We start from the raw sequence: 144,179 nt of genomic DNA, 5'->3' as shown, positions 1-144,179 counted from the left end.
CATTAAAACATAAAGGTTAAAGAGGGAAAAGGTTATTCCCAGAAAAAGAATAAGAGATGGAGGTAACACAAAAGTGAAGTGATCATAGAAGGTAAAGCAGAGAAAGATAAAGAAGAGACATGGAACATTTAGTCTCTGGTGGGCAGGCAGAAGAGGAAGAAGAAACATAAAGACAGATTGAGAGTAATTAAACTTATGCATGGGGTTTAATTGTGGTACCAATGTTCCATTAATTTAAATGTGACTGACAAGGCCATTTAGATATCCCTTTAACATGAATCAATATTACTATGAGTGGATCAAATATGAATAATAACCATTTTCTCTAACTGGAGGTTTATTATTTTCAGAAAAATATTTCCAGAAGAGCAGGGATTAATATTGTGCTTCCCTCCTGAATAAGATCAGAAATTCAAGTCTTGAGTTTCAGAGTATATTTATAAAACCAGAAAAGGACTGGTGTTTTTCCTAAAGAACAACCAACACACGGGATTTGATTTCACTGAAAATAACACTTGATATTTTCTGAAACCTTTCTAGACCCACCCTAATATTTCACTGCAGAACTTCAATGTACAAGAAAAAAACAAAGCTGAGTTTCAAGTTACAAATGACTTAGAGAAAAATAGCAGTTTTCAAATGTAATTTTGTCTCCATGAATGAAACTGAGAACTTCCATTGTTATCAAGTTCCTAGGTGTCCTCATGTCAATCTAAGATACCATACTGCCTGTCCCAGAAATGGAATATACATAAACACCATGGATATAGGTTATTATGCTAACAAACATATCGTCACAATACTGGTGGTGGGAAGCATATTAGGGAAACTCTCAATCAGTCCTTTTCAATTTTTATTGAGAAACTGATACCTTGGTGTGAGAGTCAAAATAATAATAATAATAATAATGAATATTTACTGATTGTTCACTGTGTACCACCAATTTAAATGTCTTAGCTTGTATTTAATTTAGTTCTCATAATAACACAATGGTGTAAGTACTACTAATGTCCTCATTTTGTATTTTATACGTAAGAAACCTTATCTCTAAAGAGATACTATTTAAGTAAATGATAATAATTTCTAACATTAAGTTGAATTTGTAGTTCAGTGAATTGTACAAGATTTCTACATTTTTAAATAATCAGCTTATTTATATCAAGTCCTGTGCTAAAATGCAGAAAGTGAAATGGTAGACAAAACAGAAAGGATTCTCTTGCAGGACTGACAATCTAGTGGCCAAAGGCAATCAACGAAGGAAGCAATAATGTAAGACCTTTGAAGTGTACTCAGCGTTAAGTACAGAGAGACTATAGTTAGCAAATAGCAGACGTATCTAACCGGGTAGGAAAGAGTCAATGCTAGGGAAAGGGTTGAGTGTAGTTCACTCTCGGAACTGAAATCCAGACCCCTTGGTTCCCAAGCCAGGGCTCTTTTCAGTACCTCACACTGTGCTGCCTTGTTGTGCCTCCATTAGCAAAAAGGCCTGATCAGCACCACTGGGGCTGCCTACCTGTGCTGCTCTGTTTGGTTAGTAAATGTTACAGTCAGTGTTGGTCATGCCCCAGCAAATGGAATGTTTATCTCCTTTAACTTGGGCATCAGCTTAATCACTTGTACATCAGGAGTTAACACAAAACTTGATTTTGCAAACAAAAGCATGTATGTATTACGCCCATGATAATTATTTAAACATGACCCCTAGTGATATCTACTGATAGTAATATCAGTTGGTAAAATCTACTAACTGATATTTAAGAGGGTAAAATAAATCCTAAACCAGGATAAAATGTACATTCTTAGTTTAATTAATTTAATCTGCAACCCTATAATAATGTGGATCAGATGGCAAAACCAGATAAAAGAACCAGGCCTGTTTTATATCTGTACTAGGACATTTGGGGGGCCACTCAGAATCCTTGTATCTCACCACTTCCTTAGGATGGCTATAGTGAAAAGGATGGACAATAACAAATGTTGGAGAGGATGCAGAGAAATTGGAACCCCTATTCTTTTCTGGAGGGAATGAAAAATGGGGCAGTCCCTTTGGAAAGCAATTCTGAGTAGTTTCTCAGAAAGTTGAACATTCAGTTACCCCAGCAATTCCACTCCTATGTACCCAAGATAATTGAAAATGTATACCCATACAAAAATTCACACACAGATTCACAGTAGCAAAAACATGAAAACAATTCCGATGTCTATCAACTGATGAGTGAGTAAATAAAATGTAAGATGTCCCTACAATGGAATATTATTCAGGCATAAAAAGGAATGAAGCGATGATGCATACAAATGGAGGAATCTTGAAAGCATCATGCTGAGTGGAAGAAGCTGGACACAAATGCGCGTGTTGCATGGCTGCACTCCTATCAAATGTTGCCAATCGGCAAATCTGGAGAGACAGTCAGCAGATTAGTAGTTGAAGAGGCTAGGGGCAGGGGAGGAATGAAAAGTGATTGATTACCAACAGGTATGGGGTTTTCTGTTTGCAGAGGGATGAAGTGTTCTAAAACTAGGTAGTGGTGATAGTTGTACAATTCTGGGAGTATATGAAAAAAGCCCCACTGAATTATACACTTTAAAAGGGTGGATTTTACATTATGCAAATTGTATTTCAATAGAACTACTAAAAATTGTGTTTAAAGACATATAGTTTGTATAGAAGTCATGAATATATTTAATTTTGTTTAATCCTCACTCAAGGACATGCTTATTGAGTTTAGAGAGAGAGTAAGTGAGGGAAAGAGAGAAGGAGGAAAACATTGATGTGAAAGAATATTGATCAGTTGCCTCTTGTACGCACCTGGACTGGGACCGAACTCACAAGTTAGGCATGTGCCCTGACTGGGAATTGGGCCTAAGACCTTTCAATTTACGGAATGATGCTGCAACCAACTGCGCCACACAGGCCAGGGCTATAGATAATATTTTTATATATTTCTGTGTACTCAAAGTAAAGTATTGAATTGAGGGAAATATGAGATAATTCAAGCCTAAAAATACTTTTATCATGAATATGCAGCTACTTTATACATGTGTGACTTTTTCCATTCCATTCCCTCTGTTCTCTGCTGCATTTCCATTCACACATACAAGCAAAGCTATTGAATTTGACTTTTCATTTTGACCTGGTTCTGTGGACTTGAGATTTATTTTTCCTGAAATCATGTTCTTCTTGCGTAGTGGGCAGTTAGACAGGCATGAGCAGAGTAGGAATGATAGGCCAGATGTAGAAGGTCACCAGGGAAGAGAGCCCTGGGTGCAATAGTGACCAGCAAAGCTATAAGCTTTGTAAGACCACTCCCTTAAGCATTAACCCCAAGATGACATCTAGTCTCCAGCTGTGTTTCAGCTCCAGGCCCAGAGAAGCAGCAAAATCAGATGGAGTGACATCATGACTACATCAGGACCAGCTGCATTGATCAATGACCCTCAGGTGACAGCCAATCAGTGGAGACCATGAGGGGACACACCCGGAAAGCTAATGAACATTCTATTGAAATCCTCCTTTGAGACCTCTAGGTAAAAGCTCTCAGAACAAGGACCCTGACAGGCTCTCTCTGTGTAGTACATCGTCACATTTCTGAGCACACTGGAGCCTCTTTTCCCTCTTTCATCCCTCAAGGTGCTTATCTCTCTCCCTCTTTCTTATAAGTTCCAAGGGCCCTTCTACTCTGTAACTTTCTACATACACTTTTCATTATAATTTGAATCCCTTGGTTCTGAATTCTTTCTAGACAAACTCAAGTACTGACGTTGCTAAACCAAGGTCTGGCCTAACTTGTGCTAACACTTGCCATTCTCCTCTATGTTCTCCATGTCCTCAGTCAACTCATCCCATTCTTTTGTGACACTCAGAACATCCTTGGGCTAAGTCATGACACTTGTCAAAGTGTAGCTAATAAGCACAATACTGAAGTTTGAAGCACATCCTCCCACTGGATCACAACCTCTTCTGCTTCTGTGATATGAGGGCTACCTATAAGCGCTTTTATTGTCTAGCTGTTGACCTGTATATTTTCTCTTTGGTTGGATGGGCCTGCAATTGTTCATCAAACAAAAGAAACCTGGTTGCTAAGCCTGGAAAGACCAAAGCTGTTCACCGACTGCTTCCTGTTTGCCTTGCATGGTGTGGACAGAGGGTAGGGCAAGACCTCGTGCTGCTTACGTCTGTTTGTACAGAAGATGAGATAGGCTTTTTGTGTCCTGCTTACCCAGACACACTCACCCAGAACTGCTTTCAGGGTCCATCTGTGGTAAAATCTGAAAATGTGCTATGCACAATTACACAAGCAAACACAATGTCCCAAGACAAATATGCCCTATTAGTAAGCAGGCCAGAATTGAAGTAAAAACAGGTGTTTCCTATATTGGGTCTGATTGTCTACATGTGTGACTACTCTGAAATTATTTTTTAATTACCTTGAAGGGTTAGCTCCAACAGAGAGGAGAGAGAAAGTTCCATGTGAGTCCTGAGGGCTCTTTGGTCCTCTGCCGAATTAAAGCTTAAGTAGCTGAATCCTGTAATTATTTAAATATCGTTTTTAAAGAGTCATCATGGCCCATTCTTCATAAACCAGCAAATTGTATATTTCAACTACAAAATTAATTTTCCTCTCAATATTATTTTTGGATGGTCGTGGGCTTTATTAACCCAGTTACCCATTTTGATAGGGACCTTACTTGACATTGTACAGTGTGGTGGAGACACAAAATGTTCCTGATCTTGCAATCCATATCACATAATGTGACCATCATTATATAAAAAACAGACATAAGGAGGCATTCTGCCATGCTTGTGTTGCCAACACTGGACCACCTAATTAGACCTGGAATGGAGCCATCTATTTCTGGTAAGTAGAAAAGACGGATGATTTTGTTTCTCAAGCCCAGTATTTTCTATAGATAAAGCAGAAGAGTCAGTGTTGAAAGCCAAGAGAGCATTCAGTCAAGGGGATTAATTATATATAGTATAAAAGTGCTAACTATATTTTTGGTATCACATTAGGTGCTAAAACAGTGATAAAAACTATAAATTATTGTCTCTACCTTCAAGGATATTAAAACTCACTTGGTACTTGGAATGCAAAAATAAAAGGATGGACAATAAGTACCAAAAAATATAATGCATTCCCATATAGGGTGAGACCCAGAGGTGTGAGTTGGGTAAAGATAACATGGGAAAAAGGGATAACCTAGAAACTTTTCAGTTTATTGTAATAATGCTTAAAAAGGATTAATTCTGAAAAATTTCAGGACATTTCTTAAATCATGGAAATTAAAGATTAAAAGGATTAAGTAATGAGGCTAATTTCCCGCAGATAGAGAAACTGGACCCTGGACCCAAACCAGTTAAGTTTAACTCTAAGGACTTATGCTCTTAAATTCACAATATTCCCTTCTGATAATATGTCCATTTTTATTTCTTGATGCTATAAGTATATTTTCATGTATGTAGGTATTCTGATGATGACAGAGACATTTATTTAAGTGTCCTGGCAATAAATGAAAAGCTGGCAGCTCCATTTGTTTACCCTCCTCTCCAACCCTTTAATTCTACTGATTCACAAAATCCCAAAGTCTAGTATAGTAACTACTTCTCTGGGTCTAAATTTCTATAAAGGGCCAGAAAGTAAATATTTTAGGCTTTGTAGGCCAAAGTGGTATCTTTTGCAACTACTCAGCTTTGCTACTGTAGTGCCTATAGCACATAATCAGATTTGGCTATATTCCAATAGTTTTATTTATGCACACTGAAGTTTGAAGTTCATAAAATTTTCATGTGTCACAAAATATTGTTCTTTCAGTGTTTTGACTAGTTAAAAATGTAATGACTAATCTTAGGTCTCAGGCTGTACACAAAGAAGTGACTGCGCAGATTTGACACTTGATCCATAGCTTATTGAAAACAGATAGGACAAGCTGTTAACCCACAAGAACAGGAAACAGTGAATTTCACATTATGTTACTGATTTCACTTTGAAAAATTGATTTAAGGTGATATATATTTACATAAAGGAAATTTGTCAGGATAAATCTTACTAATTCTAATTCAAATTCTAGAATTTGAATTCTAATTCAAATCTTACTAATTCTTACTAATCAAATCCAAATTCTAAGCTGCACAGATGAGTTAAAAACCAGCACAGAGAGAGTTACACCTGGCTGTCCAGGTGTCCCTGGTTAGGTGCATATCCCAACACAATCCCTCTGCTGGAAGCGGTGACTTCCAAGTAGAGGGCAGTGACTGATCCACACTGAGTTCAGGAAGACAAGAGACCATAGGGTACCTTAAAGAAAACATGGTTGAGATAGAAAGAGGAGAAAAAGATGGGAATTCCAAAAGACTCACTTGTGCAAAATTGTGCAGGTGGGAACATGTGTGTTGAGTTTCAAAGACAATGCATAAGTCCAAGGATTGGATTTAGGCACAGAAATAATTAAAATTAAAGTCACAAACATGGTTAGAGGAGAGCTTAAGGGAGGCTAAAAGATTATATCTTACTGTGGAGATTGAAAGGGAATTATCAGGACCTCCACCTAATATATGTATGTTTTGTTAGGTCTGATAGCATTTTTATATATTTGAGCCAATTTTTCAAAGTCCAGTTTCTCTTGAAAAAAATCAAAAGATCTGACAATACTAGCCAGCATGTTTATGACCTTTAAGTATATCAGTACCTTGATTTTCCACAGTTTCAAACTCTTCTTACTGATTTATTTCTCTCATTTTATTCATTTTTATTATAGAAATATAAAAAGTTCTCTCAGATCTTTTATGCCATTATGCTCTCATTTGCATTGAGGCCTTTACACACCCATTTATACACATGTTACACACACACATTCATCTTCCAACTACAGCCTGACATCTCCTACTGACATCTCCTACTTCAGGGCTAATATTAAATATGTCTTCTTCCAAGAAACTTTCCACAGTGTGCCAAGTCTGGACCAGGCACTTCCATAGTGTCCTGTGTTGCCTATAGTGCTAAGGACTGTTCTGGGTGCTGGGAATATAAAAGTGTACAAAATTAAGTCACAGTCTCACTTGGAGCTTGAATTCTAGTGGAAACTGATTGACATTAAGCTAATAAGCAAATAAATAAGTAATGTGTAAGATAGTGACAAGTGTTATGGAGAAAAGTAAAGCATGATAAGAGGGCTGAGTGCTACTTCTGTAAATGTTTATGTTAGGTCTTCCTGATAATGTCAAATTTGAGCAGAGGCCTGAAGAAAGTGAGGGAGCAAGTCATGCTGACATCTGGGAGAAGACTTTGCAAGGCAGAGAGAAGGGCAAAGGCTCTGATGTACGCACGTACGTGGAGTGTTTGAGGAGGTCAGGTAACTGGAGCGACATGGGTAAGGCAGAACCTGGTAGGAGATGAGGAGGAAACATGGTCAGATCTAGGCCTGGTTGTTCAATATAAAGAACTCTAGCATTATACTGAATGATGTGGAAGGTTATTGGAGAGTTTTGAATTGGTGGAATGACACATTCAATTCATTTTCTAAGAGAATCACACTGGTTGGTTTGTTGAGGTCAGACTGTGGCTGATGATCCAAAGGATAAAAGGAGGAAGATAAATTTTGTAGTTTGAATTGGGCTAGAGTACTGGAATGGGAATGAAGCAGAGAAATGGAGAGCCTTGAGACATCTAAGACAGAGCAGATGGGAGGTTTGATTTGGTGTAAGAAATACTGCCGAAGTCAAGGAGAGCACTAACAGACTCGGTGTGACAGCTTCCCACCTCTCCAAAGCCTTCATAAGACGAGAGCTCAAGGGGGCAAGAACATATTTACATTGCTAACAATTTTATCCTTATTAGATAGTGCAGAGTAGGCTCTCAACTTTTGATTAAATTAATGAAATAACTGAGGTATATTAAAGAGATTTTGGAACCAAGATGAATTTTAAAGACAGAGCATAAAACAATGGCCTTGATTATCTTGGAAAAGTTGAATGTTTAACCACCCAGATTTCCAAGTAATGAGAGTGAATGATGGGGAGTTTTTACATGTCACTGGGGAGTTTTTAAGAGGTTTTGCCTCTAGGAAAACCTGTAATGGAATAAAGATTTTTCATGAGAGCTCAGGTCACAAAATGGCAGTCCAGACAGGCATGTTTGGCTCACTAGATAATTGGCCTCAATTCATATAAATATCTACATTTCTAGTTTCTCTTGAAGAAATCAAGGTCTCACCATATTGGCCTTTTATTCTCCTTCATGGCAAATATCTGATAAGCAAAGTATCATCCACTACCTTTAGTGGGACCAAATCACACTTTTTTCAGGTCATCAGATTTGCCCCTACTCGCCGGTGTCCTTCAAATACCAGGAATGAGGGAAGGTTCCTTTCCATCATTTTTTAAAACCTTCACCTGAGCATATGTTTACTGATTTTAGAAAGAGAGGAAGAGAGGGAGAGAGAGAAAGAGAGAGAGAGGGAGGGAGAGGAAGAGAGAAATCTATGTAGAAGAGAAACTTCGAGGAGATTGGGGATCAACTGGGGATTGACTGGGGATCCAACCACAACCTTTTGGTGTGTAGGATCACACTCCAACCAACTGAACCATCTGGCTAGGGCCCTTTCTGTCATCTTCTGCCAGCCCTCTTCACTCACTTATATTTTCTGTTTCGAACCTAGAGGAAATGTATATTGTCAACTGTATCTCCAGAGTGAGCTTCTTCTCTGTAGTCAGTGTCATTTTCCCCACATAGTCTTCCTTTTCTCAGCCTTCAGGAATCCAGGAGACACATGCTTCCTTCCTTTCATCAACATTTATTTAAGGCCTCCCGTGCCACATGATGGAGATATGACAGTCTCTGGACAGACAGATTTGCTATTGCCGGGGTTAAAGTATAAGTGAAGAAAGAAGAAAATAACAAACCAACAAATAAATAATTACAAGTATGGTAAAAACTATGGAGAAAAGATGATTTTCAATGAGAGAACATATGGAGAAAAATATAATTTAAGTAAGTTGTTCAGAGGAGTTCTCTCTGAGGAGGTGACAGTTGAGGTGTGTGAAAAGCCAGGGAGGGGAGGGCTGTGAGTTGAGGGAACAGTGCAGCAGCCATCCTGAAGCAGACAGGAGCCTGGCGTTTTCTAGGCACTAAGAAAAGGAGGCCAAGGGGGCTGGGAGATTGTGAGCAGGGGAGAGAGCATGAGAAGATCAGGAGGGAGGCAGGCAAGTCAAATCCTATAGGACATTGTGGACGATGGGAAGAGTTTTTGTTTTATTTTCAGTGCCATTTATTTCCAGGTACCCACGGTGGGTATACTAGGTCCATATTAATGATCAGAACTTGCTTTAAAAAGGATTTGGGATGTAGCCCTGGCTGGCGTAGCTCAGTGGATTGAGCGCGGGCTAGGAACCAAAGTGTCCCAGGTTCGATTCCCAGCCAGGGTACATTCCTGGGTTGTAGGCCATAACCCCCAGCAACCGCACATCGATCTCTCTCTCTCTCTCCCCCTCCCTTCCCTCCCTAAAAATAAAATAAATAAATAAAATCTAAAAAAAAAGGATTTGGAATGTTTTTATGTTAACCTAAATGCACTGGTGGGAATTAACATATTACCTCTCTTGGTAGAGGTGAATCTTTAATCAAAATTTTTAATTAAAAGAATAAATTAACTATGGCAAAATGAAATGAATCAACAGGACTCAAGGAGATTGGAATATGAAGACCCATCATCTCCAAAATGACATACTTAGATAAAAGAGGTTCTACCTTGGAAAATAATTTGGCACAGGATTAAATTGAAACTATGAAAAATAAGATTTTTCAATCTTATTTTATTAGGCTGTATTTATTTATTATTTACACAAGCTTTAAAATTTTTATTAGGCTGTATTTAAGCACCCCACTTATTCAGAAGTAATTTATCTGGAAACTTCAACTGGACTGATTAGATTGGGGATGAAGAAAGAAAGAAAAGTTTTCAGCAACTAAAACACACGTCACAAAGCCTGTGTATTACGCTTGCACAGCATCCCGCTAATCGTGTGGTGGAAAAGCTCCCTTCTGCCTCTCCAGAGCACTTGATTCCAACCAGAAATATTTCTGTTATATATATTATATATAGTTGTGTATATATCTATGTTTGTATACATAGACAGTCTTGCAACCATGTGAGAGAAAGGAAAATATAAAAGGCAGCAGCAAAAATTTGGAAGACTTATCTACCTGAGGCCATTTGGGATGGGGAAGTAGCTTCCCGAGGCTGCCGGGCACCTGCAGGGACACTGTGTAGCTGTGCTCTATTTGTTCATCCCCATGGCGACCACCCTGACATGTGGAGGTAAAGCTGAACCATGCTATAGAGAATCTGTTTGAGAAACTGGGGAAGGGTAAAACAAATAAGAGATGGTCTCCTTTCTGGAATGATTATAGACAGTCAGGAACTTAAGCGGTGGCTTAGTTAATTCAGTCAGCAAATATTCAGGACTGTTTGCCACATGTTCAGTAACAGAGAGACAAAAGTCCCACCCTTTCGGAACTGGTGTAGACATGTCACCATGTGGAAGTTGTTTAAGGCTAGATGATGGATGAGATCACCCAGCTTTGGAACTGGGATGTTTGCTTTCTGTGGAGTGAACTCTCAGCTGATATTGGGCAGGAGGACTATCGTGAATTTGCCTGTATTTGTATTCTAAGGAGAAAGTTTGTGCAGCAGGCAAGATGCCCCTTAGTTGTTCCAGCTAAGTAAATGGAAGACAGACGACTTACTTATTCTGGTTTTATCTCCTCAAATGAAACTCTTTTAACTACTAGATCCATGATATCAAGATTTATAATCTATATCTTTTTTTATAAACAACTGGATCTTATTTCCAAAGGTAGTTTATGGTTTGCCAAGAATAAAAGTCACCTTTGGTCCCTCTGCTCATTTACGATCACACCTAATTAACTGAGAGTGAGGCTTACATGAGTAATTTTTTAAAACACACTACTTCTCTTCTACAAAAAGAGTTTTTCACTCCTGTTCATTCTTTACAGAAGAAGTTGGAGACAGCTTCTCCCTGCCACTGAGCGGGGCAGAGCAGCGCCCAGCACAGGTGCAGAAGGGCTGCCTGGGGCCATGCCTCTTCGCTTCTGGTCAAATTTCAGTCATTCAGATTCCAGGTTGGAATCTTTTTTTTTCCCTCTGTCATAATCTTGTTTCATTACTTCACATGTATTACTGCCATGTATTAATAACAAATATTATTAATATTCATTATTATTTTTAAAATATCTGTATTTCAAATAACCTACTTTTTAGCCCCAAATGGTTAAGAAAGGATAACTTATATAACTATCACAAATGGAAACAGTGTCAATTGTCATAAACAGAGGATATCAATAAAATAAATGCTCTGTTGCTTGCCAAAGCCTCTGAGCCAAACGCCTGCTTTCACTTTACTGGCAAATGAGATTAGCAGGAGTTTTAAAAGCATTGCAGCCCCAAACTGAGCCATTCTTCTTGATGGTTATTGTGAAGCTAAAATAAGGAATACATGTCTGAGATTCAATATTACTTAACTCAGGGGTTGGTGAGCTACCTAAAATCATTTCAGTTGCCACTGGTGAAGTGCTTGGGAAATAGGGGGATTTTTTCAAAGAAACAATGTTTGCTTGGTTTACCAAGGAGGGGGGCTGATCTTCCAGTGTTTGTGCATTCCGTTAGGCCCAGCCCAGAGCTAGGTACAGGGTAGTAATTGCCAGTTTGGTGTCCATAACTGGGACTGTATCCCTGCCTCTGCGGCATATCCACAAACTTACTTCTTTTAGTTACAAGGATTTGGGCATCGTGAGATAATAAAATCATAGTACTGGAATTATTTGACAGTGAATTACCAACACTTCTTTTGTGTTATAATGACACAAAAGTAGCAATGTAGTATTTTTAAAGGGAAAAATAACTTTGACCCTAGATTCAGATATAAGCTTAGGAACTCACTAGTTTCCAACCTTGGCTAGGTTATTTCATCTCTCTGGCTTTGGTTTCCTCATTTCTCATGTGTGCCTGATAATACCTTTCTCAGAGGGATGGTATCAGGATTAATGAGGTAACATGCAATATGGACGTCACATAGTACAGACTCAATAATTTGGGGCTATTTTTGAGTATAACACATAGTTAGGCTGTAATAGCTGTAAGGCCATATATTTCAGTTGAGAAAGGAAAAATATATTTAGAGAGTTAGGCAAAGTTAAAAAATCATTGCTACACATGCAAATAAAAGAGAAGTCTTGAGGAAATCACACAGACATTCCCGATCAAAATTCCCACTCATTAGAACTAACCAAGGCCAGTTTGCACTGGTTTGTTTTGGTCTTGATACATCTGTATAATTTTCTAAATTTCTCTCTTTTGCAGAATGGATACAGCCTATAGTATGGAGCAGCAGATGCGACACTTTGCCCATCCTTGCTTCAAGGATCTTTCTGCATATTGAAGGATTACTTTTAGATTTAAGTTTTTACTTAATGCCAAAGCATTTTTCTGATTAGATCAATATACTAAAACTTTCAACTGAGTCTAGTTACCTGAAAGGTCAATGCGTCCTACCCCAAGCACACTTTGGAAACAATCACTCACGCAGACCTAGCTGCACAATTGCCAATGGGGAGCAGCTCAGACCCGTGTGGGTAATGGAAAAACACTTGAATCTCCTCCAACGTTGCTTTACAGTGACCCCCAAAGTACCTCTGTAGCTACACTGATGCATTGTTGGAATAATGGACTGCCTTTTTCCTTTTCATACTGTTCCATCTTGATTTCATAAAGAAATTCAATTATCATAAATAGAATTAAAAGTCACTTTTTCCTTTACTCACAGAAGTACTCTGGAAGTACTCTGTTAAGATTTACCACACATAGGTAGTAGCAAAAAATATTAATTTGGAAAATAATTTTGTAGATCGATTATAAATCTTATTATTTATATATTTTTCTTAAATACAATTTGCTTGAGTCAATGCCAATAGGATTCAAAATTGAATTGATGTATACTCCTAATGGTGAAAATTAACAAAAAAACAAATATTCAATTGGTACCTTTTAATAACTGTTTCTACTGTGTTTTCAGATTCAGAAACAATGACTTTGACAACCTATTTCTCATCATACTTTGTAGGCCCATTTCTCTGTGTTCATTCTTTCTTAACTTAAAGAGGGTTTTTTTTTTTCTTCCTTATAACTGTTGGGTCATGTTTGTTCATTGGCTGAAGTTATTCCTTAGCTGCCTGGAATTTCTCTAATAGGATTTTTAGAAAGTCATCGATTGCCTTTCTTTCATTTATTCATTCACTTAACAGACATTTGTTAAAACTAGGCAATGATTAGCACTGGTTAGATCCTTTGAGCAATAGGTGAGTGTCGGTGGTACACAAGGGTGTGTGAGTCTAAGTCCCTGCCTTCCGGGGACTTACAATCTAAGAGTATAGTGAATTCATGTAAGCAAATAAAGATATATCACAGAAGTAAATGATAGATGCACTAGAATGCTGTAGGGAAATTGTGGAATAATCAGAGGAGATGACATGGGTCAGATTTTGGAGGATGGGCAGAATGCTACTACATGTAGAAGGAGGGCGTCAGGAGAGAATTTTCTTAATCCAAAGTCATTCAGTTTAGTCTGATATAGTCATCACTTATCAAGCAACTGTTAAGGATAAGATACCTGGAACTCTGGGAGTTCCCTGTCCGTAAGAATGATGAGGCTAGTCCTAACCAGTGTTACTCAGTTGGTCAGGTGTCATCCTACAAGGTGTCACTGGTTCAATTCCCAGTCAGGGCCCATGCCTGGCCTGTGGGTCTGGTCCTCAGTTGAGGTGTGTGTGAGATGCAACCTGTCAATGTTTCTCTCTTACATCGATGTTTCTTTCCCTTTCTTTCTCTCCCTCCCTTCCCCCTCTCTAAAAATAAATAAAGTCTTTAAAAATAAAAACAAAGAATGACAAATTTAGGGGGTCTAACATGAAAAATAATAGAAGTTCCAGAAAAAGACAACATGTAATACTAATGGCAAGCAAGTGAGTTTCCAAATTGTCCTTCAGGTTTCCTAAAGTGGGGAAATAGGCCTGCACTGAGGTGTTTTAGAAGACTCTGGAAAATTTGAGATCTCCAGAATAAAATAAAGCAATCAGGAATCATAACAACTTTGGACTTCTCAACAAAATTTCTGGCAGCAGCAGGACCTTGGAGCAATGTTTGCAATATTCCAAGGACCATTATTTTTCCAACAGGGAATTTCACATCCAAGTAAATTCTTAGATGTGAGTGTAGATTAAAGGCATAATAGATGTGTACTATTTTTCAGGAGTCTATTAAAAGGAGTGCTCTGTAAAAACAAAGGAAAATAGAAAGAGAGCGAAAGATGTAGGATCCAGGAATTGGCTCCAACTCACATGGGTGGTGAAGAGAAGCACTCATGGTGGTAAGGAGCTCACTGGCAGCCAGACATGAAGAGGATCCTCCAGACAGGACAGGACAGAAGCCTCTGGGAGAATGTCCCCAGGAAGATGAGACTGATGAATTAATTGATGCATCTGAATATAACAATAGGAGATTCAGACACATGGGTGAGGATTTAGAGATGAATTGGTGTCCGTATACAGAAAACTAAGCCAAGAACACACAAGGCTAAGTATGTAACAATGGAAAAGCAATCATAGTAGACAATATGCCTCAGGGGTTAATAGACTTTAGATGGTTGAATCATGCAAACACTTCCTACGTGTTTGAGCAGGATTGTGATAAAAGTCCTTGAAGAAATAGAGGTTATTGTGTATGATTGGAGTGCTTGGTGGTTAGAGAGCTTGATGCTTTTAGGCTAGATAATGCCTAACACTGAAGAACATCAAGGAAAAGGAAAGTAATAGTATTTAGAGATGTAGAAATAAAATGGAAGTAAAATATTGAAAGGTGAGAAAGTAGAAAGGGTCAGTTTGGAGGAGCTGGAAATGGGATAGACTGAGAAGGGCAGAGGACTTGTGTTTTTCATCTACCCAGCAGAAGTGGTTGATCTAATTGTGTGTATAACTTGATACAAATAAAACACCAGGTACTTTTAGAGGTACTTTTTGTCCTCACAATTTATCTGGGGAGTCTAGTTCTAGAGAATGGTTATGTGTTTTTAATGGCAGAAGATCCAATTAAACAGCAAACAGAAATGCCTCCAGAGGTCTCGGCTCGCCCACCTCTTGACCAGTTTGTGATCTTTGTGCCCCAGTGACTTAGACCAGAGCTTTCCTTTATGTGAGTATGACAACCTGAACAAGCTCTGCATGTTCAGAGGTTTAAGGTTGATTTTTCCAAAGGGACTACACCCACCAAGGGTTCGAGAGTTCAAACTCTGGCAGAAACCTATCCCAATGTCCTCAGCTTGTTCTGGTCTGAAAGCCAGCGGCCCGAGTATCTGTGACTGTCACTAGAGGGCAGGGAGACTGTTTTCACAGTAGTTGGCATAGTGCTTGGTATGTGGTAAAATCGTCAAAACATTTGTTGAATGAATGAGTGAATGAATGAAATATAGCAAATTAGTTTTTGTTTTTTAAAATATTTTATTGTTTCTGCTATTACAGTTGCCTGAATTTTTCCCCTATTGCCCCTCTCCACCTAGCCTGCCTGCCCCGCTACCATAGTCAAACCCCACCCCATTGTTCTTGTCCATGGGTCCTTCATATACATCCTGTGACTTATCCTTTTGCCTTCTTTCAATTAGTCCCTGCCTACAAATTACTTTTTGGACTGCTTAGGACAGTCCGTATGTGCCAGAATAAAACACCTGATTACTTGCTTTTACTTCTCCTTTAAATCCAGCAAGGCAAGGACTTAAAGTCAAAAGCCCAAAGGACGTAATTAGAAACATTTCATGCACAAACTTCCTGTTCCATTTGGAGTTAAACCTAGGCCTTTAAGATTTATAGCCTATATACCCATTAATATACTTTCTGTAACACACCCAGTGTGGCAATGAGTAGAGCAATAGTTTTCAAATGGCTTTCTTCATAAAGGCACTTCAATTTCATGAAAATACTCAAGACGAGGTCCTGAGCTGATTCCTGGTCTCTCATGTCTGCTCAGCCGGAATGGCCCAGTTTTATGTTTTTTTCTCTTTTTATATATATAAGAATTCCATTCAAAATGACATGTCTACTACTTAAAATGTTTAAAAACCACGGATGTAGAAATGTGATATTCTAGCCAAGCAGGGCTCTTCTTCTTGTTGCATATTTCCAGGAGAGATTAGAAAGGATAAGAAGTCCCGCCACAGTGGACAGCATTTTAGCTGATTTAATTTAGAATCAAAGCACAGGCCCCCTCGGCTGACATCTGAGTTTTGTAGATGTGTGTACATCTATAAAACTCAAGCATCCAGTGGGTAAACTACACCTACTTGTCTATGTTAGTCTAATTTCTCTCATAAATCCACATTTCCTTCTAAAATCAGAAAACTTGATGAAATTTTCCAATGTAAACTCAGTGAAATTATTGCTCAGTTATTTTCATTTCACACTCAGGCAATTTTAAGATTCAGCCTCTCTCTACCTTCTGCCCTGAATGACGTTTAAATCCTAAACAGGGCTTGTGCGTGTGTGCCTGTGTGTGTTGTGTGTCTGTAGTCAACAGGTATCCTTTGTTCTCTTCTGCTACTTGAATTCTTTCCTGCCCTTTGAAAACTGGCTCTATGGCCACTTCTGCTGCTGTCTGTGGACCTACCATGGGTTCAAATGTTTAATAGTTCACTGGTGTTTTCTCAGCCACTTCCAGGTCCCCTTGGGGCTCCACGCTTTCAGCTGTCACCATATCACTAGAAGCCCAAGAGAAGCTCAAAGGGGTATCTTATGCTTTCTCATGTTTTGGCTTATTTTGTTTCTCCTTGGCACTTTCCTGTGAGACCCATACACAAAGTGCTGCCACTCTGAAATCTCAGATGGCCATCAGGTATTACTCCCCTCTGTCCAGGCTTGTTTAACCAATATGTATCAGAATGATCATAAGGATTGATTGGGTATCTTATTTAGTTGGCCAATCCTTGTGCTTTTCTGGTTGTTAAATACTTAGAATCATGACTCTAGTCTCAAATACCCCAAATCATAGAAAGTTCAGTGGCCCCATATCTGTCCTAGACATTGGTCTGATAAGGACGGGAGATGAAGTTTCAAGCACAACATTCTCTAGCCTAGGCAACTTCTGTTTAGTCTCCAGGATACAGCACTGTGACTCTTCATCTATTCTCTTTCCATTCTACTGTTTACAGCACAAACTTTACACCTAACATCCGTTGGAGCTCGGCCTTGTGAAGCTCGAAAGAACTGGACATTGAATAGCAACCCCTTGACTCTATAAGTTATCTTCTCTGCAATGAGATTTTATTTTCAGAAATTCAAAAGTTGAGCACTGATTGCATATTTTCCTTTTGTCTTCTTGGCAAAAAACCCCACATCCTCTTTGAAATAATACTTGCTACTGACTTCATAGGAGAGGAGGTTAGAGAACCCTGGCTAATACTCCACAATTTCATCCTGCCACATCACAAGTGTTATGTGACTGTTCTGTCTGTCCTTTTTTAAAAGCACAAAAGAAAGCCCAGAAATTACAGAGAAGCAACTGGGCATGGTACGCTTCAAAGCCATGTTAATTGTAGGGCAGTTTTGTAATGTAGCCCAGTATCATGAGCAAACAATTCTTGTACCATAGTAAAGTCAACTTAACAATAGGAAGGTGGGTTTCTTATGTAGACCTAATGAAGGAGGCAGTCCTAGGAGTTCTCTGATGTTCTTTTGGACACACAATTATTTTGCAATTCCAAATAGAATCCCAGAACTCCTCGCCCTGCCTCGGTTTCATATACAGCATTGGGACCGGGGCTCATCTTTCTTCCTAACCCCGCATCAAAAAGTGCAGAAACCAGAATGCCTGAGGTCTGCCAAAACTGCAGGAGGCTGAGGACACTTAAAAGACAAAGACCAACCTGAGAAGTTGAGGATTCTAGAGAAAGAAGATGAAATATTCCCAAAATAGAGAGAGTGAGAATTTCTCTGAGGAGACAAAGTTTAAAAGAAGGGTGGACTGTAAGAAGTAGGGAGGAAAGCTAAGGTTGGAGAAAAAAACAATGAAAAGTAACCCCTGGAGGTCTAGTGAGAAATCAAAAGAGTCTGGGCAATGAGGCCAGTTCCCTTCTGCAAAGCAAGCAGATAAGGTAGCTACACAAAGCCTTTGTGTTTCAATTCTCCACCAACCTCACTCTGCATGTTTTGAAGGTACCACCAGAAACTTGGATGTGTGCTCAGTCTAGGGGCCAGTGGCCAAGGTGGTTCCTTAAAGAGAAAAGGAAGAGTTTCCTTCCTCAATGGATGGGGTAGATGCCTTCATTGTGGAGCTGAGGCCTGTAGAGGACAATCCACAGGAATGGGAAACTGAAAGCCTATGCCCGGTACCCCATTGCAACTCCAAGGAGAACTAGAGATATGGGCCTTGGGGTTTCAAAAAAGAAGATTTCATATGGGTTACTGTTTCTTTTCATTTTTTTAAATTAATTAATTTATTTATTATTTATTTTTTTTAGATTTTTATTTTTTTATTATTTATTTTAGAGAGGGAAGGGAGGGAGATAGAGATAGAGAGAGAGAGAGAGAGAGAGAGAGAGAGAGAGAGAGAGAGAGAGACATCAATCATCAATGTGCGGTTGCTGGGGGTTCTGGCCTGCAACCCAGGAATGTACCCTGGCTGGAATCGAACCTGGGACACTTTGGTTCCCAGCCCGCGCTCAATCCACTGAGCTACACCAGCCAGGGCTTGTTTCTTTTCATTTTATAGAAATTGAATCATATATTATAAACTTTGATTATTAAGCCTATAAAATAAGCTATAGTCAGATCTGTTTACGGAGAGCTATTAAATGCACAATTCAGGTGTAGAATAAAGTAAATCACACAAGTGTATCACAATAAGCATCTCTGGACTCAGAACATGGACAAAACTAGGTGTCAGGATGACTGTGTTGCAGAATTATTACTTTACCTGGTATTAATTTACTAGGTTGTTTCTCAGGATTGGACAGGGCAGAAAGCAGAAAAGAAAACAAGCCTGACCACTCTTTGCCCAGGGCCTCTCAGACTTGTCAGATTTCTCACCTGCTCACTTTGCTAACCACTATCCTGTCCCTGGGGGCAGAAGAGGAACACTGGAGACTTCGCTTGGTCAGAAGCATCTTTGTCAATGTGGATCTCATTTTTGAACCCATTTACAGTCTTCTCAAGTCTGGGCTAAAGACATTGTGACCTTGGGCAAATTGCTTAATCTGTGACATTCAGTTTCCTCATTTATAAAGTGGATAGTAACAGTAGCTTACTTGCAGATTTTTTCAGGTTATGTGAAAAAATCCATTAGTGTACTTAGCAGAAGAGTGAGGACAGATCAAGTACTTTGTACCTACTACTATTAATGTTATTACTTGTCATTTTTCACAAAAATTGTATATTTCCATGTCAATAACTATTCAATTTATTTGCATAATTTTTTTATAATTAAATAGCTTTGCATTGCCATGTGTTTTATATCTGGGGTCATTTAGATTGTATCTATTTGTTTGGCTATTATACTTCCATGTAAAATTAGCTAATTAAATATGTGTCTATATTCACTCCCAACAACCCTCATAAACTACTGTAAGAGAGTTTTTTTAAAGGCATAAACTCATAGAATGGGAGGACCTGAATGGAAGTGATACCAATCATATTATGGAAGGAGAAAAGTAAATGATTTAGCAGACCAGAGAAAACTAAATCTTAAACTCACAGCATGGAAAGCTAAGAACTAACCCTTTCTGCATCTCCTACATTTCCCTAAAGCTAGGAAGTGGCAGCACCAAATAGCTCTAAAAGTTGGGATGAAAGAGATGCTAAAAAGGATTACCTGAAAATCTGCTTCAGAAGCAACCATACCCCTAGATCTCATCACTCTCCACTTCCTGGAAGTCACACTCACTTGCCACCCTAGCCACTGACCGAAACTTTTTTCCCTGGAGAGAGTAAAACAGGAATTCACCTGGGACACAGGCATAATTAAAAATGGAATTTCCGTATGCAGTGAAGTGAGACAGAATGGATGCTTAGTCCCCTGGTGTTTTTTTCCCTCTGGCAGCCACGCCCTCTCCCTCCAGACTGGAGGTTGGGGAGTATTCTCTGTGGGACCTGACTAACCCAAGAGGAAAGACTTAAAGATTCTGGAATTGGAGTTTTCTCAAATCAACTACACAGCTAGACCATTCTACAGAAAAGTGCGTAGTTGGCTGCCCCCCATTGAAATGAGCACAACTTCCAATCAGCCCCTCCTTGCCTCGCTCTTAAATGAGGTCCAGGAACCAAGGATCACCAGAGATGGGAACTGAAAACAAACAGCAGAAACAACAGGGTGGGCTGCACAGGGGCAGGAGAACTACCAAAAAGCAAAAAACGGGCATGAATATTCTCAAAGACGTGAGAAAATATTGCAACCACAAGAGAGGAGCAGAGACATATAAAAAGGAGCATTCATAAAACAAAAAATATTTCCTAGAAATTAACAGTATGATGGCAAAAATGAAAATGAAAAACTCTGTAGAAAGGCTGGAATATAAATTAAGAAAAATTTCCCAGAAACAGTATCAAGGAAAAGAAGAATTGTAAATAAGAGATAAAAGATCATTTTTATCTATTATAGACAATGGTTTTGTGGAAATATGTGAAAAAAGAGATTTTAAATTATTAAACCAGCATATTCTGCAGAATGAGATAAAATCAGAAGACAATTCTATTTTTAAAAGTTCTTTAAACTTTAAAATAGGAAACAAAAAATTTATTCCCAAGTACCAGGACACTTAGACAGACAGTAAGTACTAGAACTACATTAGTGAGTGATCTTTTTAAATTAAACAAGTTTTATGCCTACCACCAACAAAGTGAAAAATTGGTTACATGACACTTACCAGTAAATCATGATCTCAATGCACATATTTTCCATGAGAACTGAAAAGGCCTAAGCCAGAAATGCAGACCAGTACAGAGAACATTCTCTTTATGTAAATCTTTCCAGCTAGTCTTTACAAGCTCCAGAAAGGGTGAGGTGGGGTGAATTAACTGCCAACTCCTGTAGCTGCTTCTATGTCTACTCTGATTCAGCCAAGAGAAATTATTGACCAGCATGCTTAATTGCCTCTTACTTTCATTTTTTTATTAGTAAGATTCATTTGGAATGTCCTTGAGGATCTACATGTTATTAAGTGTTGAGAGTATTTTGACTAGATCAAGTATACCCTAGCAAAGTGAAATGGAGAATTGAGACAATTAAAAAGAAATCTTAGACCTTATATCTCACTTCCCTTAACATATGCATGAATTGAGACTAAAAGGTTAAAATGTCCCATTTCATTTTATATTGTCTTAATCTATACCTATGCCTTGCAGAGGGATACAGAAAGTGCAACTGTCAAGTGAATTTGACTCAGGTATATCAGTAGTTATTTTATCCCTCGGTGCTCAGCAGAACCACCCAAACGTGCTTCCATGCCATATCAATTCAATCATGATCTCTGGGTCACGGGCCATGGCATCAGTACTGTTTAAAAGCTACTCACGTGATCTATGTGCAACAAGAATTGACAACCACTGATAATTATATCTATGATTTGGGCTAAATAATACTTGAATTGACTATTTATGTTTCTTTAAAGCTAGTAATTGCAAAATGCTTACTTTCTTTGAAGCTACGTAGACATAGTACCCAAATTGATGACAGTAGCATGTTAAAATAGTTTCCTATTTGGTACTTGGCTCTTTTGTCTAGTTTCCCAGCACCTAGGTATAATAAGTTGGAGGTTGGAGTAGAGATTGGGGACTGGTAACATCTTTCTTGGAGTACCTGGCTGACTTGAAGCAAAATTGATATAATTTCTCTTGGATTGTAAGGATAATAATCCTATATCTAGTTATGTGTGTGTATATATATATATATATATATATATATATATATATATATGAAACACTTTAAAACTTACTGTAAGGGAATTAAATTTGGCTCCAACATTAATAAGCTCTGGAAACAACCCTGGCCAGTGTGGCTCAGTGGGTTGGTTGGGCATCATAATGCAAAGTGACAGGTTGTTGGTTTGATTCCCCATCAGGCCATGTGCCTGGGTTGCAGGGTGGGTCCCTGTTTGGGGCACTTACAAGAAGCAATCAATTGATGTTTCTCTTTCATATTGATGTTTCTCTCCCTCTCTTTCTCCCCCCTTCCCCTCTCTCTAAAAAATAAGGAAATAAAATCATTTAAAAAAAACTAAGCTCTGGAACCAAACATGGGCTACTGGACTCTTGTGAGAGGGTCAGAGCTCTACAGCAATGTGTAAGCAGATTTTCACTTCAGCCCATGATTGTGCTCCTAATTGGCCTCAGAGAAGTTATATATTTTTTTTCTTTCACTAATTACTCTGTATTTTTCCTCCAGGCTCAGTGGCATTTTCTTTAAGAGATAATAATAGAGCTTGCCTAATAGTGGAAAATAACCTCAGGCAGTCTATTTGAAATGCTAAGATAAAGAAGAAGGGGGTATGGAAATAGTTGGGGGAGAAGAAGAAGAAAGAAGTGAGAAGATAGAGAAAAGCATGCTGATGACAAATGACAACAACAAAGAAGGAAGAAGAAAGAGGAGGATGATGATGAGGAGGAGGAGAGGCAGTAGCTGAGTAGAGTAGAAACCAACACTACTTCAGAGCCTTTTGCAGTTTCCTATGATATCCAAGGGTATTTGTTAAAGTTCAAAGATTTCTATGCTCCATACTATCCCAGAATCACAATGGGAAGAGGGATGCTTAAAAATTTGAGTTTTAAACAAGCATCCCAGGTGAGTTTTATGCATAATAAACCATTTGAAAGTTATTGGCCTACAATATGCTGGGTGCTAAAGCCAGAGGTGCTATCCAATTTCTCATTTATTTTTCAAGCTTTCAGTCTTACCAAAACAGCAAAGGGCAATAATATTTTAAGATAATATAAACCCAGGGACATAGCACTTCTGGGATTATCTCAAACCATGGGCAGTTATCTCTGATGCAAAGCCAAGAAAGTGACAAGAGGAGACAAACCAATAATCATGACTTGCTAACGTTTTCTGAGCAGTTACCACGTGCCAAGTCCTGTTCTCACTGATTTACATGGTTTAGTTACCTTCGTTTCTCATAAATAGTAGTCGATATTAGTTCCCCTGCTTCACAGGTGAAAAAGCTTCAGCTTCAGCTTAAGTAAATTGTGCTAATTAACAACAACTACTCAAACTATTAAATATCGAACTGCTCCATGCAAATGGAGATAGAAGCACTGCTGGCTTGGGTTCCAGTTTTAGTTCAGTCACATTCATGCAAACTTGGATGGTGTCACCTGCCTGGGATTTAAGTTAGTTGTCTGCGAAATGGGATTTGTAATAATGGTGTAATTAGAAGCCAGTAGATGTGAAGTCCTTGTGAAAAGTATAAAGTACCACATAAATATCAGTTATCCTCATATTCCTGTCATCATCGTGTTGCACCTGGGCTGGATGTAATAAACATTCCCACATAAAGTTAGAAACGGAAATGAGGTCATTGTGTTGCTATTCAATCTCACAGGTAGAATCTACAGGCTGTTTCTACCAAGGACAAGGTGGAGGAGGAAGTAAAAGTTTTTAAAGTGCCCCCTGTGACTATTTTCTCTGTGTGCCTCCAAATCTGGCCACCCCTTCTGACATTGGTGGTGGGACACAGTGACTCATGCTTTCACACAATACTTTTCCAACATACTTACTGATAATAATATTGAGTCAACATAGCACTTTATTTTTTGAGGTGCCATTTTTAGAGAGTGTGTTTAGAGGGAAGAACCCTCTACGTCTTCCTTTTACCCTTTGCTCAGGCACCATTTGTCCTCCACCATGAAATCAAATCCAACTGCTCAAATTGGTGAAGTCAGCAGTGTGAGCCATGGGTAAATTTCTTCATTATTCTTCATTTCAGTGAACTGGAAAGAATCAAATTTGTTCTGCTTCTTTCAGGAGCCTTATGGGAAAAATCAACCAAGAATATGCAAGAGTCTGATAAAAAGAAAGAAAGAAAAGAGGAAGGGGAGCACGTTGGAAACTAGTGAGTAGGTAAAGGGAGAGACAGATGAGAATTGGGTGTCAGAGCTAATCAGGTTCAAGCTCTGAGATCACCCGCATCCAGCATGCCTCCACAGCCACACAACCTTCTCCCTGCTGGAACAACACTGTTATGACAAATTGTGGTATACCCAGGGTGCTGTTTTCTCAATAAAGATAATGACCATTTATTCGTATTAGACAATATTGTAGGTATATTTTATATATAATAACAGCATAAGGCAAGTTATTATTTCAGCCTCATTCTACAAATGAGGAAACTAAATCAAAGAAGGGTTGAAATCATGCCCAAACCTGCCAGCTAACAGATGGCAGAACTGGGATTCAAACCCTGGCCATTTGGCTCTAGAGTCTGCTCTTATCTCTGTGCTTACTGCTTTCAAAGTGGTGTCCAGACTTTTATAGGACATCTCCTGAGTGTAAATATCAGTAACCAGTTTAGGACTTTTAAAGTAATGTGTTGTGGATCTATTCTACTTTCACAGACTCATTTTCTCTTTCCAGCTGGTGGTCATCAAAGAAGCCCAGGAGGACATGGCAGAGAGATAGGAAACTGCAAACAGAGCTGTCCATGCTGGGATGGGCAGCAGCTTAAGTCCCCCCAACCCTCCCAGCATCGGCTGTAGGATTGGTCATTCTCAGGTTTTCTTTGCAGCAGGATGGCTGAGGGATAAACAACAGTGGACTGATCTAACTTACCTTTGCTTCTCATCTCTCTCTAGTGAATGCTGGAATTAATCTGCTTGTTGTTTAAATAAATGTAATCCTTGAAGAATTGTATTTGAGCTGTAGTAAACAGATGAGAGAAAGCAGGCTTCAGATAATTGTCTCTAATTGTGGTTAAAAGAGCATGTCAGCCTTGATCCCAGATATGACCAGCAACAAATAGAATCAGTAAGACTGAAAGCAATCTCCTGACATGTGGCATGATAAGTAGCAAGGGTCAAGAACACAAATGTCCATGCAAGTAAAATTTTCAGTTTCTCCAAAAAATATAAATCTGGACATTATTAGTATGCTGTGTTCTCATCATGACTTCAACAACTATTTTTGAATAAAAATATTCTTTCTCAAATAGTAACTTTATAATCAAGAATATTCTGGCCAATGCCACCTTACCCAAGTGATCAAGGATAGGATCACTAGTAATTAGACATGTTGATATCCATACCTCCCAGATCAAGGCAGTGAAAACAGCACACCATCACTTCTTGCTAAACATGCTTAGCTCCAATCTAATCATTAGAAAACTTGAAGACTCTCTGTAGGGTAATTACTATTATTGTATCAATATTAAAGTCGTTGTTTAGCTAATTGTGCTATAGATACATATGATGTAAACCTTTGGGAAAGCTGAGTGAAGGGGGCACAAAAGCTCTGTGTACTGTTTTTGCAACTTTTTATACTCTAATTATATTTCAAATAAAAAGTTAGAGAAGGAAATTATCTTTTTATAACCCTGCCACCTAAGTCTACTTTAAACAATTTTAAAGGATTTAAATCAATTACACGCTTTCTGTTATTTTGTCTGAATTAACTAAGCCAATATTGATATTTGCATTTAAATGTTGAATGATGCTTAAATGCATGAACTACAGGAGAAATAATATTCAGAATAGGAAAATATAGATTGTCAATGGCTATTCTTGCTTTCTGTCTGCTGATGGGAATGGTGATTGTTGTTTATATTTCTAAACACTTTGCTTCCTTTATTATGGGACCTCCTCCCCACATTTCCTTGGTGAATCACTCTTTCCATGTTGAAAACATGGAAATAATGATGGCTGCAAGTCATAGGAAGCTAATACCCTTCCCTTATTTTCAAAAACCAGGTTGACCACATGGTCTACATCTGGCCAATAATAATACAAAAACTTTCTGGCTACAGTGATTGGTCCAGGGTGAACATATTGGTCAAGTCTTGCACCTAGAATTTATCTCTGGGATATTCATACTGAGCATGGAAAGAAAGTCTTTTTTTCCCTTTTCATTATAAACTGGAAAGCAGTGATCCCAGAAGTACCAATAGTTATGTACTTCATCCTATGGAAGAGTCTGAACATGAGAACTGCAAAGATGTTAGATGCTGAAAAGTGGAGAGAGAGAACGAGAACAGTTGTTAATGTTATTTAGTCTTTAAGCCTCAGGTCAAATCTCTTTGGCCAGATCTTTTTTTTTTCATGCTTGAATTACACAAAACAATAAATTCCCCATTTCTTAATTAAGCTAGTTTTGGTTAGAATACAGCTCTTTGTCTTTTAAAACCAAATACTTTTGACTCACATATCACTATTGACATATTGCTACTGCTTGGGGCTGATTCAAAAGGAGGGGACAGGTAATATGGGTAGATTTTAATTTAAAGATAAACTTATTCTAAAAGGGAGCTACTTGAGTCAGTGTCAAAAATCCCTGAAGAATATTAGAAAGCAGAACAAGGATCAGCCTTGAAAGACTGGAGATGGTCAAAAATTATCAGTTGCAAGAATGAAAATAAGGTAAGTTCTATGAACTAGATTAGTGGAGTAATATCAGTTTCAGCATGTAGTATAAAAAAATTTGGTTTGCACTACTGATAAAACAAGTATTGATCCCTGACACCCAGCATGACACAGAGCAAGCCATGCTATTGCCAGCAACAGTCAGTCCTGTGGCCACTGCATGTCTGGACTTCAGCACATTGTGTGACTAGGTCTTTCTGCTGTCTTTGAATAGTCACTGGTAAATTAGTAACTGTTTCTAAAGCATAATGATTACTAAACCAATTAACTTGTGGGGAGGTTTCTTTCTTCTGTCTTCATAAACCTTTTAAATAATAGCCTGAATAAAGACACCAGTGAAAAGCTGATTGCATTTGAATATAGCATGAAGCTAGGAGTAAACTGTCGGATGATGAAATCAAGATTCCAGAAATCCTGAGAGGTGGAAATTCAGCAAGGAAAATAATTAGTCTTATACTTAGCCTCCTGTCTTCATACATGCAGATAACCAAAACATAACAGTGTTAAGGCAGGGTGGAAAATGTGACTTAATAGCAACACATGTGAGTGCAAATAAAGATTCTAGTAAACTATTAGTTAAATAAAAAAATTAAGCTAACTTAATTTTGGCCTATAGTGGCAGGAGAGTTTCCAAAAAACAGGTGAAATTCTTGCTCTAATCAGCACAGGTTTGGCCAACAGTACCACATTTAATTCTGGGTACCATATTTTTAAGTGTATGTTTTTTAAAAAATCCTGTCTAGTCAAGGGTAACCAGGATGCAATTATTTTCAAAAACTGAAGGTGTTTAACCTAGAGTAGGAAAGCTAGGCAAGACATAGGATGTCTTCAAAGTCTGAAGAGGTGTCCTACAGAAAAGGGATTGAGGTTTACCAGTGTGGTGCTATGGGACAAAATTAACATGCCTGATGAAAGGCAAGCAAAGAGGGAATATTTATGTCATTATGAGGAAGGACTTTGTAATTATTTGAGCTAATCAAAACCAAAGAATGGGCTGTTTAGAGAGACCCTGAATTACCTAACCACTTGATAGGAATATTCCCAGGCAGTTTCCTGTATCTAGGATGATGTTAACTAGATCAAAGCTTCTCAAACTTTAATTGCATATGAATCACCAGCAACTCATTAAAAATGCAGATTCTGATTGAGTAGCTCTGGGGTGAGGGCTGACAGACTGAATTTCTAACAAACTCCAAAGTGATAACTAGCATGCTGGTGTGTGGATCCCACTTCAAGAAGCAAGGACTAGATAGCTCTTAAAGTGGCTTTTCAGTACTGAAAGTGTCTAAGCCTCATGGGAAAATACACTTCAGGAACAGAGAAAACAGTTATATATTGGGTTTTCCATATGAAAATGGCAGTGTTTGAAAGCATAGAGGAAGCAGAAGCATTGCGTGGAAATAGAAGCTGGGATAACCCAAAACTCTCTCAGTAAATGCGTATTTTAAAATAATCTGTACTACACAGCTGGAAGTATCACACTCCCTGACTTCAAACTATACTACAAATCTATAGCAATCAAAAGAGTGGTTTTGGCAGAAAACCAGACACACAGACCAATGGAACAGAACTGAGAGCCCAGATATAAAGCCACAAATATACTGGCAACTAATTTTCAACAAAGGAACCAAAAACATACAGTGGAGAAAGGAAAATCTCTCCAGTACATAGTGTTGGGAAAACTGGAAAGCCACACACAAAAGAACAAAACTAGACTACTGACACCATGCACAAAAATGAACTCAAAATGGATGGAAAACCTGAATATAAGACTTGAAACATTAAGAGTCACAAAAGAAAGTATAGATACTAAACTTATGGACCTTGGCCTCAGAGGGAACTTTGTGAACTTGGCCCCAAAGGCAAGACCATTGAAAACAAAAATAAGTAAATGGAACTATATCAAACTAAAAATACATCAGCACAGCAGAAGAAACTATCAATAAAACAAAAAGGCCACCAACCAAATGGAGGAAGATATTTGTAAACAAGGTTTGTGACAAGGGGCTAATAGCCAAAATATGTAAAGAACTCATAAAACTCAATAAGAATGAAAAACAAGCTGATTAAAAAATAGGCAAAAGATCAAATAGACACTTTTCCAAGGAAGACATATAAATGACCAATAGGTACATTAAAAAATGTTCAACATTATTAGCTATAAGAGAAATGTAAACCAAAACTATAATGAGATACTACCTCATACATATTAGGATGGCTGTTATCAATAATACAAGAAATAACTAGTGTTGGAGAGGATATGGAGAAAAAGGAACTTTCATACACTGCTCATAGGAATGTAAACGTGTATATCCACTGTGGGAAACAGTATGGAGGTCCCTCAATAAATTAAGAATAGAGATACCATATGGCTCAGTAATCCCTCTTCTGGTTATCTACCTGAAAAATTTGAAGACACTTATTCATAAATATATATGTATTCCTATGTTTGCTATAGAATTATTTATAATAGCCAAAACATGGAAGCAATCCAAGCATCCTTGGACAGATGATTGGATAAAGAAGGTATGGTAAAAGGGAATACTACTCAGCCATAAAAAAGATGATATGTTGCCATTTGTACAACATGGATGGGTTTTGTAAGTATTATGTTAAGTGAAATAAGTCAGATGGAAAAGGACAAGAACTATACGAGTTCACTCATATGTGAGATATAAAAACAAAAAGTATCAAATTAAAAAGTTTTTGCACAGCACAGGAAAATATCAACAAAATAAAAAAGACAACCCACAGAATGGGAGAACATATTCTCTGACATCTGATAAGGTGTTAATATCCAAAATGCACAAAGAACTTGCAAAACTCAACACCAAAAAATGCAAACAACCCAATTTAAAAATGGGCAGAGGAGTTGAATAGATACTTCTCCAAAGAGGACATACAGATGGCCAATAGACATACGAAAAGATGCTCAGTGTCATTAATCATCAGAGAAATACAAATTAAAATGAAATACCACAATGAAATACCATCTCACAGCTGTCAGAATGGCTATCATCAATAAATCAACAAACAACAAGTGCTGGCGAGGGTGTGGAGAAAGGGGAACACTTTTGCACTCTTGGTGGGAATGCAGATTGGTGCAGCCACTGTGGAAAGAAGTATGGAAATACATAAAAAAATTAAAAATGGCTCTACCTTTTGACCCAGCAATCCCACTTCTGGAGATTTCTCTGAAGGAATCTAAAACACTAATTCACGAGAATATAAGCATCCCTATGTTCATTGCAACATTATTTACAATCACCAAGATATGGATGCAGCCCAAGTGTCCATCAGTAAATCAGTGGATAAAACAACTATGGAACATTTACACAGTGGAATACTACTTGGCCATAAATGTATGGTTGGATCTGGAGAACATTATGCTAAGTGAAATAAGCCAGCCGGAGACAGACTAATACCATATGATTTCACTCATGTATGTAATCTAACAAACAAACTGAACTAAACAAAGCAAAATAGAGACAAACTTGTAGATAGTAGTGTGATGGCTAAGGGTGGGAAGAAGTGAGGGGGTGGAGAGACTGAGCAAAAAGGACTCATGGACATGGACAACAGTGTGGCGATTATGGAGGGGAGGGAGACATAAGGGGACTAAATGGTAATGGTAAAAAAATACAATAAAAAACCAAAATGAAACAACAAAAGCAACAGACAAACCAACCAAACAAAAATAACCTGTTCTAAAGAAAGAAAAAGTGTTAATAAATACTTGTATATGACTTCATTTAATTATAAGCTTTCATTAGGAATGACTGATCATTTTTAATAATTGTAATTAATAGAACCAATTTCTTCAATTCTAATAATTTAATTTTATATTAAATTCAAGAGTTCAAGTGTTTGTCTAGTTCATTCATAAAATCCTTTAAAATTAGTTATCCACCTCAGAGCCTTTCAGTGTATGGACTTTATTAGTATCTTACTTCCATTTCCATAGAACAGAACTTTCCCAAATGGTGGAATTATAGATGTCTCTTAAGATATTTTGTCATCTCATCCTTTGGAAAGGCCGGGCAAGTTGCTTGATCCTGGGCTCCTGGGAAGAAGGCCCAACCAGATTATCAATTAGTCAATCATAATTAGCGATGCAGCTCTGACCACTGTGACTGAGTTGATTGGGCATTGCCCTGCAAAGTAAAAGGTCATCAGTTTGATTCTCAGTCAGGGCATATGCCTGGGTTGTGGGTTTGGTCCCTGTTCAGGGTATGTTCAAGAAGAAGCCGATTGATGTTTCTCTCTCACATTGATGTTTCTCTCCCTTTCTTTCTCTCCCTCCCTTCTCTTTCTAAAAATAAAGTAAATAATCTTAAAAAATAATAGTGACACTTACCCCTCATGGCAGCTGGCTCAATCAAGTTAAATGAATGTCTATCACCTTGATATCTACTTCAGCAACTTGCTGCAAGCATATCCTTTCCATCATGGGAAAAGGATCTGTGGATCTGCTAGAGGAGTTCCTGTTCTAAGTGCTTAATTAGCATAGCATGCCCACCAAAATTTGGCCACAGGAGGATAGGCAATGAAAAGGTCAGCCATGTATATTTAGGTGGTGGCCCCACTATCATCTTTCCACACATTAAACAAATGCATATCCATTTGTAGCAAAGTAGGTGCATAGCAACATCTCTAAAAGGCATGTGTTTTTCGAGACTTTTAATATGTTGTAAGAGTTGACATATAAAATTTAGATGAATTTTAAACCTACAGCATCCTTTTATGACATTCCAATGGTAGATTTAGTAAGATAATAAAAGGAAAAGTTGCTATATTGAAAATCAAATGTTTTGATGTCTGTAAAATTGTTTCAAAATATTTATTCCCTATTTCTGCATGTAAGATTTTTCATTGACAGCAGCTATCAAGAATTTGAAAACATTATAATTAAAATGGTTTGATTAGAAATGGTATATATACTCTGGCTAGTTGGCTTAGTGGATTGAGTGCTGGCCTGTGAATCAAAGGGTCACTGGTTTGATTCCCCATCTAGGGCACATGCCTGGGTTGTGGACCAGGTCCCCAGTGGGGGATGTGTGAGAAGCAACCACACATTGATGTTCTCTCCATCTCTTTCTCTCTCCCTTCCCCTCTCTAAAAAATAAATAAAATATTTTTAAAATAAATAAAGAAAAATATTTTTAAAAGAAATAGTATATAGGCTTTCAAACATAAAACTTGAGACAAAAGTTATAAGTATATCCATATTTCTCAATTTAAAGTACTCTATATTCAATTTTAATATACTTCCCCAAATATTATATTTTATTTTCTCACCAAAATCATTTTATATAAAGAAGATATAATGAATTTCTTTACCAAGCCCCATACAAGTGTCCTCAAATTTCCTTCAGTTTACCCCAGCATGCCATACAAGTATTGTCATTTTTTATGTTGGGAAACACTGCTGTAGGTATATTTGCCTCTATACTATATTCTGTTATCAAATACCTTCTAGTTTAATTAAAGACTAATTAATCACAGATTTGTCTTAATCAAAGTTACTGTTACAAAGGAAACAGGTAAGTCTGCACAACTGGAAAATGTTAAACCTATGGTATTCCTTCACTTCTCCTATGCCTCCTGAAAATCTTGGAATATTATTCTGAAGGGCTAGCAAAGTTCTTTTTCTTTCTGAAAAAATGGATTTTATTTATTTATTTTTAGATGGGAAGGAAGAGAAACATCAATAAGTGGTTGCTTCTCACATGCCCTCCAGTGGGGAGTGGCACTCAGTCCACTGAGACACACCAGCCAGGGTAAAAGTTCTTTTTCTTGACCTCAATGGTTACATGGTGTTTACTCTTTGTGATAAATTATTGAGCACATTGTTTTGTGCACTTGTACTTTATTTCACAGTAACAAAAGGTTTAAAAATTGTTTTTAAGACTAAAGAAGTATGGTGATCTATAGATCTCAGAACATATTCTTACTTCCTGCTTATATTGGCCTTGTTTCTGTTACTCTCAAAGACATGACACTCACTGGATAATTCATAGTAGAAATACAATCTTCTTCAGTTTCTGAATTATCCTGTTTTATATAAAGATTAATCAGATGACTGTAATGCTATTAAAACTAACTTAAGAGTGATAATTGGCTTTTCTATATAAACACTGATGGGCTTGGAAGTTATTACTCTGATCCACGCAGCAGAATAGGGCTAGCTACCCCTTTATATGACAAAGTTGTATGGATTCTACATCTATATATACACCCCTAGCAAACATTCATTTTGTCTACATCCCAGAAATTGTGGCAAATACAGTCCATAAGATAAAATTCAGTCAATTTCAGAATAAATTACTGATATATATTGTTTGGATGGAGATATTACCTTCCTACAATAGTTTAACCTATAAAATACATCAACCAAATGTTTATTCCAGGTTTGCATAGTGTTTCATTTAAGACAAATGGTTCATTAATGGGACACTGACCTCATTGCCAACACTGCAAAACTGATTTTCTTGAACAGTAATAGGAAAGGGGCAAACCTGTTCCAGCTCTAACCTTACCTACCACTATTAAACATTAGTCAAAGTTTCTCTTGCTTTGCTAGCACATAGCATCTGTCTACTGTGAGAATGAAACACCCTAGAGAGCTTGAGGCCACCATTCAGGCTGAGGCATGAAGGGAAAAGAGGGCAGTTCACTCAGACCTCAGCACTCACACATGTAAATTTTTAGAGCAGACAGAAGAGCTGTCAATCTGAGCCCATTCCACATCTTATGTGAGAGTTACTCACATTATTGTGATACACTTAACTGCATCACATGACTAATTAACATTGGCATTTGTTTTTGTTAAGAAGCATTATGTTTAAAGATCATCTCCCACATTTCTGCAAACATGGAGGCAAATGAACAATGAGCACTACTTAGCATCATTCTCCACTAAATGTAGTTTCATTTACTTCCTGCAAAAGATATCTTTTGCTTTCTTTCTCCACAAGTTAATGTGCCTTCTTCCTAATCTTATCACTTTTCTTCTCTCTCTCTCTCTCTCTAAAATAGGCTGCGCCCCCCAGCGTTTGGGAGGTTTTTTTTTTTTTTAGGAAAAAAAATGTTCGCACATGCGAGTTGATCACCTGCAATTTTACTTTTGGACTGAGTCCAACACGTTCCCCTGAGTTCCTTGTAAGTAGTCACGATCATGAATCTAAACCACACTTCTCCCTATGTTCAATTTTCTGTTTTCTATTTAAAAGAGGAGAAAGACACAGAACAAAAGAAACACAGCTTGGTTCCGGCCCGTTGCAGAAGGGCGGCAGTTCTTGGGGCTCCGAAGGAAGGGCAGCGCCTAACCCAAGTGCATTTGGCGCTGTCCATTCCTCGGTGCTGAATACTACTTACCGGGGCTTTCCCCGCCAGGTTCAACCAACCCCTCAGGATCAGAATGGGCTCCAACAATGTAGACTAAACTCATTTCTCTAGCGTGGGGGGTTCATTCACACATTTGCTTATTCTCTTTCCACAGAAGACATCCTTTCACAAAAAGACATTGTGTATTTTATGGGAAAGTAATGGAACAGATTCAGTTTAACACCAAAGTAAAGAGCTCTATTGCAGGAAAAAATGGAAAGTTCGGAGTTGATGAAACCTGCTCTTTCTCTCCTTGAGTCAACACAACAGCATTTGGGTCCCTTGACCCCCCCGCCCCCCGCTGATGAATAAAGAAAATAATTTTGTTTTTAAAAATTGTGTGCCTAATCATTTGGGTGATACTGGGCTCTGCAATGTCTGGAATAGAATTTTAGATATTGTTTGCCTGAGATTGAGACGGAGGAAAGAAAGAAGTAAGTAAACTTGTTAATTGAGGTGGTTTGAATGGGTTAAAAATACATTTTTAAAGATGTTGCTCTAAGATTGTCTTCCAGATGTGCTCATTTTCTTAGGCAATTTAGATCAGAATCTGGGGAATAGAACCTTCCCTCCTGCTGCCCTCGAGCCACTATCCGGTTTGAAAGATTTACGAGACCTGCTCTTTAATAGCAGGTGCTGATTGGCGCCCCCGGGGCCATTATAAGAATCCCTCTCCCTCCTTTCCCCCACACAGTAGATAATCAAGTAAATATAAAGAAAACGGGCAGGAGGGAGGGAAAGTGTGCTGCACTCCCAGCCTCTGGTTCTGGGTAGTTATATTCAAGTGGGGGCACTTCTCTTTCAGACGTGAAGGTGTTTCTCACAGCTACAGAATTTACACAGGGACAGAGTTAACTGATCCCAGCAAACGGTTCCTTCCTTTTCATAATCCCTCACTGCTTATTTTAGCCGCTTCTCCACCCCGCCAGGAATACCATCCAGATCTTAGTCCAGGTAGATCTGACGTCAAGAGATGGCTTTCGTAGATTTGACGTGTAAACACTCATTTCCATTCCAGCTGGGAAGGGCTGGGGCTCCACTCAGCCGGGAGACGAAAGAACTGCACTTAGCGCTCGCCACCGCCACCGCCCAGCTTCTCCTCGCGTCCCTCCTATCTCCTCGCAGAGCAACCGGGCGAGAAGTGGTCCAGAGCCCGAGGGTGGAAGGAGTGAATCTTTCTGGCTTTTTTCCTGTCTTGCTTCTTTTCCCCTCTGCTTCCCACTTCTGTGCAAGCGAGTGTGTCAGCTATGGAGCGAAGAGCCTGGACTCTGCAGTGCACTGCTTTCGTTCTCTTTTGCACTTGGTGTGCACTGAACAGTGTAAAAGCGAAGAGACAGTTTGTGAACGAATGGGCGGCGGAGATCCCTGGGGGACCAGAAGCAGCCTCGGCCATAGCCGAGGAGCTGGGCTATGACCTTTTGGGTCAGGTAAGAGTTTGCACTTTCAAGAAACTTTCTGGGGCCCTAGGGGACTGGCGGGACTGGAGCACGATCTCCCAAGTGTGAGTTCCAGGCTGCACTCTCCTGAGCCCTGTGGCAAAGAGCAGTAGCTTCTTCAGCTCTCGCGCCAGCAGGCTTGGAGAGAGGTTTGCATTATTTATTGTTTGGGCTGGGCGCAGCCAGGCTGAACGAAGCCGTTGCAGCTGGCTAGAGCTTATTCTTGCTGTTGTTCGCTCTGGAATTGAAATGCGTTCCTGCAGGGTTTGAAGAAAAATCCCTCCACGCTTATTCACAGAACTTGAGAGACACGCAGCTGCTACCAACCAGGCGCCCCCAGAGAGGCAGTGTGCGCTCTGTCCTCTGGGACTCAGCTAGTCTGCGTCAGGAGCTGTTTCCTTCTTTTCAATATGGCAGCATCAGACCCACGTCCTGATGGAAGGGGCTAAACAGGCTTGGAGGTGTCGGCTGGAAGCCTTTAGGGGCGCGGCCAGGGCATTGGAAGAGCGCCAACGGCTGGTCCTAGTGACCCAGAGGCTGGGGGTCCCGCGGGGTGGCCTGGGGAGCCGGCAGGAGAGGAGGTGGGTAAAAGACGTAAACCTGGAGCCCCAGGTTGTCACCAAAAACTTGTGAAGTCCAAGCTTCACAACTTTGCTAGGTCAGCGCCCCCGCCCCGGAGGTTCAAACTGCAGAATTGACTGTGAGGAAAGGATTTATTTCTTTCTTGTTTCTCGGCCAAATGCATAATTGCTTCCCTGGGGGTTTCAGCTCGTGAGGGAAACTATTGCCTCCGAGTGAGGGCTGCATTAATAGACAGCTGGGGGCGAGGCAGGGGCTTTAAGGCATTGACCAGGGGAGGGCTGCTCAGCTGGTGCAATTCCGTGGGAACCCAGGGGTTGTGAGTTCTAATGTAAGTTTTTTTCCTTTTCCTTGGCTTAGAATCAGCCTTCACTTCTTGCCTTGGAAGTTGGAGCCGGGGAGGAGGGAGTTGTAAAACATTTTGGCGCGTTTTTTTTTCTTGTTTTCTGGAGGTGGTGGTAGAGACGCGGCTGAAGTCACAGATGAGTAATCTGTGTGGGTGTAGGCTGTGCAATAGATCGAATCCACTAGGGAACGCGCTATCCGTTTGCCAGAGGCTTCATTCTCCAACTTTATGAACCAAACTGTCTTTGAAATGCCCCACAGGAAAGTCAGTACACAGATTGATCTCTGCTTCCCAGAAGAAGATCAAGAATTTTGCTTTTGCTCGGACCTTATTCTTTGCCAGTCCCTGTGTTAAGGGCTGAGGACTAACAGGAGGAAAAGACGCTTAAAAAAAAATCAAGAATCTAGAAGAGAGTGGTTTAGAAATGAATGGTTGTAAATACATGTAATTTGTGCTAGTAATGGCTGTACCCAGAGTCTCAATATTTTTTTGATTGAAGGATTGAAGATGGAAGGGAATTGGGGAAGGGTGAAAGAAGACAGTACAAAGGAGGGAACATTTGCACAGCGTTTAGGAAGAAGAGTCCAAGGTTGATGGGAGAACATGATGAAATTGGAGAAGGCACTCCAGTTATAGAAAACAGCTTGTGGGAAACAGGGAGATATAAAGACAGCTGCCCAGTAGTAATTTGGAAACTGAAAGGAATTGTGAGTATCTAATGAAGAGAGTGTATAGTGGATGGAATTGTACTGGAGTGTGCTGTGGGCATCATGGAAATATGTTGTGCCCTATGGAGGTGGGGAGGAACTAGGGACTTAATCCTGTATCCTTTGAACAGCTAAATAACACTGGAAACTGTGGAAGGAGATTGTGGGAGAAATCAAAAGGTAAATCCCACTTCCTTTTCTCTCCTACTAGCCCCAGGCATATATCAAACCTAGACCATTCATTATGGGAATTGCCTTTCAAAACATAAGTCTACAAACTAAAAAACAATAAGCCAGTATTCTTGGTAGGATCTTCCAGGAAGGGATGACATAGTCACACATCATTTGCACATGCTAAATTTTCTTTAGGCATTTCCATTTAAAATGGCATTACTAACAAACATTTTGAAAATAACAATTCTTTATAAAAAAAACTAACAATGCTTTCCTGGTTCTGCTTATTTCTCCTTTTGTTCACACTAATTTAGCATCACTATACTGAGCTTTGTAAGGCCTCAGGATAAAGCTAGGATTGGAGGGGGGGGATGAAAACCAGTTTGATCAAAGGAACAAAGCTAAGCACTGGTGATCTTTTTTATAACTAGTGGGTTTTTTTCCTCCCCAACTCAGTCAAGACTTACAACAGATTTACTCCCTGAGGGTCAGGCTTTGAGCAGGGCCTAGGGATCTCTATTTAAGAATTCTCTAAGTGATGAGAACCACCAATTTAAAGAATATAATTCTTCAGAAACAACCCATTGTCAATTGTTTATCTTTTAATTTAAAAAGAAATACAGGGCTTCAAATTAAGTACTATTTTGATAGAGACACTAGCTTAAAATAATAACAAATATAGTTCTAAATGAACCAAAGGTGTTGATAGTCATCCAGGAAAGGTTTGTTTTATTGTTGTTGTTTTTTTCATTGAGTGAGTGACTGAGAGAGAGAGAGATGGAAATATTGATTTGTTATTCTACTTATCTGTGCCCTGACTGGGCATGGAACCCATAACCTTGGCATATTGGGATGATGTTCTAACCAACTAAGCTACCAGCCAGGGCTACGCAGGGAAGTTTACACCTGTCCTAAATGTGGCATGTTGGTTTTTCCCACAAAGCCTTAACTGGTGGAAAGTCTAATGGTCACTGCTGGTAGCTTATAAGAATTACCACTATGGATTCAATGATTATATTTTATAACAACAACAAATTGTTTTAGCTGAATGTGGCCCGGATCATTAGTACCCAAAGGGTTTGCCTGCTTTCTGCAAATTAGTGTTCTCTGGAAGAATGAATTTGATAAAATTGGCTTTTAAAAAAGAAATGTCTACCCATACAATATTGTCACATAGAAAAACAAGTGGAGTTACTCTGAAATTTGTGAAACAGAAGCACTGCCAACCCCCAAGGATAGTGGGAGCCCAATGGTAATTTCATGAGGTTCATCTCCCTCAACACACTAACAAGAGAGCAACGGCTTCTATCAGTATCTTCCTCATTAGGAAAATACTTAACTTCAAGTGAAAGTAATGGGCTTGATAAAGCTGTCTCTAATTTAGCTGGGTTTCAATCTCACCCATATATACTTATTTTGAAAAGTAGATTTTAATTTTAATTTTTTTCTTTTATAGATTGGATCACTTGAAAATCATTACTTATTCAGACATAAAAACCATCCCAGAAGGTCTCGAAGGAGTGCCCTTCATATCACTAAGAGATTATCTGATGATGACCGTGTAAGTGTTATGCAGTGTCTTCAAACCCACCTGACTAATCTGCTTTCTCCAAGGCTGCGGCAAGAGCCAGAGCACTTCACAAGTGTGATTCTTCTTTTTGTGATCGCAATTATTTATCTGTAGTGTTTCTTGTTATTTCCATAAGGTTATAAATGTACATAATAACCAGATTGGATTGAATTGGTTAGATTAACTAAAATTACATGTATAAATAACACCAGCTCACAAATCCAGTCTAAGGGCATGAAAGTAAATATTGAAAATAAAGTGGCAGCACCAATTAAAATATTTGACAATACAATCAATCAATGACCTTTTATTTTATGCCTGTTATGTACCAAGCACTTCAGTATCTGATGTGTGGATGCCAAAGAAGTATAATATATGAACCCTGCTTTTAATACTATTTCACTGTAATTGAAAACAACATTCTGCTATTTCTATTTAGTTTGGTTGTATAGGAAACCAGTGTTTATGAGGGAGCTTTAAATCCACGTCTTCAAAAGAAGGATGTTTTCATAAGTATTATGTTGTTTGATCCAAAACATTTGATCTCTTTTTTATCCTGGTTTGAATACATATTCAATAATTAGGTAACAGCAGAATATTTCTAGAATGAATATACATAAATAATGTGGGGGCAATTTGAATGTATGTATAATGTATTTATTGATTTTTGAAATCTGTTTTTAAGGTTAGCAAACATCAATAGAAATGTTGATTATACTGGAAGTATTACAATTTCCATAACAATGTTGCCTGCCTAGAAAATGTGCACACTGATGGAATTTATCCTGGCTGGCCTGATATCTGTATACATGATTTATTTTTTATTAAGATTTTATCTATTTATTTTTAGAAAGGGAGAAGGGAGGCAGAGAGAGGGAGAGAAACACTGGGCTGCCTCTCGCAGACTCACAACTGGGATCCTGGCCTGCAACCCAAGCAAGTGCCCTAACTAAGAATCCACCTGGCAACATTTTGGTTTGTGGCACAATGTCCAACCCACTGAGCCACACCAGTCAGGGTCTGAATACATGATTTCTGTTGCCTGGGACAGTCTAGAGAATTATAGAAGCTTTGTAAGAGATAGAACACAACCTTTCAACTTCCCAGAAAGTAAAGAATTAAGTGAAAGAAAGGTATTAGAACTATTGAAATTTGTGGAATTCAAAATCTGTGAAATAATTTGCTATTTCATTTGTTCTGCAAGTATAGAATTTTAAAAAGTAATAAGAGATTATGAGGGTAGGGAATGACCAGATATGCATTAATACTGTTCAAATGTAAAAAAATCAATCAGACCTGGCTGATGTGGCTCAGTGGATTGAGCACTGGCCTATGAACCGAAGGGTCAATGGTTCAAATCCCAGTCAGGGCACATGCCTGGGTTGCAAGCCAGGTCCCCAGCTGTGGATGTGCAAGAGGCAACCAATCTATATTTCTTTGGCACATCAATGTTTCTCTCCTTCTCTTTCTCCCTCCCTTCCCCTCTCTCTAGAAATAAATAAAATCTTAAAAAAAGAAGATACTATACCTAGACAAAGAATGATGTCTCAGGACAATAAACAGTGACCTACATCTCATATACACTCATTGCTTGCTTTTACTCAAGTAAATAGCTAGACGCAGGAGATCAAATTGGAAGCCCAGAACACTACTTTAAAAGGTGCTGGTGCAGTGAAGTCTTTCCTTCACCATCCCAAGGCAGATGGTTTATTATCTGTGGGCTCTGAAAAGGAGGCTAACTTCCAGGATTCTGGCTAGGTTTAGTCCTTGGGCAAAAAACAGAGATTTCCTCATTCACTAAATGTATGCCTGACATTAGTGGACAAGGAATCAAACTGACCACCCTTCTTATCTTCATAGAGCAAAACTGGACAGAGTGGAGCATACCTAACTATTGTTACTACTCAAATTAATCACAATAAAATGAACAGATGCCTCAGTTCTTTAGATATTTCCTTAATAGTGTATTTTGGGGAGAAATCTCAAGGAATAATGAAGAAGAGCTAAGAATTTACTCTCTAACATAACTTTATAAGAAAAGAAGTCTGTAAGATCCTATAAAATTATCTGCAGAATAAATTAATTGTAGGAAAAAATCCTAGAACCCATAGAAGCTTGAGTGGAATGTTGGACTAGGTGATCTTTAATGATCTTTCCAAATCAAAAGGATTATTTACAATTAAGTACATTATACCTATTATATACATGATAGAAAGATACTACCAATCTCTTCTGTTCCATTTGGCCTGCTCTCATAGAGATTAATATGGGATTCAGAGTGAATGACACTGATTACAACATTGTATCCAACAATTGGATGTTTATGTGATCAGGAGGCAGAGTGCCTCTTCTTATATTCCACTTTTAAAAATTGCTTTTGATTGTCATTTTATTGGCTCTATTAATGGCGATAACATCCTTCAAATTAGCCCTCTGAAATGGAGCAATCCTCCATCTTTACAAGACCATTAATGAAATCTCCACCTGTAAGTTAATCTTTTCCTCAAAAATCAGTACTTGTTCCATAGCAGCCCACTTTCAAAGACTGACTCAGATACAGGCAGTGTACTCCAGGCATTGGGTATTTTAAGCCAAAACAATTAAGCTTGAAAATACAAGCACTTTAAAAATAAATTATAGTGACTAATTTCTAGCTCTCAAGTCCCTCTAATATTTAAAATAGGTTTGCAGTGTTTTTCTAATTGAAAATTCAGTGCTAGTGGGTGGTTTTATCCTTTAATTGCACATTATTTTTCAGTTTTTATCTTTGCATCTGATTCATAAATATCCTCACATTGACAATATTCTACCACACACTGGACTGTCCTCATGTATTAGGGTAGGAGACCGTCATATTGCCCAGCAAAATAAGAGCATGGTATTATCTCATAATGAATATAACCACAAGGCAGCCCCTCAGCCTCTCAGGACCTTAAGTATAATAGGATTATGCCGTAAATGTGGGGCAGGTAATTTTTGTACTGTCAGATCTCTGTGCATAATACATGAGGCTAAATTAATGGTAAGCATGCATGGCCAGTAGTGCTCATTCATCACCCTGGATCTGTTTCTTATATTAAATACTCTTAAGCAGGAGGTTGAAGCACAGGGGAGCCAGGGTTTCAGATTTGCAAAGACATAGCACCTTTCCGGTCTTGTGTAACATTTGCAATTTCTACCTTTTGTGCATAAAGAAAGAGAAATTAAGCTGTAAGAGCAACATAACAACAGTCTTAGGGATCTCTTAGCTTGTTGACTCCTTCCATGAAAATGAACAAATTTGCAGCCACAGAGCCATGGAACCTCAATATAAAAAATGGGTATTACGGTTCATTTGCTGATGAAAGCAGGCAGAACTTTTGTTTCCACTGTAATCACGGTACAAATAATTAGAGGTGATCATCAGTTCACTGACTCCTCTCCTCCCCCTAAAGGTACACTTTACTGTAATGGAGGAAATGTTCGTCTCCCCAGTGGGCAATCCCTTCTCACTGAGCTGTCAGGGTGATCTGTAGTTAAACAAAAACTTTGTGAAGCTGCCTGAATTCTGATGGGAAAGGTATTGGAAGAAAGATAATTATACAGAGGTGGCTACTTGGCTGTTGATTTTTCTTGCTACAAAACTTCTTGTAGGTGATATGGGCTGAACAACAGTATGAAAAAGAGAGAAGTAAACGTTCCATTCTGAGAGACTCAGCACTACATCTCTTCAATGATCCCATGTGGAATCAGCAGTGGTACTTGGTAAGTCCCTACAGAAGAACCATGTAGGTCCCTGGCAATTTATTTTGCTACATCTATACAATAGATAGTTTGTTTGTTTTTTAATGATGGAAAATTTAGCAGAGGGCTGTTACTTGGAGATTCAGGCTGTTGGTACATTCCAGGATCTGGATATTCTCTTTTACCAGATGAGAATGTCTGAAACACAGATCTTCAGCTGCTGTGAGAGGAGGGGTTGTTGCCTGCTTGTCTTCTTTTTTTAAAAAAAATATTTTATTTATTTATTTTTAGTGAGAGGGAAAGGGAGGGAAAAAGAGAGGGAGAAAAATATCATCAATGTGAGAGATAAACATCTATCAGTTGCCTCTTGTATGCACCTTAACCAGGGACCAAACCCCACAACCCAGACGTGTGCCTTGACTGAGAATCTAACTGGTGATATTTTGCTTCGTGGGACAATACCCAGCAAACTGAGCCACACCAGTCAGGGCTGCCTTCTTTTCTTCTTAAGCTTACCTGGAATAAGTGCAGATGGATCATGTCTTGCAAGTTAGGGATTCCAAAATAGTATTCATGTCAAAAATCACATTTGGTCAGAACCCTTTAAATCACCCAAAGAATAGAGTAAACATGATTCGGTATATAAACTTCTGAGTGTCAATTCTTATAGGCTTACAGGTAAGAATTTTTTAACAAGGCTAAAGCAATGAACACAAGGAAAGACAAAAAATATTTGCAGATGTCCACACTTGCATACCATTCTGCCTTTAAGATAGTTACCAAATCCTTATTGGAAGGTGGGTTTTGAGTGGAGAAATTGTAAGTGTTCCTGCTTGCCTGCAAAGTATTCTCCCTTCTGTTTTAATGTAAAGCCTCTATATTAGTAGTATATGTTAATAAAAGTTTTAAGAATATTAAAAAAGATAAATTTTGATGACAACCATAAGCTAAGTTATGTTTGTTGCATAATAGATGGGGAAGGGGATCCATTCCTTTTAACTCCATTTTTTTTAATGTTTTATTTTTTATTGTATTTTCCATTATGATTTATCCTCCTTATATTCCCCTCCCCCTACATGTACCACATCGTTGTCCATGTCCATGAATCCTTTTTCTTTTCGCTCAATCCCTCCACTCCCTAACCTCCCACCCCAAGAGCTATCACCCTGCTCTGTATCTATGAGTCTGTCTCTATTTTGCTGGTTAGTTCTGTTTATTCATCAGATTCCACACAATAGTGAAATCATATGGTATTTGTCTTTCTCTAACTGGCTTATTTCACTTAGCATAATATTCTTCAGGTCCATCTGTGCTGTCACAAAGCATAAAACTTTCTTCTTTTTTATGGCCAAGTAGTATTCCATTTAACTTAAGCATTACTTGCTCATTGCAGAAGAGACTCATTAGCTAAGAGCTGTGCATTTACAGTGTGCCAAATACTATTCTAAGTCTTTGACATGCATTAACTTAATTCTTACAAAATTACATTGTAGATATTGCAATTATGCCCATTTAACAGATGAAGAAACAGACACATTGGTGAGTTGAAACACTTGCCAAAATCACATGGTTACTAGTGGTGGGGTCATAATTCATAGCTCCAGAGGCCCTATTCTTAACAATCATATTTTATGATTGTTCCTGTGGCTAACATAGAGGTCTACTTCCCTGGCTTTATTCAACAATCTGTATGTAGTTCCAACCTCCTATAATTCAGCTTCATTTTGGTTAGTAAGGTGTTATTTCCCCCCACCTGTCTCTGAAGAGCATCAGCCAGAGGGCAGTCTGTTCACTGACACTTTTGACTGTTGTTATTTATCAATTCCTTATTGATCCCAGAAACCTGGCTCTCTTCTAATGCATCTCTCTCAGATGCTTCTCCTACTTGCATTCCCTTGCTGTGCAGCTTTTCTCTCCTGCAGCCCCACGTGATGTAACTATCGGAAATGCTGTTGGAAAAAGAAAACCCCAAAACTCCTCTCATAGACACTTGCTCTCTAAACCACTCATATTTGTAAATAGGCAATTAAACTGCAAGTCCTAGTGAGAACACAACCTCCTGGGCATTCCAAGTTCTGCTTTTTCTTTCAGAAAAGTTATTTAAAAAATCCACAAATGATGGTGAACCAGACAATATAAAGTAGGTTTATTGTGGCAACAGAGGCTTAGGATTTGGGGGGGGGGGGAGGCGGTGGGGAATGGAAACATAGAATATCCAGTAAAGCTTAGGTGGATGAAATGCTCAAGCATGTCATTATAAATGAAAGGAACTTGGGGACAAACTGCTTCTTTGAAGCCATGCAGCTCAAAGAGAAGGGACAAGGGCGATTCATTCTTTTGAGTGATTTTCCATTGGAACAACTGGGGAAAGAGCAGCTCTCTGATGATTCACTTGGCCCTACCCTCAACTTTGTTTTTATTTCACTTAATTTCTTCTTCTAAAGAGGAGAGTGACCCTAGGAAAAAGAAAGATGGATCCCCAGACTGTGGCTTCAGTTCTCATTTTGCAGCAAGTTGATTACAATTTTACCGATGCTTCTTTGTTTTCCTTTACCAGCAAGATACCAGGATGACTGCGTCCCTGCCCAAGCTGGATCTCCATGTGATACCTGTTTGGCAAAAAGGCATCACAGGCAAAGGAGTTGTTATCACTGTACTGGATGATGGCTTGGAGTGGAATCACACAGACATCTATGCCAATTATGTGAGTCTGGGCCCTCCCATGACTTACAACTTAAGTAGTTGTCTACACAAACACACGGTTCAGGCTTTCCTTTCCTCAAGCGGAAGGCTGCTCGAATGTTGGCCCATAGAATGATGGGCAAAGGTATTGCCACTTTGCTCACCTCCCCACCAGCCCATATGAACTCATTGTATCAGGGAGCATTGAAAGAATTTAGTAGAGCTAAAGACTGTACAAAAACATGTGCACTGGTGGTGGGAAAAGGCATTTACACCAACTAAATGATTAAAAGCCATTCAGACTCTCTACTACTCAGTATTGGTGGCATGAAAGCAAACAAATCAAGTCCGATGCCTGAGATCTTTTTACAGTCTTCCTCCTCACACCCCTATGGGTCAGTACGTCTCACACTGTGAAGTTACGTGAATGTGATTCCTTACATGAAAATTCAAAGTGTGCAATGAACAGTGCCAAAATGACAAGCTGAGAAAAGAAAACCTTATTAAAAATGGGTAATAAGTAAATGAAAAGGATTTACTTAATTGTTTTTTTGAAGCTCTCCATAATATCTTGGGCTTTTATTTAGATCAGTATTTCATCTTTAAGACTGCCCCTTGTCTTTCTCTCATCCTTTCCACTCATCCACATTCTGCAGCTGAAGAGTAAAGGGGAAAGGAAGGAAAAGAAGAGATAAAGAATAGGAAGTATTAAAAGGTATGGAAAATACAGAGAAGTGGCAGTAGCAGTGATAGAATTCCTACGTGGGAGATGTTTCAGTGTAGCACTATTGTTGGAAAAGGGGGTGGAGCCTGGAAGCTTGTTTAAAATGTTGAGCACACCCTCTTTAATTAAATTACGAGTTTATTTAGTATAACTGGGGATGCTGAAAGAGATCATTGTGGACCTAAGCCACCTCTTTGCAGTACATTCATGAGAGACAAGGGTGTCAAAGTGTTGCTACCGAGCTCTGTAGATTGGTTAAGTCATTCGACTTCTCTGAACCTCAATTTTCTCATTTGAGACATGATGTGGTTGAATTAACTGAATTGATTCCTCTGGTTTTAACATCCTACGAGCTTCTATGAGCTATTGGTTTGGTGACATTCACTGAGAATTAGATGCTGGCTCACTTTTCTGTCTCTGCCTGGTTTATGGGCATAATAAATGATCAGCCACGGGGCCAGAAACTCTGACATGCAGACTTTCAAGCTCTCAGCCCGGATGAAAATAGGATAGGGTAGGAGGCTTGGGAAGTGCTGTTTTATTTTTATGATGCTGTAGTGTTATTTTTATTGTCTCTTTAGGATCCAGAGGCTAGCTATGATTTTAATGATAACGACCATGATCCATTTCCCCGATATGATCCTACAAATGAGAACAAGTGAGTAAACGTGGACTGGGAGAAGGGGGTTAATACTTGGAAATGCTTTTATCTTATTTGAGCTCTCAGAAATGTCCATGCACACCATCCACACCATGATATTCTGTAGCTTTTAAAAAAGAAACCAAACTTCTCTTTTTATATTCTTTTCAGCTTATAGAACCATATTTCAATTAGACTTTCTTCTTATATTATAAAACACTCCCCTCAAATGTTACCAAATAGTTATAGCTTTAGAAAGAAGGTTTGGGACATAAAGACTAAAAACCTTCAGTACAACCCCTTGCCCTCCAAATCTGCTATGAGCTTTCTGCTATTAGCAACATGTTTGATGTTAGACATGAAAAGAAACAGAGATGCCCAAGGTAACAGATCCCCGCAACTTCCTATGGCAGCCATAGCCATGCTCACCAGTTTTGGTAGAAGAGCATGGCCTGACACCAGACGAGAGAAAGGTACTCTGAGGCCTGGCTCTCAATTTCAACAGAGTCTCTGGGGCATTGGACTAGTTAGCAACCTGTTCCAGAGCCCCTGCTGGGTACTCTAACATTAAAAGGAAGAAAGGGAGGATGACTTCTGACTCTTAAATTAATTCTCTGTAGCAGCCACAGGATGATGAAGGAAGCCAAGAGCCAGACCTGCCAAAGCAAGTGGCCAAATAAAGACCCAGAGGCAGAACCATTTAACCTTTCCTAAGTCCAAAGAAGCTTCGTCCTGTAGGTACAGGCATGCGGCCTCAGGTCTCTGTGTCCACCTGCAGCTCATCTTTGTGAACAGTGGCATATCTCAGACTTTAAGGAGACATTCACTCTTCCCTCTTCATTCACTCCACCCAGAAGAGACTTATACCAAGACAGATCAAAGCCAAGAAAAAATTAGGGTTTGCTGCTTACAAGTGGGGGTGGAAACAGCAAGCAACAAGAAGCTCTTTGTGGATGCCACACACACTGCTTCCCTTTGCTCTCTCTATGGCTTTGTCTCTCTTGGACTATGACCCAACTCAGGCCAATCAAGTTCTCTCTCTCTCTCTCTCTCTGCCCCCCCCCCTCCACACTTTCCCTCTCCTTTATTCCCTCTCCCTTATTCTCTCTTTCTCTCAGAATTCCCATGTGGCTGATGACATAATTGACCTAAAGTTGTTTCTTAGATGGTCCCCCCTCCAGAAGGCCAACGAACCCCAGGAAGGGCAGCTGGGCTCATGGACTTGGCTTTAACTTCTGGGTGTATATTTCTTCCTTGGGGAGAAGAGGAGGCTTGGGGAAGGTTCCAAAATACTGCTTCTTTCAGTACCACTGACTTTTCTAGGGCTTATTTCTTAAAGGGGTTAACTGCAAATGCCCAGTAGAGGTTAGAACATTCTAGTAACAATATAATAAGAATGGTGACAGAGAGCCCTTGGAAGAAAGTAGGATGTCTAAGGAACTTAGAACATGGTCCCCAGATAAACTTTCAGCTGTGTCTGAGTCAGGGTGGTGCACCAGGAGCAAGGGCAGCTCTTTTGGAGAGCAGCCCTGTGGTGTCAGCCTGGCTAGCGGTCACAGCTTTGTAGATTACCAGCATAGAGAGTGTTGTGAGGACATCACCCCTCTCTGTTTCTATTTTTTTTTTTAAAGTGGGTGACAAGGCATCCATTTCCTACTTTCCTGGAAGGAACTTCCTAAGAAAATGGCAATAAGTGCTTGAAAGAAAGGGGCACCCTTCTTGGAACTAAGTAAAAATGACAACCCTCACCTCACCACCTTGGACAAGAGTAAGAGGGAACATGCTTGCAGCCACATGGGTGCAGTGGAGGAGACTGTTAGGTGGAGGTGTCAGCCCCTGGATCCAACGTGGTTGACGGCTGCATGATAGGTGGATATCTAGTAAACTGATGTTCTCCAGCATTACTCATGAGAAAGGGGACTCAGATTTCCCTCTTTCTCTCCCGAAAGGGGAAATCTCATATTACAGTAGTATAATAAATACAGTATTTATAATATTGGGTTGGCCAAAAAGTCAATTTAGTTTTTTCCATAAAATAAAGGACATATTTTCCATTTTTACCAATAACTTTATTGATTTGGATATTTTGAATATGTCAGCTACCTCCCACATGGTATAATGTTGATTGTCCTCAGTTAATATCTTGATTTGATTGCTATCAACTTCTACTGGTCTACCTGACCATGGAGCATTGTCCAATGAGAAATTTCCAGCATGAAACTTTGCAAACCACTTTCAACACATTCTATCAGTCACAGAACCTTTTCTGTACACTGTACAAATCCTTGTTTGTTTTTCAGTTGCATTTTTACCTTTCTTGAAATAATAAAGCATAATATGTCCAAAATGTTGCATATTTTTTCCATCTTCAATACTGAAATGGCTAGACAAAAATTCACCAATTTTGTTTTCTTTTTAAAATGCATGCTGATATGACAGCTGCCACAATATGATCTAACAAAATTGTTTCAAATGAAGTTAAAGACAGCTAAGCGATACACAGCCATCTTATGGGGAAAAAAACAAATGTACTTTTTCGCCAATTCAATATAATTCTTCAAACTCACAGAGCTCCAAAGACCCCTAAGAAAGCAGCCTATGTAATTGTGCTTATTTTGTGCCTGAAAATTCTGGGCTTCAGAGCAGACCCTGCCATGGATCTCCCACAAAGTGTAGAGCTAGTATGGAGTAGACAGTTAAGAGTACAGACTTCGCAGCTAGATTTAGATCAAACATTAGATTTGGCACTTAATAGTTAAGTGACCTTGAGCAAATTATTTAACTTCTTTGTGCCTCAGTTTTATCATCTATGAAAAAGGGATAATAAACAGTATCTATTTCATTGGGTTGTTATGGGGGCTAAATGAATTGATATATGTAATTGGCTTGGGTAGTTCCTGCTACATAAAAAAAGTTAAGTGTTTGCTATAATGATGATGACTACGATGATGATGACAACAACAATGATGATGATGATGATGATGATCACCAAGCCTTCTTATTAGCAACTAAGGTAGACCTCTTTTCAGTGAAAAATCAGCATGACAAGAATTATACCATGCAATAGACAGGAGCAGAAACTGAGACAAGTCAGTTTTCTTAGCCATTTCAGAATCTGCTCTCTGAAAATTACACGATAAGCAACTATCTCTCAGGGTCCTCCTGACTATCAAGCAAAAACGTAGTAACTGCTTCATCATTTAGCAAAAGGTATTATAAAAAATAGAACTATCCTTCAAGCATGTTGTCAGAAATCCCTCAGATTTGGAAAGTAAATGGCCCCATTTTATCTAGCCTTATAACAGATACCTATTGTCTCCAAACCCCAGGGCGTTATTGCTCTGAACTGCCTGTGTTGCTGCTGCTCTTTATTACTATATAAATGAGATCAATAGAAGCTGCACTTAAGATCTCCTCTGCAAATCAAAAGAGGAATCACTAAATAATAAAATCTTAAAAGCGCAGGTAACTCTTATTATTAGGCTGGCATGAATCTGTATTCAGTATTTCAATACCAATTATAGATTATTTTTCTAGTTAAATAATATGTGTGACAAGGATATTTTAACCAGTATAATAGTAGTCTTTAAACTATCTTGTGGAATAATTTTCTAAAAATCATCATGTTTAAATGCCAGTTACTACCATTGTTCTAAGATGATAGAGGGTTATTTTATCTCAGAGCCTGATTTAAGGAAAGCAAAGAAAGCTACATGTCTATAAAGAATGACAGAGAACCACTTTGATAAAGTCTTCCTTCCTCCCAAGGCAGGAACGGAGGAAAAGAGGAGGAAAAAATATCATCCTCTATTTGTAGCATGTTCCCACCACACCTTTCAAGAAAATAGCCCTCAGTATATAAAGTGGGATAAGTAATAGGTCAAGTCACATTGCTTCATTTTTAGGACAGAAGTACATCGCTGGGGATGTTTTCCAACAGGTTGATTCTTTTGGCTCAGCCTAGAGGTTTTGTGCCCTGGGTCCTGTGTCCCATACTATTTAAATGTAAATAGGGGCATTGGTGGCTTTTGGGAGTACATTTCCCAGAGGGTGGCAACTGAATTTCTCCTGGAAGGGCAAAGAAGGCTAATCCATCAAAGAACTTTCCTTCTATATCTTCATTGTGAACACATTTCTTAGAAAATGGGTGTATTAGTCAGGATAGCTTCAGTTCCAAGTGAGAAAATCCTAACAAAGTTAAGTAATTTGGGGATTAAAAACAAACAAACAAACAAACAAACTTTCAGCCTTGGTCAGGTGGCTCAGTTGGTTGGAGTATCATCCTGTAGACCAAGATATCGCAGGTTTGACTCCTGGTCAGGTTGGAGGTTTGACCCCTGTTAGGGTGTGTAAAGGCAACTGATCACTATTTCTCTCTTGCATTTTCCTTCCTTCCTTCCTTCCTTCCTTCCTTCCTTCCTTCCTTCCTTCCTTCCTTCCTTCCTCTCTTCCTTCCTTCCTTCCTTCATTCCTTCCTTCCTTCCTTCCTTCCTTCCTTCCTTCCTCTCTTCCTTCCTTCCTCTCTTCCTTCCTTCCTTTCTTCCTTCCTTCCTTCCTTCCTTCCTTCCTTCCTTCCTTCCTTCCTTCCTCTCTTCCTTCCTTCCTCTCTTCCTTCCTTCCTTCTTTCCTTCCTTCCTTCCTTTCTTTCTTCCTCTCTTCCTCTCTCTCTCTTCCTCTCTCTCTCTCTCTCTCAAAGCAATTAAAAAATGTCCTCAGATGAGGATTAAAAAAAAAAAGTTCACTCAAGAGAGGCTCTAGCTTCAGAAGCACTGTAAAATCCAGGAGCTCAGTAATATGCCACCAAGACACCAAACACTCTGTCTCTAGCTCCTAGTGCTGCTTTCCACAACTTAGCTTCATTCTCAGCAGAATCTTATCTGGCAATAAGATCGTATGGCTCAGATGGAACTTAAAAGCTGAAGATTCTGGAGAAAGAATATAAATCGCTTCCCCAGAATCTGCATTAATCCTTGAAAGCTACCTGGGAGAAGGAGCCTCCTGATAGAAAGGATCACAAGGAGTGAGGGGGGACCGCTTCCCAAAAGGGGAAAATTCTAGGAAACAAAAAAGAAATAGATGTTCACTGTACTAGGAGAGACCTTGAGAATTAAAGATAATTATATCATTTGACTCAGGATCCTATCCAATATTTGGAAGAAGCAGGAATATCATTTAGCGGGAAATCATCTTTGATGGTACTTCAGGAAAACCAGATAAGTGAAACAATTCTTTTAGATCACCCAATTAATTTTGGATTTTTATATTCCTTACCAGGCTAAATTAATATATGGTTAGAGTGTTAGGTTCTAAAGGCAGCTGGCCGACAGAGTTGCTCCATGCTAACCCTTCTCTTCTCCTCTGTGTCAGCAGGTCTGGGGAACAGCTCCTCCAATGCCCCAACAGCCTTCATCATGCTCCCAGGGCCTTGCACAATACAATATGGCCATAAAATAAATACATTTACATTAAAGTTTTCTTGATTTACAGGCCCTCCTGGGGTCAGGGTGGTGGTGGAAAAAAACAATTTATTATCCCCAGAATTTCAGAATTTATGCTTTAACAGTGGGCTTTGGTCTGTTTTAGAGATGGATTTTTTCCCTTTAAATACTCTGAAATCATGAATTACCCTTTTTGCCTGATTGCAAACCCAGTCTTGTTCATGCCTCTGGTCCCAATCAGAGTTTTCCAATTAGTCTGTGGTGTCTTCTAAATATCTCAGACTCCTCTTGGTACCAGAAAATCTGCAAATGTTTTGGTTTGGTGTATGAGTAGAGGAGAGGAGGACATCTGGAGAGGGGACTCTGCTCTAGCACATCCTCCTAGAGCTGGTTCAGGATAACCTAGTCCAAGGAAGTCCGTAGTGGGGGGAAATGAGAAGCCACTTCATTACCAGAAGGTATGGAGCAGAGCCATCTATTTGGAAACGATTTCTGAAAGTGTCAGAGTTGCTCATAATACTACCCATAGTTAAGACTTACTGGGTTCTTACCATATACCAACCACTGTTTTAAGTACCCCACACACAGTATCTCATGCGATATCACAACCCTTTGAGGACACTTACCCAAGGTCACACCACTAGTTAGTGTCAGACACTAGAATTTGAACACAAGTACTCTGGCTCTCATACTTGTGCCCTTCATATGATACCCACACTTCATGTAATGTTGATGGGAAGAAACCAGAAAAAAGGCAGATGGAAAGCTAATGTGTCCATGTACCATGGATTCATGTGCAAGACCAATGTGTGCCTTCATTTATGTTTTGTAATTCCTAATTTTTAATCCTCAGACATGGGACCAGATGTGCAGGAGAAATTGCCATGCAAGCAAATAATCACAAGTGTGGGGTCGGAGTTGCATATAATTCCAAAGTCGGAGGTAAAGCACTTTTAATGTGAATCTTGCATCACTTAGTGTAAATGAGGTGGCCTTTCAACAACCAGAAGAAGAACGGACTGTATGAGAAGTTTGGAGTATGACTTCAGTATGAATTGCAAATGAATCAATGGATCTGGAGTCCTAGAAAATGATAACTGAAGATAGCCTATACAAATGGGGGAGGGGTGTGTGGAAATGCTGAATAGCTTTGAAACCAAATCTAATTTTCTCTGTGCTCTGATTTAGAAGGATTTGTTTTTGAGTGCCTGCTCAGGGAACAGAAGGAGGAGGTAAATATAGGCAAAGAATTTCCTGGCCTCTCAATTCTGCAGTTCTTCATTTCATAGAAAAGAGCAGTTTTTTAAAAGGAAAAGAATTACATACTTGTTATATTAAGAAGCCAAAGGTTATCTTCAATAGCAAGAATTTAGAATCTTGAGTTGTTTCAGTTGGTGTCTTTATGGGGAAACATATGGTAAGTTCCATCAGGACAATTAGATTAAAAAAAAACTATTTATAAGAGTTCCAAGGAAACCAACAAGGCCTAACAAATGTAGACAGATGTTACCACCTTTAGGCCTACAGGAGCAACGGGGAGGCATCAGTGGAAACTGGAGAGAGAGAGAGCTGCGGCCATAGAGGGAATCCCTGGACAGGAGCTGTGGCCTTGATCACAACAACTGAGCTATTTCTAGGCAAAGAGGATTCAGGACAATGAGCACCCCACCCTCTTCTCATTCTCCAACCTCCTGCTGCTGTCCTCAGTTGGCTGACCCCAGTGGGAAGAAGAGAGAAAACCCACTGATGCACTTCCTGTGGAGAAGGTGGCGAGGGCTGGACATGCAGGGGCTCACAGAGACTGTACTCCTTTTTAGGAAGCAAATGAGCAGACATCCTGTCATGTGTGATGCCTATCTGTTAATACAGCACACTTTTAGATTTTGTTATTCCTAATGACTTTGATACTAGCATCATCAAACTGCCATGTTAATTTAATGAAAATGAAAGAAGTACAAATTATGTAATCACCTAGAAACAGAATTTACTTTTTAAGTCATATGAACTAAGTAGCTATAGCTTATGAGAGAGTCATCTGATCCCTTCATTTTATAAAGGAGGAATCAGAAGCAAGGTTTTCAAGGTGACAGGGTGTGGCAGTGTGGAATTAAAACACAAGACTTCTCATTCCAAGTTTACTGACTTTTTTTCTGTTACTCCACCCTTTGGTAGCCTAGCTCTAAGTGTGTTTTTATATAATAATTTTCATTTTTAAGCACCTACTACATACCCATCACTTACCCTACAACCCATTATAGGCAGTGTGTCCTGGAGTTAATAGGATGTATTGGGTACCATATTTCTGGGATTCAAGTCCTGGCTTCACAATTTCAATCTGTGTGTCTTTGGGCAAGTCACTGTTCATCTCTGGCCTCAGTCTCTTCCCCTCTAAAATGGGGAGTATTGTAAAACCCACCTCAAATGGTTGTCGTAAGGATAGATGAGTTCATAAGTTTCCGGTCTGAAGAATGGTAGCTGAATATAGTATATTCTCAATGCATGTGAGCTCTCATTATCCCCAGTTTATAGCTGAAGAAACTGAGGCACAGAAAAGTTAAGTGACTTGCCTTAAAAATCATGCAGCTAGTATGGTAGAAGAGCTGGGATTCCACCCCCAGTAAATGCACTTTTAAACAATTTTTAAAATAAATATGACTTTCATTAATCATGTCAATTACATGTTCTTTTACCTATGCTTCTCTGTGAGTAACAGTGTGAAAATCTAAGTCTGTGTACTCTATTGCATTATCAGCCTGAAGCCAGGAGTAACCAGGTAGCTGCTTCTAACTGTCTAAGTTGCTTTGCCTTGCTGGCTCTGGAGTACATGAGTCTGATGGAGGGTGACAGCCTGTTGGAAAGCACGAAGAGCTACTGCCTTCTCCTGCTGAAAAATGATTCTCCCTCAGGAGAAAAATCCATGACAATGATTTCATCCTTGAGATTATTTAGAAGAAAAGGAAGCATGTTCCTTGAAAATGTTTCTTAGCAAACACATAAAAGAATGGCCTCTGGGTTATTTTTAATCAGTGCTTAGAAACAAGAGTTCTTTCCCTGTTTGTTAGTTTCCTATTGTTAGTAGACCTTTTCAAGCTGCACGGTTTCCAGTACAGAGTCATTTGTATGGTACAGATCGGGCCACAGCCATCCGTGGTATAATCATGAATGGATCTATCAGGGGAGGGCTGTTTGATGCCTGTTTCTAAAAGCTATCCTGTCATTTTCAGGTTGTTGGAGTTGGGGAGGGAGGGGACACATTCTGAATTGCACAATGCCCATGGCCATTGCAGAGGACATAGAGTTCTCTCCAAAGTGCAGATAAGACAGTTTATGGAGGCAGTGACTTGTATCTGTTATGCTGTTAGTGGCAGGACATGGACATTTGGGACATACAGTGGCTAGCTACCCTGTTTTTGACTCTTGAGAGTCCTTTCAAGAAGTGAATTATATTAAGAGCATCTGTGGCATTTTCTATGTACATACTGACATCAGTTTATTTATTTGTTTGTTTTGCTATACAGGTATAAGAATGCTGGATGGCATTGTGACAGATGCTATTGAAGCCAGTTCAATTGGATTCAATCCTGGACATGTGGATATTTATAGTGCAAGCTGGGGCCCTAATGATGATGGGAAAACTGTGGAGGGGCCTGGCCGACTAGCCCAGAAGGCTTTTGAATATGGTGTTAAACAGGTGAGATGCTTAACGCAGACCCACCTGAAATGCAACCTAATTATGTGGATATACAGAGAAGGAAAGAACATTTAGGTTACATGGAAAGAAATGGCTGTGCATTTCTTGTAGTTGCTTACAATTTGAAATGCATTTAGAGCCAAATCATTCTGCAGAGGGATGGAAGTTAAGGGTTAAGAGATTTTTCCCCATTTGGGTCTGACATTCAACAGAGATTCATTATTCTTAAAACATATTTAAAAATACTTTGGATTGTGTCCTTTCTGCTTTTGAATTTTTACTCTAGATTAAACTACTACCCAGACTTCTTTCAAATGCTCTGAAAATGCATCCTTATATATAGATAGCAGAGGGCTGCCTCCCACTCTGCACGTGCCTGGTGAACACGTGTGCCTTGGTTGTATTGCTGTGTCACTGGGTTTATGGCATTCTTGCCAGGAGTCTAGCTAGGCCTTGTTCTGTACAGGATGAAACAACAGTAGAAACTCTGAAGAGCACAGACTGAAGTCATAGAAAGAGTAGCCTTGACGATGAGTTCTGTTTAACTGAAGGGTCCCTTTTAATGCAGCTGCAAAGCAGATCTGAATAATGCCTGATTTTGTCATTCTATTAGTCAACCAAGATTCAATCAGAAAGGAAGAGAGGAAGTTCAAAGATTCAAATGTAGTGACATAAGCCAAGGGAGGAATGAAAAAATATGAGCAAGTGCTAATGGCCAGCTTATAAATCTGCATAATAAAGAAAAGAAAGAAAATCATTAGCTCAGCCCCATCCCAGAGTGGTCCCAGATGAAGCACTGGCAGACCCAGAACCCAGTGACTCGATCAGTGACATCTCACGAGACTTCCAGCATTGAGGCTGGAGGACCTGGTCTTGAAATCAACCTGCAAATAACTGTCCCTGAGAACCTCATGCATGTATTTGTTGGAGATTTTCTTGGGGTGTGACAGTGTCTCCAACAGATGGCAATAGATGTTTTATATTTTGGTTTTTCTTTTAGGGGAGACAAGGAAAAGGCTCCATTTTCGTCTGGGCTTCTGGGAATGGAGGGCGTCAGGGAGACAACTGTGACTGTGATGGGTACACAGACAGCATCTACACCATCTCCATCAGCAGTGCCTCACAGCAGGGCCTGTCCCCCTGGTACGCCGAGAAGTGCTCCTCCACACTGGCCACCTCATACAGCAGCGGGGACTACACCGACCAGCGGATCGTATGTTGTTTTTGTCTCTCTCTGTTTAGGTAGAAGGGCATGGCTTGCATTCAAAAGAATCCTTTGGTCAGTACCTCTGGTAAAGTTGATTTGTTTAAGCTTGATGTCTCCTTTGGGGAGACTCATCCTTTACTCACTTGAAAGACTGGAATATATTGGGAAGTTTTCTCTCTCTGGGATAATGACGCTTCTGCCAAAATGATATTGCCTCTCGGTCATTTTTAAACTCAGCCCCGAGAAACCACCAATCTGTCACTACATATGGCCGAGACGCCAAATGTCTATTCAGCTTGTGTGATGCCTCCCTGAGAACAGCCTTTAGGGAGATTTCAGGGATGTAGGGGCTTTATTGCCCTGTACTGGTAGATTCCTTTAGTGGCAGGGATATGGCCTGGCTTGCCCTTTTGCAGATGATAAAAATACAAAGCAGACACCAGCTATGTCTGCTAAGAACAAACCACCTGCAGGAAAATAACAGTCTAAATTTCCCCTGAGGTGAACTTCTCAGCATCCAAATAAGCAGCTCAGAAAGGGTAGATGCTCAGAGAGCATCTCTAGCCCACGCTTGGCTGTGCCTTCGCCTTCATGAGTCAGACTGCCAAGAGTAATTATTGGATTTCCCTTTAAGGACACGATGAGGAAGGGCTATTTGAGGGCTTTAAGAACAGAAAGGTGCTTTTAATTAAAAAATTTAAAGACCCAAACTTAACTTCTGACACAGAAAGAACCAACTAACTAAAGTATGTATATCCTAATCTCAATGAAATAACAGGTCATGATCCCATTATGTTGTGGGTAAACCCCATAATTATTAGAACTTAAAATGTTTATAAAATTCATATTAATAGCATCTTAACAAAATTGTCGGAACTACTGTCTTCTTCATACAGTATCACTATTCTGGAGCTCTGCCTGCCTCTCTAACCTACTCTAGTCCAGACAATAAAACTGGGGCCTCAACTGAAAAGCACTGGCTTCCTTCCCTCTCATGCCCATATCTTCAATTACACAAATAATAGTGATATTCTACCCAGGGATTCTCTATGGTGGGCGTACTTCATAGCCTTAGAAAGGGGCATATCAGATATGTTTCTACCTGTGTTGAGAGCCCCTGGCTGTTGTCCCTGTGGGTGTCCAGAGGTGCTTTGGGGAAAATGGCCTGTTATTATACATTTCGGAGTCACTATTTCATAGGCTATCCCTCATCTGAGCTACTCTGCTCTGAAGGAAGAGGAAGAATTTCTATCTTTGCAAAGATCCCTCCTTAGGTAAATCCTCCATAGGAGACAGCTGGTGGATTCTATTTGAGACAGTGGCAAGAACATAGCCTTTGTCATACGCAAATCTCATCCTCAGCACAGTCATCTCTGGGGCCTTACTTGCGTCAGCAGGTAAAATGGGCAACCTTGCTTCCGCAGCCCTCCGAGGAGCGAGGAGCAGAGCCACTGTAACTTGAGAAATTCAGTGCCTCCAGGTGGGAAGCCAAAGGAGGTGATAACAGAACAAATTATTTTTTTGCACCTCCCTCCCACACATTGAAATGTCTAGCTAAAAACCATAGTGCAGGAGAGTCTGGGTGGGTGTCTTGTTAGTAATCCTTTAGCCCAACCAGTTGTTCAACCACCAGTACTATGGTCTCTAAGGCAGAATGAGTGGAAGTCTTTTTGGTTTCCTCTTGTCATCTTGGCAACCTCTTCAATTAAGCTATAATTAGCCTTGGTAATTCTTTATGTTCAATAATAGTGTGTAAAAATGCTTTCACAGACAGGATTCATTCCAGCCTCAGAATAAGAGTTAGGAAATGTCAACCTCATTTTACAGATGGGAAACCCAAGTGACTTGCCCTTGAGACCCATCTAATGAATAGCAGTGTTAGAATTTGGACCCAGATGGAAGCACAGTAAACTTTCTGTTTGAAAAACTCGTCATTTTCATGAATGTGCAAATGTGGACACTAACTTTTGGGCATCAAATTATAAGTGAGTGCAAACTACACACTAAACACATTTTTTACAAGTAGTTTAAGTGACCAAAATCAGAATGGCTTAATATTTTTGCGCTGAAGAGGCAGTCAAATGTCAGTCTGAAAGCAAAAGGGAATTTTGCATGAGGCAGAATTTCTAAATATGCCAGGCCACACACAATGGACCTGATGATTAACCGGCCAGCATGATTCACAATGACTTTGAAACAGTCCCTTTTTTCAGACAGCACTTCGTTTGGGAATCTCAGAGGAGAAAATATTCATAGTGTGAGTACTTCATCCCCCGAAAAGGCATCCTGATGCCAGAATTATAGAGAAGTTGCAATATAGAGGAGAGTGAACTAAAATATCAGCAGATGGCAAACATCCGTCTGTGGGTTAGAGGAGGAAGTCGGGAATCGAATCAGCTGAGCTTCCTGATCACAGCAGGTGCAGCCTAGGTACAGTTCACCCCCAGGGACGGGCTCACACTCCTTACACATTCTCCTGCCTTTCTCTCCTTCCTGATGCCGCCCAGACGAGCGCTGACCTGCACAATGACTGCACAGAGACCCACACAGGCACCTCGGCCTCGGCACCCCTGGCTGCTGGCATCTTCGCCCTGGCCCTGGAAGCAAAGTAAGGTCCAGAAAGCATCTAGTCACCATTACTAAGACTGCATCTTGTTCTTTTTAATAACATATATTGTTTTCTAAATACATGGTTACAGCAGAAAACTACAAAAAACAATAAAAGTAAGCTCTCTTCCTGTTAACATCTCAATGTAGATTTAGTACACACATGTATCTTACAAAATTGGGATCTTAATATATACATTATTTTGTAATTTTTTAATCTACCCTATAATATGTTTAGAGCATTTTTCATGTTTAAATCAATGTTTCTTGACCTTCAAAAACTGATGCTCTCCTCCCAATTCTTCTCCCACTCAGCTGCAAAGCCTTCTCACTTCTGTTTATTCCCACCAGGAAAGACTTCATCCAGATCATCTCTTGTGGGTAGTGTTAGGAATGACAAGTTTCTAAAACATCCTTTTTTCATATTATATAAACCGAGTCTTAAAGCTGATATAACATGTCAACTGCTAATGAGGATGTGAGATTTAAGAACAGGATTTTAATCTTTTTGTAGTATTCTATTATATAAACACAAATTTTAGGCAAGTTATCTAACAGGCTTAAACACCCTTGTCCATAAATGTTGGTTGTTGTCTCTGATAATTTCCTCAGGATAAGCACTCACAGTTGGAATTTCTGGGTCACAGCGCATGTGTGTTTTAATGATTTGATACATATTGACAAGTTACTGTCTAGAAAGGCTACAGCATTTTATATTTCCATGAACATTATATATGTGAAAGTACCATTTTCCTAAACTCTTATTAAAGCCATTTTTATTATCTTTTAAAGTATTTGCTACTTTGATACATACAAATGGTATCTCATCTTCACATACTTTTATTTCTTTACTAATGAAGCTCAATATTTTATATTCTTTGGCCACTTATCATCTGTGATTTCTTATTTATGGCCTTGATTTTGTTCTGTGGCCTTAGTTTAGAAAAGCTATTAATGTTTGGTTAATTTGAACTTACCTTTTATTTATATGTAATTTTTAATGTAATGAAGTTAATATATTCACAGTTATATTTGTCAGTTTTTTCTTTAAGGTTTTTTTTGTTTGTTTTTACTCTCAGATAAATATTTACAACCCGAAATTAGATGAACATTTATGTATATGTTTTTTGTTATGATTCATTTGCCATATTTAAGTCCTAATACCCCTGGAATTTACTTTACTGTATGATGTTAAAAAGGGATCTATACCTGGCTGGTGTGGCTCAGTGGACTGAGTGTTGGTCTGCAAACCAGAAGGTCACTGGTTTGATCCCTAGTCAGGGCACATGTCTGGGTTGCTGGCCAGATTCCTGTTGGGGGCATGCGAGAGGCAACCAATTGATGTTTCTCCCCCTATCTTTCTCTCTCCCTTCTCTCTAAAAAGAAATAAATAAAATCTTCAAAAAATGAGGGATTTAACAACATTTTTTTCTAAATCCAACTGTCTTACACTGTATATCCATAACTTTTTATTCATCCTTATTTCTAGTTTCTAATGTATGGTGAAAAATATTTAAATGTCAAGGCAGGTGCTGTGGTTTCATGATGGTCGAAGTGATTAAACCTGTAGGTTACTATTACTCTTCCTAATAAGGAGGACAGGCTAGAAGAACATCCACGTTCTATAGAGAAGACAAAGCAGCCCCCTCATATCATGTTCAGTAGATGAGGTTCAGAGTAGCAACAGAAGAACACCTTGGCTCGTGCCACAGCTGGAAGAGCCTGGAAGCTGCTCAGCGTTTGTTCAAGAGAACCCAGAGTAGCTCCAGGAGCCCTGGGGCCACCTGTGGGTTTATGAGGCAGTCCCTGGTTTCTCAGCTAGAAGATGGCCACAGTGGCTAAGCAAGATAGGCCTAGCAAGGCCCTTACTAAGAGTCTACCTCCTTGGATGGTCTGGAAAGATGTCTGGTAAGGGAACAGGAAATGTGGGAAGAGCTCAGTCAGAAACAGAGGAACACTTAAAACTCTTGGGACCAAGAAAAGAGCTATTTTTAGAATCTGAGTTCACTTGTAACAGGAAGGGGATGGACAGAGGCCAAAGCCTATGAACACAAGCTAAAGCTAAGACGGGCATCAGCAGATCCAAACCTAATTTGAGAAAAAAAAGTCATCTAAGCAGTGAAAAGTGCAAGGAACACCTAGCTTCAATGTCTAGGCATGCCACTACTTTGTGACCTTAGGCAAGTTAATTCCCATGTGAGGGTTCGATGTACCATCTATAAAGCGAAGGGGTCAGATCAGATGGTTTGTTTCAAACATTTTCCCTATATAAAATTCTCCAACTTGAAATATGAGGTATCAGCATAAATAGATCATCTAACATGTATTATTGAGGTTGGTGGTGAGTGGTTCTGAGTGGAAAAAATAAGGTCCTATGAGGGCAAGTGGTTACACACAGGTGGCATAACAGGCCTACAATATTCATGATTTCAGGATATAAGCTATTAGCTCCAGGGACCTGTTAAAAGAAAACCATCCTTAAAATATTAAGTCTTTTCTACCTAACACCTATAAGGTACGTGGAAATAGACCTGGCCCGTCCTTGTCCAATGACCAGTACAGTAGAAACACCCATCTATGTGAAAAGATGTAATATTAATTTTATGTAAAAATCAAAATTTTTAAATCGTAACATCTGCTTTGTAAAATTTTGAACTTCTTTTTCTGTACAAGGAGAAAGTGATCTAAGAATGATCTAGCCTTATTCATTGCAGTTCATTTCTAATGGGCTATTTTTAAAGCAGGGACTCCATCCAGGACTGCTATCAAATATGTGGATGAGTTTCCAGGGGTCCACGAGCTTTTTTAGAACTAGATGCAGAATTGTTTGTGAGTGTATGCATGACATGTTTCAGGGGAACAGTTTGTAGGTTCCTTCAGATTCCCACACTGTTCATAATTTGAGACATTAGAGTTTGTGATCTTCCTGGTACACATAATAAGAATTTAATTCCTTTTATTTTGATTCAATAATCAGTATGATGGACACAATCTATCTTAACATTTATATATACATTCTGCCAAAGTACAGAGAGATTATTGAGATGTTTTTTCCCAGATGGACAGTTTTCTAAACTATATTCAATTGTCTATATACCAAGACAATTATTTCAGAAAATCTGAATGCCAGAATTTCTAGAAGTTTCCCTAGTCAGTCAAGATTGGGAGAATCATGTAACTATGTGATGGTCCTCAAGGAACAACTGTGGAGACAGGAGTAAAACTATGGGCTAAATTTATTGAGAATCATAACACTCAATATTTGTCAGGTTCTTACCATGGACCAGACACTATGCTAACCTCTCTATATGCTGATTTTAATCCTTACAACATCTTTGTGGCATGGTAATTATTAGTTTCATTTTACCAACAAAGAAACTGAGGCTTAGAGAGGTTGAGAAATGTAACCAACATCCCACAAAGAGATTCAAACTGTGGTGTGTCTGACATCAAAGCCTGTGTTATCAACAACTACACACTCTGCTGCCTCCCGTGGCCTGGTGGAGTGGAAGTGTTGAATGGAAGCCCATCATCCTCTCAGGCAAAGGGGAGTTAAAAAGATTGAGACTGATAAAGGAACACCATAATGCTCATGTGTTTATGAGTTCCTCATAAAAGACACCCTGTCACATGCAAACTACTCTTACTATTTTGCATTAATTATGATTAAGCTGGAGCACTGGGGAATGGGAAGTGGAGAAGAAAGGAGAAAGAATTTAGGCTCAAATATTGAGAGAGGAATTTTCTTCCCTAGAACAGTGTTTCTCAAATACCAGCATGAATAATAACCACCTTAGGAGTTTATGTAGTGTGTCGATTCCCAGACTTCACTGTTATCAACTCAGATTCAGAATTTTCTGATATCTGGCCCAGGAATCCCCATTTTAAACATGTATGTTAGGCAGTTTGAATGCTTAACCAAATTTAGAGAAACAGTGCTATAAGGAGTTAATTTACAACTGTTTTTTTCTCTACCTCATATAGCTGTAATTATGAAGATGCCCATTCAGGTACTTAATAGGCATTAAAAAGACAGAAATTCTTTGGACAAATGCCTACGGCACATTATGTAGTGAGTATACATAAGAAAGATGGCAGACAATAACCTCAGTCCTCTGTGGAGAGAGCAAAGGAATCAGAATAAGTTTTAATGAGAACACAAATTTTATAGTGAAACACTGAATCCCTTTATATCTTTAAAGATATTAAATAAACAGATGAACCAATTTTCTGTTTTCAGTAAAGGCTGGAGAAAGGAAAATAAACTTTCAATGAGGCATGAAACCTTTGGGTAAATTACATCAAAGAAATCCTTGACTTAGTGGGTTGTGAAATATTGGAAAGTCTCCAGGTTAGAAAGTCTTCAACATCCTAGTCTTACAGAGGTGTGATTAGAGGCTGAACCAGGTAACCTCTAAGACGCTTTCATTTTAGAATTTTTGTTTCCAGGTTACTTTACCTACGCTCTCTTCAATTAGAAGCAATGCTTAATTTCAGTGTTTAATTCCACAGTCCTTATTTTCTGTAAACATATCCTTGATTAGCAACCTAATGCACCTTTAAAATTTTTAATTATTGTGGATGCTGTGAGCACTAATTAACAAAGGGAGACTGTCAGCAATGAGATGTACTATTATTAGCAGCTCCTTTCTGTGTATGAAATTCAATCACACAAATGAACAATAACTGTTAGGAAAATGGGCTTAATTTTCCAAATTGCATGGCAATGATGCCCCTTTGAATATGTTGCAAAGAATAGGTAAAGTAACATTAAAAACAATAAAACATGCAATTAAGTGTAAAACAAATGCTCTACTATAGAAATGCAGGAAGTCTAGGCCTTGTGTTTTATTACCAAGACCCTGCCTTATGCCTTCTCAGTGCACTTCCTCGTCCAGCCTCCACACACCTGTTCACACTGACGGTGCAACTAGGAAAGTGGCATATTGCCCATTGACAACCTTGATAAGAGGCTTGTGCCTAAAACTCCCTTTAAAAGACTGGAAGGGTGCAAGAATTTCAGTAAAATGCTTTATAGTTTAGAATTTATTTGCTACATTAAGAAAATAGCCATTTCTGCTCAGCTAGCTAATTATTCCTGAATGTGGTGGGATGGCCAGTGTGGAGACAAGATCTGTAGTGAGGTATTTACAATATTGAACAGATAGGAGTCTGAATAATAAGGAATTCCAGAGATTACACTCATCCCTCTATTTTCTCATAAATGAATCAACTCAGGCCCAGGGAGATGAAGTGGCTTGCTTAAGGTCACACAGATCTTTGGTAGTAGAATATAGTTTAATATGTCTTTTATTACTCCCTATTCTGACCTCCATGATTTAAGTTAATTTCTAAATGTCTTAGTGATATGCTTGTATTCTTTCTTCCAACTGTTATTTTAGCTCTAGCATAGAACTGGTTAGACAGTTTTTTCTAATATAAATGTAAAACCATGCCCTACCTTCAGATAATTTGATTCAGTAGGTTTAGGATGGGACTCAGGAATTATCAGTACTTACAAGTGTACCAGGTGATTATGGTGCAGTCTGGGACCCATGGGAACCACTGACCCAGAGTCTGTCTAAGGCCTCTGTTGATTGCTCTTTGGGTGGTGTGTTCATCAGGAGCTCAGCTGAGCTGAAAGCCTGCTGAGTTGCTAGGTATCACAATAGCCGATTGAAGCAGCAAACAACAAATGAAAGAGTTAAGCCTCTGATCGCTACTGTGATGGTATAAGCCAGAGTCTAAAACAAGAGGAAATCCTGACTCCCCTGATTCATTTCCCCCCAAGGAATAGTGCACCAGTCAAGTGTCAAGTGGAGCACCATGTTCATGGGCATCTTCTCACTGTTGAGGGAGCCCCAACAAAAGGCTCTGGTAGTTGTATGGACTCTGGGGTGGGGTGGGACTTGGAGGAAGGCTAGGAGTGAAGTACTGGGTGGTGAGGGGGGGAAAACGTCCTTAAGGTTTCTCCCACTCCCCCCCATAAGGAGGCCTCAGCAGAGCAGATCACTGCCCAAGACCTCAGATAAGGAACCTAAGAATGAAGGCTTGAGGGGCTAGAAATGTACATATGGAGAGAGATTGGCCAAGGAAGGGAGCTGAGTCCTTGACTGCAACTCCCTAGAGAGACCAACTGATGGTTTGTACACTCAGGTAGGTGTGGGGAAGGAGATTCCCTATGAAGCCTGCCAGGTAGCCTTTGCAGTACATATCAGGGGGCGACTTAACCAATATATTACTGGCTCTAGGGAGAAAATAGTAAATTGAGCCATGTTCCCTTAAGGGTTGCTTCACAACATAGTGATAAGATAGAAAACTTGAGGACTAAAGACTTGGGCATTTATTTATTAAATTATGTTTCATTGGCTTAATAGGAACAGTTCAGGTCTCAAAGACAAGGGAAAGCTTGAGATCTTGAAAGACTCTAATGACTACTAATAAAAAGTTTTAAAGTTATATCTGGGGCTAGTTAACACATAGTCACATTCAATCGTTCAATCAACCAATATTTACTAAGCAGATACTCTGTGCCTGGAATTCTTCTGAGTGCTAGGCACACATCAGAGAAAGAGATTGATTAAAATCATAGCCCTTCTCATGCCTAATCCTAGCAGAGAGACAGACACTAATAATACACAAAACAAATCAATTGCCCAGTATGTCTGAAGGTGATAAATGCTATCTAAAGAAAAAAGTATTGCAGGATCAGAGAGCTTGGGAGCATGTGGGAAGAATTGAAATTTTAAATAGGGTCATCAGGAAAGATTTCATATGCATTATAATAGATCCAACAATCCTGTGCACCTCTGACTTATCTTTATATTGTTGTCAAATTGATTTTATCAAAGCTTCTGATTATACCATTTTCTTGCTCAGAATCTCTCAATGATTCCTCATTGTCCCTTTCCTGGCAGTCAAGGCTCTCACTGCCTAGGCCCTTACACCTTATCTCCTCTCCCTGCTCCAGCAAACCAGACTACCCACTGTACTTAGGCCACATCGTGTACTTTCCCCGGCTCACAGGTTTTGCTCTGTTGCCTCACCCTCTTTTCTCTCATTCCACCCCTTGACATTCTACCCACTTTTCAAAGTTCAGCTCAACTATTTCCTTCCAGCAAAGCCTCCCTAGATCTTCCTATCCCAAAAGAATTCTCTCTCCTCTAAACTTCTACAATGCATTATGCTGTAAACACAGTATTTGATAGCTATATTATAATTACAAAAAAACTTAGTTTTTTTACTGGGTCGTAAGCTTCTTAAAAACAATAACCACCTCCTCAAATATCCTTCTAGTATTAAGTACAGTGCCTTGCAAGGGTGATCTCAAGCAGCTAAGAGTTTCTTGACACTTCTGATACATGAAGAAAAAAGACAAAAAGTATTTGAGTAGGAAGCCAGCCCATGTCTTCAAAATCTGAGTCTTCTTAAGAAGGGAATCAAAGCCTACAGCAGAGGACTAGGAGACACAAAAGAAGTGTTATGAGACAGGACACCTGGCCCTGAGTGGGTCTGCCCAGGGCCAGCAAGAAATGTGTGAGTTCTTGACGTCATGATGGAAAAATTTCACAGCTTGAGTCCAGGTGACTGTGAGAGTATGTTTACTGAAGCTGGGGACAGTGAAACAAGGAAGGCCCTGGCATAGAAAAATCAACAGGAGAGCCTAGGCTGGACTGCCTTATCTCCTTGGGAAGTCAGAGGAAAGGGGACCTTGGAGACAAGTTCAAAGAATTAGCCTGGGACAAGCTGTCCCTGCCGATTACTCCCTTTAGTCTGGTGGGGACCCTTAGAGTTTAGATGTGTGCCTGTGGGGGAAGGAGAGGAGGAGGGAGAGGGGAAGGGACTGGTGCAGGCTACTCCTCAGAGGGAGAGCATGTCCAAGGTCCTTCATCTTTAGTTTTTATTTCTCTCTTATAGGTGGGAATCTTAGGGGAGCTCTCAGGGGAAGGTTTCAGTAGAATATTCCTCAGTTCTTCAGGTGTGCCACGGTCTCCACCGATTGGTCAGTGCCAAGGAAGGGGGTCTTTGCTCATTGCAGCTGGTCCTGACATCACCCACCAGGTTTTGCTACTTTTCTGGTCCTGCAGATGAAATACAGCTGAGGCCTAGATGTTATTTCTAGGGAGGTGAACTTTTGTATCTGGCTGTAAATTGTTTGGCCAGTGTGTTCAGCTATTTGTCTCAGTTTCCCTACTCCACTTGTCCTGGCTTACTAGCCTGTCTCGGAAGTTCTCTCATTTAAAAGTTTTGCTCCAGTTAACTTTAACTAGTTAGAAATCATGAATCAAGGCCTTCATTCCTACAATGCTGAACACAAAATTTTACCCACAGTAAGAACTTAACGTATGTGGTATGAGGAGAAATTTTCTATACCATATTTTGAATTGAATGAAAAGATCTATGAATAGTAGCACAAAATAGAATTATACAAGTACAATTACAAAAGGCACTTGATAATTTCTGAATGGAGATGCTTGTTTTTAGTACTTGCTTTTATAAGGAAACTTCATTCTGTCACTGAAAGATATTTTGGATCACTTTCCATCCAGCCCAAATCTCACCTGGCGAGATATGCAGCACTTGGTTGTCTGGACCTCTGAGTATGACCCACTGGCCAATAACCCTGGATGGAAAAAGAATGGAGCAGGCTTGATGGTGAATAGTCGATTTGGATTTGGACTGCTAAATGCCAAAGCTCTGGTAGACTTAGCTGATCCGAGAACCTGGAACAGCGTGCCTGAGAAGAAACAGTGTGTTGTAAAAGATAATGACTTTGAGCCCAGGTAAGTGTCTCAAGAATTTTGAACAAAGAAGCATTCCCATGGCACTATTTGCTATAATGTTTGCCATTTTGACTGATTTTTTTTCTCACCTAGCTTTCTGAAGTAGATGGAGGTAGCATTTGCTGGTGTTCACTGTGGGTCCAGGGGGAATATTGAGATCAAAGATTGCAAATCATATCAGCATATTTGCATTTTCTTCTGTAGCCAACCTATTATCCAGCATTAGGTTTAAGGTGGCCATTGTTTTATATAGCACTAAGAATAATCATTGCTAATTAAACTATTATCAATCATCAGTTTTAAGATTTATACCAGATTCACAGATGTTAAAATGTCTAAATATGCATCTTAGAATTGATAAAATACAATACTTGTCAGCCAGTATTATCCAAAACTCAAGAGCCTCACTTCATGCCATAGTGCTGAGTGAATAATGACTTTTCCACCATGAAGGAACCTTTATCATACTGCTTTTACATAGACCACATCTGCCCCAACACATCTGGCACAGAAGTAGAATATGCTATGTCCGTTTTGTTGATTCTATTATGACAACCATGACTATACCCAAAATACCCAAGTATGGGAGGTATGGGGACGTGCATTAGGAAGATAAAATCATTTTTAAAAAAATTATTTTAAGAGGGTCTATTGCAATAATACACTACTTTTTGATAGGTCCAAGGCAAACCTACCTGAATTTGATTCCACAGTAAATAGCATTTTTTTTTTCAGGTATCTGTGTTCTTTATCATTTTCTTTTCTTTTTATTTAATTGTGGTAAGTACACTTAACTGGGTTCTCTATTCTGTTCCACTAGGCTATATGTCTGGGTTGGGTCCCCCCCTCCCCCGGTACCATGCTGTTTTGATTATTGTAGCTTTCTGATGTATTTTAAAACTAGGAAGTATGATGCCTTCAGTTTTGTTCTTCTTTCTCAGGATTGGCTTACCTACTTGTGATCTTTTGTGCTTCCATAAAAACTGTAGAATTGCTGTTTTTTTCCTATTTCTTTAAAAACCTTATATCTTCTATGCATTAAAAATATTTACTGCCCTGAATTGGGTTCTACTCATAATAGGGAGAGACAAGAAGCCTAGTTGAGATCTAGACAAGGCTGATGTGTACATATTTATATAAAATGCAAGGAAGAAGAGATATACTTTATTCAGTGATGATTCATTAATATATTCAGAGCCCTAAAAGCTAATGGAGAAGTTATCATTGAGATTCCAACAAGAGCTTGTGAAGGGCAGGAAAATGCTATCAAGTCCCTGGAACATGTACAATTTGAAGCAACAATTGAATATTCTCGAAGAGGAGACCTTCATGTCACACTCACCTCTGCTGCTGGTAAAGATTTTTAAAACTTCAAAAATTTCTTTTAAACCATCTATGTAACTTTTTAGCTGTAAACTAAATTATTTCAGATGAATGAGTTTGTTTCTTTATAGAATCGTCTCCCAGTAGATATTTTCAGGTCTTAAAATATATGCTGCTGCTGATGCTCTGGCTGGGTGGCTCAGTTGGTCAGGGCATCATCCCATTCGCCAAAAGGCTGTGGGTTTGATTCCTGGTCAGGGTACATACCTAGGTTGCTGGTTTAACCCCTGGTTGGTGCATGTACAGGAGGCAATGGGTGGGTGTTTCTCTCTCATATCAGTATTTCCCTCTCTCTCTCTTATCCTCTCTATAAAATCAATAAAAACATGTTCTCAGGTGAGGATATATATATGGTGCTTTTTGTTAACATCAGAATTCTGCCCTGCTCATTCCCACTGGTCCTTAGATAAGCAAAGAGTGAGGTCTATTCAAATAACACCTTTAATTAATAAGCCTTTCTGGAGTTTAATTAATACCTTAATACTCATTTTCAAATTGTATTCATTTTTCCTAGGTTACTGGTCTGTCATTCTTTTTTCTCAGATAACACGTTAGTGATAACTACTCTGATAAATAATTAATAAAGCTGACAGGTACATAGACACATCCAAGAAATCAACTGAAAAACTGAGAATTCTGATCCATGAAAGAGGGTTGTGAAGACTAACAAATTTTCCATAATGATATGATTAAGGCCATACAATATGATTTTTGGGCATTCGCTTTTCCTGAGAGGGTACTAATTCCAATGAGATCTTGGATGGGAAAGAGCTGGTGAACACAAATCACAATCCAGCCAGGAGAAACTATCCTAACACTTTTATGTTTTTGTAGGATTCAATCTCTGACTAAATGTAGGATTTGTAGGATTCAATGTCTATAGGTGATATGTGAGGAAAGATGAGCTATCTCTATAATTTTCTTGGATATGAACTTCTTAGAAGCTTCGAGTAGGGTCTGTTAATTTTGGAGTTACACTTTCCAGATATCTTTGAATTGGCCTGAAATATTGGTGGAATGCCTTTTCACTGATGGCCTTTTCATTTGACCCTTTCACTTAGAAATAGTATTTATTGATCTACAGAAAGTTTGAATTTGGAAACTAGTTTTATTTGATAAAATTATTAAATTAATATAGATTTATTTTTACATATACACAAGATTATAGATGCAATTACCTATTAATTTTCAAAATTTCCTCTTAAATTTCAAAACGATAGTTGCATTAAATTGTATTTTAGGTCTTTGACTCTTTAATGTATAATAGTTTATAGGTGTGGTTCTGAGTTCACCTTATTCAAATAAACTTTAATATAGTCATTCATTATTTATTTTTCCACATTATTTATTGAGAACATATGTCAGATAATGTGCAAATCCTACAGATAAAAACATTTTTTTCTTGTGAATGTCTCTATCCTAGTCTTATACTCAACAGGAAAATTCAGAGGGCTAATCTCTTTTACCTTTCGTTTTCAGTTATCAGATGCTAGAGTGTGTGCTATCAGAACTGTTAGGACATTTATTAACTTGTGTTTTTTGTATGAAAATAGGAACCAACACTGTTCTGTTGGCTGAAAGAGAGCGGGACACATCTCCTAATGGCTTTAAAAATTGGGACTTCATGTCTGTTCACACGTGGGGAGAGAATCCAATAGGCACCTGGACTTTGCGAGTTGCAGACATGGTAAGGAAGAAGAAAAGGCTACACAATCACAAGCTTAAGCACTCTGAGGGAGTTTTAAGGTTGGGGTCATCATTAGTAAGGGCTCCAAGGAACTTTGATTACTCCTTAGTTGAAATAAGGAAAAGATGTAGTATTTCAAGTCCTACCTAATTGGCTACGTAGATTTAAAAAAAAAAAAGATTAAGCACTAGCCACAGAAAAAGGAAGAGAAGATACCCTGATCTACAATGTGACAGGCTGTGGGACAAATCCAAGCATTCCCGTGTCAGAACGTAGCCCACCACATGACCTACTCACCAGGATGAGCTATATTCACAAACACGATTAAATGCTAGACCAGCTTTGCTTATGACACTCTGCTGGAGTCACATGAGAGAACTATTACAAATATTTACTGCAGTGGCTATTTAGAAGTAGCTTACTTATTAGACAAGACAGCTTATTTAACATGAGTTTGTCTTGTTTTGCTTCAGTTATGAAACAAAGTAAAACTAATTTCTCTTTCACTCTGTTTACTAACAGTCTATAATTATACCATACAGTCCTAAAAATAAAGCAAGGAGTTGTCTGAACAAAAAGCCAAATACTTATACAGCTGAATTATTTATTTTTGCATCATTTCACCAGCATTTTCTATAGGTGACCATATAAATAGAAAGGTTTTTTGGTCTGAGTTCTCCTGCGAGAGATATGCCATAAATATTAGCAGCAACAGATTTCAATGTCTAAATAACTTTTTTTAAAAAGAGATGATTTTAAATTTCTGAAGATGTCAATTAAATTAATATAAATCTTACAGTTATTATTACTTTTTTTCTCTGAGAATAGCTTTCTCCTAAAGACAGCTAAAATTGTAATTGAGAAATGGAAGTGGTAAAAATTCCTGCTTTCATAGGGAGAACGAGAAAATGTTATTTGTAGGTGAGCCTGTTCATGAACACGGCTTCCACTCTAAGTTTCACCACCAGGAAACTAAGAAAGCCTATTTACCAAGATAAGTCTGCAGAATTTGACTCTATACTTTTAAGTACTTTTTTAGATATTTTAGATTTCAGTGCATTACTTTTAACTTTGTATTTGAGCCTCTGAAAAGTATTATTCTTCTCGTAATGTACAGTTTTTAAGGGCTAACTAATGTTGAAGGCTATTGGTAATTCTCTGTAGAGGCTGACTTTTATTCCCCAATGGAATGTTTCCACAAGTTGGTAATTGGTAAATATAATTCTGTTTATAGAAGGTACAGTCAAATTTTTAAGAACACACCCCATATAGAAAAGGAGGTTAGTCCTGGCTAGTGTGGCTCAGTGGATTGAGAGCTGGCCTGTGAACCAAAAGGTTACCAGTTCAATTCCCAGTCAGGGCACATGCCTATTTTGTGGGTCAGGTCCCCAGTAAGGGGGGCATGAGAGAGGCAACCACACATTGATGTTTCTCTCCCTCTCTGTCTCTCTCCCTCCTCCTCTCTCTAAAAATAAATAAGTAAAATCTTTTTTGAAAAAAAGGAGTTTGATATAGTTCTGCTTTTCTAATTTTTAAATTTAAAAAATTTGTATTGTTGTTCAATTACAGTTGTCCCCATTTTCCCCAGTTGTTCTCCCCTGCCCCACCCATTCCTGCCCCTGAGAGTTCTGATTTTTTAATTAAATGAAGCGATCGATTGTTTTTTGAATCCTCAAGCCTGTAAACTGTCAATTTTCATACCAGTGTTGAATCCAGTGATTTCTTTATTTTCCCTTTTTTTCTTTTATTATCTTCTTTTTAAAAATCCTCTCCTGAGAATACATTTATTGATTTTAGAGACAGAGGAAAGGGGAGAGGGAGAGGGGGAGAGAGAGAGAGAGAGAGAAAGAAACATCCATATGAGAGAGAAACATCGATCAGTTGCTCCTGTACATGCCCCAAATGGGGAGGGAACCTGCAACCTAGGCATGTGCCCTGATGAGGGATTGAACCCACAACCTTTTGGTATATGAAATGACACTCCAACCAACTGAGCCACCGGACAGGGCTCTTTTATTTTTCGTTTTAAATTTTTTCTTTAGTCTTATTGGGGTGACATTCTTAATATAATTCCATAGGTTTCGGGTTTACAGTTCTCTAATACATCATCTGTATGTTGTATTGTGAGTTCACCACCCCAAGTCAAGTCTCCTTCCATCACCATGTATCCCCCTCCCCAGTTATTTATTTCTTTTTACACAGAGCTCTACACATGGAATGCACAGAAATTTTAAATTAGATTTTAACTCTAAAATCCTTTATAGATATTTTGAAGGAGCTTGTTTTATGTTACACAGAACACACACTAAAGTTATGTATGCTTATCCATCAGTCCGGGAGAGTGCAAAACGAAGGGAGAATTGTGAGCTGGAAGCTGATTTTGCATGGGACCTCCTCTCAGCCAGAGCACATGAAGCAGCCTCGTGTGTACACCTCCTACAACACAGTGCAGAACGACAGAAGAGGGGTGGAGAAGATGACGGAGTCAGGGGAGGTCTGTGTGGCTACATTCTTCTTGGCATGCTTTTTTTTTGAACTGTAGATTGACAATGTGGTGACTGAAGCTGCCTCTAACTTTTTGGAGGGGAGTGAGTTAAACATGAGTACGGAAGAAAGGGAGCGGGTATGGTAAGTTATTTTCTATAGGATGAAACTCTACTGTTTTATTCATTTAGTAATTCATCTAGAATTTAGAAATTAAAGCTAATCAATTCAAAATTATTAAATTCCCCAACTTGAACTCCACTTAATCAAAGTGAAAGATACCAATAAGTATGAGCACTTAACCTAATTTTAGTCTTCAAATCCACCAGAAACAGAGGCATTCTTATTCCCATTTTACAAGTGAAGTTAAAGACAATTTAAAAAGTGCTCCGGGTACCTGAGTTAGTATGACTCTAAGCCTCACATTCTCTCTGCCCTTTGACTGCCTCTCAAGGGGAAGCAGGGGCAGGAGCTGCAGTGGGCCTGCCCAGCACTGAAAATGAGCCTTCTTCCCTTTGTTGGTGGATTTCTGTGTTTTAGGAGCAGCCCTTGGAAGAGAGCCTGAAGGAAAACCCCCTGAGTGCAAAAAGTGGCAGCAGCGGTGGTGTGGGAAACAGAAGGGACAAGCTGGCGGAGGGTGCCCCCTCCCAGGCCATGCTGCGACTCCTACAAAGTGCTTTCAGCAAAAACTCACCACCAAAGCAATCACCAACCAAGTCTCCAAGTGCAAAGGTCAACATCCCTTATGAAAATTTCTACGAAGCCCTGGAAAAGCTGAACAAACCTTCCCAGCTTAAAGACACTGAGGACAGTCTATATAACGACTATGTCGACGTTTTCTATAACACCAAACCTTATAAGCACAGAGATGACCGCCTGCTGCAAGCTCTGGTGGACATTCTGAAGGAGGAAAATTAAAATAAGTCTGTGGTCCTGAGTTGGAAATATTCATGCTTCTTCCCCTTAGATTTTGCCTGTGCCTGAGGTAGTTGTTTTTGTCATTGATTCTTATGCTTATAATATCCTTGGTGATACTTTTCCTTTTTTTCCCCAAACTGGACATTTGAAAGAGATGGCCTCATATAGTAAATCCAACTTCCTGAATGGATTGCAGCTCTTTCAAAGCATCTCTTCTCTGCTGACACAAGTAAAGTGTTTGTTCTTTCTAGAGCCACAGTTCACACATGGTCCTCAAACCACTTTAGACCAGCTTCTTGGTCCTTCCCATTTCATCTCTCAAAAGAAAAGTCATAAACTGGGCAACAGATTAATTTAAAAAGTAATCTGCAAGGAACGAGAGGAAGGAAAGTGTTCTGGTAACTGTCCTCTGTCTTTGCCCTGTGGTTTTTTGAATTTTTAAAAAAGATTTTATTTATTTATTTTTAAAGAGGGACGGGAGGGAGATAGAGAAAGAGAGAAACAGCAATGTGCGGTTGCTGGGGGTCATGGCCTGCAACCCAGGCATGTACCCTGACTGGGAATTGAACTTGCAACACTTTGGTTCGCAGCCCGCACTCAATCCACTGAGCTATGCCAGGCAGGGCTGGTTTTTTGAATTTTGATGCCACAGAAGACTTTGGAAAGTTTCTGATGAAAGAGTTCACAATTAGACCCAGACCCTATCCTTTCTAATCCGAAGTACTACTGATTCAGGGCATGACCATCTGGTCATTTGATGGGAGGGGAAGCTGGGTTACTTAGATCCATAAACAGGCGTCATAGTCTGTGTTACCTGGTTTGAGTGGTGTTGAAACATCCCTTGCCTGGCGTGCCACGTGGCAGGCCTCCGTGGGCCTGACGGTGACTGCAGCTTACCCTCTATGCTCTGGTCTTCCTGTTTCCCCTTCTCAAGGTTCTCCTCACTCATCTTAGCCACAGACTATTAATAAATATTGAGAGAATTAATTTATACTATGTTCTTAGAACAAACTTACACTTGGTACTTGGCTAAGTCCTAGCCATAATTTTTTTTAGCAATAGTAACAGAAAGCCACTCATAACACAGAGAACCAACCTAACAACAGGAAAATATTCATATGAGAAGAGCCAGTAGGAGATGGTGTTTGTTTTTAAAATTGTATTCATTAGAATAGGTCTTTCAGGATCTTTGAAACTAAGTGATCATTCCTTGACACTAAAGGCTGTTCCCCAATCTTGCAGCTGAATAGTATCCAAATTCTCATCAAATTGCTTTCAAGCTTTGACTCAGACAGAGGACACAAGTTGGCAGCCCACAGACCCCATTTGTTCTTCAGGTAGATTTTGTCTGGCATGTAAAATGTTTTTAAAATGTGAGTGATTATTGAAAATAAAAGATTTCACATAAAACCTAATTCGCAGGCCCATCTTCCCTTGTGGCAACAGTTGCTTGGAGCTAAGTAGCAGCTGCCCGGCTAGACTTGAATGCCCAGTCCCCAAGGTGCTCTGCTCTGTGCTGCTTGCAGCAGCCACCTCCCTGGTGAGCGCTCAATCAGCATTTTATTTTGCCCGCTGTTGCACTCAATGAATATGGTCAAAGTGTAAATGCATTAAAAAAACTTCAACTTTTTTCAGACAGGATATGAGTGGTAATAATTATGAGAATTTTCCATGACTTAATTAATTTATTGGCCCCCAAAATGGTATTTTAATCTCCTGAAAGTACCTCTGATACTAGTTTGACATGTTCATTTAATCTCACCAGCCCTGGATGTCCATTTCTTCTAATTCGTTACTGCCAACCCACAAACTGCCCACTCTCCCTATGCTCAGAAAAGCTCTAGTCACCTGCAGTGGCATTCTCCCATTGGGTGTGCTGTTTGCAATTCCTCCATGAAGTCTCAGCTTTATCAGGCTACACATAAACTAGACTAAGAAGAGAACACTAGAGTCTGTCACTTGCTTTGGTTTGAAATGTGGTTAGTATGACAAAATTTCACCCCCTATTCTACCATATGAATTTGTGCAGAATAAGGGTAATTCCAGAGCAATACCCATAAAGCTTTCAGAATGTTCTCCTAAAAGAACTATAGTATCACATTGTTCTTGGAAGTTTCCCATGCTGTTTGGTATGGAGTGTTAGATAGAATTTTGAAAATTGCGGCACATCAAAAGTGTTAAAGCTGAAAAGGACCAGGGAGTTATGAGACAAATTTTCAACTGAAAACAAAGCTAAGGCCTAGAGAGCCCAATAAAAATAATAAATGAAAACTCATCCTTTCCTCATTCCTAGCCTAGTGCTAGGAATTGTCTGAAGCCTTCTTTTTCATTCTTCTAACAATATCTTTTCCTGGTTAAAACCCCAAACAGTTCATTGGATTGTAGCCAAAGGTTCACCCTAGAGAAGCTTTAATATTTAAATAAAGTCACATTTGAATGTTTCCAACCTGGAGTATATTGTTCAGACAAAAAAATATTTTTGTCAGTCTTTCTTAGTGCCTGTGTGAATTTTTGTGAAAATGTAAAAGAGAAAAATTATATAATATTTCCCTCAAAATTTTAAACTATATTTTCTTTACAGGTATTTATAATGTACCAATGCTTTTATCAAACAATTTTAAAAGGCATAATAAATTAATTATATTCAAGAACCAAAATTTTCATGAGAATAAGAAAGTTTCATCCAATAAAATATTTTTTGAAAGGCATGTTCTTCTGTCAGTAAAAAAAAAGTATAATATGTATGTATTGTATTAAAGTGAAATTTATCTAATAGCCCAATATAATGTATAGCTGAGTTTAACACATGTGGTTTTAGCATTCTTAAGGGAACTCTAACATTATACATTTGATGTATTAATCAGTATATGTAAAATATGCTTATAAATCAGAAGAATAAATGATTTATCACTAAATCAAAAAGGAAAAAGCTCATGTTTCCAACAAAAATAGGCTCTCTTCTTACTTATTGTGTTTTCCAAATGAACTGTCAAAAAGAAAATTTGAAGGTTTACATTAAGAAGTTAAATCCTTTTTAGAAAAATGTGAAACACAAATTCAAAAGAATATAAGCACCCCTATGTTCATTGCAACATAATTTACAATTGCCACATTTGGAAGCAGCCCAAGTTCCATCAGCAGATAAGTGGATAAAACAACTATGGCACATTTACACAATGGAATACTACTCAGTCGTAAAAAAATAAAATTTTACCTTTTGCAACCCTATGGATGGACCTGGAGGACATTATGCTGAGTGAAATAAACAAGTCAGAGAAAGACAAATACCATGTGATTTCACTCATATATGGAATCTAATGAGGAAACTGAACTAACAAGCAAAATAGAGACGGACTCAGAGAGCAGGATGATAGCTCTGATGCGGGGGGAGGGGCTAGCCATTGGAGGGATTGAGCAAAAATGAGAAAGGACTCGTGGGCATGGACTACAATGTGGTGATTGTTGGGGGAGGGAGTATAAGGGGACTAATGGTAATGGAAAAGATGCAATAAAAATAAATTTAAAAAGAAAAATGGCTGCAAACCAGTGTTGCAGGTTTGATTCCCAGTCAGGATACATGCCTGGGTTGCAGGCCATGACCCCCAGCAACTGCACATTGATGTTTCTCTCTCTCTTTCTCTATCTCCCTCTCTTCCCTCTCTAAAAATAAATAATTAAATCTTTAAAAAAAAAGATTAGCTTTAAAAAAAAGAAAAATGGGCTTTTTAAAAGGCAATTTAAGAATTACTTGAATAGGTATATTTTATTCTTCCTAATAGCTCAGTCTTTTACTTATTGACAGCATAAAAAGTATGACAGAGCCTTCAATGAAGTGTTGAGAAAAAAACCCTAAAGGAACTGACTACAAGTGAGAGAAACGATTTGCAACAATTCACTAAACCTGACTGTTTACAGGCCAGGTCACAGCAGCTCAGCACTAAATCCTCCTGGGAAGGCCCTCATCAGAAGCCCCAGTTCCCGATGTTGACACCTGCCCTCAGGCCCACTCTTCTCTCTTGCTTCAAACCTCCATCCCCGGACTTCCCACCTACCTTTTCAGAATTTTACCTTCCTACCCATGGTGGGTGGAAAGAACAGAGTCCCTTCAAACTCTGTTCTTTCTCCTAAGTCATTATTCATTCAGACTAAAATATTTTCTCAAGAATTCCAGAAAGACTGTTCTAAGCAGCCTTTATCCTCCACATCTAGCCATTTTCGAAGCCATCCCACCAGAATGGTTCAAGATATGTCTGTTTTTCTTGAATGCCTGTTTGGTAATGGTTGGATAAATCATGTGCAAACTTCGAGTACAAACACAAACACGCACATGTTCCAAGGATGCATATTAATTCTTTTTTAATTTTTAAATACAAATTTAAACACATAGGGGGAAGAGTAGTTTTGTAACTGCCTTGTAATTTTGTAAGGTTATAGCAGTAATACACATGATAACAATTATTCACTCCACTCCCCCTGCCCCTGTGGAAAAGTGTACTTTCCCGGCCCACTGATGTTGAGCTTGACCCTGTGATTTGCTTTGGTCAGTGGAATATTAGTGGATGTGATGCAAGCAAGGGCTTTAAATGGGCTTGCACATTTTAGCTTGGCTCTGGTTTTTAGTGATCCTGGGCTATGTGAGGAGTATGCCCAGGTAACCACTGCCCCTTCAGCCTGTTTCTAGAACAAATGTATATGCAGCTGATCCACATTCTGAACCTAGCCAGCTTACAGCGTGAAATAGGGCTGTCCAGGTAAGTGCAGCCTAAATAAGCTGAACTTGTTATCTTGCCAATTTATAAGAATGAGAACAAATGCATTGTTAGCACCTGAGTGTTGAGGTGTTTTGTTATATAGCCTCACTATGTCAACAAAACTATCTAAAAAATAAAAGTTCCATTTTTTTCATTCCACTACCAATACCACCCCTTTCAAATTATATCTTGTTGAGAGCCTAGAATACAAAAAAAAAAAAAAAAAGGAGCCAGTGTTAAATCATACACCTCTTATTGCTGATCTCATAGCTAAACAAAGACCCTGCCCAGGCTTTGAAATTTCTAATTTTTTTTTTCCAGAGAAGAGGCATTATGGATTCATGCCATTAAGTTTATTTACAAACATATCTAGTATGTCGAGTTCAACAATTTGATCCATTTTTTCAAAGAGACTGCACCTCTTAAAATGCTCTTCTTCATATCTGTTTTATGGATTAACTAAAACATCCTTATTTTTTAAGCAGTTGGTGTCTTACAATAAGGAAAGGTGCAGCAAATCCAGATCCAAAATACAAAGTCATTATAGCTAGTAACCGCCACTTGTTTTCCACCGAAAACGGCAAATTCTTCCCTGGACCTTCCTCACAGTGGCTTCTACGGACCACAGAGGTTGTGAATCTCCGAATGCTCTGTCCCAACATTTTGCTGTTGGAAGCCCTGCGAAACGGACATAAACTGAAAGCGGAAAAAATGGCGCTACCACACTAAGACCTTTTTTCGTGACCTTGTCCCCTTTCTCGAAATTTCTATTTTTAAAGGTATATCTTAGCTTAGTTCCTTCTGTAAGCAGAGTCTCAGGTAATGAATGACTTGACTTGCATACAGGCAATCTATTTAGAAATAGCGGAGAGCAAAAGTGGTTCACATATGCACATGAGTAGCATGGAGTAACATTGATCAGCACAAGACTTAAGAAAAACTAGAATGGGCATTTCACCTAATGATGGCATTCATAGATGATAACTCAGAAAAGTCATGCTTTCCTCATTCTCCCCTCTCTACCCCATCCAAAGCCCTGATACTTCCATTAGCTTCTCTCAGAAGTTAGATGCAACCCTAGGGCAAGGGAAGAAACTTGGCTGATAGCAAGTTCACAACATTTATTAGAAAGGCAACTTTTAACAGAAACAAAACAATTGTTATTGTTATTTAACAATAACAAAAGGGCTGTTATTAAAAAAAAAAAAGCCCTTGCTGGTGCGGCTCAGTGGATTGAGTACCAGCCTACAAACCAAAGTGTTGCAGGTTCGATGCCCAGTGAGGGCACAAGCCTGGGTTGAGGAACAGTTCTCCAGTAGGGGGTGTGTGAGAGGCAACCACACATTGATGTTTCTCTCCCTCTCTTTTTCCCTCCCTTCCCCTCTTTCTAAAAATAAATAAATAAAATCTTTAAAAGTAAATAAATAAAAAATTTTTTAAATTAAAAAATGAAGTAATTTTGCCTACCTGAGTTTTGGCTTCCAATTTGTACATCTATACAATGTGTAGTGCCTGTGTGTTGTTACACATAGATATTATATAAGCATGGCTCTGTCATCAATGGATAGACAAGGAGGTGACTACAGTCATCACAAAATGCTTCTGGGATAGTGTAAATTTTGAACCAAAATTTTTAAGATAAGGGGGACTTGTAATGAAAGAGAAATGTATGGGTTGTTTCAAGTTCTCTTGTCAGAGGGAACCGGAATGAAGAAAGCCCACCTGGGAGAGCGTGTGCACTCCACAGAGCTCCAACAGGCGGAATGAGCCCAGCTTGTTTGTCTGAACATCCACTCCCTGGCTCTGGCTGTAATTTACCAGCATTCATTCACTAAGCCTTCATGACATGAATGAATGGCCCTAAAGCCCGCTGCAGTCTTGGCATAGTGCTATTTTTACTTACAGAGGTGAAAAACACACAAGATTTAGGCTTATCGGTTGATATAAATTATATTGTTCCAATCGTTAAGGAGGAAAAACATTCTGAAAATGTAACAGCAACAAAAAGTGGAGAGTTGTGGGTTCTTGAATCAGCCCCAAGTGAATGTGAGTCCTGGTTCTACCATCTCTTACCTGTGTGCCCTTGAGCAGCTCACTTCACCTCTGGGGCCTTATTTCCTCATCTAGAACAGTGATGTCTACCATTAATAGGTTTGCTGTGATGATTACATAAGATAATGCAAGTAAATAACTTATGATTATGGTAATTTAGGGTACGGTTTCTGCACCTAGTAAATAATCAATAAATGTTAGTTTTTATTATTAGTGAGATTGTTGCTGTTGTTATGTTGTAAAAAGAAAATGGAATTTAGAGCCAAGCAGATTTGCATTGGTAGCTCTTATCTGCAAATTCAATAAAGGAGAAAATATTATAATCAATGAAGAAGATGGAAATACCATAAGCTGTCACTAGTAAAGATGGTGCTGCCTTGGGAATTGTCGTTCCAACGTGAACCTTCTTCTCCTAAGGCCGCACAGGAAAGCATTTACTACATAGTGTAGCTCATGTAGACTAGACTCAGCGAGGCAGGAATGCTCAAAGTGACAGCTGAGACTCAAAGAGCAGTCACCTGGGGCCAAGGAATGCCAGAGGTGGCGAGTAAAGAGAAAGATGATAAAAAAGAAAATAATTTGTTTGGTTTTGTCTTACTTCCAATCACTTTTTTTGTTAGAGTATGATTTTTCAAACGCAAACATTTTATAAGGCATTAAGAAATGTTGATATTAACAACAATGAAAAATGAGTGCTTAAGTATATCCACAGCACCATGTACAATTTAATTAAATTCTCACGAGAACTATAAAAAATAAGAAATAAATAATATTATTGTCTCAATTTATATATTAGAAAGTTGAGGCAGTGAGAGGTAATATGTTTTGTTCAAGGTCTGACAGCACATCACAGAGTTGAGATCTTTAAACTGGCAGTTATTCTAGAACCCAGGCTATGCTTTATATTAACAAGATGAAAAAATGACATAATGTTAGAAGATATTTACAGTGTGGGAATCAAATGAGCACTGTTTATCTTATACTACCAACTCTTTTCTGCTCATGGCAATAACAGAAATAGTTTTTATTAACTGAATACTTACTACATATTAAGCATACATATTTTTCACAATGATGAGATAATAATTCATGAGAATATGTTATTTCTAATGCTTGCATTATTCTGCAAGTGAAGTGTTTCTTTACAGATATGGTAACTGAGGTTCAGAGAAGTTAAGCCAGTTGCCCAAGGTCACACAGCTAAGCCAGGATTGTAAAACTAATCTACCTGACCCCATCTTTTCACTATGTCACTCCCTCACTTTTTAGCTTCAATTTCAATTTTTTTAAACTTATATCTTATTAGGTAATCTCATACTTCCAGGAACAACAAAATGAATTTTATACTGCTTCTGTACTTCAAATTTTGGAGTTTAAAAGTAAGAGAGGCAGTTGTCTTCATCAGTCATCACTGCTTGATTATCTTGAAATGCACAAAAGCTCTTCTCTTAAGGGAACAACAGGCCAACCCAAGAGCTCAGACAGCCTTTGGATTGGTAATCAGCCCCATATGAATTTGTGTGTTCTGCAGACTCAGGGCTGCCAAAACATATTGAGAGTCAGGGCACTGCAGTGTGGGCACCCACCGCAGGAGTTTTCTACAATTCTGGGCCATTTTATTTCTCCCCCCACTGCTTGGCTTTCCTGACTGATGCCAATGTGTCTTCTTCTTCTTTTTAAATTTCCCAAAGTGTGTTCTTTAGCATATCAAGTAGTGGTGTGTGTATGTGTGTGGACAAAGATTCCCTGTTCATGTACATTTGTCAAACACGTAATGAAGAATTGAGTTTTTCATATTGTTTCACTATGGTTCTTAGAAGTTCCTTTAATATTCCAGCGTACATTGTGACTCTTCGAGATAGGGATGCCTGTCACCAGACAGAAGTTTTTTCCTGGACTGTCTTCTAGAACTGGTGTTCTCCCAGCTCATCTGAGAAGACATTTTCTTCCACGTAACTATCTTTAGTTAATAATTTCCCAGCTTGATTCTGGGCTCTGTCAGAAGTAAGGCTTATAATCGCCACATGCCTGATTATTTCTGAGAGGTTACAGCTCGTGCCTTTCCCTTGCCTCAGTACAAAATGCTGCAGCACCACACAGCTGACAGAAAACAGTTATCAAAGAGATGAGCCCTGATCAGGTGGCTCAGTCAGTTGGAGCATCATCCTGTACACCAAAGTGTTGTGTTTCAATACCCGCTTGTGGGCGTGTATAAGAGGTGACTGATGGATGTTTTTCTCTCTCTCTGTCTCTCTTTCTCTCTGTCTCTCCCCCCACCCTTAGTGTAGTACACTGGCCTTTTCCCACTTACTGCAATGGCCCAAGTTACTCTTGAAAACACATTATTCTGCAAGAAATTCTCTTTCTTCATTTCTTTTCTAGTTAATTTTTTCTACTTACTCTTCAGAGGTCAATGTTAACTTCCCTTCTTGGTGGATGCCCTCTGATCACTGTGCCAGACTTGGTCAGAACCTGTGCCATATGCTCCCATACAGCATTCACCACAAGGGCGGTCACATATACAATTAATTGCTAAGTATCTATTTCTCTGAATGGAATGTAAATTTCACTAACATCTCTCATGTTAACTGCTACATCCTCAAAGATTAGAAGAGTACAATGCACAAGAAGGTGATTATTTAGTGTATACTTAAGGAATAGTTAGTTGAGCATTTGGTTTATCTGCAGGGCAATGGTATACGTTAGAAATTAGAAGTTGGGAGGCCGGATTCCCACTCCTCAAGCAGCATAGACAGCTGGTGTGAGCATATCCTGCTTTCAGATGCAGCATAGGCACTGTCTCCAACCCAAGTCAAGCCAAGGTGCTTTCACACCTGATCCTGTCATGTACTACTCTGATGGCCCTGGATGAATTACTCTTCCTTCCTAAGTCTCAGCTTCTTCATATGTGAAATGGTGAGAGTAACTATACTTATCTCCTAAGCTTCATTGTTGTCTTATCGACACGTGTTTGTTAAACATCTACTGTATGCCAGGTGGTCTGCCAGGGGCCAGGAATGGAGTAATGTGCTATGTGGACGTGGCCTCCACTCGCTTTTGTTCATCTTTGTATCCCCAGTCCTGGCACAGTACCTGCTATATAATAGTTTAATATATATTCATTGAATTACCCAATATGGTTTTTTATTTTCCCACTCATTGGCATACAATTAAGATAAAAGTGACAATGAGTGCCAGTAGAGAAGAAGAATCGTAGCTGATGTTCATGGAGGACACACTAGGTGGCAGGCAGAAGGCTGAGCATGGTACACGGATAGTTTCACTTAGTCTTCATCCACTAATGTAGACCCATTCATTATTATCGCATTTTATGGAAAGGGAAATAGAGTACAAAGAGCTGAAGCGGCTCGATCAAGATCACATAGCTAGTAGGTGGTGACAATGCATTGGAACACGGGTAACTTCACTATGCTGACAGCACCTTATATTATGGCAAACTCTGAGAATCCAAAGTCCCACGGGGAGGGGAAATGAGAAAACATTCAAAGCTCAGCAAGGGAAACACTGACATCAGGAAAGCAGCAGGAAAATATCTCTTCTTTCTCTTGCTGTGTTCATCCAGCTGCTTAGTTATCTATGAAGATCTTGTCCACTTTTTTCTCTCTTCTGTTTTTATATTCTATATCAGGTAATAATAGGTTTAACTATGTCAGGCTGTACAGTTTTATTCAGCATTATATTATATGTCATCAGCTGAAGAACTGAATCTTAAGACTGCTACATAATTCTATGTCTTTTGATAAAGAAAGGCACTTAAAACTGAGTTGTAATCTGGTGATTATTCCTCATACAAATTTCAAAGTACCCTGATGAAATAAAATAATAAAAGGCAGACAAAGAAACAAGCCATATGTCAGATGTATTAAACACAAGGAAGCCAGACAAAAGACTAATATCTGAGATATAAAAAAAACAAAAGCATGTGTGTGTCATGGCAAAGCAAACAGCTCACCTAGGAGACCAGCGTGGCATTTACTATCACGTGTCAGAAACCAAATTCAGAGTGTTTGTGCACATGAACTGAGTATCACAGAGGCTTGTCAAAGCTTTGTTTTCCCTTTTGACTTCTCTTAATCAATCACTTATGGTACCAATATTGGTCATTACACCCAATTTTACATTCGAATGAGGAGGTCATTTCAGTCTATTGCTGAACACATTAACTTGCTTGGTATTCACATGCAAAATTTTCCAAGAATAATTTATTAGATTAGCAGTTCTTAAGTTTTGGGAATCAATGTTATATTTAAAGATATTGACTACCTTAAAGGACTTTTGTTAATGTGGGTTACATTTATTAAAATTTTCTAAAGTTAAAAATATCTATTATTTGAAAAATCACAATAATAACACAATTTCATACTAATATAAATAACAAAGTTAGTGAGAATAATGGTATTGTTTTTATATTTTTGCAAATCTCTTTCATGTCTGGCTTCACAGACAAAAGTTAGATTCCATTATCTATTTCAGCATTTGACCTGCTACAGAATGTTTTGGTAAAAACACATAAAAAAAAATGTAGCCTTACATAGATATAGTTAGAAAAGGAAGGAGTATACTTACACAAAGACTCAACTAATGGTTTCTTAAAGAGTAGATACAGCACAGACTCTAAAACCATATCAATAAACTTCATGCACTCTCTTACACTATCATCCACTGATCTCCTCTGAGTACAGTGCACTGTCAGAAAATGAAGAAGGCCAAGGAGCAATAGCATCCGCACGATGAAAACATTTCAAAGTAAAGCAGCAGGAAGAAGAAACTGAATGACAGAACAACCTCAGGAAGAAGCTCTTCTGAATTCAGGGTCAAAAAGAAAAAGGAAATCAGAAGTCCTGCCTGATAGGGCCCGAGGAGCAACTGAAGTCAGTTCTAGGCAGACAGACTGCCATTTGGATCTGCAGAGATGGGGAGTCTCAAATATTATAATACCATAAATGATATAATACCGTTTCTTGTTGGATGTATCACCCAGACTAGGCCTTTGGGAAAGCAATGAAAACCTGCGAATAGGAGACCTGATCATTCTCAGCATTTAGGTTATGTTCAGATTTAAAGCAATATAATTTATGGTTTTGTAGATTCCCTCACATCTCTCTTACCTGTCTCAGTTTAATATTTTTTGTGCTACAAAAATACCACTAAGATATTTTCCTATTAAAAAATACATTGACTTTTTTCATTTTTTTTTTTATCCTCAACCTAAGCCATTTATTTTCTTGCTTTTAGAGAAAGAGGAAGGGGGAGAGAGAGAGAGAGAAACATTGATGTGAGAAAGAAATAGCCACTGGTTACCATCAGTGGCCCTCTTGTATGCACCCCAACCAGGATCAAATCCACACCCTGGGTATATGCCCTGACTGTGAACTGAATCTGTGACCTTTCAATCTATGAGACAACACTACAACCAACTGAGCAACACCAGCCAGGACAAAATATCTTGAATTTTTAAACAGAACTTTTACACATGCATAAATTTATAACATTATGCATTGTTATTTGGAAAATATTGGTTCAATGAGTTATGCAGATAAACCAAATGTTGACACATTTCATCATACAATATTACTTTAAAAAGCAAACTAGTTAATATCATCACCAATCTCATAAGTCTTCAAGTGTTAAGAAGTTATGAAGCTCATGATGATTGATAAGTTTTCCAAAACTTTAATTTCCCTGCAAGCTCATATTTTATTATTTTATCATTGGCAACAAATACTCAGTTGTTTTCCTTTAAATGATAGGCTCAATTTATTCATTTACAAGAAAATTTCTGCCAAATATCTAGATCAGAATAACCATAGTTTAGTAGTCATTTTTTCAAGTAAAAATGGTATGCCATGAAAAAGAAAACAAAAAAAAAACCCCAAAAGCCAGCTAGTTCAACTTGCAAATCAAAGAATTGCACAAATGCTTTTCCTCAAAACAAACATGATAACTTGGTATACAGAAAAGTACTATATATATTTTTTCCCAGTTTGCCACCTAAGTTATTTAAAAGGTACATATTCTAGTGTTCATATTTAATTGTTAATGCATCACCAAAGATATTCTTGAGTGCCTTTGGGTTTTTGCTTGTCTGTTTGTTTCAGCTACGAGTGCATGATGGGGAGGCATACAATGACTACTTTTGCAGTTTGGTGCCTCTTCCTTGATTCTTGACAAAGTGCCACCATTGCTTTGTATCATCACTGCAAATGTCAACAAGCTGAAAAGGCAAATGATGTAAGGATTTTTATTAAAACCGCTTTGGTTTTGCAGACATCCTTAAAGGTCGTCAAGAGTTTGGGGACTTCCAGATGTCTGTGGACTATACTTTGAGAGAACTCCTAGGACTTCTAGTACTGTGTTGAAAAGGAGTGATGAGAGTGGGTGCCCTGGTTTTGTGTTTAGCTGGGGGCTTGTTGTATATGGTCTATGTTATGTTGAGGTATGTTCCTTGTACACCCAGTCTGTTCAGAGTTTTTATTATGTAAGGATGTTGAATTTTGCCAAATGCTTTTCCTGCATCTATTGAGATAATTATAGTTTTGAATATTTTATATTTAAGTCTATTAATGTTATGTAACATAGTTATTGATAAGTAGACTCCTATTTATACCACTCACAAAAACTAACTTAAAATAAAGACCTAAATGTAAGACCTGAAACTATAAAATCCTAGGAAAAAAAAACAGGGAAAAAGCCTCTTGACATTGGCCTTGGTAATGGTTTTTTTGGACATAACATCAAAAGCACAGCAAGAAAACTAAAAATCAGTAAGTGACACTACATCTAACTAAAAAGCTTCTGTACAGCAAAAGAAACAATCAACAAAATGAAAAGGCAAAGCACAGAATGAGAAAAAATACTTGCAAATCATATATGTGATTAAGGTGTTTATATCCAAAATATTTAAGAAATTTATACAACTCAATGGCAAAAGAAAAACAAACAATTTGATTTTAAAATAGGCAAAATAATCAAACAGACATTTTTCCAAAGGAGATATACAGATGGCTAACAGGCACATGATAAGATACTCAGCATCACTAACCATCGGGGAAATATAAATCAAAATCACTACCAGATATCACCTCACACCTGTTAGAATACTTGTTATCAGAAAGACAAGCAATAAGAAGTGTTGGTGAGGATACATAGAAAAGGGAACCCACATTCACTGCTGGTGGGAATGTAAATCGGTACAGCCACAATGGAAAACAGCATAGAGGCTTCTCAGAAAATTAAAAACAGAATTATCATATGATCCAGCAATTCTAATTCTGGGTATATCTGAAGGAAATAAAATCATCATCTTGAAGACATATCTATATTACCATGTTCATTGCAGCATTATTCACAATAGTCAAAACATGGAAACAACCTAAGTATCCACTGACATATGAATGGATGAAGAAAAGTGTGTTTGCGTGTGTATGTGAGTGTATAATCATTCAGCCTCGTGACAGTTTGGATGAACACTGAGGCCATTATGCTAAGTGAAATCAGTCAGAGAGAGGCAGGGTGCTGGAAGGAGGAAATGGGTGAAGGTGGTCCATGGGTACAAATTTCCAGTTGTAAGATAAGTAAATTCTGGGGATTGAATGCACAAATGGTGACTATAGTTAACATTACTTTATTGTGAATGATTGCTATGAGAGTAGACTTTAAAAATTCTCACCATGCACACACACAAAGATAATTAACTATGTAAGGTGATAAATGTGTTAAATAACCTTATTGTGGTAATCATTTCACAATACATACATATATTAAGTCATCATGTTGTATACTTTAAACTTAACCAATGTAATATATCAATGCAATATATCTCAATAAACCTGAGGGTAGGGGAGCTAATAATAAGTTTTCCCAGATTATGATTTGGGACAATTTTTTACACTATTTTAAAAACTCTTGAGAATACTCAAATTTTCTCCCCTTAGTGCCTTTCCTTGTACAGCTATGGGGACAGTTAAAGGAAGAGATCCCATATTTAATCAAAAGAGGAACCTCCAAATTTAAAGATCTCTGAAATCTACCAGATTCTTTTATTCTATGGAGATTTTGAATCTTCCATTTGCAATGCCCTTCTTATCCATCATAGCTGAAATTAAACAATTTCTCTCTTACCATGTTTTGTTTCCATTGTCCTGGTCAGGAGTTTAACTGTAAATCACAGGGTGATTTCTAACTAATTTAAACAAAATATTTATGAAAGTATATTAAGAACTTCATCTGAATCTCAAGGAGAGTGAGAAAACTAGATTTAAAATGCTAAGTAGCTAAAATAAAACACAATGCCCATATACCTGTAGGGAAATGTCCTATTGAAAACACTAGTTCTGCCATCCCCATTGTTTATCTTCAAGCACACCTGTGGCCAGACAGGCCACCACCACAAACTCTGGAGAACCAGAATCCCTCTGCCACCATACTTGCCAGGATCTGTGCAGGACCACATCCTAACATTGCCCCCTTCCTCATCCATATCTTGTCCAGGGACCTCCAAATGGGGAAATCTAAGTTGTGAGCTTTTGTGCCTTAAGTAACAAGGGATTCTGATGCAGTCTTTTGCAGGGTGTCTTGATGCAGGACTCAAAATGTGGAAACTATGAAGACCTAAGAGAGCGTTTTCAAAAGAAGTTGAGAATCAACAGGTGCCAACTGTACCCATTGGCACATCAGTTATTTAGATTAAAGTGGGTGATAATATGATGAACCAAAAAGAAGGATTGGCACAGTGCTCTCATTGGATAGCACTCTTACCTCTCCTCACTTGGTGGGTGGAAATCAGAAATCATTTTTGGCAATGTTTTTCTCTTTTTAAAATATTATGATTGTGTTATTACAGTTATCCCAATTTTCCCCTTGTTATACCCCACACAGCACCCCCAACTCCCCTCAGGCAATTCCCCACCTTTGTTTATGTCCCTGGGTCATGTATATAAATTCTTTGGCTACTCCATTTCCTACGCTTTTTATGACTGAACATTTCTTGCCAATCCCTTCTAGCCTGCAGAGTTTCTTTTGAGAAATCAGCTGACAGTCTTATGGGAACTCCCCTGTAGATAACGAACTGCTTTTCTCTTGCTGTTTTTAAGATTCTCTCTTTATTTTTAACCTTTGGCATTTTAATTATGATGTGTCTTAGTGTGGACCTGTTCATGTCTATCTTGTTTGGGACTCTATGTGCTTCCTGGACTTGCATGTCTATTTCCTTCACCAAATCAGGGACATTTTCTCTCATTATTTTTTCAAATAGGTTTCCAATTTCTTGCTCTTTCTCTTCTCCTTCTGGCACCCCTATGATGTGAGTGTTGGTTTGCTTGAAATTGATCCAGAGGCTCATACACTATCCTCCTTTTGGGGAATTCTTTTTTCTTCTTGTGGTTCTGATGGTTGTTTTTGTTTCCTTATGTTACATATCATTGACTGGATTTTTTATATCACTCACTCTACTATTGATTCCCTGAAATTGTTCATTTCCATTAGTATATCCTTCATTTCTGCCTGGCTGTTTTTCATGCTATTGAAGTACTCACTGAGTTCCTTGAGCATCCTTATAACAAGTGTTTTGAATTCTGTATTTGAGAGATTGCTCATCTTCATTTTGTTTAGGGCTTTTTCTGGAGATTTGATCTGGCCTTTCACTTGGGTCATATTTCTTTGCCTCCTCATTTGGGCAGCCTTCCTGCATTTGTTTCTATGTATTAGGTATAACTTGTATGACTCCCTGTCTTGGTAGTGTGGCCTTTTAGGATCCAGTGGCAGAGCCTTCCCTATCACCCAAACTGGCTATTCAAGGTGCCCCCTCCATGTGATCTAAGTATACCCTCTTTTTGTAGTTGAGCCTTACTTGCTGTTGGCAGGTCAGTAGGAGAGATATACCCAGACCAGTCAGCTGCTAGGACTGGCTGTGACCACTGACCACCAACCTCCATCAGCTTTAGGGCATCAGCTATGCAGGGACAGGGTAGTGTTGCTCTGACATGATCTTTAGCTGTCCACTGGATACACAGGATCTGGGGTTTCCCGGGTGGTGTAGGTCAGGGTCAGCTACCACCTGTGTTCCACCCAGGGCCACCCAGCATGAGCTACAAAGCAATCTGCAGGTGACTACTACTTGTGCTGGGCTTGGAGGTTCCCAGGTAGAGTCAAACTGTGATCCAAATCTGGTTGCTGCTAGTGCTGGACTTGGGGCCACTTAGCCAAGAGGTACAGGCTGTGGAAGGGCCCATAAGCTGGGTGTGGTGGAGCCTCAGATCAACATCAGGGTGGGGAAAACAGTATTAGCCTGGTTAATGGAGTCTCAGATACAGCACCAGCCTACCAGTTCTGTGGTTCTGTGGCTCTGTGGGGGAAGGGCTCAAAGCAGGCACAATGGCTTCCACCCACCTTTCTGTCTGGGAGAAAGCTGTCCCCCAGCTCTTGCTCTGATGCCAGACACTTCAGTTCCTTCCTGATGCCACTAATGCCTTTCAAGTTGCTACTCCAGTGCTAAAGGTCAGAGGGCACCTGAGTAAGTTCGGCATGGGCTTTTTAAGAGGAACTGCTAGAGAATCCAGTAGGTTTTTTTTTTTCACCAACTTCAAACCCATTGGTTTTTTCAGCCACAAGTTTTAGGAGTTTCTCTTCCTGGCACTGGTACCCTGGGCTGGGAGGCCTGGTGTGGGGCTGGGATCCCTCACTCCTAAAATAACCCTCCTGAGTTTTTGTTCACCACAAATGGGTGTGGGACCCACCCATTCTGTGTCTGCACACTTCTGTGTCTCCTAACCTACTCAAATGATGTCGTTTCTTTAGTTCTGTAGTTGTTGGATTTCGATTCAACTCAATTTCTGATGGTTCTAAGTGATCTTTGGTCTGTAGTTTGTTGTAATTTTGATATGGATATGCAAGGAGGTGAGTCATGTCTACCTCTGCCTCCATCTTGACCAGAAGTCCCCACATGCTTTTCATTATGCCTTCTCTATGTCAAAAGTTCCAGAATAGATTAAATATTCATGGGCATATAAAAGGGTGTTTTTCCCCCTCTGGGGTGTCCCTTTTTTAAAGAACTGGATTTGTTTTTGGAAATGAATCTGTGCTATAAGATCTTAAATATTTCCTGCTGTTTTCTCACTTATCACATCAGCAAAAATCAGATATATAAAGGGGGAGAACATCCTAATTTTTTTAAAAAACACCCTGTATTTGGATTGTAAAAGATATGGTTCAAGTAGACATTGTTTTTGTGCCATGGAAACTCATCTTTTCTCCATCAACTACATTTGAATAGCTTGCAATTATTCAATTTTTAGTAAGTGGAACAAGTTCTCTACATAAGGTGCCCAATCTTAATGTTTTTACATAATTTATATCAATTTCATATGCCGATGGAGCAGCAAATCCTCCTGATCATACTGAGAATGGACAAAATATCAACTCTTTTCAGCAAAAACAACCAGTTCAAGAAGGTAGCATGCAAGGCCAAAGTTTTCTGGAATCCTGGTAGATTGAGATTTCTTTTTTAAAATTTTTATTATATTTTTATTTTTCTGATTCATGATTTTATTTTTAAAGTATATTTTATTGATTATGCTATTACAGTTGTCCTAGTTTTCTCCCCTTTGCCCTCTTCCACCCATTATCCCCCTTCTCTCCAGCAATCCCTCCCCGCTTAGTTCATGTCCATGGGTTGCGTATATAAGTTCTTTGTCTTCTCCATTTCCTATACTGTTCTTAAAATCACCCTGTCTATTTTGTATCTAATTATGCTTCTTAATCCCTGTATGTTTTGCCCAATTCTCCCCTTTTTCCCTCCCTACTGCTAACCCTCCAAAGGATTTTGATATCTATGATTCTGTTTCTGTTCTAGTTGTTTGCTTAGTTTGTTTTTTCTTTTTTAAATTCAGTTGTTGATAGTTCTAAGTCTGATGTCATTTTAATGAGCATAGTTTTGATCTTCTTCCTAAATAAGTTCCTTTAACATTTCATATAATAAGGCTTGGAGATGATGAACTCCTTTAGCTTTACCTTGTCTGTGAAGCACTTTATACTTCCATTCTAATTGATAGTTTTGCTAGATAGAGTAATCTTGGTTGTAGGTCCTTGTTTTTCATCACTTTGAATACTTCTTGCCAGTCTCTTTTAGCCTGCAGAGTTCCTTTTGAGAAATCAGCTGATAGTCTTATGGGGACTCCTTTGTAGGTAACTTTCTGCTTTCCCTTGCTGTTTTTAAGATTCTCCTTTTATCTTTAATCTTTGGCATTTTAATTAGGATGTGTCTTGGTGTGGTCCTTTTTGGGTCCAACTTCTATGGGACTCTCTGTGCTTTCTGTATTTGTATGTCTATTTCTTTCACCAAATTAGGGAAGTTTTCTTTTATTATTTTTTGAAATAAGTTTTCAATTTCTAGTTCTTCCTCTTTTCCTTCTGGCATCCCTATGATTTGGATGTTGACACTTTTGAAGATGTCCCAGAGTCTTCTTATTCTCTCATTTTTTTGAATTCTTATTTCTGCATTTTGTGCTGGATGATTATTTCTTCCTTATGTTCTAAATTGTTGGTTTGAACCCTTGCTTCCTTCCTTTCACTGTTGGTTCCCTGTGGATTTTTCTTTATTTCACTTAGTGTAGCTTTCATTTATTCTCTTATGCTGTTGCCATAGTTAACAAATTCCCTGGGCATCCTTATCACCAGTGTTTTGAGCTCTGCATCTGATAGGTTGGCTATCTCCATTTTGCTTATTTGGGTTTTGTTCTGTTCTTTCATTTGGGCCAAATTTCTTTGTCTCCTTGATTTGGCAGCCTCCCTTTTTTGTTTCAGTGTATTAGATAAGGCTGCTTTGACTCTCTGTCTTGATGCACCTGTTAAGTTGCATGGGGCAGAGCCTTAGGTATTCACTAGGGCAGGGCAACCTACTTCATCACTTTGTGGCTCTGTAGTCAGGAAGGGGTCAGATAGAGGACAATGCCACTGAGGCTTGCTTGGCACTTTCCCCATTTCCAGTCACTTCACCCACTTTCCCATATGTGACTGGCACCCCTCTAGCTGCTGCCCTGGTATGGTTCCCAGAGTAGGTGGTTTTGTGTTCATTCTAGGACTGTGTAGGCCCATTAACCAGTCTCTTCCAAGAGATCAGCAGTTTCTTTTGCTGCCACAACCTCACTGGTTTTTACAGCCATAAGTTATGAGGCTTTATTTACTTGGCGCTGGAACCCTAGGCTTTGTGGCCTGGCCTGGAGCAGGGATCTCTCACTTCCACAGTATCCCTTCCAATTTTATTCACCACATGTGAATGTGGGACCACCCATTCTACCAGCCACCTTGCCATGACCATGACACTGCATCCTCTCTACCCTGGTTCCTTGTCTCTGCCCCTTCTACCACTCTGGATGAATATGGTTTCTTTAAAGACTTCGTTGTCAGACTTCAATACAGTTTGATTTTCTGGCAGTTCTGGTTGGTTTTGAAATTAGTTTTGAAACTTCTTATGGTTGTTCAAGGAAGCAAAGTGCATCTACTTATGCCTCCATCTTGACTAGAAGTCCCCTAGATTGAGATTTCTCAGTCAGGTTTTTTGAGTACTATTTGAGTTACAAAAATAATCTGTCAAGGTAACTTCCTCCAGTGATTCAAAGAATAACAAGACTTCCCATTGCTCCAACAACTCAGATTCCACCAACATGAAAGCACATGCTCAATGTCCAGCACAACCAGCCTCACAGAGGACAACACTATTCAAGTAATCCCTTTAAACATTACAGTTTAATTCTTAGGTGTGATGTTACCCACAAGTCTATCTTTAAAAGGAGAAATTGCTTTTATTCCCTATGAAAATGTCCACCAGGCTGCAAATCTTCCAGTATATTGAGCAACTTTCTAGAAGCCATACACCGTAGTAAAAGAGGAAACCTGCTGTTCCTGAAAAAAATAAATGGCTACACTCCCTGTGGAATATTTTTGGCAAAAATAGAGAAGATTAATTTGATCCACCAGCATTAGACAGTTCTATTGCATTTCCTAACTCTTTTGGCAAAGAAAAACAACACAGTGCTACGGACCTGAAATATCTCACGTCCTATCCTGTGCCTTACCCAAAGAGCCTATTTATTGTTATAAATAGTCCCTTGGTGCTCTCTGCCATCTCATCCCCAGCTCACAAGTGGAAATGATCCTGAAGCCTTAATTGCTCTTTGTAGGTCATCATCACTGTCATCCAGTGCTCTTTGAGGAGGAACATTTAAAAAAATTGTGATGTAATCAGATATCAGAGAGCTCAGCTTTTCCTTATAAGACAACCCAGCCTGTCAAATGAAGAGAAGTATTACAGCAAAAAGATATGCATGTCTGAATTCAAGCAGATGCTAAGAATTCTTTAATGATAAAGAAGGAAAGAAAATAGAGGATCAGCTCAAAAAGAGTGAGGGAGGCATGTCCTAATTAGCAAACAATTTCCTTTCTTAGCTATGCCTGGACATTGCACTAAATAAAATCAAAATGCAATTGTCAAAGCCACTGAGGAAAGAACTGCTGCAGTTCAGCTTAAAAGCCTAATCATGAAGAACTATTAGAAGGATGGGCTTTGAAAGTGGGATTTTGGTGATGTGAGGAACTGAGCATAGCAGAGATCACAGGAAGCATCAGGTGGTGGCTCTGCACCTGTTCTCCAAAAGCTGGGCAGAGACACAGATGGTCAGGAAATCAGCAAAGTTCCGTTTCTTTTTTAAAATTATATTTTATTGATTATGCTATTACAGTTGTCCCAATTTTTCTCTCTTTGCCCTCTTCCATCCAGCACCCTCAGGCAATCCCCAAACCATTGTTCATGTTCATGGGACATGTGTATAGTTTCTTTGGCTACTCCATTTTCTATAACTGTACTTTATGTCCCCATGGTTATTTCGTAACTACCTATTTATTCTTCTTAATCCTCTCACTTCTTCACCTATTTCCTCAAACACCCTTCCCATCTGGAAACCACCAAAATACTCTCCATATACATGGTTCTCTCTTTATTCTTCTTGTTTGCTTAGTTTGTTTTTTAGATTCAAGTGTTGATAGATACGTATTTATTGACATTTTTTGGTTCATAGTTTTGATCTTCTATTTCTTAAATAACTCCCTTAACATTTCATATAATAACGGTTTGGTGAACTCCTTTAGTTTTTTCTTGTCTGGGAAGCCCTTTAACTGCTCTGATTCTAAATGATATGTTTGCTGGGTAGAGCAATCTTGGCTGTAGGTCCACTTTTTCATGACTTTGAATATTTCTTGCTAGTCCCTTCTAGCCTGCAGAGTTTCTTTTGAGAAATCAGCTGATGGCCTATGGGAACTCCCCTGTAGGTAACTAACTTATTTTCTCTTGCTGGTTTAAGATTCTTTCTTTATCTTTAACTTTTGGCATTTTAATTATGATGTGTCTTAGTGTGTATAGACCTGTTTACATCCATCTTGTTTGGGACTCTGTACTTCCTGGACTTGTATGTCTATTTTCTTCACCAAATTAGGGGAGTTTTCTTTCATCATTTTTTCAAATAGATTTCCAATTTCTTGCTCTTCCTCTTATTCTTCTGACACCCCTATGATGTGAATGTTGAAATGCCTGAAGATGTCCCAGCAGCTTCTTACACTATTCTTGTTTTTTTTTCAGATTCTTTTTTCTTCTTCTTATTCTGATGATTGTTTTTTGCTTCCGTATGTTCTGGATCATTGACTTGATTCTTGGCTTTATCCACTCTACTGTTGTTTTCCTATAAATTGTTATTTATTTTAATTAATGTATCCTTCATTTCTGACTGGATCTTTTTTATGCTTTGAGTCCCTCACTAAGTTCCTTGAGCATCCTTATAACCAGTTTCGAGCTCTGCATCTAATAGATTGCTTTTCTCTTTTGTTTAATTCTTTTTCTGGAGTTTTGATCTGTTATTTCATTTGGGCCATGTTTCTTTGTCTCCTCATTTGGAAGCCTCCCTATGTTTGTTTCTATATAGTAGGTAGAACTGCTATGACTCCTGTCTTTGTAGCATGGCCTAATGGAGTAGGTGTCCTGTACAGTCCAGTGGCATAGGCCCACCTATTACCCAAGCTGGGTACTCAAGGTATGCCTTTTGTGAGGGCTGAGTACACCTTCCTCTGCAGTTGAGCCTTGATTAGCATTGGCAGGTCAATGGAAGGAATTTACCTAGGACAGTCTGTGACAGGCTAGGAGCCTAGCTGGGAGCAAGGACTGGCTGTGACCACTGACCACCAAGCCTCACCCTTTGTGGAGTATCAGTGGTGTAGGGGAAAGGTGTTGGTGCTCTAATATGGTCTATAGCTGTTCAGTGGGTACACAGACTCTGAGTTTTCCTGGGTGGTGCAGGTCAGGGTCAGCCACAACCTCTGTTCTGCCTGGGGCCACCATGTTTTAGCTATAAAACAATCTGAGAGGGCTGCTACTTGTGGTGAGCATGGAGATTCCCAGGCAAGCCATGCTATGTATCTAGGTTGGCTGCTGCTAATGCTGAGCCTGGGGCACTTAGCAAGACATAGGGAGGGCCAGGGGCTTATTGAGGCTGGCTTGTGCTTGTTTGAGAATATTTAGGAAGTTGTGAAGCATGAACCAAGATCAACCATTCATTTGGGAAAGCAGCTTGGGTGGGATGGAGTCTCTGAGGGTCTCCAGAGTGGGCCAAACAGTTTTACCAGGTTGGTAGTCTCAGATATGGCACCAGCCTGCTGTCTCTGTGGCTCTGTTGGAACAGGGTTCCAAAAAGGGACAATGGCCTCTGTCTGCCTTTCTGTATGGGAGAAAGCTGTCCCCAAGCTCTCGCCTTGATGCCAGACACTTCAGTTTCGCCCTGTATGCCTTTCAAGCTGCTAACCCAGTGCTAGAACTCAGTGGGGGTAAATCTGAGTAAGTCCATGTGTAGGTTCTTTAAGAACTATTTCTTGGGACTCCGAAAGTTTTTTCCACTGACTCAATCCCTGTTTGTTTTTGCAGCTAGAAGTTATGGGGACTTCTTTTCCTGGCACTGGAACCCTGGCCTGGGGCACCTGGTGTGAGGCAGGACTCCTTGTTTCCAAGATATCCCTCTCAAATTTTTATCCACCATACATGGATGCTGGACCAGCCCATTCTGTATCTCTATGCCTCCTACCAGTCTGGACAGTCTGGATGGATGTGGTTTCTTTAATTTAGTAGTTGTCTGACATCCACTTAACTCAATTTTGGATGGTTCTCAGGAATGGTCATTCTACATGTTATTTGTAATTTTGCTGTGGTTGTGCGAGGTGGCAAGCCATGTTTACCTATGCTGCCATTTGACCTGAAGTCCAGCAAAGCTCTGTTTCTTTGGGTTGAGTATAACTTGGTGAAAAAGACACCCAGAGCTAATCTTCGATGATGATGATGATGATGATGATGATGATGATGCAGAATATGCTTTCTTCAGTGTGCTTCAATGGGGCTTCAGCTGAGGTCATTGATAAAGCAAGGAAGAAGGGTCACAGAAGATAAAGGAACTAAGAGAGTGGTTCCCAAAGTTCAGCATGAGGAGAGGCAGAACCATTGCAGATTTCAACCAGGAAGGTGTGAGGGAAGCCCAAGCAGGGTTTGTTGCTTTTGTAGAGACAGGAACACCACTGAAATATGGAAATAGCTAGGATTTTAGGCTACCCATGACCTGGCATCAGATTTGTTCATCCTGTGCCCAGGTCTGTGATGTCCACATCTGTGGCCAATGCAGCACTCTGTGGTCAGTGTAGTGTCTCTAGGAGTGCTTGGCTGTGTTCTGGAACAAGTGGGGTTCATGATCTTGAAGTCCTCCTTCTGCAGGTTCTTCTGGCTTCCGCAGACAGCTACCATAGTACTCATTGACTCTAAGAGCCAACTGTGGCTCTTACAGTGAAATTCTCAAAGTCATGGGTGCAAATTAAATATTTTCAAATCATGGGAAAAGGAAAATATAAAGGATTGAAGAACAAAGCTCTCAGGAAATTCTATCCTATATGAAATTTAAGAGGTATGTCTAGCGTGCACTGAAGGAGCCAGCACACCTTTAGCAGACAGTGTACTGTAGCAGTCAAATTAACATAGGTTCAAATCCTAGCTATTCCATTTACCACCTGTGGGAAAGTCACTAAAATTGTCAGAGCCTCAATTTTTCCATCTCCAAAAGAGTGATATCTCTGCTTCCATAATATACAGGAGAAAACAAATGTAAAGCATCTTTGCACAATATCTTCACCTAATAAATGTTAGTTTTTTAAAAAACTTAATCAAGAGCAACTTACTGAAAGAAAAATCAGAATGTGAGCAAGTAAAATTTATATCAGTGATAACAAAGTCAGTCAGTTATACTGCCTTTGTATTAGAATATAAGGTGACTTTACCTCTATATTGAATATAAATCCTGCTGTATTTAGTTTTTTTTTCTGCTTGTGCTCATTTTTTTTACTTATTTTCAGCTTATAAATCTAGTGTGCTACTTAAAGACTAACATAGATTGGCCATCTAAGCTAACTACCAAAATTCCTCCTAATGTATATATAATTTGTTCATACTTTCAGCCAGCACATATTTACTCAACACCTACTACGTGCTATGATAGGCAATAAGGACCCAATACTCAGAATGCTGTCTTCCTCAATGGAAAGTATAGTTCAACAGGTGAAAGAGACACAGAGCCTCATTCTGCAAGATAATTGAAGGGAAGTGCCATTTTACACTTTGAAAGTTCAATCACCTTATAAAATACTTCTTCCCCACATCACTGGCAAAAATGTTTCTGAATGAAAGAAGGAAGAAACAAAGGAAAGGAGAGCTGGAGAAGGAAATGGGCCATCAGAAAATAAAATAAATGTGAATATGCTAAGCCTCTGCCCCATACCTCATTGACATTTGACAGCAATCCAAGTAGACCTACCCTCCCTCATAGGCGGCCACAGGATTAGTAAAGGACCCATGGGCAGAGTTTATTGAATAGCCTTGTTAATAATGACCTTCCTGGAAACTCTGCCAGAATCTCTGAGGGTTGTCCCCCCTTTGAAGCAACCACACTTTATCAGTTTTTCTACATAACGACCTATGGAAAAATGACTCCATTTACTTAGCTCTGAGCTACAGATGGCCCTCTGAACACTGTGAGCTAATGGAAAACTAACATACACTGGTCCAGGTCAACAGCTGTTCCCATTGTAATTGAGGCTTGTGAGACACAGGTGTACTTCATCGGCCCTTATGTAGACTGCCATCTGCTCATGAATGTTTTTCATTTCCTTTAAATATGAAGAAAGATACCAGGAATTGGAAGAGTGAGTGTATGATGAACATCAACTTTCCTTTTTCAGGCCTACATAGCTGGAAAGCTCTCTGTTTGATTTATATCACGAACAGGTGGATCTATGACTCAGCACCTCAAGCTTTCTCATCACTCTTCTATGTGAGATAGGATATTCTATCATTTTGCTTGAGGATTTGTTATTTATGTGCTCTCATAATTTCATCACATTAAATCTTTCCAGAGTAATAGTTGTGCCATGTAGTAGAAGCAGTCAGACTGGGCATTTACAATCCAAACTCATCACCATATTCTCATCCCAAATGCGGAGATGGCACAGAGAAAGGAACAGTACTCTCCAATCCTTGGCCTATCCTTTACTGTGAGTCAGTGCCCCTTTCCTGTGAGTTTCAGTGTTCTGAGTCTGGAGGGCAGACACAGTTGTGGGGGTGAGAGTTGAAGGACAAGCTGGTGCTGCAGGGGTGCTTGGCAGCTCCACACTGCTCTCTTTGGTCTGTCACAGCTCTTCCTGCCTGTAGCTCCCAGGTTGGGGCCTTTAATGGAAATTACAAGATAATAAAAATAATTCCATCCAATATCTTATTATACCTGTTTCCCTCTCTGTCTGTCCATCTGTGTCTGTATGTGTGTGAGACTCCAGAAATACCCAGCAAAGACCATGTCTATTTTAGTCACTGGTTTAGCCCCAGAGCCTCTAATAGTGTCTGGTTCTACTGCTGCCTAACACAGACTGACCTTGGACAAGTCATTTAACTTCTCTGGCCTGAGTTTCCTTACTTACTATTTATTAGATTACTTTTCTACAATAAACTATAAAAGGTAGTCAATGGCTCCTATTATCACTTCATATCACTAGAAAAATGATGATACTTTTTAGTCATTTAGATCCTCTTTTATTTAGTCTGAAGGATATAAAGTTACACTTTGAAGATCAAAAATACTTGAAAAACAATAATATCGTGATTTAGCCTAACTCATTACATAAATTTTTACTGAGCACCTCTTTCTTATGTGCAAGGATTATTATTAGATATTGGGAACACAGCAAATAAAAAAAGAAATGAAGTCATGTTTTCATTGACCTTTCATTCTTATTGGGGAAGAAAAAGAATAAACAAATTAACAGATGAAAATATAACCAGTCAATCAGTGAAGGGCACCAAGAAGAAAAATAAAGCAGGATAAAGAGACAGAATCACTTGAGGGCAGGGGTACCATTCTGAAAAGAGAGGAACGGAGTGAAATTTACCTACTGAACACTGAGGCTCTCAGCCATTTTCTCATACTTCACTCCAGGATTTCCTGCAGCGGCATGATTAGATATTCGAAAGAAGACTAATAGGAGTTCCTTCCCTGAAGAATATGATTATCTCGAGAAGAAAGGTCTAAAGATACTGATGTTGAGTATTCATTAACAAAATGGCTTGGCCAGATCACGTTAGAGGGAAACCTGGCCCCACAGCTTCCAGGAGAGATTTTTGATGGCCAATGCTTAAGTATAAGCAGGCATCCAGGACTGCCAGATATTTGAAGCAGCCACTAGTCAACCTTAGAAGACAAAGCCAATAAGCAAAAACAATTACTAGAGGAAACAAAGACTTTACAAGGAGAAGAAAATGTCAAAAAAAATTTGATATCTTTAGAGGGAGAAGAAATAGATATTTAAATATTTAAATACAAATTTAGAGGGTAAAACAATTCAAAGAAATTTAAAAATGTTGAAAAAAGAGGAAAAATCAGTAAAAAGCTTTTATGATAACCTTTAAGGAAATAAGTCAAAGATATAGAAAATGTAGAAAAGTCAGCAAAGGTATAAAATCAGCAATAGAAAAAATTAAACATTCCAAGAATCAAGAATATATATACACACACACGTATATTTGTAAATATACATATACACAAGTACATATTTATATTATTCAAAGAATATTCAATTATGAGCCATTATTTTTTTATTTTAAAGATTTATTTATTTATTTTTAGAGAGAGGGGAAGGGAAGGAAAAAGAGAGGGAGAGAAACATCAATGTGTGATTGTCTGTCACATAACCCACACTGGGGACCTGGCCCTCATCCCAGGCATGTGCCCTGACTGGGAATCAAACTGGCGACTGTTTGGTTCACAAACTGGCACTCAGTCCACTGAGTCACACCAGCCAGGTCCTGGGATGTTGTTTTTTCAGGTTTTAACATTTCCATAATTAGATATATCGCAAACCATGGTGTGTCACAGTGTGATTGGACGCATCCATTGCATTATAGAATCATATACGTTGATTTAATAAAACGTGGTCATTACAAAAAGGGGTTCAAAGTGACCACCTCTGGGAAGCAGTAAAAAGAGGGAGGGTGGTGTTAGGGGACCACTGTTGTAGCAACAACTTTATGAAATTATTCAACTTCTTAAATTATGTATATGCATAGTTTATTTTTAAAAAGAAATATTCTTTAAAATGCTTGTTGGTTGCATCAACACTGTTTTATAAACTGAAAATTGCTAAGAGACTAGATCTTAATAATTGTCACCACACAAAAATGATAACTATGTCACATGAGCATTAGCTAATACCAAGGTGGTGATCACATTGCAACATATAAATGTATATCATCAGGCTCTTTAATTTACATTACACATTTCTCCTTAACACTCCAAAAGACACAAAAGGGATTCTTCCTTTCTAACCAAGGAAACATATCAACCTGAAAAAGTCTTAACCACCCTGGAGAAAGGCTTTTTGGGGACTTCTTTGTGAGTTCTAATGTCTTTGGCTATCACACTGTGCCCACCTCATGGGTGATGAGCAGACCTAGTACACCCCGCACTGTCCTAAGCATTGGGATGATCCTCTAAAATGTGACTGGCAAAGAGGGGAACGCTAATCTCAGATGAGGAGACAGGAAAGCGAACCCTCTGCCTACAGTTGTTTTGGTCTCTGAGCCTGAAGGCATTTCTATTAGTTTACCCTTCTCTGATCCTTTTTAAAAAAATCTAGAGAACTTTTCATTTCTTGGTACATTTATTTTTTTAAAATTCCAATCCCTCCACCTCCTTCTCTACCCCTACGCACTTGAAATAAAATATTTGATCATTTCTATCTCTACTCCTAAGCACTTAAACAAAATATTTGATCATTTTATAGCAGTATATAGTCAAACATAAAAGAACAAGTGAGTTTTCACCAATTTCTAGTGACAATTTAAAGACTATTTTCTACCAGTTTTTCCTTGCTACACCCACACTGCCTTTTCTTGCCAATGTTTCTTTCTTTTAAAAGTGACTCCAGGTATATTTTACAGGTGTGCAGTAGAACTATACTCCATTATCAGTCAAGATAGCTTGATTACATTGTGGTTGTGGCAACAACTCCAAACCTCAGTGGCTTAAAGCAACAATGATTTTTTCCCTTGCTCAATGCCTTTTGCTCACATGCTAGCTGAGGCTCTACTTCACTTTGCTTTGTCCTCACCCAGTGACCAAGCCTGTGACAGCAGCCACTGACTGCATTGTCACTTGCCAAGGTTCTTAAACATGGAAGGGGTTTGCATGTCACTGCCATTACATTTCTTGAACCAAAGCAAGTCATGTGACTTAACCTAGCTGCAAAGGGTCAGATGAGTGTAATATTTTTTGCAAGTGGGGCACTGGATATTAGTAAACAGCTATACAGTCTCATAGACCTGCTCAACCACAAAGCTATGATATATCCACTTATATCAAAATTCCCAAAATAGAGGAAATTTCTGTACATTTTGTCCAGATGTTGTTTAGAAAAACATCTAAATTCTGAAATTCAAAGTCCCACATCATTGTTTCAACTTTTGTATGTTTGTTAACTAAATAGCTAATGGTGTCACATTTTGTAGGTAAATAAAGGTCACCATCTCATTAAATGAATGTTTCAGGCCACAGAAAATGTGTGACATGGCTACCAAGGTTCTCCACTCTGAATGAAGTTCTGCAAATGTCACCAGGGGCCATTGGTGACATTTTCAGGCTGGAGAAACCACTTCCAGTTGTGACTGTGCAACGGTGATTATGCAATTGTTTTCCATCCCCTTTCTAATGTTACGGGTGTCAGTAAATGTGCTGTTCCTTGTAACACAAATTCTGCATGGCTCCAAAAGATACTTAGGGATGTACGGGGGAGGCTGGCGTTGAAGTGGGTGTAGTGAAAGAAAACGTCAGGTCAGGAATTTCAACCTTCCCAGTATAATGTGACAAATCAGGCACGTCAGTCAGCTGCCAACTGGGTGAGTTGTGCACCCACAGTTTACTCTGTCCCCATCTGTGGTATTGTGATGTAATAAGAATAAGAAATTTGTATTTTTGGCTTTGTCCCCAGTTACTGGCACACAGCTGCTTATAGTCTAGGAATTTCTTGAGCAATAGAAATGGTAAGTGTCTTTTGTTATTTGTAATAAGCCCATTTCAACCCTACCTGAGTTTATGCTAATGAAGTGGCTCTCAGAGAATGGAGCTGTTGCCAGAAGAACCAATCAAATGATTAAGGGGGTTGGAACTTTCATCCCCACCCCCTGACCTCTGGGGAAGGGAGAGGGCCCAGAGGTTGAGTTAAGCACCACTGGTCAATGATTAAACCAGTCATGCCAAATAACAAAACTTCCATAAAATCCTTACTAAAGGGGTTTGGAAAATTTAAGGGTTGGTGAACTCATGGAGGTACTGAGAGGACACGGAAGCTCCAAACCCCTTCTCTCAGACCTTGTTCTGTGTATCTCTTCCATCTGGCCATTCCTGAGTTGTATCTTTTAATAATAAACTTGTAATTTAAGTAAGGTGTTTTCTTAAATTCTGTGAGCTGTATTAGCAAAATATTAAACCTGATGAGTGGGTAATGGGAACCTCTAAGTTACTGCTGATCAGTCAGGGCCACAGGTGACAACATGGACTAGTGAGTGACATCTGAGGTGGGATGGGTGGGGGCTCACTCCTATGGGATGAAATCCTTAACCTGTGGGGACTGAGCTAAATCCACATAGTTAGTTAGTATCATAGTTGATTTCTGGGACACCTAACTGGTATTCAGAGAGTTGGAAAATTGGTTAGTGTCTTTATTGGTTTAAAAAAAAAGACACCAGAAAAAAATCACAGCACAGATGTTGTTTGGTTTTTTGTTTAGTGCTCTGTTTCCTCCTGCCTGGCCTCCTGCCTGCTCCAATCCTTGCTGCCAAACTCTGTTTTACTTTCATTAACCATTGAATACCAGGGTCTTGTATGGAGGGCTCTTCCTGAAGCTCTTTGCCCTTCTCCCTTTACTCTCTCTCCATATCATCCACTCCTATGGCTTGGTAGTAAAAGCTATTGGTGGTCTCTGGTCCCCTAAAATCATCTGTGGGCCTCTTCCCTGGTTTTAGTCTGCTTTTATTTTAAACGGCTCTCCAGAGGACTTTCCATGGGGCATTGGAGGTGGTTGTAATGCATTTCTGGGATGACTTCCACTACCTTGGAGAGTAGGGTGGCTGACTCACATTAAGTGAGGTAGAGATGTCAGAGGAGCCTCAGCACAGTTCTGAGGAAAATATGGAAAGGCCCAGAGATGTAGGCATGTTAGAATGGTGCTTATACAATACCTGAGAAAACACCCACTGATGGAGGAGGAAAAAAATAGGCCTATTTCATAAGTGGATCAGCTTGGTATGTTGGTATAAATGGAGAATGGACCGCCGCTGGTCTCCCACATACTGCACCACCCAGGTATTGCTGTCCTGACAGAGACTGGAACAGCCTCTTGAAGGGCAGCCCCATGAGATCGATGTGCTGCTTTCAGGATATAACACATACCTTATGCCAATGGTCACTGTGTGTTGCTCTGTCTCCAAGAGGCAGAATGTATGAATCTGAGAGCCACGGGGTGCAATTAGAAAGAATCCACTCATCTCACTCCCAGCGACCCACTTGTTTCTTGGGAAATTTTTGCTTCTTGGGAACCAGACCAAAGACAGGCTTTAATGACCATGTCTATGGTGCCAAATGCCAAATTTATCATCTGATCTGTAACTTTCTTCTGGGCTCCAAATCTGAATATAGAAACATCCATCTGACTTTCAAATTAAATACCTCACAGACATCTGAAACCTAAGATGTCCAGGACCTCACTTACCATCTCTTGCTTCCTGCAATATACCATTACAAGTGAAGGGTTCTGCCTCCGACCTCACGCCGGACACCTGGAGTCTCCTTGAAATTCTCTCATTCCTTTATCCAACCGTCAAGTTTTACCAATTTTCTCTTCTGAATATCACTTCTATTTTCCAAGAGAAGGGATAGTATTACTTCTCTCCAACCCTACTGCCACCACCCAAGAGCAAACCGTATCATTTCTCAGTTGGCAGCCTCTAACATGGTCCCCAATGATCCCTACCTTCTGCTATTCACACTGTTGTGGAACCCTTTCTCTTTTTGCTTCTAATAAATAGAATATAGGAAAAATGATGGGCTGTCACTTCTGAATGGTTACAAGAAGACTCTGGCTTTTTTCTTACTCTCGGTCTCTCACTCACTTGCTCTGGGGGAAGCCAGCTCCCACGTTGTGAGCTGCCCTGTGGAGAGGAAGTGAGGGAAGCCTCCAGCAGTAGCCAGCAAGGAACAGAAGTGCTCTGTCCAACAGTCCTTGAGGCACTGAATCCCACCACCATCTTGCTAATGAGCACGGATGTGACTCCTCCCTTGGATAAACTTCCGATTTGAGAGCAGCCCTGGCTGACGCCTTATTGCCACTCTGTGAGGCCTGAAGCCAGTGGCTACCAGCTAAGCTTTGCATGAACTCTTGACTGACACAGACTATGAGGTAGTGTTTTTTTATAAGACACGAGGTTTTGGAGAAATCTGTGGCACAATAATAGAGTTTGAATACAGCCTCCTAACTTGTTTCCACTTCGTGTATTTATGCTTACCTCCTTCAATCAATCTTCTCAAAGAAGCCAAACTCTTATTTTGAAAGTGAAAGTTCGATTGTCATTTTCCTATTTAAACCTTTAAACTGCCTCCTAGTGCTTTGGAATTAAGTCTGAAGTCCTCTTTCTGGCTCTTGAAGCCCCTGATCTTGCCCTTGCCTGCTTTTTGAGTCTCATATCATTCTTCACCTCACTCCCACCAATCCAACTGATCCAACCATGGCCTTCATCCAGGCTTTGGCTACTGTTTGTTTTTAATGTGCCATGTTCCTTCCCACCTCACGTACACTGTTCCTTCTGCCTGAACATGCATCCCCTCGCTTTTCAGTTGCTGGTCATTGTCCTCCTGTTGGACCCCCCTCAGATGTCACCTCTGTGGGCTCTACTGATCCCATTCCAGACTAAGTCAAGTCCACCCACTACACACCCCGTAACACTAACATAACAGGGAGCATTTGTCACTTGTTCTGACCTTCCCGCCAAACCATAAACTCCCTGAGGGCAGAGAAGATGACTCCCTTGCAGACGTTTTTATCACTGATGCTAGCACAGCATCTGCTGCTTAATAAGAACTTTATAAATAGTTCATGAAGGAAGGAATGAAAAGGAAAATGAATTATAAAAATATAATCTTTCATATCGCATTACAAAATATGACCAAGTATCTCAAGCCACCATAAAACTTAGGAAGCACACCCAAAGGCACCCAAGTGTTTTACATGCCGAATATTTAAGACTGATTATTCACATGAAAGTCTTTTCAGCCTATGCTGTGACAACAGTGTGACTTATTCCAGAGGTTAGACATTCGAGAGCATATATTTGTTCAAATATTCCTTCTCACAACAAATATTTACTGACTGCTCTGTGACAAGGAACTTTCATCTCTGGACATCAAAGGTAATGATGAAGTTTCTGGACTGAGGAAATGAGAGGGTGGTGATGCTGTTGACCAAGATAAGGAAGGCCAGGGAGGGGCAAGTTACAGTAAATGTAAAAAATACTTTTAATAAACTGAAAACATTATCAAAGCATACATTGTTGGTTAACAACTATTGTTGTTACTTCTCTCTTGGGGCCAATATAATTATTTTCCAAATGGTAAGAAAGTTAGAGTTGGAAGTCCTGGAAACAGTGCCAGGAGACCAGGGACCTAGGGACGGCTGGTCAGCTACACGGCCTGGAGTCGTCACCTTCCTTGCTGCTGGCCTCACATTGCTCACTTATAAAATGAGGTCTAAATGTCATATAAGACCTCTTCTGGCTTAAAAATGTTATTACTGTTTCAGTGTAAATGCCACCAATGCACAAACATTCTCTGCTGTTTGTATGCATGTATTCAATTTTCATGAGAGTTTGGAGGGTGTTGAAAAGAATGAACTAAGCAATTGCAAATACAGAAAGCCCTTGACCCAGCACCTCTACTCTCGGGTGCTTCCAACTGCAATGCTTAGCAAGTTATAGGCCACGCGTTTGAGTCTCTCAGTAGCAAAAGGAAACTCAATTTCATCCATTTATAGGCAGTGTCCTTGCGCAGGTCCTGTAAAGCACACGGCTATTATTTTAAAAGGAAATGTGCAAAAGCCAAAAAAGTCTATTATGTATTAACACCATAATTTTTAAACTAAAGAATGTTTTAACCTCAACCCAAGAGAAATGAAAACTTATGCTCACATAAAGAACTGTATGTAAATGTTTGTTGTAGCTTTATTCATAATCACCAAAACCCAGACAAAATCCAAATGTCCTTCAACTTGTGAAAATAAACAGGCTGTGTTATATCCACATGATGAAATACTAGCCAGCAAACAAAAACAACAAATGGAAAAAACCCCAAATTATTAATACATGCAACATAGGCGAATCTCAAATGCATCATTCTATGTGAAAGAATCTAGACTAAACATTACATGCTACATAATTCCAATTACATATCATTTTGGAGAAGATAAAGCAATGGGGACAGTGAACCGATCAGTGGTTGCCAAGGGCTAGGACGGGAACAGAGGCTGACTACAAACATGCAGCAAAAAAAAGCACTTTGAGGTAATAGAGTATATCTCACAAATGAGTAGAACTATCCATTTGTCAAAACTCAGAACTGTTCACAAAAAGGGGTGAATTTTACTACATGTAAATTTTTAATGATGGGGGAAAAACCATGGCATGTCCCAAGAGATGTCATGCACTTGCACTGAGTTAGGAATGGCAAGTGGAAGGCAGACCACAGGTAGAGCTCCGATCATGAATCCCAACACCAGGTCAAAAGCCCCAAATAATCCTGAATGAACATACAATCTCATGATTCCCATCGCCCCCTTTCCTGGCAAATTGGCATCAATAGCACAGCCCAGGAAATCACCCAACACATTTATTAAGCGAGCATAGATAAAGGATTCTTCAGGCTAAAACCTCTTTTGGAGAAAGGAAAATTTATGTAAATCAGGTCATGGAAGCTTGCTGAAACAATGGGAGTAGCAGACTGGGAAGGGCCACACTTAGATATTTCCCAAGGCAATAGCAGATGATTAAATATAAGAGACAGATGTCAACAACTTAAACTGGAAAATAAAGTGATTTGCAAAAGACAAACTGAATTTTATTTCTCTATCTACCTTCATACACAGAAGCCCAGCAAGCCAACAGAGAGCAGAGCTGAACGGGAAAGAAAGGCAAGCCGCCAACAGATCATCTGTGTTGAAATGCTGACCCCTTGTGACTGTAAGACACTAAAACATGTGATTCCATGCTGAACCATCAGACCCGGTTTTTCAGCCCTGTTTGTGTAAGTTATAATGAAAGAACCAATACAAACAAATTCCAAACACAATTTACCCTAGGAAATACTGTGTTTGGCACAAAAACATGTGTTGGCTCTGCCTCCATTCACCCCAGCCTGTCTGCCACTCTCTTTCCAGGTGTTAGTCACTTGCTCCATTTCTCCCAGGAAGAATACCATCGTCAGAAGCAAATTAAGCCAGCGTATCATCAGGAACCCAAGCAAAAATAAATGAAGACATAAAGAAAGGTAGAGTGTATTTATTTTCTCACTAGGTCATCATCCAACTGTCAGAATCTTTACTGTGCCTACCACCTGATTCTCCGTCCCAGTACCCCTTTCCCTCCTTCCCTATTGCCTCCCAACAGAAACTGTGTGTGAATCTTCTTCGTTGCTCTAGGGCTTGTTGTAAATGTACTCTTTAACACTGTTCTTTGGCCAGGTTCCCAGTTCACCTAAAATGTGGATCTGTCTTAAACATACCACCCTGACAATAGCTGGGAATTAGCTCTACCGCAGCCAGAGGGGTCAATGTAAAATGACACCCAAGCAGGAGCTCCAATCAGCCCTGCAGGCATTGGTTCACTCAGCACATAAGTATTGAGCACTGGCTTCTCTAGGTGCTGGGATAACTGATCATGTCTAAAGCCTCACCGTTTGCACAGCACACCATTTCTAGGCCTCTAAGAAAAATAATGATAATTAAACTTGCTACACCTAAAATGGTAGACCTGTATCTTTGAAACTTATGTCATATATTCTCACAAATGTGGCAACTTCTGCTTTCCACTGCAATGCTTAGTTATAGGCCCTCCTTTTCTGTGTGTGTCTCAGAAAAGGAAACACTGCTTTATCTGCTTTTGTGCGGCCTCGTCGTATGGATGCAGAGTGTAACGCATATGGTTGCTGCTTTAAAAGGAAATGTCATAAAGGGAAAAAAAGCCTGTTAGGTATTAACATCATAATTTTGAAACTAAAGGATATGTTAACTCCCTCCCTCCCGAGAATATACAAGTGACCTAATTTCAGAATATAGGATAGAACTTTAAACTAAAAACACCTCGCTTCATGTTTTTTTAAAAAATCAATATATTGTCTACATTCTCATTTAGCCATGGACAGTTAATGTATTGTGGCCAGGTGCCAGCGCTGTGAGTGCCATTTGGGAAATTGCAATCCAGAGCTAAGGGCTTCTTTTTTTTTCTTTCAGTTTTGTATCTTCTATAAGAATTTTAAAAATTTACCATATGTATGCCTTATTTTTAAGGTGAAATTAACATTTTTCACCATCATTTAAATAAATGGAACTATGTATGGGTATGCTGTATGTGTTGCTATTTAAAATAAAATGTAAATCATAGATCTTTGTAAAAATACAGAATTGCAATCATTCTTTTAGTGACAAAGTACTTGCTTCAATACCAAATGTAAGAAGCCCCACTACCCCATTCCCACGTCTTTCTTCACACACAATAACTTTTTGTTTCAATGCTCAATCACAGTATCATAATTTTGGACATTTTGAATGGCAATGAAACCCACTCACGCAGTACCAGAAATGCACATAATGCACATAAAGCAATGATAACTTGAACAACTATGACCAGGTTTCTGTATATTCAGGCATTTGCCACATGAACCAGAACAATTTTAATAACTTGAAAATACAGGAAGAGGGCACCTTAGAATTGAGGAAACATGGCTGGGTGACCTCAATGAGAGGGAAACATGGGTAGCAAGCTTGGGAGAGAGAATTCAATTCAATCTTACTTATGAGACTAGCTGCCTTTCCAATTTAGAATTAGGATCTTTTCTTTAAGGAGTCTCTCCACATACCTCAAATGCGGGCCTGGCTTACAGGCAGGCAGGCGGTAGATGCCTGGCAGCAGTGTGTCTCCTCTGCTCAGCAGCTCTCCAAGTCCAATTCCCAGACCAGCAGTCTCACCCCAGGGGCTTGTTGGAAAATTAGATTGTGAGCTCTGACCCAGAGCAGCTGAATCAGAATATTTGGGGGTGGGCCCTGCACACAGTGTTTTAATAAGCCCTCCAGGTGAATTCCATGCAAGGCAGTTAGACCACTGCCTTCCAGAAACTCCAATTTATCACATCTGTTTATAAAGTCTTATTTAAATTTCCAGGCCCCTCTCAAGTGTCCTCAGAGGAAGTCAGGAAGGAGGCCTGAGTTCCTGCTTGAGCCAGAACGTCCTGGATGGCACATCTGGAGGCCATCGTGGTGGCCGCAGCAGCAGGGGTTAGTGAGAATCCCCTACGAGAGGAAGAATGTTGGAGAAAGAGTCCCAGGTCCAGCTTGGCTTCCCTTGTAGAGTTGAATCCTACCACTCCCGCCTGCTAAACTTAGGGGATTTGAGCTGGTTTTACTGAGGCACTGATTTCTAAGGTGAGGACCACTTCAGTAGGGAAAGGTGTTAATACCACTAAATCACAGGTGGAAAAGTCCTACCATTTCAATTTCCCTATACTTCTCATTATGTCTCAAGAAAGTATTTATTTGTTTTTTCAGTATATCTTTGAGAGAGAGAGAGAGAGAGAAGGAAGGGAACATCAACAGAAAAATCCCTAGGCCCAGTGCCTTGGCCAGCCCCAGTTTCTAACTAGAATTCAATAGTTTCTGGTTCTCTCCATTACTTTTCTTCATGGTTAGCATCTACTGTGGCAGGGGATACTGATTTTCCATCTGAATCATTATCTAAAAGTTCCATTTTTAAAAAGTTTATTTAAGTGAAAGATAAATCATTTTAAAGAAAAACATTCAGAACATTATAGTTGAGGTGACTTGAGGATATGGCATGTAAATAGGAGCCACTATATTAAGGAAGACTGTGGGTTGTTAGCCTGGCACTGGCACTGATGAGATTTAAATTCAGCTCCTCTCTTCAAAGAGACCATTTTTATTCCTACTTCGACCTTTAGGCTGCCTTTCAGAAAAGCATATACATAATACTTTGAGCTTTACTCAATCAGTTATAATAGTTGATTTAAAACAAAAACAAAACAGAAATAGAAAGGGCATCAAACAGAAAGAGATTGTGGCCAAGATTTTTTTGATCCTCACCCAAGGACATGTTTATTGATTTTAGAGAGAAAGGAAGGGGGGCGGGGAGAGAACATTGGTGTGAGAGAGAAGCATTGATTGGTTGCCTCCCTGTGTTCCCCAACTGGGGACCGATCCCACATTGGTGTACAATGCTCCAATCAATTGAGCCACTTGGCAAGAGTGTGACCAAGTATTTTAGGGTAACATTTTTAAGACAGAAACTTGAATTAAATTTATGTTAAGCTATCCTTTGTAATGAGACGAGGACAAATAAGATGACACAACTCTCCGTTTCTAATAGTAATTAAAATGTAAATAATTCCCACTGAAAGTCATGATTATTTATATGCTGTGCACAAATTATATTCTTCTTTACATAATCTTGTAAGCATTTAGGCTTAACAAAATATGTCTTTATTCATCATAGAGTTAGGATTTCTCTACAGCACTATTTCTTTTTTTTTTAATAAAGATTTATTTATTTTTAGAGAGGGAAGGGAGGGAGAAAGAGAGAGAGAGAGAGAGAAAGAGAGAGAGAGAAACATCAAATGTGCAGTTGCTGGGGGCCATGGCCTGCAACCCAGGCATGTGCCCTGACTGGGAATTGAACCTACGATGCCTGGTTCGCAGCCTGCGCTCAATCCACTGAGCTATGCCAAGCAGGGCTACAGCACTATTTCTGTAAAATTTTTTCTATTTAAATGCATCTTGAGAATACACACTAATACTTCCCATAGCATTTGTGTGGATGGTACCTTTTGCATATAAATTACTGACTACTAAGTTAAGTTTCATTATCATTCTACAAAAAGTTCAGCATACAGAGTTATAGCTGTATTGTAAGTTAATTTCTAATTATTCAGTAGAAAACTGTCATAGCATATACTTCACAGAGTTTGGAGCCAGTCTTAACATGCTTAGTGGCTTGGAAGTCGTGAAAGTTTCTGGTAAAGCCAAGTAAGTGATAATAAAAGGGGATAGCAACATCCTCCTAGGAAGGGTGATGCTTCACAGAGGGCAGAGATTGTGTAACTAGAACTCTTTTGGGAACCAGAGAGGCTTTAACTGGATTCCTCTCTTTGGCCATTTCTCCTACTGGGATCCAATAACCACACAAGTAAATAAACACACCATGAATGTTACCGGATTTCAGAGCCTACTGAGAGCCAACAAGCTGATTCAATCATTACTAGCAACCCACAGTTCCAAAGATTCAGAGCCAGGACCATTGAGTAACTAACTCATTAATAATTAATGATACAAAAACTGAATCAGATTAGTGCAACTCAGAACAAAGATGAAAAACACATTAACCACCAGAGGGGACTGAGGGCCCAAGAAGCCAACTTCTTTCAGCATCAAGCTCCTTGTACTAAAGGTCTGGAACTGGAATAGAACTAGTTGCCAGAGGCTCCTAGAGGTAAAAGTAGGCTCCTGCAGAAAATGTCCCAGACCCTGGGAAGACAACAGCAGAAATTAGAGAATACTGTGTCCCTGTTTAATTGTTGCCATTGTGTGCTGAAAAATATAATTGCAGACAAGCAGTATAGACAAAAGCTTGTCTGAATTTTCTCCTTTCCCTTCCCAGTGACTGCTTGTAAAGCCTTGCCCAATCTTTTCCTGTTTCATAACCAATTGCCATAAAATCTTTTTGTGATACTGTCCCAGATGAAAGGCCGTGAGTTCCGGCAAGATGTTAAGTGTCTCGGGGTTGAAAATAGGATCCCATGGCTCAAAGCTCTACATATTTTGTCCCTTTCTGCCTACAGCCTCTCTACCTCTCTCCAAGGAACCTGGTGGAGTTCCCAGGGGGTCACCTGCTCCCTGCCTGCATCTACATACCAACTGCAGGACACACCTCAGCTCTCCTCCGAAGACAATGACTGGTGTGACTTCACCTGCATTTAGCAAGTGTGGCTGTATTATTAGTCTACACGCCTGTGACCTCAGGTTCCACATCAAGTGCCCCCTCACTTAAATGCTGGGGCTTTCCCCAGATATGACTATATTTCTTGATGAAGCAAATCTAGATCTCCTTCTCCTCTGGGGTTTTCCCCAGCTCACTGTGTGGTGTTACCCTCACCACTTACTCTGTCACTCTTTCATTTCCCATTTATAGTGGTATGCAATGTTATAACCAATAATAAGAAAATGGCCCTTCCTTCTGGGAGACTTAAAACATTTCATGAAGACTACCCAGCATCCTTCACAAAACCCTAGTGAGGATAGTTTTATTATTTATGCTGTTTTAACAATTTGGTTCCATTTTATAGATTCAGATACTGAGGACCAAGATGTCTGAATGATTTTCTGGGGATCATGTGTTACCATATTTGCTTGGCACTGTGTTTTCAAAAGACTCTGACTGTGTCTCCTGATATGTACTATTCAAACCAAGTTGTATGGCTAAAAGTAACTAGCATTGGTATCTGGCAGTAGTAAAGAACTTTAATAATCACCATTAAAGCCAGACATCTGGCTCACTATTTTAGCAAGAATTAAGAAAGATATTTTGTTACATTTTTGCTCAAAAAATAGTTTTATTTCCAACTTAAGTCCCTCTCCTATTGCTGCTTCTGAAACCTAATGGAGATGGAGTGTCCATGGGCAAGTGCGTGGTTGGACAGCCCAGGCTGCCTCCACCGCCGCCACCACACACAAAACCAAGCCTCCTGAAGAGCCAGGACAGCATGTGGATCCAGGCAGAGAACACGAGAAGTGGCCTTGCCAAGGTCCAAAGGTTGGGGCAAGAACGCCAAGAGCCAAGTCTCTAGAGAACAAACAACCAGGCAGAAAGTCTCCCAGGAACAGGATGTTCTGCTGCATTTCCAATTATCCTGGCCTCCAGGCAGGGCATCCACCACTCACAACACACCCTCCTCCTAGGGGCTCACGTCCAGGAAGAGCAACAGGATATACCTCGGAAAGAGCTGCAAGGCCATTGACGGAATCACACTTCTCCATTCTGAAAATTCAGCCACTTTGGACTGACTCTCAGAGCCGTTTACTTTGAGGGAGAAGTGGTATGAACAACTTTCCCCCCTCCAGACTCAATGGTCAATACTTCTCTTTATCTAAATATACTGTCAGGGCTCATGAGTTACCCATACTGTGACCACATCCAGTCTGCTCATTTAAAGTTCTATTAGTAGAGAAATAAACCAGGGTTATGAAGGAAGAAGAGAATTAGGAATGAAGCAAAGCATGAAGAGGGCAGATAAAATGGCATGAAGTAGCATATTGCATTAAGTCCTAAATCAGAGAACTAATGTAACACCAAACAAAGGTTCTTACTGCAATGATATTTGAAACTGAACTTTGAATGTATTTGAAATATAAGAACAGATTAAATCTAGGCTCTTGCTTTTGGTTCTTGTTTTTGTTTTGGTGTTTTCAGCCTAACACTTGAAAGATGAGGCTGAGAATTTCTTAATGATTATGGTCTGACAATGGTTATACCACAACTTTCAGGAATAAAATTATGGACACTGTTAGTAAAATGTTCACCCTCTTCATCTCTCATTTTAAGACATTTCCTACCTGTGCCTCCAGTAGGGAGTTCTGAGTAGACAAAGAATTCCTAATACTAATGTCTTGCATGTGTTCATAACGTATGGGATACTCTCTTAGGTACATCTCTGTAAAAATGTGCACAGGACTTTGTGAAGTTATAGACAACAGACTGGTGAAGAAAGAGGTAAAGTGATTATTGGCTTGATGTCAGAAATCGGGTCCAAAGACATCTAGATTCAGTCTGTTCCGATTGCTGGTCTCCTAACACAGCAGGCCAGCTCTGAGCATGGCAGTATCTTTCATCTAAGGAGGCAGATGCCAAAGAGGGCATTACCATTACACTGCACAGAAGCTGCATTGTGAGCGTGGTGCACAGCTGTGGCTCCCTGCCTTACTGAAGACTCACCTCTGTCCTCAGATGCCAAGCATGGGCGGAGTCGCAAGAATGCAGGCCGCCTGCCTTCCAGCTACTGTGTTCTGGGCTTTGCGGTGTCTTCCTCTCAGTGTGATTCTGAATGTAAATGGGGTCCTAGTCGTGTTTCCTTTTCTCTGGAATACTGAGAAATTCTCACAAGTCAATTTCCACTGTAAGATAATAAGTGTAATTTTACCTATTATCAGCTATTATTACATAGATATATAGAGGTCACAATTGGCTCTTACCATTAAATAGAGGACTTAGAGAACTTTTTTTTTCTTCTCTTGGTTAAAAATAGGGGAAATCAGGGCTAAAGGGAGTTTATGCAGTGCTTAATGACAAATTAAAATGTGTGTCTGAATGTGTGTGTGTGTGTGTTTCTGTGACTCATTTCTGCTTTCATATTGGAATAGACTCTTGGAAACCCCAGCTTAAGTTTTATTTTTGTTTTAGCTCAGTTTCATTTTTGGGGTTTTCATGGCATAAGGGTTAAACTCATCCATTCAAATTAAAATGTTAAGTGTTTTCCAAATTTTTTAAAAGTATTTTTCATTTAAATTTCTAAAGATCAATCGCAAACACATAACTTTTGCAAAACAGCTCTTAGTCTAGAGCCTTGCACATACATGGTGTGTAAGAAGCATTTACTGACATGTCTGTTCCCGGTGGTGTTCCCAAAGAATACTTTCTGACTATTCTGTTTTCTGGATGGTGTCCCTCAATGAGCAGGTGAGAGAGCTAAATGCACAGACAGTAATAGGAGGACCGGGACTCCCTCAGAACGTGAGGCCTCTGTGAGGGAGTGCTCTTCGAGGCACCATCGTGTGCTTTCTCCCCAAACTCGACCATTGGAGTAAATAAAAAATGAATCAGAACTAGTCACCTGGGAAAGAACATTCTGGACCAATGGTGGTAATAGTACAGGTCTTACTATAAAATATGCTTCTCAGGAGAATCTACTTAAGGCTTTAATATTGTAGATTTGGGTATGATCCTTCTCTGCAAGCCACCTCTAGAGGGCAGTGCGCTCTTCATAACAGATGGATTTCCCCGCTTTGGAAGAACTCCCTAGAGTGAAAACCTAAAATGTTTGACATACTTGTTAACAGCTCTAAATCAAACTGACACACAAATATCTCAGGCCTAGGATGCTTTTTGTCTGCACGGGGGAGAGAGACTGAAATGGGTATGCAGATACACTGGCCTTCTCCCATCTTTCCTCCCTCCCCAAGCCAAAAGCTCTCGTAATTAATATAAACTGAACCTGAAACTTCCTTTATAGTATAAACCTAACACTCTGAAGGAAAACATTTAATTTTAAAAACAGAATCAACGAACAGAGGGAGAACGGGGTGCATGCAGAGAACTGTTGCCAGTTGAGTGTTGCTTTTGCTGGAGCCCAAGTAGCAGGAGACAAGGCCTGAGGAGCAGGCAGGAGACAGCCACACAGACCGGGCAAGCCAGGAGTGGAAGTTGAACTTCCTCCTGTAGATTCCAGGAAGCCACAGACGACCAGAAAGGGACAGGGTCAGATTCGTGTATTATATGGACCATTCTGGTAGCTTTAGAAAGAGCAAAATGGAGGGAAGCAAGTCTATCAACTAGGAGGCTACTGAGGAGGCTGTTAGTCCAGGCGAGAAAAGGCACATCTGAGAAAGGGTAGCAGTGGTGGGCATGGGGTGGAGAGGAGGGATCTGCAAAGTTCGTGGGAGAGAAAACCATCCAGATATAGTGATCGATTGGACGAACTGATGAGCAAGAAAGAAAAGTCAAGGGTCAGATTTTATGGTTTTGGTCACTGGCTAAAGAAAAGGTAAGACAACAGAGAGAGAGATTGAGGTTGGAGGGAAGTATTACTTAGTTTTTGAGAAATCAAATCTGAAATACCTGAAGAGGGCCCAGGTGAAAGTTCCTGCAGGTAATGAAACCAGTGAGTTTGATGGGGGCGGGGGGTGCTGTGGGGAAGAAATCTGACTTGGAGATGGAATTAGAGAATCATTAGCATACAAGAGGTAGTTAAAATCCCGAGAGTGGGCAAATTTACCCAAGAAGAGCATCAGTTATGAACAGAGTGGTGAGCTGAAAGCAGGCATGTGAGTGGTGGGTACAGAGAGAACAGCTCATGCTGAGAAGAAACAAAGAAATGAGACAAACTTTTGGGAGCGGTTGTGCATGCAATCAACACTGCCAAATGCCGCAGAAATGTAGAGCAACACAAAGGTTGGAAAATGTCCATTAGATTTTGTAGTTAGAAGAATACTGGTGGCTGTAACAAGAGCACAAGCCAGACAGCAGAGGAGCAGAGTGAATGCATGGCAAATGAAGTGGGCACAGAGTACAGGTTTCTCTTTTAAGAAGGTGGGATAAAAGGGAAGAAGACATAGAACATTTTCCAGGGACATGAAACCAAAAATGGATTTTTCAAGATTGGAAGGGAGACAAGTAAGTGTATAGTGTGAGGGGGACTTCAGAGGCAAGGGTGGCTGTGGAGCCTGACTCGGGCAAGTACTGCTGGGCAGCCCCAGAAAGGAAGGGGCACCATAGCTGAAACTGAGGAAAGATGATAAGGGGCGTGGTGCTGCTCATTGTGGAGGCATGGAGGAGGCAAGAAATTGAAGGATTTCTGTGCTTAATTACCTCCGTAGCAGGAGAATTTGAGATATTTTTGATACTGCTCATATTACTGATCGTCCAACTAATGATCAAGTCAGACTTTGTGTTGTTTTCCTGGTCTTGCCTCAAAGGGCAGGGATGGCTTGTTTCTGGGGCTGAAAGCAAGTCTCTGGAATAGCAAGATGGCAGCTCCCTTGCAGGTTTGTTTTGTTTTTGAAGTGGTGATTCAACTGGGATTCTATAAACGGTCATTAAACTGCCTACTGTGTATCTATGTTCATACCTGAGGAAGTGAAGGGAGAGCTAGTATTGAAGACAGTGAGTGATGAGACCTTGGGTGTGACTTTTCTGGAATAGAAAAAAGGGCCTGTGGTAGCAAGTTGTGCAAGTGGCCAAAAACTGGGCACTTCCTTAATACAGTTCCTTGAAGATGGCAGGGTCTCAGAGCAGGTGGCATGTGAGGAGGTGAGGGTTCCTGAGCTCCCTAGTCACAAAAACCTGGCCACCCTGCCTAAGTTGGCCAAGGCATGGAGTGGGGTGGATGAGTTTGGGGAATGGGGCCTCCAGCCTGAGAATATACTGCCCTGGCCCAGACAATAAACAACTAAGCTGTTACTGTGGTAGATTATAGAAGAAAGGTCTCTCCCAAACTTTCTGGACTGAGTAATCCTCCAGGATGCTTAGCAGGCTCCAGAGAGGAGGAGCTCTAATAATAACTGCTACTGAGCATTGCCAGTCTGGAAAGAGAATTTTGGACTTGAATGTAAAAAATATGCCCTATGATATTTCTTGCATCTGAGTATCCTCAAGAGACTTCATTGCCAATACAGCTCAATTTTCTTGACAAAGTAGATAGGAAGTTTGATAATAATAAGTATGAAATGGATGTGGAATTGAGGGTTTGTCACACATAAAATCATTTTTAAATAGGGAGTCTAATTTAGACTCTTGAAACCAGAGAGCATTGATGACTAGAAGGGGTCTGCTGAACGCTCTAATTTAGGTTCCACTGCATTTCTTCTGTACATATAGTTAACAGGTGAGAATAAATCAGAGAGGCTAAAGGTCATACCTAAAGCCACCCCACATAGCAGAGCTTCAGCCTGTTTGCTCCCATTCCACCTTCAGTTCAAGCAGCGGCCTTCCTGGGCCCCCTGCTCAGGTTACCTGTGCTGCACACACTCCTTACCCAAAACTGCTGCACCACGTGGAGGCTGCCCTGACTTCAGATCTTACCACAAAAGGTGAGGCCAGCCTGGGCAGTCAGCTTCCTTCCCACAGCTGACCTCCAGCAGCAGGATGAGCAGCTCAGCCTTGGACCCAGTCCCTGGCCCCACCTGACACCAGGATGCTGCCCCTGGGTCTGTACCAGGCAGCTGCTGGGCTCAGCAGAATCCAAGTTGAGAAGGCCCTTGGGCTCCAGTCCCTCTCACCCTCTTCCCTCACACAGAAGGATTGGAGGCCTTTGCACAGCTCAGGGGCTTGCCCAGTCACCTGGGGAGTAGAAATCAACAGGAAAAGCCTGCTCCTTCTGGTTTTTCTTTTTCCAAGCTTCTTTTGCAAACACACAGCTCTTCATTTGACTGTGCAGAAAACAGCAAGCACCTCCCAGTATTAAAATCCCCACCAAGAACACCCCGTACTAGTCACTCTAACTCAGGTGCACACTGAGTCCTGGAGGTGCTGACAGGGGCACAGGAGCCTTGTGCTCCCGCCTCCTGTTAACTGGGTCAGGCTGCACGCTGAGGAAGGAGGGAAAACAGCACTCTGCACTTAGCTGATGGGATATTAATGAAACCAGAGAATGACAAGGAGAGGAGCTATAAAAAGACTAGGGCTTTCCCTTTAATACTGGCTGCCCAAGCACCAGGTCCTTCAGGGGGGGAAAAAAAAGGCCAAATAACAAGAACAGAAGCCGAAATCCATACTGTGGCCAAAAGAAAATTGTGTGGCTGAACCCAAAGGGATAGGAGGGGCTGAAGCCAGGAGGTTAAGCTGGGTGGGGGAGGAGAAAACAGTCTGGGCAGGGCCGCACAGGCCCATGGTTCATTCGCTGTGGGAACCATGCAGTTTTCCTGAAGATCCGCACCCTGATTTGCACCTGGAAATAAAACCTCTCCATCACATGGCATTCCTAGAATCCCATATCCTTGCTCCTTCTGTCCCCAAGCTGGGACCTACACCTCAGTTTCTGGGATCTCCAGGACTGGGGTACTTCAAAGGAGGGGAGGGTAAACATATTCTGTATGCAAAATGATTTTAATGGCCCACAATTTTTAATAGTTACATGTTTATTTTTACAGTCATTCACCAGTTACAAGAAGCAATGCTGGTTTTCAGTTTGTAATGAAAAATTTTACTTACGTTTAAAAAAATTTAGAGAAAATTATCCTGACACACATAATGAAAGTGAGAGACTAGGCCCGAAATCTGGGAAAGGCTGCCCAGGACCTTCCTGAACCAGGAGCAGTGTCAGCTGCGGTCAGCTGTCCCTCCTTGTGAGTTAGAGGGAAAGGCAGGGCTTGAGACTGGTAAACTTCTCCTACCCTGTGTGGATACCCTGAAGGGTTTTTTTTTTTGTTTCCTTTGTGGAGAGTCTCTTTATTGATCTCTTGTTTAAACTTCCCAGGTGGGAGTATTTCTTACTCTCATTTTATAGTTGGGAGAATCTGGGGCCTCCTTAATCCCAAATCACTTACAGGACCAGTGAACCGCAGAGCTGTGAAGGGCTTCTGTTTCCGAGTAAAGACCTACAGAAGGAAGAGCAAGGTACGAGGAGCGACTCTTCCATCATCTTCCAGTGATATGTTGACTAACAAGGAGGAAAGGCCCATTAATATTCATGGGTGATACGACATTCTTTGCCAATGAATGGTTAAATACTCCCATCTTTCCTCTTCATCATTTAAGACCGAAAAAACAAAACCAGTTAGACAAGGATTTAATCCATTGTGATCTTTATCCTTGAAAAGCCTTCCAAATCAGTGACATTTCTGTCTCTAAACCCACTAGGCAGAGATAGTAACTTGATTCAGTACTGGAATAAAGTCAAAATTCAGTAAATATTTGATGTTGTCAATGAAATAATTTCCTTAAACTCTGACCTTTGTTTCAGCTGGTTTCTTTCAGAATAAGATAAATACAAGCAAGAAGAGTGAGACCTATTTTAGTGCTGCTGAGTATAGGGAAATAGCAAAGATAAGCAGCAAGAGAGCACAAGCTGATTGACCCAATTAAAAAATAACATGAATGATTTGATATTTTGTCTAAAAATTGTTTTTTCATCAAATTGACTGAGTTCATTAACACTTTTGGTGTAGTCTCTGTCTGCATCTCCTGATTGCATGGCTTAGAAGTGGGGGCCCCACAGAGGTCCCCTCCTGTCAACCTGTCCTACCACCTTCTGTAGTTTGGTTTGATGGAGTTGTTCCTTTAAGCAAGGAAATGAGAATGAAGCATCTAACCTGACACTCAAAAGAAAGACACAAGAACTAAAAATGGGTATGCGAGAACTGAGTTTGAGTCTCTCTCCAATTTATGATCAAAAGCTTTTTTTTTTATGCTGGGGAAATCACTACATCTGCCTAGTCCACAGTTTTCCCATTTGTAAATAAGGTAGTAGTACTTCTGAGTCATGGGGTATTAACCCGGGTCCACAGATTCTGTAAGAACTACATAAAACTTCTAAAGTCAGAGTTATTTACAATCACCAAGATTTGGAAGCAGCCCAGGTGATCATCAGTAGATGAGTGGATAAAGCAACTATGGGACATTTACACAATGGAAATTACTAGGCCATAAAAAGGAAGAAAATTTTACCTTTTGCAACAGTATGGATGGATTTGGAGGACATTATGGTAAATGAAATAAGCCAGTCAGAGAAAGACAAATACCATATAATTTCACTCATATGTGGAATCTAATGAACAAACTGAACTAACAAGCAAAGTAGTGACAGACTCATAGATGGAGGGCAAGGTGACAGCTCTGGGGTTGGGCGGGAGTCAGAAGGTAGAGTGATTGAGCAAAAAGGGAGACAGACTCATGGACATGGACAACAGTGTGGTGATCGCAGGGGTAGGGAGAGGGTAGGTGGATCTGCAAGAGAGTATAAGGGGGATAAATTGTAATGAAAAAATACAATTTAAAAAAAAACTTCTAAAGTCAAAGGAAAATGTGGTAATTATTTAATTTCACTTTCCTGGGTACAGAATCCATAATTTTAACCTGATTTGCAAGTGGCAACAACTGTCCTAGGTGACTTTTAAGGTTACTTCCTGATCTCTCTTTCTTATTATGATTATTATTGTAACAGGCAGAGAATCACAGGACAGTGAATAGGCATAGAAGTAGATCTGTTGCAGAAGAGAGACATAGAAGTTATTGTTTTCCTCATTCCTCTACCAATACTGAGCACCTATGGGCTCTTTACCTTCATATAAAGTTGCTCCGGGGCCCACACACTCATAGATAACGGGCCATGTCTTTGGAAGAAGGGAACCCTGTGTGCAACATATAAAGCAAACCATGTTTGCTGTTATTAAATCGTAAAAGAATTCATGGATGTTCATAAACTAGATCTGCATAACTCCTGCCACACATTTCCATTAGCTTCGACAGGAAAGACAATTCTTCATGGAACTATTAAGTGAAGCTACAGAATGACCGAAGCCATATAGTGGTGTCTGAGGCTTCTTAAAAGCATGGTCTCAATTGCCTTCTAAAAGTACAGAGGCCAATAAACTGAATGGGAACCAGAGAGGACAGGGGTAAGAAGAAGCAATAATAAAACGATGAGCTATTGAAAAGATAACAACAATTAAAAAGCTAAAATTGGCACATTGGCCTATAAAGTGAAGTCCCCTGGAGACATCACCACATTCACTTTGTACTTACTGAGCTAAGTGAGAGAGACAAGCTGAAACTAACTCCCTCCACTGCCTTGTTGGCCCAGAGATGGGGGAGGGGGAGGCCAGGGGAAGTGCCTCTCTTTTGTCCACATCTCCAAGTCAAGCTAACTGGTACTAGACATGAGGAGAAAGGATGTGTTAGGTTGAACCATACAAATCTGCCACCTTTGTAAATGAAAAATGGTCAAATGTTGGCAATGTCATGTGGTGCAAACTAGTACACAGAACTATCTGGGAGTTAACAAGGTGTTCCTGACTCATGTATCTTTGGCAGATGTAATTAAGACTATGAAGAAAAAGACAAGACATAAGTAACTAAATGTGAAATCTAGTTAGCCCATTCTTGATGGTTATGATAATGTTTTTTTTTAAAAAAAGAAATGTTAAAATTTCAAGACATCTCTTACACCAACCCAGAAAATGGAGTTATGTTTCTTACAGAATTCAACTTCACTGAACCACTGTCCTGAGCCTACAGTGCACAGAGCAGAGACTGCTGGGTACAGAAGCATTTTCAGGTCTTCTTGGGATTGACCTTAATCAATAGACGGGGAATATTAATATCTCCATGGAAAATAATTTGCTAACAAAGAAAGGCTCTGTAGCATCAGCATCATCCTGGAGATTGTTAGATCTTTTTGTTTTTTAAATCCTTGATGCCCATGCCCATAATCATAGTACACAATAGTCTAGATGTAACATAATTTAACTAATGCCCAATTGCTGGATATATAGTTTCTAATCTTTTAATATTAACACATATTCTATAATTAATAACTTTCAAAATTAAAATTAGTAAGGTTTGATGTGAGTTTATTTTATGCAAAGAGAGTCTGACAGCTATTAAAGTTGAAATGTTAAAGTGTGAAGTTTCCTGTGAGTTTAGGAGTGGACAGGAGCAGCATTCCGCCAGGCTGCTCGGCCTCTCACGAGCATGTGGCTTATTGGTTCCTCCCTAATGAGCCTCATTCAAGGGAAAATCTGATTGGACTAGCTTAATAAATGTTTCATTTAAATTCTTTTGCTAATCATAGTCCCTGGGTTTTCCTTAGAGAATTTATCAATTTAAAAGACCATGTTTCAAAGAGCAAAATTTGAAGCCTTGTGTAGTTTTCCCCAGTTTTATTAAAAGTATAATTGACTTACAACATTGTATTTGTCCAGGGTGTACAACATTATTTGATATGTCTATATTGCAAAATAGTCACCACGATTAAGTTTAGTTAACATCCATCACCTCATATTGTTACATTTTTTTCTTGTAATAAGAATTTTTAAGATTTATTCTCTTAGTAACTTTCAAATACTATATACAATGCAGTATCGTTAACTAGGTCTCCATGGTATGCATTATATCCCCAGGTATTATTTGTACCTTTTTGGAAATTTGTACCTTTTGACCTCCTTAACCCATCTCCCTGCCTCAATCCCCTGCCTCTGGCAAACATCAATGTAATCTCTTTATCTATGAGTTCAGTTTTTTTAGGTTCATCATAAAAATGAGATCATACAATATTTGACTTTTCTGGACTTATTTCACTTAACATAATGCACTCAAGGTCACCCATGGTTTTGCAAAGAGCATCATTTCCTTCTTTTTTTAATGGCTGAACAATATGTTATAACATACACAGCTCACATTTTCTTTGTCCACTCATGTTGATGGATACGGGTTATTCCCATGTCTTGGTTACGGTAAACAAGGCTGCCAGGAACACAGGAGTGCACACGTCTTTTTGAGATACTGATTTTCTTTCCTTTGGAGGTATACGCAGAAGTGGAATTGCTGAATCATTTGGTAGTTCAATTTTTAATTTTTTGAGGAACCTCCATACTATTTTCCATAGTGGCTACACCAGTTTATATTCCTACCAACACAGCACAGGGGTTCCCTTTTCTCCATATCTTCACCTGCGTTTGTTATCTCCTTTTTGGTGATAGCCATTCTAACTGGTGTGAGGTAATATCTCACAGTGGTTTTAATTTGCATGTCTTTGATGATTAGTGATGTTGAGCCCCTTATCCTGTACTGTTGGCCATCTGTACGTCTTCTTTGGAAAAATGCCTATTCTGTTCCTCTGTCCATTTTTAATTGGATTGTTTGTTTTTTTATTGTTTTGCCATTGAGTTACAGTTCTTCACATATTTATAAAATTTTAAATTTATTTTGAATATTAACTCCTTATCAGATCTATAATTTGCAAGTATTTTCTCCCATTCTGTAGGTTGCCTTTTCCTTTTCCTGATAGTTTCCTTTGCTTTCCAGAAGCTTTTTAGTTTGATGTAGTTGAAATATATCTTGACAGTAACCATTGCAACTATGTTAATTAAGAGCAGAAAACTTTAGGGGCATGATGAGTAGACCTTGACGTACAGTGTTAGTGACACTGGACTCCTAAAGAGAGGCAATAGCCCTGGCTAGTGTGGCTCAGTTGGTGGGACATCGTCCTGCAAAGCAAATGTCACTGGTTTGATTCCCGGTCAGGGCATCTGACTGGGTTGCAGGTTTGGTCCCTGATAGGGGCACAGAGGCAACTGATAAATGTTTCTCTCTCACATCAGTGTTTCTCTCCCTTTCTCTCTCCTTCCCTTCCCCTCTCTCTAAAAATAAGTAAATAAAAATCTTTTAAAAATGCAACAGGGCAATAAAGATAGGTCCAGGCTTTGTTATTTCCAGCTACATGTTCCCAGAGAAACTAGGCAGCAGAGCCTGTGATCTAGGAGGGTCTCGAGGCGTCACCAGGAGAATCTACCCTCTATCAGCAGGAGCCCGACTCTCATTGTTGGCCTTTCCAAGGAAGGCCCATCTGTTTGTTCAATCTTTTCCTAATGGAGCCAGAAAGAAATTATGCCTTTAGTTAGTTTGTTTGTTTCTAATAAGTTGAAGTCTTTAATAAGAGACTTTATGGTTAAGTCAAATATTAAAACAAATAATGTGCTGACATGCACACAGTTTTAGAGTTCACAGTTTTCACCAATTTAAAAGCATGTCTGTTGTCCCACTGTTTTCTGAGAATTCCTTCCCCTAGTGCAATAGCAAGTCTGACTGCACCCCCACATATGCAAATGAGTTCAGAGACAACCCATAGTCTCCACTGGACCTTCAGTTGTTGTCAGTAAATTCACAGATATTTATAATAATAATGGCAATAATATATAGTAAAATAGTAATAATAGCAAATTTGAATAATAACTACAGGTCCAGCTAAAATTCCATACCAAGATAGAATATTTAAGATATGATTCTTGCCATTTGGGTTGGAGAAAAATAAGTCGTAAAATTATTTTGAGTTACCAAATAAAATACAGATAGACATTTAGCAATAACTTCTGAAATATATAATATGAACAATAAGCTCTAATTTATGCCTCCTTGTTTAACTGATGGCTTTTCGTTTTTCCATGGTGATAAACTAAAGGAGGCAGGTACCGAGTGGAGAGCTAGGACAAGCAACATAGAGAAGCAGGAAAAAGCATATTTGGGAGTGAGTATAGAACAGTTAGGCTAGAAAAGAGCAACAGATTTTTGTTTCCTGTGAGAGGGTAAAAACTATCTCGTCTTAAGTAGAGGGTTTGAAATGCTATTGGAGGTGATTTAATTTTTTTTCTTCCTATCAGGCAGAAAGACCCATGATTTATTAACTTGCTCTCCTTTAAGGTAATTATCCTGGAGTCTACCTTTGTTTTTGATGCTCTGAAAAGAAAGAATACACAAATGTCCAGAAGGGAAATCTAGTAGCGAACACAGACTCAATTTTTTAAAAACAGCTAGCTCATATCCAAAAAAAAATTTAATAATAATAACTAAATTCACTCATGTTTCCACCCTGCAAGGAAAAATGAAAAGATAATCCCATTTAGCACATTCAAGCACTCATTTGGGCTTTCTGGGCTACTCCCTGCAGGCTGGGAGCCTGGTAAGTGGTCTGACAAAGCTGATGGATGCTTTGAGTTTTGAACATTTTTCAAAAAACAGTTAGAAACTGCAGCTGGGCTTACATGAAAAAGTCATTACTAGTCAAAGAATAGGTCAAGGGGAGCCCAGCAGCACAAGAATAAAACACATACACACAAAAAACAGACAAAAGTTGGGTAGTTTTAACTAAAGCCACTTATTTCTTCATTTCTGAACCAGTTGGGGTTCTGTTAGACATCTGGGCTGATCAGAGTCCTCTGGCGAAGGAGGCAGGATGGCAATAAAGCAGAACAGTCATCTCCATAATGACTAAGATTGGTACAGCACTTCATAAATTGTGATTTAAAATGATCAAGAATCGTGTGGTCAACAGGATGGGTCTTATTCTCATGCAGAGATAGGGAAGCTCTAGGTAGATACCTGAGTAACCACACTTACCTTCCAGAGTGTGTTGTCGGACTGGTCTCTGACTTCTAGTCCAGTGGTCTTTGACCACAAAATTGTTTCCTCTACCTTAGAGGCACAAAGCAATTAAAAGGATTTACGAGTATATAAAGAAACCCTTCTGTTTTATTTTGGCTAATCAAGGTAGCCCTGAGTTTCTTAAAAACTTCATTACTAATTCTAAAATACACCTTTCCAGCCCATTAGCCCCCTGAATTTAGGCCAGAACGTGATGGTCAACCTGTTTTTGTGGAAGGGAGAAAATGAATGCTCTAAGGCATTCTTGGCATGCAATGAATTAATGCCTCTCCTATGCAAAGAATGGCACTCATCAGCTACCATCCTGAGAAGAGCTGAGGAAAGGTACTTGAAGAATTACCTGTGTTCTGTGGTTTGGATAAGGAACCTGGTAACACACTTTTCTCTGAAGAAGGAGTCCCTTGATGTCAGGAAGGCAGCACTACACTTCTCCCTGCCTATTTTCTATAGAGGTTTATACAATAACGGTGATGATAATGACAAAAACTGTCACTTATTGGAAATTTACTACAAACCAAGGACTAGAGTAAGAGGCTTATACACATTACCTGATTTAATCCTCACAAAAAATTTGGAAGGCAGCTGTTATTATTACTAGCATTTTAATAACAGATGGCAAATTTGAGGATCAGAAAACTCAATTAACCTTGTCTGAAGTCACATGTGGAATAAGGGGAGGAACTAAAATTTAAACTGAGGTCAGTTTCACTCCAGGGCCAGCCCCTTACCCATTATACTACATCATGACAGATGGTACACTATACCATATTCTTCATTGCACAGGATGACTGCTTCTCCTCCACCCCATCCTCAAGCATGCCAGAGAAAGAACAGGCTTGCAGACAGGCTGACAAAGATAAAGGCTGGGCAACTAATGGGCCCCTAACATTTGACTCCTAAAATAAGCATAATATTATGAATTATATATAAATGGAACTACAGATTCATTCATTCGAATAATATTCACTGGGAATCTACTGTGTGCTAGATCAGTGATTTTCAACCTTTTTCATCTCTTGGCACATATAAACTAGTTACTAAAATTCTGTGGCACACCAAAAACTCTATTATTTTTTTGCCAATTTGATGAAAAAATATGTGTGACTTTGATTTATTCATACCGGATGGCTATTGTTGTGTTGGCTGTTGTGATTTTTTTTTTTACAATCTAAGGGAAAATAGGTCAGTACCCCTGACTAGTCAGATATTGCATGTTTTAAAAAATCTTGGGGCACAGCAGTTGAAAATCATTGTGCTAGATTATGCTCTGGGTGCTAAAGATGAAAAAAATGAAAAGTCATACCTTCTGCCTTCAAGGAACTTACATTCTGAAAGAAACTATAGGCATAAAGATTGTAATACAGTTAATAAGTGTAATTATGAGGCATGCACAAATTAAAGAGGGGGCACAATAAAGAAAATGATTGACTCTAGGATCCTAGGATGTCTTTCTAGGCAAAGGTGTTTGAGCAGAGTTGTGAAGTATGAGCTGGAGTATGACAGATAAAAACAAGTGAGAATGGACACTCCAAGAAAGAAGAGAACATTCAAAGGAATGGGATAAAAACTCTATAGGGAGATTTGGAGACCTATGAACAGTTCAATAAGGCTAAAGTGCAGGATGATATCAAGGCCGGTGGAGATATGACTAGTGGGTCGGGTCATGGATCGCCTTGTAAGTCATTTAGTGGGAGATGAGATGCCATTGAAATCAGAAAGCAGACTGCTGCAATAGGGTGGGTAAAACAGGTTGAGGAACTGAGCTAGGGCAGCAACAGCAGAAGAAATAGGTTAAAGAGGAAAGGTAATAAGGAAGCCAAATCAACAGAACTCAACTACTGATTAGTGGGTGATAGGGAGAGGAGAAGAGTCAGGGAATGACATCATGGTTCTTAGTTTGGGTTGGATGTCATTCTTAGTTTGGGAAGGGGCAAAGCAGAGAAAAGATGAAGAGTTCAGGCAGGATTAGTTTGACAGAGTGGTATCCATAGAAACTCTGGCAAATGTTCTGTAGGCCCCGTAATATGTGGAGAGACCCAGCCATGAAGATTATCAAATCGGTGGTATCCAAGTAACCATTTTTCTCACCATGAAAAATATTGGCATTTTGAATTTGTATCATTCCTTTCTTTCTAAGATATTATAGCTGACTTTCCCCAACTGCAAATAAATATGCATAAGAATTCTCTAACTCCTTTTGATATATTTTTGTTTCATAGAAATCCTAGTCTTCACCTCTAATTTCCTACCAATCAACCATTTCTAATACACAAATGATTGTATGGAGTAATGATCAACTTATGTATAAGAACATGTTTACGCTTGTCACTTCATAAAAGTTAAGAGAAATCTGAATGAAAAGGCAAGGTTAAACAGTAGTGTGCCTTGTCAGGAAGAAAAAAAATAGCACACAATTAAGAAATAATCTTTACATACAAAAACTTGACTTAAAATTTTTAATTAAACTTATTAGGATGACATTGGTTAATACAATTATATAGATTTCTTGGGCATCAGGTGTTTTTGGTTTAGTGCTATAGTAAAAATCAAAGAACTAAAATACATTCAGCCTTGGCTCAGTTGGTTGGAGCATCTTCCCATAGGCTGAGAGGTCATGGATTTGATTCCAGGTCAGGGCACATGCCTAGGTTGCAGGTTCGATTTCTGGTTGGGGAGTCTATGATAGGCAACCAATCAATGTTTCTCTGTTACATCAATGTCTCTCTCTCTCTCTCTGTCTCTCTCTCCCACCCATGCCCTCTCCCTCTCAGTCTAAAAGCAATGAAAAAATGTCCTTGGGTGAGGATTAAAAAAATACTAATAAAATAAAATACTTTCATGTTTACTCCCCATAATTGTCTTGAATTGCAAATAAAGGATTGCCATAACATAATATAAGGGAGGAAATCCCTTCTATTTGTTAAAGATTAAAGAGTGCAGGTAGGGTGGAAATGAATTGATGTCTCATGTGTATCTTAGTAAGTAAGAAAGGTAAGTGAGAGAGAATTGCTAAAGGACATTCTAAGTATAATTAAGACAAAGGTCCATTCAGTTAAGCAGTCACATCTGGCTTCTAGTGATATCAGTCTGCATAATGGAAATATGTTAAGGTAGTGAGGTTCTTGGAGTCTCTTGTGAATACTGGACTTTTTTCCTCAGTGAGTCAGACTTAAAATGTCAGAGAGATCAATTCATGTGAATACAATTAATAAGATAATTAAGAAATAGAGAGAGCTCAAGAGGATATTTCCTGGTAATTAGTAACCAGCTGAAAAGGATGACGATCCTAGGAAACAGTGAATTAAATACAGATCAGCATGGAGAATTTCTGTCAATGAGACAGCTATTTTTTAAGGCAGCTGGGGTCAGTATCTGAAGGCCATCTGCTAAAAAGCAAAACTCAGATTAAACAGGGTTGCTTAGAATTATATGTCCCGTAACTTTACGTCCTATAATTTTGTGTCCTAGAGAGCCCAAAGAAAAGGGGCCAGAAGTAGGCAGGGAAAAGACAACGGGAAATACCGTTGTCCATGGAGAAGAGCATCTGATCTGAACTGGGGTCTCGGTCCTGGCTCTGCCCCCACCCCTGTGGAGATCAGCTATATAAAGTGGAACGAAGCACTTCACTTTGGGGTCTCAGTCATTTCATTAGTCAAATGGAATGGTTGAACTCTAAGGCCTCTACAGTTCCCTGAAGCTCTAAAATTTGAATTATAAAAACAGTCCCTTAACAACAACTAAAAAGGAGAACACTTGGGCCACAAAAATGAGTGATAATTGTTGGCTGTTGGTGTTGAATATGTACTAACAGGCATTGAAGGCACAGATTTTAAAGAAAAAAGGAAAAATAGAAAAGGAATTATTCCATTTTCTTTAGTCTAGATCTGAAAACAAGAATGAGAAATGGAGTGTGGGACTATGATTTATTTCTCTGTTCAGCTTCTGATACCTGTAGGCAGCTGATTCTCTGTTATAAGAGGTCTAGCTATATCCATCAACAAAATGCCCCCTGCTTATAAGAAACAGCATAATGCATTCACCTCGGAGTTTAATTCCTTCAGTGAAAGTGTTCTCTGGAAACTTAAGGAAATCACAGGAACTTATTCAATTAGAACGTGTCATTGCTAATCAGACACTCTGTGATTTGGTGAACACTTCGAAAATAGACACCAAACATCTGATGTATACCCATTACATACTGCTCGAAAATGCTGCAAATCCTGAAAATCCATGGGATTTCCTAGGCTACAGTTTGGTTACTCTGCTTAGTCTGAAGGGCCGGCACAGGAACTGGGGAAAGCTGACTAACTGTCAAAGTCAATTTCCCTCAGATGGAAAAGTAAGGTTGGTGGGGGTGGGGGAGGGGCAGGCGAGCAGAGGGAATTACAGCTCTCACCACACCAGGTATACATACACCCAAAACAAAATGACAGACGGGAAGAATAATGGCAGAAGTAGGCCAAGAGTCTCTTTTTCCTTGTAAATCCACTGTTGGGAGTTGAAGGGAGTCAGTTCTGGAGCCTGATGTCATCCTTTGTATCAGTGGAGCTGGGAGGAAACAAACATTCTACAAGTTTTGGTAACTTTTGGCATTTTGAGACAACATGAGGGTTTTTTTGAACTGAAGTGTAGAGCTATTGGTAGCATGGAAACAAGCCACTGAGACACACAAGGAAGTAAAACAGGGGAGCCTCTTTCAAAGGCACTGCCTGTGACAAACGAAAAACATGGCCAGAGCCTTGCTCTCCCCTGTGCCAGAGGTTGCTGGGTGAATGGGAGGGCCTGAAATGTCTCAATACTTGACCCTTCCCGGGTGTCTCCGATGGCATGCTTGCTCTTCCCCACTGCGCCTGCACACAGTAGAACCGGGTGAGAATGGCCACAAGGCAAGTTTTCAAAGGGGAAAAATGAGTCACTCAGCACCAGGCAACTTGCCAAGCATGTGTGTGTAAGAAGAGAAGGGCTGCTGCTAAGGCTGAGCGGAATGAGGGCACACGCTGCGAGGCTGATTGCTGCTCTCCCTGGAAATGACCACAGGAGTTTTCAGTACCATCTGGCAAGGCTGCCTCCTCTTCCAGACTCACTCCACAGTCTGCCAGCATCTGCAGCACTCTCAGAAACAACCAGGGACCTCCCACAATGACACAAAACCACCATAATTCTTAGCCCCAAGGTTCCACTTACATCCTTGTTTCCTCAGCAAAACACTGGGGTACACTTTGAGCTGTGATGTGAATTCCAAGAGCAGATACCCTACAAATATAGGACAGAGTGTCCCCCTCTGACTCTCCCCTTAGGAGCCTGGCCCCAAAGGAGGCCCATTGCTTCACATCCCCAGTGAAAAGATTATTTTAACAGTTGATGGTTTGAAACCATAGTAGTTTGTGATTAATATTTAAAAACCAAGTGTTTAACATAAGACATCTAGATAGGTAATCACTGGATAAAGCACTGAGTTGGTGTTTTTTGTTTTTTAAAACAAAGTGGCTTATTTGGAGAGGTAAGATGTCCTATCATGGTAGTACATAGAAATAATTACAACTGACCTGAAGCCATCTAGAAAAGCAACCATGAAAATTTTAATTAAATACTTTCACCAAGACATCTGTGTATTATGCTTAGATTATTATTTTTTTTATGGCTCCAGTGTTTGATGCTGTGCAGAGAGTAGTAAGCTAGAAATTTAAATCTACATTCTTGTTCAAACTACTAGCCAGTTATGTGACCTTGGACAATTCATCTGCTTGGAACTCAACTTTCTTACCTGCAAAACCAAGATACTGGTGACCTGTAAGATTCCTCCCAGTGCCAAAAAATGGCCCAATAATCTTGCACCAAGATGATGAGTAACTTCATTTAGAAGGGAAGAATTTTCTAGCCTGATCAAAACTTCAAGACAACCACAAATCCTGAGCAGTCTTCGCCAATTATTCCCCCATGTGACGCTGAACATAAGGAGGGAACAATATTAATGTGTAAGTACTTACAATATTGTTTTATTAGTTTGTACATGCTAATGTAGTGGTTGGTTATCAACCTGAGGCCATTTCCACCCCTTCTTCTGGGAGACATTGGATAATGTTGGAGACATTTTTGATTGTCACAGCTGGTGTGGGGTGAAGGCCAAAGGGGGTCAAGGTTGGAGTGGGTGCTGCTGGTGTCTAGTAGATAGAGGCCAAGGCTGTTGCTAAACAACCTCTGATACTTGGCAGAGGCCCCCCACCACAATGAACTATCTGACCCTAAATGTCACCAATGCCACTGAGGAGGAGCTCTGTGTGTACACTGGCTGGGGAGGTAACCTGGAGAGGCAGCCACCTCTCACTTTTGCCAAGCTGTGGCCATGTAGGGATCAGGATGCAAGTGGAACCTTGTGGCTGAGAACTACAATTCTTCTGTGGCATTTTGGGAGGTCTCTGGTTGTTCCTGAGAGTGCTACGGGCGCTGGCAGGCTGTGGAGTGAGTCTGGAAGAGGAGCACTAATCTAGACTTTTATATGAACTCATCTGCCTTTTAAATCCTGTGACAACTAATTAAATTCTTTCAAAACACTAAACTTCCCTGGGTAGGAGAAAGGTGAAGTCAGATCCAGGCTGCCCATTTGCCACATTGGTATTAAATCTTAGATGGCAAAAGCCAATTGTATTCCTCTAGCCTTCAAGAGAAAGTGTTCAAAAGAAATAGGGCCACCTGAGCTATTATGCAATTTTATAAGGTTAGTTTAAATTGAGGTTCTGGGGGGCAGGATACTGTCCAAGTGCTTAATTATGAGAAACATGCAGTAAATGATAGGGAGCAGCAAATGAAATGTCTGTATTTTTTCTTCAATCTTTAATTCAGTCTGCACTCAGGTTGTGTTGTGTTTTAATGCAAATTTGATGTTCTCTTCCTTCAAGGCACATTAAATCCCAGAGCCTCAAGCCAGCTCAGGGCATAGGGCAAAAGCCTTTTTAATCCAGTCATGCCCTTTAATGAGTGATCCTGGGCCTCAGCTTCCGGGATGCTGTGACTTGCTCAGGAGCAGTAGTGCGGGCTGAGACTTGCTGCTTCATCAGGGCATGGAAATCTGGAGGCTCCACAAACTTCTTTCAGCAGGGTGAGCCAATTGGACCTTTGACATGACTAGTAGAGAGGAGAGGTGGTGACACCTCTTCATATCTGAGAGGCTCCTCATTTGCATCACAAATTAAGAAGCATCTGGCTGTCCCTGGGCTTTCACTGCTTGTTAGTGGAACTTTCATCTGGCCTTTGCCTGGCTTCAGCCATCTGACTCAGACACCAGACACTTGTACTTTGGACTACTTGGCATTTACTTTCTTGAGTGACTAAATACTGATTCAAGGATTGAGTTTTCTGTCACGTAATTTCATCTGGAAAGTTCTGGAACCCAAAGTTGCTAGTTGTTGACTAGTAACTTTGCAGGGGAGGTTATACCATGATGGTTTCTAAAGCACTCTTAAGGTGTCTTGTGTTGCTATCACATCTATCATGACTGTAATACATAAACACCCTGTGAAGTCAGTAAGTGTGATTAATTATATCTATGTTATAAATAGTATAGCCAACCTTTGATCAACATAACACCTTGGAGCAGGTAGTGAAATGCAGACTCTGGAGCTAGATTGCTTGCATGCAAATCCTGGCATCATCTCATTTCAGCTGTACAATCTTGGACAAGTCAGATTCATCATCTGAGAAATGAGAATAGTAGCATCTACCTCATAGAGGTGTCTGAGAGTTTCAGGAGTTAATATATATGTAAAGCACTCATGAAATGGCCTGGCACAAAGTAAACACTGTAGTTAGCTCTTAATACCATCATCTTCCAGCTGAGGAAGTGGAAGCACACAGAGTCCAGGCAGTCTATCTACAGAGGACAGCCTCATCACCATTGCACTCCCACTCAATGAAGAAACCAAGGAACAAAGTGCTGAGCAATGCCATTCATTCATCACACTAGGGAGACACTGAGACTTCGAAATCTGGGTCTCTCAACTCCAGATCAAGTGTCTTTCCCCGTCACCCTCTGGCCCTCGGGTATCATAGCATATGTGAGAGAACAAGTGATGGAGGTAAGAAGAGGCCTACAACACAATAATTGGTCCCATCTTACTTTGAACAGACCCAAGAAGGTATTTACGAGAAGACCATGACCCTCTGAAATGAAGATGAGGAGAAAGAAGAGTCAATCAGTTCAGAAACACGATTGAGCTATTACCATGAAGTTATCTCTGATATGTGTGCTCCATCCTACCAACAAAGAAGTGTTCATTCCCCACAGAGAATACTTTGAGTTCAGCCAAATGTACTATGTTGTGCTTTAAGTCAAAATAAGTGCCCAATCCTGCCCTAGAGAGTTTCCAATACACAGCAGCTTGCTAGATGTCCAGAAGTTGATCATTTTATCATCAAACAAGATAGCCAGGGGAGCAACCTTCCGGCAAGAAGGTTAACAGGCAAGAAGATGACTTGTCTTGTGCTTACAGACACATTTTTTCTGCTATGACTAAAAAATTGCTGTGATTTTTTAAAATGTTCAGCTGACTAGATATTTTACTGCTAAAAATGTCAAGCCATTGAGCTATTGTTATAATAAACTGAGCACACCATGATAGCATCTCATGACTGTTTCTCTGTTGTTACGTGGTCAGCATTATAGATTCTGAATAAATCTGAGCTATTGCTAATCTGCTCTCCAGCATGCAGCATTATTGGCTCTGAAGGAAGCATTAGCTGTGTAGACTATGCATATATATATGACTAATGCTAGGGTACAAATATTACCAAACCTTTATATGTGCTCTTCGTTTCCTAATAAAACTCTTGTAAGGTCCTCCAAGGGGCCCATCTCAGCTACCCTCAGAATACACTCAGCCTATTAAGTTAATATAGTAACATGTGAGTCAGGATTTATGACTGTTGCTACATGAATAGGATGTGACGGTTTTTACAAGTGGCTTGTTTAAAAGCTTTGCACTTCCTTGGAAGAAGAGTTCGTGTAATATGACTAAATAATTGTTATAATCATCATACATTTTCATTACATAAAATTATTTTTCAAGTATACACAAAATAAAATATGCTAAGTTCTAAGTAGCAGGCCATCTTTCTAATGCAGGTATGCCTCACTTTAAATAAGCCAGTGGTTTTCTGAACAATTGAATGTGTGTGAAAGGGTTTCCTGGCAATGCCCAAGCTGGGCGAGTCTCTCATTTGGGTGTCTGTTCTCCTACTAGTGTCTGTTACTCAGGGGACTTGCCGAGTCAAACTTATCCCTCCTTAGGCACCAAGAACATAGGTGGATAATCTTTTGGGACTGTCCAGGTTTGAGCACTTCTCATTCAATAATTCCATAAACAGTGATCTTATGTGCAATATTTCAAAAAATGACCTTATTTGAGAAGAATCAAAGTAAAACTGGAAACAGGTTTACTTGACAACTAAGTTAGATAAATATCACTAAATGACAGTATATGTAACCCAGGTGCGGTCCTGTTTAATCTTTCTTCACAAAGGACTCAGTAACATCTTTTGGCCCTGGGTGGCTTGGATCCAAATGTCAGTCCCCTTCTTGCATCATTCACCTTTGGGGTTCCTAATTACACTTCCTGTGGGGCTTCTCAGCCTTCACCTCTACTTACGGGAAGTTTGATGCAGCAGGTGCTGTTGTCGGTAATTTCAGCCAGGACTTCTTGCTATCCCTGCACATTTACCTCATACTGACAGTTTTGTTCCCCTATGGTGCTTTCCTCTACATCTGTTCCCAGGTTTGCACATTTTCTTATTGTTAACCTGCCTCTTAAGTTAGGTGTCAGACATACCTCACAATCCCTCTCAGGTGGACTGTAGAATATCTCATGGCCTCTGGGGAGCTGGGGATGGACAAGAGAAGAGCAGCAATGTCACTCTGGACTCCTCGCTATGCTTCAACCGAGGCAGCTTGGCTTTGAGTTCTACTTTGTGTAGTGTTCTCGGAAAGATTTCGTTCTGAGCAAAATCTCATTGGCAAACAAACAAGCAAATGGAGAAGTCCGAATACTCAATAATCGAAGGCACTCCTCTCTGGACAAAGTCACCACTGGATCATAAAACACACTGTTTATATTCCCTGTTGTGGTCATCTACTGTGGTGTTATAAGACCATCCAAACTTGGCAGCTCAAAAATACAAGCATTGCATTATATCTCCAGATGTCATGGGTCAGAAATTCAGGCAGGGCTTAACCAGGTGGCTTCTTTTGTTCCATGTGGCACAGAAGGACTTCATTTGGTGATATTCAGCTCTCAGGTGGGTCTGAAGGGTCCACAATAGCTTAACTCTCATGTGCCTTGACAGGGATGGTAGAAAGGGCAGATTTAGCTAAATCTGTCAGTACACATTCCCTCACAAGGGCTCTGTGGTATGGCGGTGCCAGGGGAGTTAGGCATCTTGTGTGGGCTCATGGCCCCCCAAAGCAGTGTTCTACAGTGGAAACTGAGAGACGCTTCAGGGCTAGGCTCAGGAACTGGCACAGTGTCACTTCTGCTGTTATCCTATTAGAGCAGTTACAGAGCACTCCCACATTCAAAGGGAAGGCAATAGAACTCTCTTCTCAATGAAAAGGAGAGCACACAATTGTGGCCATCTTTAATCCACCACAGTTACAGACCTTTACATGTCCCAAATGGCCACAGGGTTAGTGACTTTCTGATCTCACTCTTCTTCCTGGTCTTGTAACCTACATTGGCCAGGGTGATTAGCCAGATGAGGTGACCTGTAAGTGGCCATTCTAGGGGAATAACAGCCTCACATTTCTAAGACCTCTCACTATTCCTTGTCTGTCATTCCAGTGTGTAGCTATAAAGTAAGGATATTTCATTTTGGTTGGGGCTGCCAGATAAAACACAGGACACCTGTTTAAATCTGAATTTCAGATAAGCAACACATTTTTTTAGTATACGTATGTCCCAAATAGTACATATTCATGTACTATTTGTTTAGTCCCACAGCCCTAATATTTTGCTGGCAAAGTTAAAGTGATTACATATCAAAGTGTAATAATGAAGACAAGAATCACAGAATTCTTTTAATTCTTTGACTTTTCTTCTCCACTGCATGAGGTTTATAACCACACAGGCTGGGTAGTGGTAGGGGGAATCCAGTTCTATCCAGGATCAACCAAAGCATACAACCACTACTTTTCCAAACTGTGTATGAGTGGCTTTAATAAATAAACATTTCTATTTCGCAGATGCTTCTATCATTCCTTTCCTAAGCTGGAGAAAAGGCCTGCATTTAAATACAGCCATAGTAAAAATGTAAAGAAATTGTCAAAAACATTTACTGAGTGTGAACTATGTGTTTGCGCAACAATGATCAACACGTGGTTCTCACCTGTGAGGAGTTCAGAGTCTAGAAAAGATACAAAGATGTGTATCTTTGTATACAGATACAGATAATCACAAGGCAATGTAAAAAGTCTTCAGTCAGAACAAGAGCAGAGTTCAGTGGGTGTGACTAAACGGGACTGGGGGCTAAGAGGGGTTTGGCATCATAGAACAGGTGACAGTTGATCTGATCTTGAAGGACAAGCAGGAACTCCCCAGGCAGAGGAGGAGAGAAAAGCCATTCCCAGCAGGGAGGAGAAACCATCATGAAGCCAGGAAGGAGCTGCCATACTGTATAGCAGAGAAAGTGCTGGTCTGGTCAGAGGAGGAGAAGAGGGACCAGTGCCCCACTCACTCATACTGCAACTGCACAGGAAGGATGAGGGAGGATCGCAATCCAAGCCAAAACCTAGTAATATTAGGAGGGAGAGTAACAAGAGCACATGATCACAAGGCCCAGCAAATAAGCAAAATAAGGCGGGAGGAAAAGTGCCTAACTCTTGCAGAGATTAAAAAGTAAATTGCTGCTGTAGCTCTAGCAACTCGTATTCCCTTCTCACTGTGGAAAGCGCCAATTTTTTATGTGAGGTTGGCTTGGAAGGCTGCAGTAAACAGTTGGCTTCTTTTCAATTTTGGAGATGATGAGCAGAAATATTTCCCTGGTAGGCATTTCCCTGACATACTGTGTGAAAAAAAGAAGCAAAAGCTTCTAATGATTCATCATAACTCTTGTGATGGCAGGATCCTACCCTGGCTAGGAAGCAAAGAGGCTGAAGCCATTTGTGCTTGCATGTTGCAGAGTTGTGATTTTAGATTAGTGATAGCCCAGTGGCACAACATCAGTAGGAGAACATGGTAAAAAGCCAATGTCCAAGACTAACAAAACAGCAGAGCCCTGGCTGGTTTGTCTTAGTGGACTGAGCACCGGCCTGTGAACCAAAGGGTCACCGGATCAATTCCCAGTCAGGGCACATGCTTGGATTGTGGGCCAGGTCCCCGGTGGGAGGCACATGAGAGGTAACCACACATTGATATTTCTCTCCCTGTCTTTCTCCCTTCATTCCCCTCTATCTAAAAATAAATAAATAAAATCTTTTAAAAAACCCAGAAACTGTCTCTCTGATGTCTAACACATCTTCCATTATTCAAAGTGTCTTTCATAACAGATCTTACAAACTTAAATTTGAAAGACACAATGAGATAACACCACACACCTATTAGAATGGCTCCAATTAAAAATATGTAACACAATATCAAAAGCTGATGAGGGTGCCAAGTAGCTCCAAACACTTATATGTTGCTGGTGCTAATTCTACTTTGGAAAAAGATTTGGCAGTTTCTTATAAAGTTAAACTTACATGTAAGTATATAACCTAGAGACATGAAAGCATATGTCCACACAAAAACCTGCACATGAATGTTGACAGCAACTTTATTCTAAATGCTACAAGCTAAAAACAACTCAAAATGTCCATCAACTGGTGAATAAATAAATTATGTTATATCCACCTAGCAATAAAAAAGGGAGAATTACAGATACATACAATAAGATGGATGAGTCACTGGAGCATTCTGCTAAGAGAAAAAAGTCAGACTCAAGAAATTACATAATAAATGATTCAATTTATGTGATATTATGGAAAAGAACAAAAGTAGGAAAAATATCAGATCCATGGTTGCTGGTAGCTGGAGGTGGTGAGGGGAATTTACTACAAATGGTCATAAGGGATTATCCTATATCTCGATTTTGGTGGTAGTTACACAAGTACATAAATTTGTCAAAATTCTTCAAACTTTACACCTAAAAAAGATGAATTTTACTGTGCATAAATTATACCTCAATAAACAACAACAAAAATAACTTGTATGTCTAAAATAGAAAAAAAAAACCCAAACCTGGAGAGTTGGAGGAAAAATTATCTTGAATTTTCATTTGAACATTATTAGTTCAACCATTTCCAGCTCTGAAGCCTTTTTGACCCTTAGCCTTTTGTTGGCCATAACATGTATCCTATGGATTCCATCCAATAGTAGACTTGAATACTTATTGGCCACTTTTAGCCAAGCTTGAGAGAATTAATCCTATTGGCTACAGCATCCACCACATGCAATGAACAAACTTCTCTCCAGTACAGCTAGAGAGGTCCTGGGTATGTATCATCTTTGAAGGGATCGAAAATATACTCACTTAAATCATGTTCTCTGTTTTATGGTTTAGATGAGGAACTTTAATTGAACATATAGTTTATATAGATTAAACTGGCAAGAAAGAGATCACTTGGGGACATTAACACAGTGGTAGCCAAACAAGTTGTATATTTTTGGTGCAGATTTTCATGAATAGTTCTGAACACCACAGAGGAAATGCATGGGAAAAAATTCTTCTACTGCTTTTTCTCCACACCACCTTTTCATTGTCTTAGAACACTGAGACAGACAAGTCTCAAACCAGAAGCCAAAACCAGTTAACCAGGGCAGCCAGCTTTTCCCTTTGAAAACAGGTTTCTTATCTGTCTTATTTTGTTAGTCCTGGTGTTGGGATGCAAAATTTCTGAGGTAAAATTCCATAGTAGACTAGACAGTGCTTCTTTTATGAACAGCTAATCTAAGTCAGTAAACTGCTATTCAGTGGGGCAGAAAAATAAACCAGTAGGTCTTGAGAAACAACAAAGGAGTAACCCTTAAACTAATTTTCTACAGTGATATCCAAGGCATGTCAGGCGACATCTGGCACGAAGTTTACAACCAAAAGTGCTCATCAAATGACAGGGAGAGAAAAAGTTAACTTTAAAATCCATGTAGCATTGAAATTATAAAGCACAATCATAATTAGGCAAATTTCCTATTAAAACACATGCTGTGAATGTACATGTGAACTACTGGTTATAAATATTAGTTTGTACCAGTGTCTTCCACCCGTGCTTCTGGAGATAATGCTGTTAAGGAATGTGCACCCTCCAATGAAGCAGTCACTGGTGTGTGTGGGAGCAGGGAAGGGGCCAGCCAGCAGGAGCGTGAGGGCTGGGCCGGCAGGCAGGAGAACAACTTGATCAAAGAGGAGGACATTTCGATGTTTTCTGACACTATGATTTGCTCTCCCAACTATTTCAAGTAGCTACTGGAAGCCACAGCTAACCACTTTAAAGTGATTTTACTAGAATATTTTAGTCTTTTTATACTGCCTTCTGTTTTGGTACCTTGTTGATTTTTGATCCCAGATGCTAAATCAATAAACAAATTACTAGGCCTCTTTATAAACAGAGAATTCCTTTGCTCTGCCGTTAATGTTCCACATTCC

At 39.6% G+C, this 144,179-nt stretch overlaps 2 protein-coding genes across 3 annotated transcripts; one reads left to right on the top strand and one right to left on the bottom strand.

The window, feature by feature from the left end:
- The first annotated feature begins 34,863 nt into the window (after positions 1 to 34,863).
- PCSK1 (proprotein convertase subtilisin/kexin type 1) lies at positions 34,864 to 75,215 on the top strand. 2 transcript variants are annotated; one of them, XM_028519220.2, is made up of 14 exons: positions 34,864 to 35,482; positions 38,754 to 38,858; positions 42,501 to 42,611; positions 45,148 to 45,294; positions 46,578 to 46,654; positions 52,928 to 53,016; positions 55,593 to 55,765; positions 56,766 to 56,978; positions 59,480 to 59,580; positions 68,129 to 68,362; positions 69,558 to 69,715; positions 71,299 to 71,432; positions 73,765 to 73,926; positions 74,457 to 75,215. In XM_028519220.2, the coding sequence occupies exons 1-14, from the start codon at positions 35,303 to 35,305 to the stop codon at positions 74,832 to 74,834; spliced, it is 2,262 nt and encodes a 753-aa protein (XP_028375021.1). In that variant the 5' UTR covers positions 34,864 to 35,302; the 3' UTR covers positions 74,835 to 75,215. The 2 variants fall into 2 exon arrangements, with proteins under 2 accessions (XP_028375021.1, XP_035876473.1); XM_036020580.1 differs by lacking the exon at positions 34,864 to 35,482 and adding an exon at positions 35,581 to 36,072.
- Positions 75,216 to 80,029: 4,814 nt separating this feature from the next.
- LOC114507517 (cytochrome c oxidase subunit 7C, mitochondrial-like) lies at positions 80,030 to 80,348 on the bottom strand. The gene has a single exon (XM_036020581.1). The coding sequence runs from the start codon at positions 80,245 to 80,247 to the stop codon at positions 80,056 to 80,058; it is 192 nt and encodes a 63-aa protein (XP_035876474.1). The 5' UTR covers positions 80,248 to 80,348; the 3' UTR covers positions 80,030 to 80,055.
- Between the last annotated feature and the right edge of the window lie 63,831 nt (positions 80,349 to 144,179).

The sequence above is a fragment of the Phyllostomus discolor genome, chromosome 3, assembly GCF_004126475.2.
Source record: "Phyllostomus discolor isolate MPI-MPIP mPhyDis1 chromosome 3, mPhyDis1.pri.v3, whole genome shotgun sequence".
NCBI classification, from domain to species: domain Eukaryota; kingdom Metazoa; phylum Chordata; class Mammalia; order Chiroptera; family Phyllostomidae; genus Phyllostomus; species Phyllostomus discolor.
This window is presented reverse-complemented; position numbering and strand designations above follow the sequence as displayed.

Bases quoted from the DNA above. Each gene is read 5' to 3' on its own strand.
- PCSK1 (XM_028519220.2), top strand. From the start codon at position 35,303: ATGGAGCGAAGAGCCTGGACTCTGCAGTGCACTGCTTTCGTTCTCTTT. The intron at 59,581-68,128 runs GTAAGGTCCAGA...CTTTCCATCCAG, and splicing joins GCCCTGGCCCTGGAAGCAAA to CCCAAATCTCACCTGGCGAG. The intron at 68,363-69,557 runs GTAAGTGTCTCA...TAATATATTCAG, and splicing joins GATAATGACTTTGAGCCCAG to AGCCCTAAAAGCTAATGGAG.
- LOC114507517 (XM_036020581.1), bottom strand. From the start codon at position 80,247: ATGTTGGGACAGAGCATTCGGAGATTCACAACCTCTGTGGTCCGTAGA.